Source organism: Bidens hawaiensis, unplaced genomic scaffold (genome assembly GCF_021521415.1).
Source record: "Bidens hawaiensis isolate Kalapana, Puna unplaced genomic scaffold, B.hawaiensis_p1.1 tig00014686_1, whole genome shotgun sequence".
Classification (NCBI taxonomy): domain Eukaryota; kingdom Viridiplantae; phylum Streptophyta; class Magnoliopsida; order Asterales; family Asteraceae; genus Bidens; species Bidens hawaiensis.
In genome coordinates, this window is record NW_027492284.1 from 296,643 (window position 1) to 432,262 (window position 135,620).

At 36.0% G+C, this 135,620-nt stretch overlaps 8 protein-coding genes and 1 pseudogene across 10 annotated transcripts; 6 read left to right on the plus strand and 3 right to left on the minus strand.

Annotated features, from left to right (window-relative positions):
* The first annotated feature begins 11,102 nt into the window (after positions 1-11,102).
* On the plus strand, positions 11,103-20,464 carry LOC143547254 (dehydrogenase FPY6-like). Its single transcript, XM_077038724.1, has 12 exons — positions 11,103-11,300; positions 11,404-11,544; positions 17,263-17,311; positions 17,435-17,452; positions 17,545-17,660; positions 17,738-17,851; positions 18,683-18,733; positions 18,818-18,906; positions 19,005-19,065; positions 19,161-19,238; positions 19,314-19,424; positions 20,235-20,464. Exons 1-12 carry the CDS (start codon positions 11,175-11,177, stop codon positions 20,388-20,390), a joined length of 1,110 nt encoding a protein of 369 aa, XP_076894839.1. The 5' UTR covers positions 11,103-11,174; the 3' UTR covers positions 20,391-20,464.
* A 719-nt stretch (positions 20,465-21,183) lies between these two features.
* On the minus strand, positions 21,184-25,017 carry LOC143547255 (uncharacterized). The gene is made up of 10 exons (XM_077038725.1): positions 24,905-25,017; positions 24,750-24,815; positions 23,813-23,893; positions 23,678-23,731; positions 23,533-23,601; positions 23,377-23,439; positions 23,227-23,309; positions 23,072-23,137; positions 21,502-21,573; positions 21,184-21,350 (listed from the first exon to the last, which is right to left on the minus strand). The coding sequence occupies exons 3-9, from the start codon at positions 23,888-23,890 to the stop codon at positions 21,531-21,533; spliced, it is 456 nt and encodes a 151-aa protein (XP_076894840.1). The 5' UTR covers positions 23,891-23,893; positions 24,750-24,815; positions 24,905-25,017; the 3' UTR covers positions 21,184-21,350; positions 21,502-21,530.
* A 3,525-nt stretch (positions 25,018-28,542) lies between these two features.
* On the plus strand, positions 28,543-31,699 carry LOC143547272 (ETHYLENE INSENSITIVE 3-like 3 protein pseudogene; annotated as a pseudogene). Of its 2 annotated transcripts, none has more exons than XR_013137745.1 (2): positions 28,543-30,823; positions 31,231-31,699. The product of XR_013137745.1 is annotated as an ETHYLENE INSENSITIVE 3-like 3 protein pseudogene, transcript variant X2 (transcript). The 2 variants fall into 2 exon arrangements; XR_013137743.1 differs by having other exon boundaries at positions 28,543-30,819.
* Positions 31,700-38,102: 6,403 nt separating this feature from the next.
* Positions 38,103-41,827, plus strand: LOC143547275 (lysine-specific demethylase JMJ30-like). The gene is made up of 6 exons (XM_077038739.1): positions 38,103-38,725; positions 39,494-39,703; positions 39,879-40,007; positions 40,089-40,232; positions 40,318-40,410; positions 41,137-41,827. Exons 1-6 carry the CDS (start codon positions 38,258-38,260, stop codon positions 41,320-41,322), a joined length of 1,230 nt encoding a protein of 409 aa, XP_076894854.1. The 5' UTR covers positions 38,103-38,257; the 3' UTR covers positions 41,323-41,827.
* On the minus strand, positions 41,723-45,239 carry LOC143547274 (IRK-interacting protein-like). Its single transcript, XM_077038738.1, has 2 exons — positions 44,909-45,239; positions 41,723-43,313 (listed from the first exon to the last, which is right to left on the minus strand). Exons 1-2 carry the CDS (start codon positions 45,098-45,100, stop codon positions 41,871-41,873), a joined length of 1,635 nt encoding a protein of 544 aa, XP_076894853.1. The 5' UTR covers positions 45,101-45,239; the 3' UTR covers positions 41,723-41,870.
* Positions 45,240-57,185: 11,946 nt separating this feature from the next.
* Positions 57,186-57,693, plus strand: LOC143547256 (histone H3.2-like). Its single transcript, XM_077038726.1, has one exon. It carries the CDS (start codon positions 57,210-57,212, stop codon positions 57,618-57,620), a length of 411 nt encoding a protein of 136 aa, XP_076894841.1. The 5' UTR covers positions 57,186-57,209; the 3' UTR covers positions 57,621-57,693.
* Positions 57,694-63,147: 5,454 nt separating this feature from the next.
* Positions 63,148-65,405, plus strand: LOC143547276 (transcription factor bHLH130-like). The gene is made up of 6 exons (XM_077038740.1): positions 63,148-63,705; positions 64,134-64,405; positions 64,484-64,651; positions 64,811-64,876; positions 64,961-65,029; positions 65,116-65,405. The coding sequence occupies exons 1-6, from the start codon at positions 63,291-63,293 to the stop codon at positions 65,167-65,169; spliced, it is 1,044 nt and encodes a 347-aa protein (XP_076894855.1). The 5' UTR covers positions 63,148-63,290; the 3' UTR covers positions 65,170-65,405.
* Positions 65,406-71,593: 6,188 nt separating this feature from the next.
* On the minus strand, positions 71,594-73,467 carry LOC143547277 (serine/threonine-protein kinase UCN-like). The gene is made up of 2 exons (XM_077038741.1): positions 73,070-73,467; positions 71,594-72,708 (listed from the first exon to the last, which is right to left on the minus strand). The coding sequence occupies exons 1-2, from the start codon at positions 73,316-73,318 to the stop codon at positions 71,797-71,799; spliced, it is 1,161 nt and encodes a 386-aa protein (XP_076894856.1). The 5' UTR covers positions 73,319-73,467; the 3' UTR covers positions 71,594-71,796.
* A 47,065-nt stretch (positions 73,468-120,532) lies between these two features.
* Positions 120,533-123,875, plus strand: LOC143547258 (AP2-like ethylene-responsive transcription factor PLT2). The gene is made up of 9 exons (XM_077038727.1): positions 120,533-120,990; positions 121,068-121,476; positions 121,594-121,676; positions 121,886-121,894; positions 121,967-122,055; positions 122,175-122,248; positions 122,331-122,381; positions 122,468-122,544; positions 122,853-123,875. The coding sequence occupies exons 1-9, from the start codon at positions 120,849-120,851 to the stop codon at positions 123,599-123,601; spliced, it is 1,683 nt and encodes a 560-aa protein (XP_076894842.1). The 5' UTR covers positions 120,533-120,848; the 3' UTR covers positions 123,602-123,875.
* Positions 123,876-135,620: the final 11,745 nt, after the last annotated feature.

A 135,620-nucleotide genomic window follows, 5' to 3' on the forward strand; every position in this document is an offset into this window, starting at 1 on the left:
CGGCATGTCGGCCGCTTTCTTTATATCTAGGACGAAGACCCTTGCATTGCTCTTTTTGGACTCATTCTTTTGACCGCTACCACCCGCACCACCAGTTGCGGGCTTATTCTTGGGACACTCGAAGCTAAGATGCCCCCATCTCCTTACAATTATAGCAGGTCATCTTCTTCTTCCAACAGTCGGCCGTAGCGTGGCCGGGTCGGTTACATGATTCACAGACTCGTGAGACAAAGTTGCATCTACCTCTATGATATTTCTTACAGATTTTGCATTGAGGAATGCCGAAATTGGAGCTAAACCTTCGTTGATCTTTACCCTTGAAGCGAGTATCTCCACCTTTCCTGGAGTCATGTGTCGTCACAACCTTCTTGTCTTCCTCTTTGTTGCGGATCATTCCGCCCATCAAATATCCAGCCAACTCCATCGCGGAGTCAGCGGTTTGAGGCAAGTGCGACCTAACCATATCACGAATTTCTCGTGGAAAACCCCAAATATAACGCGTAACTTTGCTGGATTCGGGGGTAACCAGCTGGGGAACCAAACGACAGTATTAGTGAAATTTTGTATTGTACTCACGAAGGTTTGTTCCGACAACCTTGTGAGCCAAGAACTTGGTTTGAATTTGATCTGTCTCGTGCATCGGACAGAACTTCGACATTAGCAACTCCTTGAACTCGTTCCATGACAAACTATACATAATTTCCCTTCCTCTACTCATCATCAGTGTGTTCCACCATTCCAGTGCTTCGCCCTTGAACATCAGGGCAGAGTATTGAATCTTTTCTTCGTTCGAACACTTGCTTGTAATCACGATCATCTCCATCTTTTCGAGCCACCTTATGGTATTGATGGCTCCTTTGTCGCCATGAAATTCTTTTGGCCAGTAGTACTTAAAGTCTTTGAACGAACATCCACTAATCTTTAATTTCTTAAATTCTTTTCTAACACCCTCATCGGCGTTTGAATCATGCTCACTTTCTTCCTCACGTGAAGGTCGAGTACGGGGTTTAGAAACAGATTTACGGGAAGGATTTTCAGATTGTGAGTGTTTTGTTTGAGAATGTCTTGTTTGAGATCTAGACATTGATTCTTCTCTAGCCACATTTTTAACCATTTGTTGGATTTGTTTCAGATATTTATCGGGAATTGGTTCCTCTTTCTCGGGACCTTTTCCTTTCACTTCGCGTCTCCCGGCTTCCTTTCGGGAAACCTCTCGATTATCACTTTGTCGAGACATATTTTATCTTTTATTCTTTTTCTTTATCTGAAATTTAACACATTTCTTTTCTTATTATACAAATTTTATTTATTTCACAACCCTATACATATCATAAATGATATGTATATTATTTTACAACTTACTTATATATCGTTTCAACAATATATAAGGTCCTATCCTTATTACATATGTTACATACTTCACACATATCATACAAACTATTTTACACACATAAACTTTCTCTTCTCAATCCTTCATAAATTTCTTCACAACTTTGGTGAGCTTGTTGCATTTACGAAGAAGTTTGTCTCCCATCTTCTTCTTTTTCTTTCCATCAACATGAATCTTCTTCCTCAACTCATCTATCTCTTGTAGGGCTCGATCCAAATGCTCTTCCTGTGACTGAGGCATGTCAGTCGGATACCCGTATCTCGGAGGTGGGTCGCGATAACCCATCATCACAATATCGTAGTGGTTTTTGGGATCAGGGTATGGAATTGCAGTCTCATTAGATTGGTAATTGAAGAAAGCATTGGCAGCCTCATTTTGCTCGAATACCAATTTTAACAACTTCGGGTGATTGTAGTTCATCACACAACCTCCCCTTGGTTGATTTAAGTAGGTTATGATTACACATTCCATTAACATATGGTTTCTTTAGCTAATTTGATATCCTAAGCAAAGCCATTTTCGGATTACCAAGGTTTAGAAAAATACACCATAACTTATATCTCATCATTTCTAAGTACAATATAAGGATCCATGTTTCGATAATGTATCAAAGTATTTCTATCTTTCAAGAACATGAATCGATCATGAACGATTGCCAAAGAGATTGACAACCACCAACTTTGAATTAGTGATTTAAGATGGTGAAACATTTCTCATCAAAAGATAATTGTAATATAACCATGTACTTAACTAGACTACATCACATGTCTTGATTAATTATCAAGTAAAACAAAGCTTCTTCATAGATTTTAGATGGTAAAAGGAGTTTAGCTCATAATGAGCATTATGATGAACATTAAGATGATTGATAATAACAAATACATGATTAAACTTGGAACAATCTAACCAAATGTAGATGAATCCTTCTTCTTAATGATGGGGATGATGGTTGATGATGATGATTAGTGGTGATGACCTCCAAACCTTCAAACTCTTCACTAGATCTTCAAGGTGAGTGTTAGTGAGTGTTTTTATAAGAGAGAATCGGATAGAAATCTTTTCAAGGCACACTTGATGAATGTAACATGAGCCACTATTTATAGGCAATCTGGATGGTGAGGCACGGCCCGTGCTTGATGAGAACGGCCTCGTGTATTTTTATGACATGTGCCAGATTTGTTTTGTCTTTTGTGTGAGCTGGAAACGGCCCCGTGATTAGCAGACACGGTCCCGTGCTTTTTAGTGACATGTGCTCAATTCTTCTTTGTCTTTTCTGCATTCCCGTCCACGGCCCCGTGCATACTGAGCACGGCCCCGTGCTTTTGTTCTCAGATTTTGTCTTTTCTTGTTCCATAAGCATGGGGGCGTGTTTCTTTGTTTTCTTGTGTTTTCTTCTGTTTTTCTTCGTCTTTTTGCTTGTTTCTTCGTTTGAGGTTTGGTTTCACCTGAAATTACGTTTTATTATGATAAGTAGCCTTTTATGCTATGTTATCAGATAGAAATTGCAGTTTTTAGAGATTATTTGATGCTGAAAATATGTATATTTCTATGTACATCAGCATGCCTTGTTTAAATCAGTAAAATCGACACACACCCTCCACTTTTCATTCTTTTTAGAAACAACAACCACATTAGCTAACTATCGAGGATACTTAACCTCTCTGATCATACTGGCCTTAAGAAGTTTTTCAACTTCTTCTTGTATGATCACGTTCCTCTCAGGAGCGAATTTCCTTCGCTTCTGATAGACGGGTTTGATAGATAAATCAATGCCTAATTTGTGAGTAATTACCTCCTTTGAAATACCTGTCATGTCTGAGTGATTGAAGAAGGCAAAGGCAGATTTTCTTCACCCTAAGAAGGATATGAGATCCTTCTCGATCTTGCTAGGGATACTGGATCCTAGGAACACCTTTATCTCTAGATCCTCGGGGTCCAAAGATACTTCTTTAAGGTCTTTCTCCCAAGCTTCCAGCACGTCCCTAGGATGTTGCTGTAATTGCTATGCTATAGTTTGCTTGGTCGTTGGCTTCATCGATGAAGAATAATAGTTCCTGGCCTCTGCCTGATCACCAATTATCTTCACAACTCCCCACGAAGTAGGTAATTTGATGCATTGGTGGTAAGTTGAGGCCACCGCCTTCATTCCATGCAGCCAGGGCCTGCCTAAAATAACATTGCAACAAGAAAGGTTATCAATAACACAAAATTTTTTATATGAATTTAACCCTTCAATATAGATTGGGAGGTTGATGTCTCCCAATGTCTTATTGGTTTCTCCACTGAACCGACTAGCACTGATGTTCTAGGAATGATCTCCGAATCTGGTATATTCATCTTCTTGAGGACATCATGCTGGATAACGTTGACCGAGCTCCCACCGTCAACTAGGATCCTGCGTACATAATGGTTAGCGATAAATAAAGTAATAATCAAACCGTCATGGTGAGGATCCTGGATGTTTAGTTTATCTTCCTCATTGAAGAAGATCCTTTTATCTGTTGTCAAAGTGGTAGATACTATTGGTCGTTCTCCGTTATCCAACTTGATCTCTTTAGCGAGCCTCTTTGCTGCCGAGAAGGAAGTTCCACATATGTCTAATCCTCCAGAGATGAAATTGACCATTCGCACATCCATTTCATCCTGGTGAGGATCCTGGATACTTGAATCGAAGAAGACTCTCTGATCAGTTATTCGAGTAGTGTGGATGAGCGGCCTTCTTTCATCGTCCAACTTGAAGTCTTCCACAGGTTCTACTTCTGCAGAACAATAGGTTTGAAATATGTCATAATCTATGGCGACGAAGTTGATTGCATGAGCATCTTGTGGTGGTGGTGTCGCTTTCTGTGGAAGATCTTCAGGATCCTGGATCTTGGATTTCTTCCTTCCCAAGAGTTCTTTAAAGTGACCCTTGCTCAAGAGGTATCCAATTTCCCTTCTTAAGCCGATTCATTCGTCTGTCATGTGGCCAAAATCTTCGTGAAAAGCACACCACTTAGACTTGTCCTTGAACGCGGTTGTCTTCTCGTTTTTTTGGGGCCACCTTGCTTTTTCCCCTAGATCCTTCATGGCACAGATCAAGTATCCAAATCTGTTATGTGAGGTAAGGTGCTAACTTGATAGTAACAAGTGTATAAGCGTGATATCGGTGAACACAATGGTTTGATCACGAGGGAAAAAGCCCTTAATCACGATAGTCTTACTTCGGTCAAAACTTATCGAGGTAATCGTTGGTAAAATAACTCCGGTCAAGGATTAATAGGATAATCTTTGGTCGAAGCACTTTAGTCAATGATCAACAAGGTAACCTTTGGTCGATTAGTATATGGTTATCGTGGTCTCCGGCACAAAAAACCCCCGGACGGTGAAAACTATCACCGTCGAGTTTATTAATGAACAATAAGTGATTACAAGTGTTTATGGAGTATATGATAGAGATTACAAAGAAAGCTAGTGTAGAGAGAGTGTTTAGTTCTGCTCTAGTGTGTGTAAGTACATGTGTTTCCTAACTGATCACAATCTCCATTATATATAAAAGATAATAACTCAAGGGAGTTATGATTATAACTCAAGGGAGTTATAATTAATAAAGACTATTAACTAATAATCCCTAAAAATCCACCATGTCTTCAATATAATCGTAACAGCCACTTTGACCACGTGCTCCATCACTCAGGCTGCGAAATAGGTGGTAGACCAGGTCTTCTAGCCGTTACACTTATTAAATATCAGCCTTCATATAAGATACAACCGTTAATAGCAGCAAATACCGATGATCCATGATCCTGACATAGCTCTGGAACTCTTCAGAAGGATAACTAATCCAGACACGTCAATATCTTCTTGACTGCAATTTAGTGGATAAACTGAGTCTTCTAACCGTTATACCTGCTAAATATAAGACCACACTTGAGAACAACCGTTAGTAAATAATAAGTACTGTAGATCCTTGATTCTGACGGGATCTAGAACACACGCTAAAGATAACTGATCCAAAGCATATGCTAGGATAACATATCCACAGTGTCAAATTTCTGTGCACTAACAGACAACATAAGTAAAAGAAATTAATATTTAAATAATTATTTGTTATTAATATTATTCAAGTTTTTTAAATAATAAATAAAGAAATGTGTTTCTTCAAGAAGAAGAAACGTAGTGTTTAGAAAATATAAATGATCAAACTAAAGGTTTGAATATATATAATAAAGAAATGATACTTTGAACTAAAGGTACGAAAAGAAAATATAATCGAGGTAAAGATTATATTAAAAGGACTAAAAGTTTTAAAGCTGGATTATTGATCTAGTAATAACAAATAGTTATACTCGTACTATAGGTCCGAGATAGCAAAGAAAGACAACTCGATCAGTGAAGTGAAATTGATCATTTTAAAAGGTGAATGCGCCACAAACTTTTATAACTAGTTTAATTGAGTCAATTAATTTGATTACATGAGATTACGTATCTCTAAAACGTTATGAACGAAAGTAATCGCTGGCCCTCAGGTTGTCGTGTACATTTGTCTGGGTCCTTTCATATGTGGTTAGACGGTGGGCACACCGCGCCACACCTAGTTATGCCTCCGCCATGACGGGCCGAACCTAGGTTATGTCCTAGAGAGGGTGATCATGTGTATACTGATGGTAGCTACGTAACCTCAAACGTTGCGGTGTTTGCTGAGCGGTTTCGAGTTGAGCTTAAGTTTGTAATTGTGTTTTAAGTTTTTAACTTGATTATATCTAAACCACGATGTAAGTTATGTCTCGAAGGGTAATTAAGTAAATAAAATATTTTATGTGTCAGCTTATTCACTAACATGTGTTGCTTACGTATTTTTAAACTATTTTATAGGCAACGAAAAATAGGTGCTTGGGGAAACGAAGTGGTTACTAGGCGATCCGATGGCTCAGATCATTTTGTTAAATATTAAATATGAATGGTGGTTTTCTATAAACAATGAATCTTTTGTAAACATTAAACGGGTATTTTATAATCCCGAATTTCACTATTTTGATATGTAAATATTATTATTTTATCCACGCTTAAATTTCCGCATTTAACCTTTAACTCAAATTTATTTACAAAAACGGTACCAAATTTAGATCACACGCCTAAACCTAAGATAGGGGTGTTACAAAATGTGTCATGTTGCTAAAGGTGTTATGATGGTGGGGCGGGGGGGGGGGGCAAGGCAAGTGATATGGCTCGATCACGCCCCAAATAAAGAAGGACCATAACACACACTCTAAGTTAACATCTTAAAGTTACATTTTTTAGCATTTGAACCAAAACTTTTTAATCGTGGTGGCAACAAAGCTATAGTCAATCTAACTACAAGTAATAATGGTAAATACCTTTAAACCAAAAGCCATGCATTTGGTGATGTGAAGATGGCATGCCCACATGCTCCGTTGATGGATAATGCATTTTGCCATACCGCATGTACTTCAACAAAATAAATGTATAAGAGACAGGGCCAGCCTAATAGTGTTAACGAGCAAAGTTAGGACTTAAGACCTCTAAAAAAGAAAGGCCCCGTTTTATTAAAATTGTTTATATTGAAGCAAGATGTCGAGAAGTCAAGCAACACGTGATACATTTTGATAAAATAGAAATTGCAATTAATCAGCCGTTAAATTAAATTGTATTTAATTGAGATTGGAATTAGCATCTACGGCCACTTTTAAGTTCTAAATGCCAAGTTCCTTCAAAATTCTTCTTCTTCTTCTTCTTCTTCTTCTTCTTCTTCTTCTTTTTTTTTTTTTGACTTGTGTGGGTCGAACTTCCAGTTGGCAATTGTCAAATTTACAATCCTCAAATTTATTGTGCCAAACTTTCAAGGTTATCTTTAATTATCTATTCAGTTATATAAATTGCTTATTCTTTTGGTTTATAGTGATTCGAACATTGTTAATTTGTTTACTGCTTCTTAATTGAACACTCATTATAGATTAAAACTTTGTTGAATAATTAAAAATTTATTATTTATAAATTTAAAATTCAAGTATCGATACCAAGCTCAAGGAAAGAGGGTTTATATCATTTTTTTTCTAAGGCCCCGCATTTTTAGTTTGATTGTGGCGTCCGAAAACCTTGGGCCGCCACTGAAAAGAGATGATGTGAAAAAATATAAGTATTCTTAAGAATGACTAAGGGTTGAAGAGAAATTAATGTTTTGACACATTTGTAAAAATCTGATATTGAAACAAGGAGTGAAATCCAAGTGTCAAAAGAAACTGATGTGAGAGATGTTTCAATTAGAAATGATTATGTGGTGCAAGAATGCAAAAACATAATTCCATATGTGAGAAGTCCAATTAATAATGGTTATGAATCAGATGAGTCTGATGGTTGTGAGATAGTTTATGAAGATCATAAGCCTAATCACAACTCTAATGCAACACTTGTCCATGTCAATGATGAATTGCAAGTTGATTCAGCTTGCATTTCATTACCAAACTGATCATTTTTATTTGATATATGCAGGAACGGTCTTTCTATACGAGTTTGTAAGTGTATTTAACACTTAGCATTGGTGATGGTCTTATTTGTGATTAGGCTAAACTATGTATGAACATTGTTGTGTATGTTGGGTCCATTGATCATTGGGTCCTATTTTTCTCAACACAAAATTTTTATTATGTCTATTGAAAGTCTATATTTTTCAAGACTCGTTAATTAGGTCATGATGTTGTTGTTTTTAACATATTGTCCAACTTATTTTTATATGTGCTCCATATAGCCGTTAGTCCGTTGTATATTTATTAGTTTTGTTTGCTATCATCCAAACTAACAAAATTAAAGTCAACATTGATGGGGATTTCATACGCCATCAAAATTGATAATGTAATAAAGCAAAAGAGGTATGGTTCTTTATGTAAAAGATGTTGATTCATTGATTTCATTGATGATGTAATGAAGTAAATGCATGCGAGTTTGTTTGGATTCTGGCTTTTCTCGTAGGTGTGATATTATAAGCTCGGTTCATGATTAATTATAAATAGTTTAGTTAGGGTGAAGGGGCACCTTTGGGTAGCGCTATCATGTAATTCACGTAGTTTGGGAAGCCTCTTTTTCCCGGGTAGTGGAATCGGGTTCGTGAACCCAAAGAGGAAGCCCATGAGAAACAGTTATTAAGTCGTTAACTTTTTGACTGTTGAATATAGAAGATTTTAAAAACTAAAAAAATATAATCCTATTAATACCACAAAATTTTAACCTGTTTTCTTCTGATTTTACCGATTTTTCTACTCTGAAACTCATTTATTCTACTCTAGTACTCAATGGTCAACACCATGAAAAATAATATTGTCGGATGAGTGTGTGTCTTCCGATTCTTGTGGGCTTGAGTTTCTTGCACAAGTTATCCCAACCGCATATAAAGTTGAAGACGCGGCATGGTTAAAAAAGTATGTGTCACAAGATCGTGAAAAGGCTCATTATGTTCTAATGGAAGATACTTCAACGATAACCCAAAATATGACGAACGACTGTTTCGATTGAGATTTCGATTGTTAAGGAACTACTTATAAAAATTGTTGTAGATATAAATACCAATTTTGAATGGTTTTAAGAAGGGATAGATAGGGGGGATGAAATAAAAATTGTTGTAGATATAAATACCAATTTTGAATGGTTTCAAGAAGGGATAGATAGGGGGATGAGAAAGAGTTTCACATTGTCACATAATTGTACGTCGAAAGTTAAACAACTCGCAACCAGTAATCTCCTTGACGAATACGATGAATATTTAGCTATGTATGTTAGAACCTCAAGATTGTTATATTTAGCTATGTCTGTTAGAACATCAAGTGTTTATGTGTATGACGTGCATGGAGATAGACATGGTAATCCTGGGATGCCCAGCATCATCGACTATACACATTGGGTTTGGAGAATGCGTCCAACGAGTTTGCAATGGCAATATCTGAGATATTGAGATGTGATTAGTGATCACCAATACCCAACAATCATGCTTGAAGCGGTGGTGTCACATGGTTTATGAACTCGTCATACGTTATTATTTATTTAATTTGCTTGAAAGTTATGTTATTTGTTTCATGTTTTTAACTATTTGTTTAGTTAAATGAAATTATGTTTTTTTTTATTTTAAACACATAGTTCAATTAATTTAAAAAGTTGAATTTAGGTACTTTGGACAGGTTTTTGCAATTTGAGTACATTGGGTTCAACTAAGAAAGAAACGAGATGACATAAAAAAACAAATCATGACTCATATTATTTAAAAACTCTCTTAATTATTAATGTGTGCTTGTTATTTACATCCAAACTCTATCCAAAAAGTTAAAATTTGACGTATCAAATACTCGGAATATTCATCCATGTAATTGACATTGACGATTAGTGTCTTGATTTGCAAATCCTATCATGATCCGTGGAACCCGTCCTTTCACTAGTAATTTATTTAACGGTTAAGGTGATATAGCATGTCGCCATGTCGGTATAAACATGTCATATTGCTTGTGAGTTACTCGAGACCCACTCGCTAACTTTCTAACCGAGTTGAGATCAAACTTAAATTGGAGCTTGCTTAATAAACAAGTCCTAATGTGGAACTGATAGATAGGGTTTGAAGGTATTCAAATCAGGTTTCTCCTTACCTTAAATTACAAACTTTGGTTCATTTGACTTTTGTCACAAAAGTTTTAGGTGTATACTTTTTGACCCCTCAACTTAGTTTTACATATTTACTTATTGACCGTCAACTTTGGTAATGAAACTTTTGTCCTTTCAACTCACATCTTTACTTTCTGGCCCCTCATATATGGCAATGAAACCTTTTGCACAAAACTTTTATCATAACGAATCGAACCGATACCAACATGGGCGTAGGTTAGTTGGGGCCAGAGGTGGCCCCGTCCCCCTCCTTTTTTTGCTTGGTAATGTAAATTTATCTTTTTACAGTCGAAAATTTTTATACATAGTGTAAATTTACCCGTTTCTGACTAAAATTTTTGAGTCCGGCCCCCTCCGTTTTTCGCTCGGTGGTGTAAATTTATCCTTTTTCAACTGAAAAATTGTATACACGGTGTAAATTTATCCGTTTCCGACCGAAATTTTTATACATAGTGTAAATTTACCTGTTTCCAACCGAAATTTGAGCCCACCCCTCTCTAGTTTATGAATTTTTTATAAATATTCAGTTCGGCCCCCTCGACGTGTATGTTCAAGCTTCGCCACTGGATACCAACCGACACTCCACTACGTATCCGGCGCAATGTGTGATACCTTTTGAACATGCAATGCATTTAAACCGCTCCAAATCAACGAGTCGGTAGAAAAACTTGTATAAATTACTATTGAAGATAGAGGTGCACAACCAAACTGGTTAACCGAGTTCCAACCCAAAATCCTAATCGGTTAGTAACCAGTCCACCACTAGCCGGTTTATACCCGGTTCTAACCGGCGGTTATAAACCGGTTTATATTATTGACCTTCGAAACCGGTTACATACCAGTCAACCGAACCAGTTATTTGGTTTTTTTATTAATTTTTTTAAAACCGGTTTTTTTCCGCTTATTTACCGGTTTATCAGTTAACCAGTTATACCGAGTGGGTGTTTCTTGTCTAAAAACCTGTTAGTACCCGGCCAGATTAACCGGACTCGCCAGTTATTTGATCTTGACCACTAACCGGTTTTGAAAATAACCGGTATTAAACTAATCGGTTACCCGGTTTTGAAAGTAACTAACTACTGGCTACTGATCTAGTGATCCTGTTCTCCATCTTGAGTTCACGCGCAATTAACTGTTAATAATAATGGCTCAAAATCCACCTCAGATCGCCATTATCGGTGCCGGAATATTTGTCAAATCTCAATACCTCCCGAGACTAGCTGAGATATCGGACCTCGTGGTTGTTAAAGCTATCTGGAGTCGATCTGAGGTATTATTATTTATTTCAAAGTAAACTAGCGTAATTTAATCGATTAAGTGTGTAGAATTGTAGTGTGTTGTTTGATTAAGTGATTAATAATAAATTTATGTAGAAATCGTCACGGGAGGCTTCGGACATTGCTCGGAAGGTGTTTCCGAATGTGGAGTGTAAGTTCGGAGATGATGGACTTGATGATATTATTTCGGATCCGGATATTGTTGGAGTGGTTGTTGCTCTTGCTGGCCAATTTCAGGTTCATTTCTGTGTAATTTTAGTGTATATTAATTGCCATCTGTATTTACGCCTGTAAACGAGCCGAACTTACTTTTTGTGAACTGTTTGACAAGAAGTTCGTTTATGTTCGTTCGTTTGATAGATGAACGTAAAAGTATATAGGATCGAAACCCCCCCTTGAATGTTATTAGCAAAGCCCTTTAAATAGGTAAGATACATATGAAATAGGTAAATACAAATCATAAGAGATAACCATAAAAGTTTAAAAGATTCTCTAATATCTATCTTAATATATCTCTTATTTGTTATTCTAATACGCCCCCACAGTTCGAGCCGCTAGCACGCTCAAACTGGATCTGAAACTTTCGAAGAACGGACGAGGTAGACCTTTCGTAAAAATGTCAGCGTACTGATATGGTGCGGGAATATGCAAAACTCGAATCTTACCCAAGCGAACTTGTTCTCTTACGAAATGAATATCAATCTCGATGTGTTTAGTACGCTGATGTTGCACAGGATTGCCCGAAAGATAAACCGCCGATACATTATCACAATAAACAACAGAAGCTCGATCAAGCGGTAAATGTAATTCTAGCAAAAGATTTCTCAACCACGCTAGTTCTGCAACCGTGTTTGCTACACCTCTATATTCTGCCTCCGCACTCGACCGAGAAATAGTGGGCTGGCGTTTAGATGACCAAGAAACTAAGTTGGCGCCCATAAACACGCAATACCTCGATGTAGATCTTCGAGAGTTAGGACAACCACCCCAGTCTGCATCTGAATATGCGGTTAACGAAGAGACGGGGGAGACTGATAAGTGTAGCCCATGGTGTAAAGTACCGCTGACATACCGAAGAAGTCGTCTCATGAAAGCAAGATGTGGTTCTCTAGGTGCATGCATAAACAGACACAGTTGTTGAACCGCATATGTGATATCCGGTCGAGTGAACGTAAGATATTGTAGAGCCCCGGCTAGGCTTCGGTATTCAGTACCATCTTCCAAAAGGGGTCCGACCTCAGCATCAAGTTTTGCCCCGGTATCAACCGGTGTGGCACACGGTTTGCAGTTTGACATGTTCGCCCGTGCAAGAATCTCTGTTGCATACTGTGCCTGTGAAAGAAACAACCCATGAGCATCTTGGGTGACCGAGATACCCAAGAAGTAATGTAACGGACCTAAATCGGTCATAGCAAACTCCGCCGATAGCTCTCGAATAATTGTGGAAACCAACCGTGTCGATGAGGACGTAAGAACAATGTCATCAACGTAAAGTAAAATATACGCCACATCGTTCCCCTTTTTATAGATAAATAACGAGTTATCCCATATGCTACTCTTGAAGCCCCTTTTCGTGATGAATGTGGAGAACCGTGTGTACCACGCCCTAGGAGCCTGTTTCAACCCGTAAAGGGATTTCTTCAATCTACAAACATGATTAGGAGCTGATGGATCCACAAAACCTGCAGGTTGATACATAAAAACAGTTTCTTGCAAATCCCCATGTAAAAAAGCGTTCTTAACATCTAACTGATGCATAGGCCACCCTTTCGAAAGGCCGATCGACAATACGGTTCTGATAGTAGCCGGTTTAACAACCGGGTTGAACGTCTCATAACAATCTACCCCGGTGGTTTGAGATTTACCATTCACCACCAATCGCGCTTTGTATATTTCAAGCGAGCCATCGGCACGAAACTTATGTCTGAACAACCAAATACATTTAATAACGGGGTGATCGGCCGGGTACGGCACAAGATCCCACATGTCATTATCCTTTAACGCTTTAAATTCGTTGGTCATGGCATGTTTCCAAAAAGGGTCAACTAAGGCGTGTTTGTAGGTGGTAGGTATAGGGGAGATATTTTCAGAGCGAGCTGTATTCAAATTATATTTTGGGTTCGGTTTTGTGACACCCGCCTTTGAGCGGGTTGTCATGGGGTGGGGGTTTGAATCGGTATGGGGAATGGCTAGTGGTTCGACAGGTTGTGTAGCAACAGTAGGTTGGTTAGGTTGATTAGCTGTGGATTGGTTGGGCCGAGAATTTGTGTGGGCTGTAGATGTGTCAAAGGGAGTGTTGGAAGTATTTTGGGCAGCAGGGGGAAATTGGGTCAGTGGAGGGGTAGTGGAGGATGGGGCTGAGTTTGTTGATGGTTGGATGGGAGGAAACTGGAAATCGAGAGGGTTTGGGGGATCATCAAGAAATTTATAATGTGATGAATTAATGGGTGTAGTGAATGGAAAGTTGTTCTCGTCAAAAATTACGTGACGAGAAATATGAACACGTCCCGTGGCTAGGTCGAGGCACCTATATCCCTGAAAATTAGGAGGATATCCCAAAAACACGCATTTTGTCGATCTCGGTGACAAGTTGTGTTGTTGGGTCGCGGATAGATTTGGGTAACACGCGCAACCGAAGACGCGAAGATGATCGTAGGTGGGGTGTCGATGAAAGAGGGCAAATGTTGGTGTAAATAGATTGAGGTGTTTAGTAGGAAGTATATTATGGAGGTAAGCGGCGGTGTGTAAGGCTTCAACCCAATAGGAGGGTGGAAGATTAGCTTGCGTAAGGAGGGGACGGATGATGTCGTTTATGCGGCGAATCATTCGTTCCGCCTTACCATTTTGCGAAGAGGTTTGTGGACAAGAAAAACGAAATACAAGTCCTTGGGTTGTGGCAAAATTATGAAACTCGTTGTTATCAAACTCACCACCAAGGTCACATTGAAACGATTTAATTTTAATATTAAATTGGGTTTCCGATTAGGCGATGAAACTTAACGAAAGTGTGAAAAGTTTCGGACTTGTATTTTAATGGATAAACCCACACATATTGAGTATAATTATCGATTAGAACCATGTAGTATTTATATCCATTATTACTAATTACCGGAGATGTCCACAAATCGCAATGTATAATATCAAACGGTGCAAGAGTAAACGAGTTAGAATCAAAAAAAGGCAAACGTTTACTATTCGAAATTTGACATGCATGACATAAATCAAAACTAGAATGTTGATTACATGAAATAAAGAAATGACGAGACAATAAATGTATAGCTTGAACACCGGGATGACCAAGCCGATTGGCCAAGTAGAAGTCGAGGACGCCACGAGACAAGTGGATGGATACGTTGGCTTCGTGAAAGGATAAAGGTCCCCGGTGCTGTCGTGTCTAGAAATTAGCCTTCCCGTCACGAGATCCTTCAAAGAAAAACCATAAGGGTCAAAATCAATTGAAACTTGGTTATCGGTTGAAAATATACGAACAGAAAGAAGGTCTTTAAAGACTTGGGGGGCTAAAAGTATATCGTTAAGTTTAAAGGTTCGTTTTGATATTTGGTACAAGGAATGGCCTGAGCCGGTGACCGGTAATTTTTGGCCATTACCAACGAAAATATTACCGTTAAAAAATAAATAATTAGGATGTTGTATCTTACCCGGGTCGGCAGTGAGATGCGAGGAGGCTCCCGAGTCCATAAACCATGGATCGTTATTCAAGTTAACTGCCTGAAGTGCTTGACCCAATTCTTGCGGATTTAGCGGGTTGAATTGTTGTTGAGTCATGAAGCCGGGAGGAGAGAAGGCAACATTGGCATGAGCCATATTATTAAAAGAAGTTCCTGCATGTTGGTTATACGTTGCAGCCGTATTTGGTGAGTCGAAGTGCGCCTGCTGGCCGAGACCAGTGGGCTGTTGTGGTCCGCCCCATTGATTGGGCCACATACCTTGGGCCGGATGTGGGCAGGGAGGGGGTGTGGTCTAAAACCGTTGTTGTGGATAGTAACTATTTGGTGCGTATTGTTGGGACCGACCCCCGTTTCGGCCATAACCGCGACCACCCCTTCTACCGCGTCCACGACCACGGTATCCAGGTTGGTAATTGTTGCCAAAATAATTGGGATTTGGAGAGTAACTAGTAGGTTGTTGTTGAGAACTAGTTTGAAAAGTATTAGTGCCACTGTTGTTTACTGATCCAACGTTTTGCCTGTTCTGGCTGTTTGCGGGTGCAACCAACGCGTAATGATTTTGTTCCTCCCTCGCATCTTGCCTTTGCTTTTCAAGATCAATTGCTTCTCTCGCATCGTCCCAACTTGTGTCGTTTTGGTTTATCACCGTAGCACATGCATTGAACTCCTTCGGGAGTCCGTTAACCAACTGAACCACCAATCTCGATTCGTCGACCACATGATCGACATCGTTCAACTGTTCCGCCAAGTCTTGGAGCTTTTGACAGTAATCATCCAAGGAGGAACATGAAGCTAAGGTTAGGTTCGTAAACCTCTTTTCCAAAGATGCAGCACGGGCCTTTTTGTTAGATAAAAAAATATTTTTAAGTTTGTTCCAGACCTGTTGCGCGGTGGCGTTTGTGTCCAAAACACGTGCGAGATAAGGCTTTGAGATCGTCCCGTAGATCCATTGAAGCACAATCGCTTCAATTTCTGACCATGTCTTGTAAGTTGCATGGTCTTTTTCCGGAGGCTCGGTTCCGTCAATATGATGAAGTACTTTATAACCTCGCGCGTGAAGCGAGAACAATTTAACCCAGGCCGAATAGGTGCAAGTGGTGCCGTCAAGAGTTTGGATTTTGTTTTGTATATTGGTGACAGAATAAACCGGGTGTAATGCTTTGTGATCGGTCGTGGCGGAGGAAGAAGATTCCGCTTGTTTTTCGCCAGACATGGTGAGAACGGGAAACCAAAAAAAATAGGATAGGGGACATAAAGGTGAGGACGACGGCTGTGAATGCTTTAGAAAAAATAATGCTGTGATACCATAAAAGTAAATAGGATCGAAACCCCCCCTTGAATGTTATTAGCAAAGCCCTTTAAATAGGTTAGATACATATGAAATAGATAAATACAAGTCATAAGAGATAACCATAAACGTTTAAAAGATTCTCTAATATCTATCTTAATATATCTCTTATTTTGTTATTCTAATAGAACGAACATGGACAAGGAAGTTCGTTCGATTAACTATATGAATGAAAACGAACAGAGGCCATGTTCGTCCAATTGTGTTCGTGATGTGTTTGTCACATTTATGTTCGTTAGTGTTTGTTTGTTCGTTATAGGTTTTTAACTTTTAGTGACTTTTCTAATCTTATCGTATAATATAAGCAAAGTTGTTATTAACTATATAACAAAAATATTTATATGAGTATTATGTGATTAATTTATATGTAAATTAACATATGAATAAGAATGTTCAAAAGAACACCAACACAAACTTGGTAGCCGGACCAAACCGTTGGCACCGACTTTTCTCGGTTAGCCAAATCAAATAGAACATTGTTTGTGTTAATTAGTGTTTGTGAACCATTCACGAACAAGAAGTTTCGTTCGGTTAGCTGTTCATAAACCGCTGGTTCGATAAAATCTTGATGGAAGAACATGAACAAGGCCTTGCTCGCTTCAGTTTGGGTTGGTTCGGTTCGGTTCGCTTCGATTCGTTTATAGCCCTATCTGTAGTAGAACAACTAACAAAAATTTTGTCATAATATCAGTAGCACCATCTCTAAGTTAGAATCCATTCTTTTGGAGTTACATTTATAATTTCAAAATTAACAAAGCAGAACCGGTGATTATTAAAATTTCAAAATATCAGTAGCACCATCTCTAAGTTAGAATCCATTCTTTTGGAGTTACATTTATAATTTCAAAATTAACAAAGCAGAACCGGTGATTATTAAAATTCCAACTTAAAATGATCAAATGCTACTGTTACGTGCAGGTGGATATGTCACTAAAGCTGCTGAAGGCTGGAAAGCATGTTCTTCAAGGTAACCTAAAATCAACTCAAGCAAATAATTAGTTATTTGTATTCATTTTTCATGGAATAAAATTATATCTTCTTTCTTTTGTTTCCTTGCATGTTTTTTTTAACTGAAATTTTGGCTCTGAAGAGAAACCAGCTGCTGCATGTAAGTGAGATCCTGTTAAATCAGTTATGCTGAATGATATTAATAATAATATAATACACTTTAACTTTATTCTATTATGATTTCATCTGCAGCTATAAGTGAGGCAGAAACTGCATTATCAGGCTATAATTCTCTTTACAACAATCAATCTGCTAAAAAAATATGGGCTGTTGCAGAAAATTACAGATTTGAGCCTGCATTTGTAGAGGTACTTTGATCTTGAACTTTTGGTTTTCGCTTGTATCATTGAGATTATGCTAGAGCAACTTTATTGTTACTTAACAGAGTAGAAAGTTGATGTCTGAAATTGGAGATATGATGAGTGTGCAAGTACTCATAGAAGGCTCAATGAACAGTTCAAATCCTTACTTCTCAAGTTCATGGAGGCGCAATTTTACTGTAAGACATTAACCTTCGTATGTGGCAACTTTATTTAGAAACTCTACAAATCATGTTGCTAAGCAAATAGTCATACTGGTCATTGGTGAAGTTTAATGAACTGTTGTTTTGTTTTTTTTTTTTTTTGCTGTTTTTTGTTTATTGTCAGTTCAAAATCTTAGTAGGTTATGTACATGGGGTGGTTTTCTTGTTTTAAATCTGTAAAACTTGAGAAACTCTGAATGAAATGAAACGGAGTTCTAAATTACGACCGATATTAGCAATCTGTCTCATTGTAACTAGTTTTACCCGTAAGTTGCCTGAAATAACCGGTTGATGCCATGTCAGCTTGCGAAATCAGATGGCACATATGAAAAAATGCTTTTGAAAAAAAAAAGAGTTTCTATTTACCTGTACTCTAAAATGACAAATAAGATCACATCTACCAGTGTCATTATTTGCAACTAATATAAATCAGTTAAAAAGATGTAATTTGATTTCTATTATGTGCACAATTCAAAGTTAGTTGCTAAAAACAGGAAAATATGTTAAGCACATTTCTCTATGATGCAGTTTGACTTTATAACTTGTTCTATAGGTTTTTATTAGTGCATATGTGTTGATTGATGTGCAGAAAGTGGATAACTTTTAGTAATTTTGTATTGCCTATAAAATAATTGTTTTATGAAATCAAATGCAAGTTTGCAAGGAAAATATTTTTATAATCCCTTCAAATAATGCTTAATAGGAAGTTTCTGATAGTAAAAATGCATATATCGATATATAAATATTTGATATTGATAGAACACATTATATTTCCAATTATATTCTCTATCTCTACATGTGTGGCAGGGAGGATTCATTCTAGACATGGGTGTACATTACATTGCAGGCTTAAGAATGGTATTTTTCTCCTAACTATAAAATACTAAACATAAATAAAAGGGAAAAGATATTTATATTAACACTACCACGAATTTATGTCAGCTTGTTGGATGTGAGGTTGCTTCAGTGTCAGCTATGACATCTCATGTGGATACAACCCTACCTCCACCAGATACCATTTCATCTTTATTGTAAGTTAACACTCATAAAATACACCCTTCTTTTACCATTTTTATTTTCCTTTAAATTTTGATTTTAAAATGACATTTTTGCTTTCTTGCATTTCTAGTCAACTTGAGAACGGATGTTCTGGAGTATTTGTAATGTTGGTGTCCTCAAAATCACCAAAGGTTACAAATTAACTTACGTTTCTTGTTATTTATTTTGTTATCTATGAATTGAATGTAAAATGTAATTCAGATTATTTTCCGAGTATATATTACAGATTATATGGCGAGTTGTTGGTTTAAATGGGACCGTGCAAGTTGAACGAGGAAACAAAGACGGACAACATGGTTACGTGGTAATGCAGAATCATCTCATTTTTGCAATGTACAATTTTTATGTAATATTAATTATTAATTTAAACTTTGCATAGGTTACACTGTTTAATGCCAATAAGGAAACAAAGAGCACTTTCTATCCATTCAGTGGGGTCACTGAAGAGCTCAAAGCTTTTCTAAGTGACATCTCAAGGGCCTCTCTTCAGGTATTATATTTATATATATATGAGTATGTATATGTGTGTGTGTGTGTATACACAGACACATACCTGTAAACGAACCAAACGTTCAGTGAATTGAAAGTTCGTTTATGTTAACACGACAAATTTTCTGTTCTTGGAGTTAAAAGAACGAGCATGACCACATGTCTCGTTCGTTTATATATTCTTTAAAAAGTTTTTAGGTCCATTACAGTTTACTCTAGTTTTATGAAATTAAAATATCCATTACAGTTTAGATTGGTTTTATCAATTTTTAAGGCCGTATAGATTGATGTTCACATTTACTTTTAATTCGTGTTCACTCAGTTATGGTAGTTCTTTTATGTTCCTTTACATTCGTGAACCGTTCGTTTTCTTATGAACGAACACTAACAAGAAAACTTTGTTCCGTTTAATTGTTCGTGTTCAATCATTTGTTCGGTTTATAAACATACTGTATTTGTGTTTGTTTGTTTTGTTTACAAGCCTATACACATACATGTATCGAGTTTTTGCAAGTATCTATTTCAACCAGAGGTGAAAAGATGGGCTGGTTGGAAAACAGGTCGAAACAGGTGTTAGTCAATATCCTTTTAGCACGGGTCAAAACAGAGCGGGGTGGGTTGACCTTTGAGCAATTTAAAATATTTATATAAAGTTAATGTGTTAATGATCAAAAACAGTATTATTACTCTTAACACACTCTAAATCTCTGAATATAAACGCTTTAGGATGTTGTTAGCATTAAAAGTAAACTCTGGACAACTTTCAACTCGTTCAACCCATATGTATAATATGTTTGAAACTTGTGTGCAGAATGGTAATAAAATTGAAGCTGAAGCTCGGTGTTCATATGCTGAAGGTGCACGAGATGTTGCGGTTTTGGATGCTATGCTAGAATCTGGGACGAAACAAGGAGCCTTTGTCAAGGTCAAAAAATGTAACTTTTTTAGAATGGCAAAACCATATTGATTAATGATTACCATCTCAAAAGTAAACAGAATAGACTTTGATTCATGATTATTCTTGTATTTTGTTGAAATATAGCGGACTAATACATTTGAACAAAAGAGACGAAATGTTTTGAGGTGGCGATTCTATTCTCCTTTTTATGTTGGGACATCCATGTATTCTTTCGGTTTTACACTCTTTTCAGAGGTTTTATTAAAAACCAAATAGCTTCTGACAAGAAAACTAGAGCCAAAATATGAAGTACAGAACACCATTATCAGTAGGTACTATTTCGAACTAAATTCAAATTACACTAGTTACGCCAAGTTTTTCGATTTGGATTTATTTTTTTACCAACCAAAACCCCATAGCTATTTTAAAGGCAAAAACAGTAAAACACCGTAAACTGCATGGTTTTTGAACTATTGACATTTATGATAAAGGGAAGATACATTACCGTCGTTCCGTCACACCATGTGCATTACAAAAAGGCTAATATTGCGTAATACATTTACTATACAAAATGAAAGAGTAATATCTCTGTATAAATTTAGATAGTTTTTTTGTTCTTTTTTGCAAGTCATAATTTCTGAATTCAAATATGCAATTTGCAATATTTGAACACAACATATGCAATTTCTGATACAGCATAGACATCTTATCACCGGATCAAATACCCAACTCGACCACTTGAAAAATATGTTGCCGGATAGTAATAAACCCAATAACCCACAAAGAAATTTGACCCACAAAAAAAAAAAAAAAAAAAAAACCTCACTCATGGCCACGCAAATACTAGCTCAACAAATGAATATATAACCAACACATATGATTTAAACATTTGAGTTATCAATCACAAAGTAACTTGTACTAGGGGTACTGTTACAAGTCTTCCCCTCTCTTTGGGCATTTTTGAACAATATTAATTCATCAAATGAAATTTTGTAACTATACACCATTTTTCTACCCAACATCTCAAGGCTACAATGAAACAAAAGAATTAAATGAGTTAAACTAGCAGATTCAACTAAAAGGAAAACCCCTAAAATAGGATAAGGTCAAATCACCTTTTAAATTGCTCGCTTTAAATAAATAAAAAGGTTACAATATGTAAAATAAACCTAATGTGTACCTTCATTACATTGCACAATATGTCCCGACTTAAACACTTCCCTCAGGATGCCATTTTATGCTGCATCCAACGCTGTCAAGAAGAGTAAATTTTGTAAATATTGGCTGATTACACAAAATAAACACTCGTGGTTTGACAGCATTGTAAGTTTGGTCTCCAGATTTAAAAACTGCAAACTTAGACCAAACATTTGTGAGAGGGCTGCACGGTTAACCCATTTGTGTTTTAACAGCGAAGTATGGCATGGAAGTATGGCATGTGCCCTTCAAGTGAAAGTAATTGTGTCATTTCAAACTTGAAACAATAATAAAATCCTCTTTCAATTTTCAAACACCAAAATTCCTAAAGTCGACTTCATCACCTTCGATTAGCGCATAATCGAAGGTGATGACTGATGAAGTCGACGTACGAGTTATGGAGTTTGAAAGTGTATTTTGTTCAGGTTTCGAATTTGAAAAGACACAATTACCCTCACATGAATAACACATAGCATCACTTTTCCGTTAAAGCCTAATCATGATTTACAGCGGGGACTAAATTTGCAACGCTCTCAAATACGTTTAGACGAAGTTTACAATGTTTAAATATCCGGAGACCAAACTTGCAATATGGTCAAGCCAAACATTTGTGAGAGGGCTGCACGGTTAACCCATTTGTGTTTTAACAGCGAAGTATGGCATGGAAGTATGGCATGTGCCCTTCAAGTGAAAGTAATTGTGTCATTTCAAACTTGAAACAATAATAAAATCCTCTTTCAATTTTCAAACACCAAAATTCCTAAAGTCGACTTCATCACCTTCGATTAGCGCATAATCGAAGGTGATGACTGATGAAGTCGACGTACGAGTTATGGAGTTTGAAAGTGTATTTTGTTCAGGTTTCGAATTTGAAAAGACACAATTACCCTCACATGAATAACACATAGCATCACTTTTCCGTTAAAGCCTAATCATGATTTACAGCGGGGACTAAATTTGCAACGCTCTCAAATACGTTTAGACGAAGTTTACAATGTTTAAATATCCGGAGACCAAACTTGCAATATGGTCAAGCCACATGGACAATTTGTGCAATTTTGTCAAACAGAAATGAAACATATGTGACAACCTAGGGCTGACAATTTATACACGAGACATGAATACCCAACACGGACCTACACGACTTTAACAGGTAACATGTAAGGCCTTAACAGGTTTCGTGTACCAAACAGGTAGACACGAATTTACCTATTAATTTTCGTGTCTAAACAAGTAAAATACATACATACATACATATATATATATATATAATTATAAGTTATCCTAAACCCTAAATTCCTAAAACGTTCTCACTCTCATATGGTGCCAAATATGTGTTTCTAAATAGCTCTTATCGTGTATTATCGTGTTTTATCGTGTATACCAGGTAGTATAACAGGTTCGTGTTCCTTTTTGGGATGCAGGTACACGATAAGTTTTCGTGTCGTGTACAGGTATACACATTTCGTGTTCGTGTCTTATCGTGTACGGGTATACACGATATGCCAGCCCTAGACTGAGACAACCAGAGAGTCAACAACATATAAAGATACCTTGGTTTTTGATTTGTGGGTACTGGTTGTCCACTAAGAACACAATCTATTGCCAAGCTCAAGTCCCTACGATATACAGAACCGTTTATTCTAACAGAAACATAACTCAATAATTTAGAAGATTATCAATTATCGTTCTAAAAGATGTAACCGACCTCCCCGTGACACTAACATTATTACTTGGTCGAGAATCATCAAACTGACCATGATAAACGAGTTCAAAAGGTCGACGCCCATCCTGCAACCAACCCGTGCTCAGTTATGATCATAATTAATTATTCAGAGACTATTGTTAATTATTGTACCTTTTTAAATAGGAAAAACTCAGGTGTGCAAACTGCTCCATAATCTCTTGCAACATTTTGTGACTGCTCGCTTATAAGTATATATAATAAAATCATGTACATACCTCAAAGATATATATATGTATGAAATTATTATACAAAGAATAATTGGCATACATGATCATATAGGTATGGGAATGGATAATTAAAATTCCTTGCATCTTCCGCCATGAAAACCGGTCCATCCTGCCATAGAAATGATCGTTTTTCATATGGAAATCAAACTGATGTTTCAAAAATGGCAAACTGAAGTGAACCGAACCTGCGGGTGAGTAACTATGGAGTTTGATGATATTGCAACAACTGCAAGTCCTTTCTGTTTCGTAGAACAAAGAGTCTACATTGTTAAATATGCAAGGTCGCAGTTCTTAACGAAAACGTATAGTTAGCAACCTACCTTCACGTAGAAGTTTGTAAGCTTGACAATGTCCTTTTTCAAGTGCTTAACAAAGGGACAGTGATTGCAAATGAACATAACCTGCCAAAGATGTCATAACCTATAACTATGTTCATCCGTTCAGGTAAAGGTGCAAACGAACCAAGCGCAAGCAAACTCGACTCATTGCTCAGTTCATTTTTAGCTTTCTGTCTAGAGATCGAGCTCGGCTAGTGACTCGTTGTTTCAAGCTCTAGCTTGACTCATTTATTATTTATTATTTAATTAATTTACATACACTTTAATTTTGTTTTTATATAATTTTAATTATCTTTTTATATATAATATTTAGTTAGCTTTATCATAATTTTATATGTAATAAATATTATAATGTAGATAAAGGATAGAATACAATAATCCTTAACGTACCTTAACGTACAAAAATACCTATATTTACGCAATTGATCCATGAAATCACATCCCAACATCTCGGAATCATCAATACATACCCAATTAATCATTGATTCACCAAAAAAAACAGATTTGGATAGTTAATCGATCAATTTTTTACTTTTCTTCACGAAACCCGTTTTAAGTGTTTTATGATTTTCTTGAGCGATTTGTATTTTGGCTTTGAACGTTTTGCTTTTGCCTTTGAGCATTTTGTTTTTGCCTTGAGCGTGATTCGCGTACGTTTTTGTACATTAAGGATTATTGTAGGATAACCTGACTCTTATTATATAATTAGACATTTATTACATTAAATAAAGATTATATAAATAATAGGCTTGATTATTTACTAAACGAGCTTATTTTAAGGGTCGAGGTCGTTTAAGCTTGGCTCAATTCATATGTAAGACATTTGTTGAATGAATATAATAAAAGTGAGTAGTATAGTATGAATATGAATAATAAAATTGTTGGTAGATAATTATTTATATATTAATTTAGGTAGTACCAGTAATGCAGGATAAGATTGGAAGTCGTCTAATTTCCACACATTTCCGGTGAAGGGCTCCTCCAGCTGACCAAGTTAATAAATAAGTAAATAATCCCGCCATTAATTAATAACAATAAACTGAATCAGAATCAAATAATAATAATAATAATAACCTGAAAATCTGGAGCTCTGGAACCGAGGGAAACGCCTTTGGATTCAATTCTTGCGGCACGAACCACAAGTACTTTTCTTGATGATGATGATGATGATAATGCGCCTCGGTTATTCTTCACCACCACCGGTGAAACGGAGCTCAGAAGTCTGCTAGCACTTGGCGCCACTAAATAACTACCTGCTAAGGGATAGTAGTAATGGACGTCATTTGTGTTGGTTGATCCACACGTACCCGTTTATCCGGAATTACGAGGGTATACTCCTCCTTTTAACTAAACACAGTCATTTTATTTTAACACGAAAAATACAAATGATACAACTTTCTTAACCCTAAATCACCTCCTCAGCCCAATGTCTGTTCTGTGTCAACCGTCACCAAAAAAACGATCTCTGCTCAATCCATCTAAACACCCACTCAGGGGTGGCTCGTGGAACAGCGAAAACAAGTTAACACTTTAGGCTCATACTCAGTTAAGGCCTCCAAATCCAAAAAAAATATTATATATAGATATATTATAATGAGTATAGTAAATCAAATTAATGTATTGGTGGGGTGATAGGCTTGGTTATTACTAAAGTATAGGTTATGAGTTCAAAATTTGTAATAATCAAATTTTTTTCTTAACAATTGTTATAAAAAGGCCTCAAAATCTTGTTTCGATTTAGGCCCCACATCTGTTGTGTAAGGCCCCGTTACTGGTAGCCCTACTTTCGTGTTGGATTTACTCATAAACACAGTTCTAAATATCAGAGTTAATTAAAACATTTACGCGGAATATAAAACTTTCATAAAACATTACATAATTCATAACTTGTCTCAAAACATCCTTTGTCTTTCAACATTAAAGCATTAAAATTAAAACATCATAAGTCTTCAGATGCCAGGCTCTTATTCAATGCCACGTGTCTACTCAAGCGAGCTGCCTCATCCTACTCACCTGCGTGCATACTAAAAGTCAGCTACGCTGAGTGAGTTCTAGATAATCACATAATCATACCATTCACATAACATTATATTCTTTCATTCATACTTTCATACTTTCATACTTCCTTACTTTCTTACTTTCTTACTTTCTTTTGTATTAACTTACTTTCATATCTTACGTTATAAAGAGCATTACGCCCTACATTCCTCGAGTATTATTAGGGCTCGGTACCCTCCTTCCTCGAGTATTATTAGGGCTCGGTACCCTCCTTCCACGAGTATTATTAGGGCTCGGTTTCCCTCTTTCCACGAGTATTATTAGGGCTCGGTTTCCCTCTTTCCTCGAATATTAGTAAGGTTCGGTTCCCTAGTTCTCGAATATTAGTAGGGTTCGATTCCCTCTTCGTTACCATACAACCATACATCATACCTCGAGTATTATTAGGGCCCGGTACCCTTTTCGTAACCATACAACCATCCTTTCCTTCTTTTATTAACTTTATCACATTCATACACATAAGCATACATATCATACTTACCTTAACTTAGCGTTACAACCTGACAGTACGTGCAATATCCGAAGATCGTTCACGTACCGTCAAGCCATCATTCATACATTTCACATTATTCACATAAGGCATACACTTATCTCTTAGGATAAGCGTATTAACAAACATATTGAGTATGCACACAGCCCCGAAAACATAACACATAAATGGGGCTAGAAACTCACCTGAACACGGTTACGTTCACCGTTAATCGTAATCCCTTTCTTCAGTTGTGCACGGCTGACTGTATAACAAGTATACGTATCAATTAACTATCACTTCTCATAATGTATTTCTATCTTTATATGACCCACAACGAACGGGGGTCCGGGGGCAGCGCCCCTGGCAGCGGGGTCTAGGGGCGGCAGCCCCTAGCAGGGTCCAAGGGGCAGAGCCCCTGGCTGGGGTCGAGCTGCCAGGTCAGCTTGGAAAAATTTTATTTCCATTAACTGTCTTAACACATTTTTCATTAGGTTTTTAATTTATTTTATAATCGAACTTGGCTTTAGGCGAAGTTAAACCTTAGGCGAACTTAGCTTTAGGCGAAATTAAACCTTAGGCGAACTTAGCTTTAGACGAAGTTGTCATCAGGCGAACTTGGCCTCAGGCGAAGTTACCAGTTAGGCGAACTTAACTTTACAGCGAAGTTGCCATCAGGCGAACTTAGCTTGCAGGCGAAGTTCATCAGGCGAACTTAGCTTGCAGGCGAAGTTCATCGCTTTGAAGGCGAAGTTGCCCAGATGAAGGCGAAGTTGCCCAGACAGCCGCTGTTTTAGTTTCTGATCGGCATTTCGAGCGATTTTAACACCCTTGCTATGGTTCAATATCACCCGCTACGCTTCCCGACCATTTTTGGTCGTTTATACACTAAAAAGCTTGGATCTTTAAACTTCAAAGATCAAGAACCATACCTTTTTGGGCTCGTTTGGGTCTCGTTTACTTGCTTAATCACAACCAACCGCTCTCTCTCTCTCTCGGACCTCGCTCTCCCTCTCCTCGGCTGCCGCCGGCGGTTGTAGGTGGTGTGTATGTTTTGGAGTGTTTTTAGGAAAATGATGGAAATGAAGATATTTTGGGGTTTTGGGGGTATTTATATCCCTGAAATCCCATTCTCATTTAACCCATCTCAATTAATCCAAGTCCAAGACCCGCTCCTTACCCGATATTAATTAATTACGCGAAATCACTAAACATAACTTCCTTTATTCATCATTAAAATTTTAGGATGTTACATGTTGAGCTGGCCCTGCATCCACCACTCGTCGGCGCCATCAATACGCTTTAAGATTTTAGCCTGAACGTTTTAAGGTTTACCTTGAACGGTTTAGGGTTGGGAATTTAACTTGAACGTTTTTGGTTTTTTAACACTTAACGTATTACACGTACCCACTGTACATTAACGCACCCCAGTATAATACCAACCAGACATAATTTTTTTTTATCTGTGTTATGCCATGGACTCTTCAACTTTGAAGAGGCTCGTTATCCCACTCCGGCCAGACTAAATTGTCTTAACCGGGCCCGCACTAACTTTCATAGTTTGACTTTGGTTTTACCCCGGGAAACAATAACGTCAACTGCCCCTTAACAGTTGTGCCACTACACGAGCATAACTCTCTGGCGTAACATACAGTAGGACAAAAGCCAGGGTGGGCTCATGATTCGAACTAACAATCTCGTAATGCCTAGCTCAAGTCTTTCATTATCATACTTCATAAAAAATGACACAAGTGTAGATCAAATTTAAGTATCCATCAAAGAACCGAACAAGCAAGACATAAATTAATATTCAGTTTGCATTAATTAGAAAATATATACTAGTAATTATCTATTTACAAATGTTTAGAAATTGTTTAAATAGAAGCAAAATCTAGTTGAATTCTTGAATTATTATATTATTTTTGTTAAAACTCGTCGGCCACTTGAATTGAATTCGTCTTTTGACCCTCACCAAAATCCATCTTCCAATCGATTCTGGCGCAGATGCTTTGTACACGCACATAATCCAAATACTCCTCCGCATCTTCCATTCACTCACTCATTCAATTAATAATAATATTATTATTATTATTCCACCCTCTTTTCTATCTCCATATCCATAGCATAGCATACGGTTTCAAGAATCCCTCATTATTATTATTATTATTATTATTATTATTATTATTATTATTATTATATTATAAGTTTTTGGAGCTAATTGATCCCAGGTATCGATTTTTACATCCACCCATTTCTTCGATTATCTCAATCATTCTGTGTAACCATCGTTATTCGACGTTTCCGGAGAATATTAATAATAAATTAACCTTTTTTTATTCCAATTTGATCAGTTTAATGGGCCTGGATTAGATCCTTGTGTTTTTTATTGAATTTTATGTCAACTGGGTTTTTAAATCTGTGTTGTTATGGGTGAATTTCATCTGGGTAGTTTAGTGCATGTTATGTGTTCGACGAAATTCCTCTGAGAGAAACTTGTTTTTATTCATCGGTTTATTCGATTAGTTCGATCCACTAGGTTTATATCTGTGCTGTTTTGGGTAAAGATTCATCCCAGGAGTTTAGTGCATGTTAAGTGTTTGATGAAATTCCTCTGAGAGACTTTTTATTATTATTTATTGGATTTGGTGCGTTTGAATAGCGATGGATGATCTTATGATTGATACCAACGGGTTTGAGAACGGTTCGGACTTCGAAGGTGATGATGATATAAGGTGTGAGAATATATCAGAGAAAGATGTAAGTGATGAAGAAATCGACGCTGAAGATCTTGAAAGGCGGATGTACAAGGATCGAATTAAGCTCAAAAGAATAAAAGAAAAGCAAAAGATTTTAGCCCAACAAGCTTTAGAAAAGCAAAAGGCTAAACAAACGAGTGATCAAGCTCGTAGAAAGAAGATGTCTAGGGCTCAAGATGGGATCTTGAAGTACATGTTGAAACTTATCGAAGACTGCAACGTCCGTGGGTTTGTTTATGGGATCATTCCCGATACGGGTAAGCCTGTAAGCGGTTCATCGGAGAACTTGCGCGCTTGGTGGAAAGAGAAAGTTAAGTTTGACCAAAACGGGCCTGCGGCCATAGTCAAACACGAGACGGACTGCATATCTAAACGAGGAAGTGGGCGTCAAAACGGGAACGCAAATAGCATTCTTCAAGATTTACAAGATGCAACATTGGGCTCACTTTTATCATCTTTAATGCAACATTGTGATCCACCACAGAGGAAGTTTCCATTAGATAAAGGTCTCCCGCCACCGTGGTGGCCAACTGGCGGTGAAGATTGGTGGACCCCATTAGGGCTTCCAATGGGCCAACCTCCACCGTACAAAAAGCCTCATGATTTGAAGAAAATGTGGAAAGTTGGGGTTTTAACTGCTGTTATTAAACACATGTCACCGAATATTGCTAAAGTTAGAAAATTGGTCAACCGATCAAAGTGCTTGCAAGACAAGATGACCGCTAAAGAGAGTTCAATTTGGTCAGCGTTGTTGACCCAAGAGGAGTCTTTAATCCAACAATCGAGTGGTGATAATGGCGGTTCGGGGATAACCGATAGTCTATCAGTTGGTTGTGTTAATAAAAAGCGACCTCCAAATAGTTATGATAGTGATTATGATGTTGATGGGCTTGAAAGCACGCGGGCCTCAGTTTCATCTAAAGATCCTCGTGTCAACGTTCCTAAGAGGGGGAAACCTAAACCGTCAAAGCCACCTCAGCAACAAATAGCATCATACGAACCACAAGATACTGGGCCCGATATAAACCAAATGGGCCCGGTTCAAGATAACACGCGGGCCTCAGTTTCATCTAAAGATCCTCGTGTCAACGTTCCTAAGAGGGGGAAACCTGAACTGTCGAAGCCACCTCAGCAACAAATAGCATCATACGAGCCACGGGATATTGGGCCCGAAATAAACCAAATGGGCGCGGTTCAAGAAAACATACCCAACAACCGTACGCTGGCAGCTGACAGGCCTCTGTTGGTTGAAACTGGAACCGATGTTCAAATACCCGAGGCTAGTGACACGTTATTGTATCCACTGGTTCAAGAATCTCATTATATACCAACCGGGGCCCACCATAGGCCACAAAGTTTGGAATTACATAATTTGGTTCCATGTATGGTTCATACTCCACCGGTTGCAGGGAAGCAGCCCATTAACATGTTCCAGAACGAAAGTGTGAATGCAATCCCGGCTGATGGTTTGCAGAATCTTCAAAACCATGGATTTCATAACGGGCTAGAAAGGCCCATTGAGAACCATTTTGAATCATCAATCAATAGTCTGTCACTAGATTATGGAGGATTCGGTAGCCCGTTTAATTTTGGAATTAATGGAACTACTTCATTGGATACAGATTTTGATTATTTGCTTAATGATGACTATGACATCATGGAGTATTTAGGAGCATAAATTTCAGAATGTTCTTCAATGATTGACTGTAAGTCTCCCTTATTTTAATAATTTTATTTAAAGGTGACATTTTTGGCATGTTTAGTTATGAGAAAAAGGTCAAAATTTGTTCAAATTGTATTTTAGTGTATGGAGCCTCATAAACTGCTTTCTTTTTAAATTGGGCTCTTTCAAGTTTACATTTTGACTTACCTCCTCTTGAAAGATTATAATTATTTTTATTTTATTTATTTTATTTTTTTGGGGGTTGTTTGACACTAAATACTTGTAATAATAAAGCTCACATTTTTGTGCAAAAATATGTTTTGGGTCAATCGACCCGTTTTGTACAAGAAATAAACTGTTTTGACCCAAACCAATTTTGACTTGCCTCTTCTAGTTTTGTAATTTAGATTGTTTTCATTTGTTTAACAAATTAGTTCTGTTATCTTGGATGCAGGTATGAGGACAGTGATGACATTATTTAAGCTATTGTTTCTGATAAGAATGTAGGGCTATTGACAATAGTTTTATTTTTGCTGAATTTGATGCTTAAATAATGATCTCGAGCAGTTGCATACTGTAAATTGGATGTCTCTGTGAAAATGAATCTTTCTTTTACATGTTTATGATTCTTGAATGAATGCTAAAGGAGCGGTCGAACCTGCAGGATGACTGCATTACTCTCCTATCGAACCAAGTTTACCTATATGTGTGATGCTAATGAATTCATTAAGTTTAGCCAACAAGTCACAAACAATCTAAATTAAGCATGGAACAACTGGGTCGGGTTGAGTTTTAGGTCACACTGGGTTTAGGTCGGAACAGGCTTGAGTGAAAGTTTGTTTGGGTTAGAACGAACCATGTTAGACAATGGTCCAGGTCAACACGGTTCGGACTAAAATTAGTTTGGGTTGAAATAAGTCGTTTTAGGACGCCTTTTCCGTTGTTCGTTGGTATTTATTTTGGTTGAAATAAGTCGTTTTTGAGAAGGCGGCAGCGCATACCTTAATGGTGCTGCTGACGTGGTGGTGACGGAGGATGCATTGATGGCGGTTGTGGCGACTTGTTTAGGGTGGTAGTTATGTCGGTGGTGGCACTCTGGCTACCGGACAACGGATAGGTGGTGGCTAATGGTAGTGGGGTTTGCTTTTCTATTTGGACTTAAACTGACTCATTCTACCTCGTTTAAATTTGTCGATCCAAATTGACCCGTTGTGTAATTCCAAATTTCCAATAGACCCAAATGAACCCGAATGTATTTCTTTTACCCAAATCAACCAGTTTTCTTATAAAACCTCTTCCTTCTCTTATGGTTTTTCGATGCCCTTTAACTCGCCTTCCCTTTCCCATTGCTGTTAAAAGGGTTGAGTTTTTCTTAAATGCATATTAAAATAGGTCAGTTTATATTGGTGACTACTAACATATTATCATATCAAAACATCTTCCATTGCAACAACATGCCAGAAAGTCCTCTGCAACATTTAAGGCTACTACGAAGGTCCTTTATAACATAGCGGATTGCCGAAGGTTCTCTACGGTATTTAAGCTACTTTACATTTAGTCAGTTTAAACACATGTGAAGATTATCACATACATACAACTTTAAAACGTATCTCTCTAATAAACAACTTTTAACAAACCTTTATATGAGCGCGCATCTTTGCTCACAAATAGTAATAAGGCAAAGCCAAGGGAAACTCATTGTAGTTTTTTAGGTTGTTAACCGCCGCCCCTTTACAGTGTTTACTGCAACTCCTTGCTTCTTAGACGTCTTTTAACTTTGACATTTCACGATCAACTCATATTCTATATATAACTCTCCTAACTGATTTGTTGAGACTCCTAGGTTAACTTTCTTGAATCGTTAACTTCCGTTAAATATCTCACAGTCCACTCGGGGATTATCGTTAAACACAACAATCTCTTAAATTTATATATAAAATCATAGTTTTCGTTTAAACTAACATTTATCTCACTTTGGAGCTAAAATGTCAAGTGTATGCTCATCCAAACTAAGTTGACTAAAAACGGTATCCACATTCGAGAGTTCAACCAAATCGATTTACAACAATATTTGTGACACTATTGTATGGTACACCAAGTCTTTGAGTCATAAATTTTATGGGTAACCCATTAGGCTATATGTAATGGGCGGTAATATGGGGCGAAAAGGGGCGATAATATGGTGGAACACCGCCCCCCGGCGATAATTGGGCGAAAAGGGGCGGGGGCGGGGTAATCTTGTCGCCCGTTCAAGAAGATAAATAATAATATTTTAATAAAATGACCGTTGTCAAACGGTCAACTTTAAAAAAAAAATTAAACAATATATATATATATACTAGAAGAGTGCCCGCATGATGCAGCGGGAAACATAAATTTTAGTAATCATGTAACAAATCTATGAGTGTTCATTATTTCGTTTAAAAGTGTGAGACCATTCATCAGTTTGGTTTTACGGTTGAAACCGGAGCTGACTGTATATATTGAAATGTTAATTATAAATGTTAATTATTTACTCATTTAGTATTAGATATGTTTTATAATATATATTAGATATAGTTAAAGAGTTTTATTTAATACGAGTAGACTCGTCTTTACAACATTAATTTAGCCAAATTCCCAATATGATTTTTTTGCAATATATGTTCTCAAAACGTTTTTTTTACTTCGAAAACTATGCTTCACAAAACCGAACCGCAAACAATGCTTCACAAAACGTTTTTTTTACTTCGAAAATTATGGCAATATCATATTCAAATTAAAGATAATAAAATGCTCGTTTTTATGATATCATTTATTTTAAAAAATATTAATGCATGAAAAAGTTATAACCGTTTAAAAATCGTGGAGGTAGTTGGATTAAAAGTGAAAATAAAATAATATATAAGTAAAATGTAAATTGTAAATACTATAAAATAATTTCTAATGCTCAGTGAGATTTAATGAAATATTGACATTTTTGCTCCTATTGAATGTTGTATATGTTGCATCAAATGTTGTAATTTACTTAATCCAAACGTCTTAATTTACCCTTAAGTGGTGTATTATATATAGTATAGATATATATATATATAAACATACACCCTTCTTCTCCATTTTATACACAAATCATACCCAATTTCTTACAAAAAATAAACAAAATGAATCCTAGAAACAACCCGAACCAACCGAACTACCAACTCCCTGGTTTCGGTCAAGCGTATGGTTCGAAATCGAGCCAACCGAACCAACCGAACTACCAATTCCCTGGTTTTGGTCAAACGTATGGTTCGCAATCGAGCCAACCGAACCAACCGAACTTACAATGGAACCCGAGGAACCTTAACCAACCAAGCTATCCGTATCAATTTTCCGACCCGAACCTAAACATGTACGCCAACTTTCTCAGCCCCCAAAACACAATGCTGGCGTTCGGCACCACCGGAGTCGGAGCCGGTGACGGTACCGGATACGCAAACGTCATGGGCCTCCGGTTCAAGCAAAAAGTCGACCCTTAAACACAAAAAAAAACAACCGGGGGAGTCGACGGCGCAACGTGATCCATACAAGCATTGGAGTGAGGAGGAGGAGGTGGCCCTTGCTAGGGCTTGGATCGTCATTTCGGAGGATCCCGACGTCGGTAAGTTTTTTAATATTAAGTATTTATTAAAAATGTATTTAGTGTTTATTAAAATGTATACTAATTGTGACAAATAATTTTAATTTGTAGCTAACTTTCAAGCCACGGGGGTGTTTTGGAAGAAAGTATTTAAAGCTTGGCTCGATATAACCAAAAAACCCGAAGACTGCCGGGGAAAAGAAGCGGTTCAAGCCCACTGAAAGGGGCTTAAAGCCGATTGTCAAAAATTTGACGAGATAATTAACCGGTTGCAGGGGTCCGGCTGGCATAGCGGGCATAACGACGTCGACATTATAAGTCAAGACTTGAGCGACTTTCAAGCTCAGGGTCACACTGTTGAGCGGCCCGGGAAACCGTTCAAGTATTTGAGTTGTTGGGAAAAGCTACGGCGTTGCTCGAAATGGAAGGTGGTACCAACCGTTCCGGCCGCCCGACGAGCCGGCTCATCCCGACCTTCAAAAAGGTCGAAGACATCGTCATCGACAAATTCGAGCACACCAAACACACCCTTCGATGCTCGTAGCTTCTTCCTGGCCGACACGGTTAATTTGGCCGAAGATTTTAATATACCCGACGACGACGATGAGGTAGAAGAGTTGCCTCGACCACGCGGGAGATCGAGGAAAAATAAGGGGGAAGATTCGTCGTCAACACGATTCAATACGGAGCCCGTTGAAATAAATGAGTTGGTCGGTCGTTTGGAAACAAATGCAACCGTAATTGGAGCCGACCTCCGAGCATCCAACAAACAACAAGAAAAGCTGAACCAGACGTTCGAATTAAAACGAATGAAAGACGACTACGAATCCCTCAAAGCGGAGGGGTTTCACGAGGATGCCGCATTATTGTTTCAACGCCGACGTGAAAAAATACGCGAATATTACAAATATTAGTTTCTTTTTTTTAGTTATGTTTTTTTTTTTTTTTTTCTTTAGTTATGTTTTTTAATATTTTTAGTTATGTTTTTTTTTAGGTATGTATTTTTTTGTATTTCTTTTTAATTTTAATGCATTTTTATTTAATTATTTAAATAAATTGGTTTTTATTTAATTAGTTTAGTTATAAAAAGAAAATAATAAAATAACACACTGTGGGCCCAACTTGTAGCCCCTACACCATTACATCCTAAAAACAAATTTCCACTCCATGCTGACTGGGCGTCACATGTCACAATTCGTCCTCAATTATAGCCCCTCCACTACATATATCCTTATACCCAAAATAGCTTATTTTTGCATGTACGTTGTCATTTACCCTCTAGGGTCTAAGGCGGAGGCACATATGCTTGAAAAGGGCGTAGCCCCCTAATGAGAGTACTTTATAAAAGTAGATTATTTAAAAAAAATTATTAAGCCCCCTATTGGCCATACCCTACATCTTGACTAGTGAATGACCTATCAATGAATTGTTGAAATAGAAATTAGAAACACTTCAAATTGCTCTCTCTCTACCTCCCTGATTTTTCTTTTACAAATTTTTGACTAAACTTTTTTATATTTAAATTTAGTGGTTAAACATTGCACTACCCAATGCTTTGAGGCATACAAAAGTATCCTTTGCATAGGAAAGTAGGAAACCACTAAAATTTTAGGTTCATTTTTAAAAGAATTCTAAAATATATAATGAGCCCTCTAATTTCACAATGAAATTTGTAATGAGGGGGTGGGGGTGGGGGTGGGGGGGGGGGGGGGGTTGTGAATTTGAAATGAACCCAAACTTGGATATTGGCCTCATGGTTGATCTTTGTATACGATTGTTGTAATTATTATCTATAAATCTTGAGCCCACCACTGATAGTCAGGTTTATACATGATATCCAAAAGGGTCAAATTTGATCGTTCTATTGGTGTAAGCAAAAGCCATATATTTTGTGTCACTAGTTACTTGCCCGCGCGATGCGGCGATGTATGCACACAAACATTTCATCGGATGTGTAACCGGTGTTACCGTTTCTGTATGTGTGTGACCACAATAGTATGCGCGTAAACCGAAGATAGTATGTTCGTAATGCGGCATTGGAATCTTAACATGTGTTAGTAAGCACGTCACACAACGATTGTACGCGTGCAATCAGGTATCGGTGCGCACTTAACGCTACATTGAACTCGTCTTGACCCGCAACCAGGTCCACTGTTCTGACCTTTCAACCCAAACTCGTCCCGACCCAAACCAAATCAACCTTTTTGTATCGACTCATTCCAACCTTAACCTTGTAGACCCATGACCTGAACCCGCCCGAGTCGTTTGCCGGTCTTTAATGGTAATCACGTAACACGTTAAGTTTTAAAAATAGAAAAAGTATTGCAATATCATACTCAGATTAAAGATAATAAAATACTCGTTTTTTTTGTATAATGTTTTCAAAAAAATATTAGGATGTGAAAAGTTATAAACGTTTAAACGTCGTCGGGGTAGTTGGTTTAAAATAATATATAAGTTAACAAAATGTGACTAAAGTTAAAGGACTAAACTTGTTTTAATTTTGAATAACTTAAAAATGAACATAACATGATTTTTACTTTTGTTAAATGACAAAATTGTCAAAATATAAAATTGCTCCTAAAATTTCTTAAATATATGCATAGCATGTTGTATAATAAACAACAAGTTAGATACCTCTTAAAAATTAAGAGGTCCCTCACTAATACTTTATATATAGTAGAGATTTGATCTTATTATTAGGTGATCTTTTTATATTATTTTTCAATGATATAAGTATCATGTTCGTCATTGCTGACCTTTATCAAACTTTCTAACCCCTACGTGATTGGATGCTTTTGAGGGGATGCCTTTTTATTAAAAAACTTTTATGATGTTTACAACAATCTTGGTCCCTTTCACCATCATTCATTGAATTCCAATTATAACTCGTACAATGAACTCATAATTCTATAAGTGAATTATACTCATTTTGCATTATGAACCAATGTAGAAGTGTACAAAATACTTGGTTATGGACCTAACCCGGTGTATTTGACCCAGAATCTGTTTCTACACGTACATGACCCGTGGGTACGACCTGGTATAGGATTTCTTCCCAGAGTTGTACCTGGAACTAGAACTAACGCAGACTCGCCAGAACCGAAACCGGAAATACCTTGTCAAAACCTGACCATACCCAAAACCCCAAAAAACCTGGAAAACCTTGCCAAATACCCGACTATAGTTGGAACCGGTTCCTACCCGACCTGATTTGACTGTTATTGACCTTACCCGGAACCGGTTCCTACTAGAGGTGCACAAATCAATTAACCGGTTAATATGCTAACCGTAATTTTTTTTGCGGGAATTACCCGGTTTTGACCGGTTAGACCGAACTGGTTAATAGTCGGAAAAAACCCGGTTTTTAATAAAATAACAATAATAAAAATCAGTTAACCGGTTTTGAAATCAATAATATAAACCAAGTTCTGTGTGCACCTCCAGTTCCTACCCGGTTTCGGTTCATGAAAATACCCGATTTTTGCACCAATAAACAAATGTATACTATCAAGTATCAAACCCTGGCCCATTAATAAATAATACTCCGAACTTGGACCATTCAACACAATACGAACCTAGCCCAAAACAAACTTCATGCTTGCCTGTTTTAGGAAACCCGTACAGGGACAATATCGTAATTTCACATTTCCTATACTTTCTGTACATTTCCATACGCCACGTAGGCAAAAAGTGAAAAATATCTAAAACAATATCTGGACATAAACAGTTAAAACCAAAAAATCTAAACCGGACACGTCACGCACTTGTGAGTCACTAGTGGAGACTTAAAAAGTCGGTGAAACGAAACTTCTCTTTCTCCGTCCTTTTTTATATTTTAATTCGAAGCTTCTCCGCCGTAACTAACCACCACTCACCACCAATGGCCACCGTGACCTCCGACGAGATTTTCGAAACTCCGGCGTTAGACGCCGAGGCGCACGGTATTCTCCAGCGGATATCCGAGGAAGGCGGCTACGCATACGTGAGGATGTCCACGCGCGGCGCGTGCGGAGACGTACGCGCTGCGGAGGCGGCGCGTGAGATGGCGTGGGAGCAGCTGCACTCCGGGCCGTGGCACTCGGTGTTTCCGGTGTGGAGAGACGCGTACTCGATGGCGTGTTTGTATGTTGCGAAGATTCATTATGTGAATGGTGAGGTGAAAGAGGCGCTTAGGGTTTTAGATATGGGACTGATAATGGGAGGAGTGTTGTTGCGGAAGGATTTGGAAGTGGCGGTGGCGAAAGCGACCGAGAGAGCGAATGCGCTTGTTAGGGTTTCGGAGGATTCGGTTAATGGCGGTGAGAAGCCTAAATTGCTAGTTAATCAAAATGAGATTAATATGGAGGAGGTAAGTTTCTGATTACTTTTTGCATATGTTATTATTAATTAATTAATTGTTATATGTGTTGTTATGATGTTTGTATCAGGGCAAAACTGAAAAAGGAAATTGTGGTATTATGAAACACTGGTTAAGTTTAAATTAATAAAACTATGTGCATCCTTATGTTTAATACTAACTTTGTGGTAATGGTATACACTTACTTTTCTTTATATGTCACTTTAGGCTAGTTACCGTTTCATGTGTTTTTCTGCATATATGTTTTTGTGTGGTCTTGTGATTCTAAATATTTATTTTATGATGCTATGTTACTCCCCACCACGTCTTTTGTTATGTGTTTCGGTAGCTCTTTCTCTCTATATTTTTTAGGTTCGATGGTTTTGTAAACTGTTTGGGTAGAGGTAAGGTTTGTCTACATCTTACCCTCCTACCCAGACCCTACAGATAGCTTTGCTATTTGTGGGATTTAATGGATACGGTTGTTGTTGTTGTTGTTTGTATGTGCATTGATGGCTGAGTAATGTTTTGCCTCTCTGAATTACATATTATCAGCAAAACAGTGAAGATGGCAAGAATGTTGACATCATGCTGAGATGCTTTGAAAGTCAACAGATTGTAGATATGAGGAAGACTGCTTAAGTTTCCCTGTTTTCAAGTGTAAAAAAGTTGGATTCATTAGATTTCCGTGTCATTCAAATCATTTCTTGAAGTTATAGCACGCGATAGTGTTTGATAAACTGGTTTTGTTATATACAACTTGCTGTGTTAAACTTGCAGGTCCTTCAAATCTTACCCAAGAAGTCATTATCTTGTAAACTTGTTAGCAAGAGATCTGCACTTTCATTAGAGGGATTTATGCGTGACTATTTTCTCTCGGGTTCTCCAGTTTTGTTAAGTGACTGTATGACTCAATGGCCAGCTAGGGCAAAGTGGAATAACTTGAATTACCTTAAAAAGGTTGCTGGATACCGAACAGTTCCTGTTGAGGTGATGTATAGATTCAATCAACTGATATTATATTGTTTTTAACTTAACTTTTGGTTTTAAAATGAAAAACTTACATCAAATGCTTAAGAAAAGTCAATCTTTAAGCTCTCCTAATGACCGATTTTTGTTGCAGATTGTGTAGATTCTGAAAAATATATTGTAGAACATCTTGCAGGTTGGAAAAAACTATCTATGCAATGATTGGAAGCAAGAGATGCTAACATTTTCTGATTTTCTTGAAAGAATTCAATCGAACGGTCCTGATGTTCCTACTTATTTAGCCCAGCATCCTTTGTTTGATCAGGCATTTACTAGTAATTAAATCATTTAATTGCATTGTAAGTAATTGTAAGTAACAGTTAGTTATCCTTGTTCATATGTGTAGATACAAGAGCTAAGGAATGATATTCTTATTCCTGACTACTGTTTTGCTGGTGGAACTGAAATGAAGTCGGTTAATGCTTGGTTCGGTCCAGCTGGTACAGTTACACCGTTACATCATGACCCTCATCATAATATTCTTGCTCAGGTATGTTATAACCTGAACTTATGTTTACCAATTTTTAAAAAAATAATATGACAAGTTAGATTACATTATACTACTACACCTTCAGGTTGTTGGAAAGAAATATGTTAGGCTCTATCCCGCTTCAGTATCAGAGGAACTTTACCCGCACACTGAATCCATGTTGAAGAATTCCAGCCAGGTAAGCAGTGAAGGGTCAAAATGGGTAGTTTTAGTACAGGTCAAACGGTTTGCGTTGGCTGATCCAAAAACCATTCTTTCTCTCTTTTTAAATATGTGTAATATTATTACAATAGTAATATTAATTTTCATTTAATAAAGTGATTTAAAAGGTTTTATGCACATGAACAAATTTTGGATGACTTTTAACTTGCTTTGCCCATTGGCATTAGGGGTGTAAACAAACTAACCTCAAGCTCGTCTAGGCTAGAGCTTGGCTCATTTAATTTACGAGAGCTCGGCTTTTTTTTAGCTTGAGTTCAGCTTGTGAGTAGTTTTTCAAACTCAGCTCGGTTCATATATAATATATTGCTTAATATACATCTATACTTGTTTTTTGTATATATTTTAACCATAATTTCTTATATATAGTATAATATATATTATATAGTTATGTTTATAGTAGTTTTATATGTTAACTATTATTATGAAAGTTTGTTTAGGCTCGCAGGCAGCTCGAGCTTGATAAGTTAAATTCGGCTCGAGCTCGTTTAAGCTCAACTTGATTTAAGCTTTTGGCAAGCTAATCTCGAGTAGCTCACGTCAGCTTGGCTGGTTTACGCCCCTATATGTCATGCTCCGTTTTATTTGATTATTGTAGTTTAACTTGCATGAATCGACTTGTTTTTATATAAACGGGTTAAAATTGCTTCCTCTAATTGGTGGTATTGATTCTCATTATTTGAAGGTTGACCTCGACAACATTGACCCTAATGAGTTTCCAAAATTCCAAGATCTTGAGTTCATGGATTGCATTTTAGAGGAAGGTGATATGCTTTACATCCCTCCTAAGTGGTGGCACTATGTTCGGTCTCTCACTGCAAGCCTTTCGGTTAGCTTTTGGTGGAGCGCTTCGCCAAGCTCACCGTCTTGATTTGGTAAAATTTTAGCTTTTGGTGTTCAATTTATATACATTTTGACGATCATTATTACTATTATTATCAACATTATTGTTATAATATGTAGAAGAAAGGTCATTCTCTTTTTTTGAGAAGCCTTTATAACATTGTGCAAGTTGCCTTGTTATTTCTATCCATTTTAAGTCTGTTTATATTGACTACTACAATTCACGTTTCATTCAATTTTCTTTAGGCGTGTAAATGAACCGAAAGTTCAGTGAACATTCAGTGGGAGATTCTTTTTTGTTCATTTATTTTAAAAAATGAACGAAATATGATTAGAAAAGTATACTTTTGAACCATTTAAGATAAAACGCTACCCAATTTGACCGTGCGCACTTGGTTCACACAGTCTAGGTTTTCACTACGATTCACGTTTTATATAATCCTGATCAAACCCGACATTAGAATTATCAACATTAGGATCTAAGGTACAACACATTCAGCTCTTGGTACAGCACAATCAATATAAACCCATAACAATAGATGATCAACTTAACATTTAATACTACTGTTTGTCACTTCAACCAGCAGTTTTATACTTGCAGAGAACCTTGCACCTTAAAACCCTATCATGCATATAGAACCCGGGCATCACCATAACCTTCACTCGGTTCGGGTTCTGAGCCCGTTTCCTATCCACGAACACATCCTCCATAAATCCACCATCAAAGCTTATGTTTTCTTCCACCCTCAAAATCCTGAGTGCGGGACTAAACGAAAGCGCCAACAAATGCAGCAACCATATGCACTTAGCCGCGACGAAAAACGTTTGCAACAACTGTTCGGGCCAGGGCCGGTTCCAGTTCAATGATGTAACTATCCCACTCATTTTCTGATCACAAAACCTACTAAACTCCTCACTGTAATACTTTGTCCCCTTCCTTAAAACCTCATTCCAACTCAAGTTTCTAAGCGCACAAAAAGACGAGAATCGTGCTTCACGTTCTTGTTCAGGCTCCAAAATCCGCTGGCTACCGTTCTTTTCAAACACACAGTTTTCAAAATCTTGGTATAGTGACTCATTTATAACGGCCTCCAAATGGCATAAAACTGCTTTTGAGTTTTTTGAGTTCAAAGATAACTTGTGGGGTTGAAGAACCGAGTTAATATTATTGAGTAAAACCGTATCTTGTTCGTCGATTTGAGCTACCAAAGTTTTGCAAAAGTGTTTTACTGATAATCTTGCTTCAGATAGCATCTGCATAAACCCTTCCACCATTACTTCATTACTAACCGGCATCTTTTTGTTGTTTATGTTAACGGCTCGGGAATCATCAGAATCTTTCATCTGTAACGTTGCTTGATCTAAAGCTTTCTTGAGCTCTTCACAATAGTTTTCTAAATACTCCAACTTTTGTTGTAAATCATTTACTGAAGATTTCATTTCAGAAACTTCCAATAATGCTGCATCCCGGCTCTCGTTTGCTTTGGTTAGTTCCTTCTTTAATGCCTCAATCATACCCGAATACTTGAAACCTGCTTCATCCAATGATTCTGATCCTACCCGGTTCGGAGACTTTTCTGTATTTTCTACATTTTTGTGTTTTTTCTTGTTTAACCGAGGGAACAACCACGAAAGAGCCTTTCCCGATTTCGGTTTTGATTGAGATTGAACCGTTGAATGGGAATCGGTCATTGGGACCACCAAGTTTGAGTGCTTATGATTCTTGGTATCGGTTGTTGTTTTATGTTTGTTGCTTGATAAGATTGATGTGAAATCGCCGAGGCTGTTTCTTCTTGATCGGGAGAAGTTGGTTCCAGGTGACGGTCGGGGACTGGTGAGGGTTTTGTGATCGTCGGATGGATATGTGTGAGGGAGGATGTTGGTTAATTCTGGTGGGAACAAGATTCTTGATGATGTGTTTGGGTTTATGTAATCAGACAAGAATCTTGAATCTCCGTTTAGACTTGATTCATCCCAACAACTTGGAGAACTTTGATATCTCGGTACATCATCATAACTCTGTTAACAGATGTAAATTGTTTAGTTGTTTGATCGAATGCCAGATAGATTGGTCGAAAATGCAGAGGGTAAACGTAAACCGTGTTAAGAGATGATGGATTTTGTTAAGAGTAACTAAATTTAAATAAGATGTGTGATGAAGCCTGCACACTTATACATTTAGTTTTAACTTTGATTAGTAATGTCGTTACGTAATCGCTTACCATAACCCCTTTCTAACTCTTGTTTTATATGTGAAACACTACTTCGTACTTGCAAGTGTGTTATGTGGTTCTTGCAGTAAATTAATATTAGTTTGTAAAATAAGTAAATTGATTAATTAATTATTAAAGTTAGTCTAAAAAGTTGATCAAGAAATAGGACAAATGAAGAGAAAGGTAAAAGATGCATGCATTTATAAAAAGGGATAGAAAAGGTTTGGTAGTTTATGAAAAGTTTTTAAATAAATGAAACAACTTGCGGGTATGTATCTAAATTACGAAATATGTCATTTATAATTTACTTTAATAATAATAATAATAATATTCTTATATGTTTACATTGGACATTAATCTCTTTAAAGGCTGATAAAAAGGGAAAACAATCTACTTTCTTTTTCCTTTCGTATAAAAAATCGCTTTATTTTAAATTTAATGTACTTAATTCTATAAATTTATTTAACATATTTTTACTTCTAAATAATCTTAAAGTGATTTTTTCACATGTTATGATGTGAATTTTAAGATGGATATTTTGCATCATATATCATATGATGTAGTGTGAGTTTATATCTAAATCTAAAGAAGCAAAAAACTGATCAGGTAATATGTCACGTTAACAAAAGCATCAACGTGACGTGTGTGAATAAAATGACGTATACGCAACCAAATTTAAGTAGATGATTGCGAGAATCATATAAAAACTTTTACTTGTTAACTGAATTATGATGTATAAAACAATCATGCAACTTTTTAACAAATCCCCGTTTTAACTCTTACTAGTTTTATTGTATTCGTCCAATTAGCATATACAATAAACTTGATTGTGTATTAAGTATTAAAAATATCATATCATAATAATTCTATTAGACTAACATTTATTGCTAACCTCACATACGACTGCGTAGTTATGAAATTAACTACTAAACATTTATTACAACTAACACTTAGAAAAATTAATAATATCTATAAAGAAAGTTTGAATATTTATGGCATTAACTATTAATCATTTTAATAAAGTAACAAACAACAAACCACTTCAGAAGCAATATGTCTGTTGAATAGAATAGATTGCGTAGTGGTTCATCATGGTTTTGTTTAGTCCATTGCACATATCTCAAAATAGTTAGCATCTTTTAAATTAAAACTAATTCAAATTGAATTAATTTGATAAAAAATATAAAATAATAATAAAAAAGGATTGAATCAAATAAAATTAAATTAAGCTAATTGTAAGAATCAAGTAGTGTAATTATATATACACAAACTGTAATTATGTAATAACGTCGTAGTATTACAATTATATTATGTTGTGTATAATTGCACAACTTGATTCTCACAGCTAGCACGTTAATTTAATTTGTACGTTAACTTTTCCCGTAAAAAAGAAAGCCTTACAGGGGTAAAAACAGGGTAATCCTGAGCAGAGTGATGAGGTCGCCGGAGAGGTGACGCCGCCGGCAACCGGAGATGTGACGGGCTGTTGTTCTGTTGTAACAGAGCAGCATGCAGTGCCCTGAGTTCCATGGCTTTAGTAATGGCTGCTTGAATCTCCTGCCTGCTTGCATCGGTGGTAGTGGTAGTAGTCATTTGTATGAATAATAATCATAATAATAAATAGGTGATGAGATGGAATAAAGGGTTTAGAAACGAGGAAGAAGATCACGGGGCCACATAATTATGGGAAATTGAAGATAGAAAAAACAGGGGGAATTTTGGCATTTTTATAAATAATATCAATGGAATGGAATATAAAGGATGGCTTTCATCTTGTATGTAGTGTATGAAACTTTTTAGGTAGGGGAATTGTGTGGTTTGCCTAGTTAATGGAAGAACAATAGTAAATATATGGATAGTTAAAAATTTATTTTTATAAATTTTGAACATAAATAATTACACATTTTATTAATATTATTAATGTAATTAGTTATTAATGGTTTTGTAATATTTTTTATGAGAGTTTCACAACAAACCACGACACATGTCCAGGGGCGGATCTACGGGAGGGTCAGGAGGGTCCGTCGACCCTCCAGCCGGTCAAATTCGAAGGTTACCGGAGTACTCAGCCAAAAAGGTTTTTTATAGTTGACCCTCATGATTGTCTTAACAATGGTTAAGGTTAAAAGAATAAAAGAAATGATGAACAAAAGTTTTCCGGCGGAGGTCCGATGGATTGTTATGCTTTAGGAAATTGCAGAGTAAACAAAGAAGAAGACACAGCATATTAACGTTTAGTGGGTTAAAAACTTAGAATATTAATGTGGGCTTTTTAAAAATTTGAGCTTAGCCCACCTATGTAAATTAAAAACCTATATTTGTATTTGATGTATTTTATATTTTTAAGAAAGTCATAATTAACTATCTACGTTTCTTAAAAAATCTGATCAAGTTTTTTCAAAAATATGTGAACATAGATGATAGGTCCAACTTTCTATCACCACAAAAATTAAGTTTCTTTTATTTTAGTAATTTTCTTGATTATTAATTGTTATTTTAATAATTAATAAGTAAATTTAATTGAAGGGTGTATGGTTGTTTTGCCATATGTGTTACATTCAATTTGATTAATATTTCACATAATTATTGTCATAATTTTCTACGGTATTAATTTTATGTTTAGAAATGCACCTGTAGGCATACGTAAACAACCCAAATCAAGTATCACAAATTCGTTAAATTCTAATGAAAATAATGATAAAAAGAAGCCGAGTGGAAATTGAGTGGGTCTGAAAATGAAACCATTTTGTTATTTTGAGAAAAATGTTTTTACAAGTGTTGAAAAAGAAACAGTTTAACAAAGCTTTCAAGCTATGGGGTCTCGTATATACAATTACCAGTCGCTACGTCAATTGGTAAAAGAAAGCGATTGATGTGCTTTAACAAAAAAACCCATTTATGCTACGACCCCCGATTAAAATGTTTTGGTTCCGCCACTACACATGTCTGACCTGAATGACTTATCAATGCTTAAAATGATGTGTTTGGTATACAAAAGTTGTGAGAAAATTGTTGGAACTGGTTCCAAACACAGTGAAGGTGGAACCTCGTTGAGATATATAAGTGTGAGAATTCACCGGATATTACTTTCTTATAAACAAGTAAGAGGTGGGCACATTAAAGGGTTGACGCACACATGTTTATAATGAGCTGCTTGAGAGTCGCTTTCATGTTTTCTTAGACTGAGGGGTGTGGGGGCTTCAAAGGGGGCGCTAGAGCCCCTCCGTTCGCGCCCCCAGGCGCTAATACCACACCAAATGGGCGCTAGAGGGGGCGCTACCGAGGCGCAAACACCACCCGTGAGCATGGTAGCGGGAGAAGAGATAAAGGATGTGGGGCTTTAATATGGGCGCTAGAGGGGCGCTACCCACACCAGGGGCCAAGGGCTCCACCAGGGGCTCCAACACCCCCTTATCCAGTTTCTCTCTCTGCCACACGTCATAATATTATTGGTTATTGGCTCTGCTGGAGCCCCCGCTAGAGCCCCCACACCCCCTTAGTCTTAGGGTTGGTTAATTGTTAGCGGCATATGGCCAATGTCTTTTGATGGGCGACATCATGGGTTGATGTGACTTAATTAAGATGATATGACATAAAATAGTTCTAGTTCATCATTGATAACTATATGTCACACACATGTCTCTTAACACTTGATTGGTCATCATTAATCACAATTAAGCAATATTAGACTTAATTAAGACTACACATTGTGACAACTGCCCAATCCGACCCGACCCAGGTACCCGTTTCCGAATCCGATTCTTTTTATGAATTAAAATTTGATTATTTAATCTTTGTAAATTTAACATTTAATAAATTATATATATATATATATATATATATATATATATATATATATATATATATATATATATATTTATATTACTTAATAATAATAATTTCTTTTCCGCCAACCCGTCCCTTCTTCCTTTTTCTCTCGACGCCGTCCCGCCTCTTTTCTCTCTTTTTGTCGCCGTCCCGCCCCTTTGCTTAACCCTTAAGCCTGAACCCCTTTTTCTCTTAACTCTTTGCTTGTCCTTTGGTTCTTCCCGCCTAAGGATGTCTGCGCAGCTCCACGCGCCAGACTCCTTACAAGGAAGCCTGCGTGAAGACCGGCTGTTCCTGCGATACGCGAGACGAACTCTTCTCGCAGCGCGCTAAGAATGGTAGTTCTTCCCGCGGCGCGCTAAGAATGGTAGTTCTTCCCGCGGCGCGCTAAGGATTATAGTTCTTCCCGCGGCGCGCTAAGTATTGTAGTTCTTCTCGCGACGCGCTAAGGATTACAGTTCTTCCCGCGGCGCGCTAAGGATTGTCTTCTGTCTGCCTTCGCCCTCGCGCGTGCGCTCGAGTCTTCTCGCGCTAGACCTTAAGTCTTTTCTTCTGTTTAGGTCAGCCTGTATTCTTTTGAGATATCTTATCTTTTGTTTGAGCGCTGTAGGTCAGTTCCGACATCTGTCCGAAAAGCCACTTTCGGCGCAGCATGCGCACCAATCCTATTGGTTGACAGAAAAAGTGACTGACATGATCTTTTGAAATCTTCTTTTTGTCTTGAACAGTGTTTTATCTGACTCCTCCCATGCTTTAACCTGTAACCTGTCAGCTTTTCCCCATCCCCTGCAGCTGCCGGCATATCTTTTTATATCTTTTGCTTTTGTCTTTTTGTACTTTTATATCTTTTGCTTGATTTGATAAGATCTTTTCCTCCTTTTAAGGGATTGTGTTCCCTAGGGTTTTCCTATAAATAAAACTATTTTCTTTTAACACTACACACACTACACTTAAACACTCCCCCTAAATCTCTCTCCCTTTTGCTCTCTGCCGAAGATCCTCAGCTCCTCTCTTTGCCTCCGTCTTCCCTTCTGTTCTGCCCGGAATCTCGGTAAATATAAATAGATATATATTTTGTTTCAATTTGTTTAACTAACAAAAATCGATACTTACTGCACAAAAACCAATCGTTAAATCAATAAACTTTTATTTATAGGTTAACTTGTGCTTGTTTAAAAGTTGATTCTTGCATTATCTTTCTTCGCGCCGTTTGCAAGTGAGTAATCTCGTACTTAATCCCCTTTTATTTTTAACGTTTTGGGATGTTCATGTGTTCGTACAACTTGAGTCTTAAACTTGTTTATGAAATTTATGTGCGCAAAACCCCATGTGTTATAGATGTTTACTTGGCTGTTTATTTGTATGTGTGAATCATTAACCGCTTTGTTCGGCCTATTCCGAAGTTTTCATGGATCCATTAGATGAACACGGGAGACCTATCGTTTACGGTTTTTCTTGTTTTGTTACACATGCACGTATGATTTCTTGTTTTTGTGATCAATTGGGAGCACGGATTGAACTATGAGCTATGATCTAAGGCTTGATCACAATCTGATTACACCCTATGTTAAACCCCAGTTAAGCACATGTTGCGCGCAGTGTTGTTATTATCTATTTATATCTATTAAACTTGATTTCTCACCGACACGCAAGTGTTGACGTTTTATTTTAACACATGTTCAGGTTTGCTGTAGCTGCTTTTGGGAATCTCAAGGACACGTAGGATGATTTCTTTTTGTTTGGACCTAGATTAAAATGTAACAAGACAAGTTATGTTATTTAAATATTTTAAGTTATGATATGATTTATGTTACTTTATGTCATGTTCTGCGAGTGCGCAATGAAATGTATTTATTAAATATTGACACCCAAATAGTGTCGCGAGTAATGAAACAATACGTGGCTCCCCGATGTATAATCCGCCATCGGTCGGGGTGTTACACACATCAAGATCACAAAGTTCATGTCTACCAACGGTTAAATCAAGATTTCTACATCAACATGGTAACGAAAAATTACAAGATTAATCTAATGAAGACAAACTGACAACTTAGCTAAGATAGGTTGTTAGTTTTTTGAAACTTATTATATATATATATATAGCAAGGTTAAAATAAGAAGTAAAATTATCCTAAGAAGTGTAAGAAGTGCTTTTTACCCTTAAAAAAATAAAACACACCGAACTAACAAAATAAAACACACTGAACAAAAACACACTAACAATATCCACCATCAGATGATCACATCCAACGCCCGATATTACTTCTCACACTTCTTACAAATAACTCACTTCTTATTCTAACCCCACCATATATATATATATGTATATATATGTATATATATAAAACATATTTGTTTAAATATCAAATATTTGAAAGACTTATTATACTCTTGGTAAGTCTTTTACAATTCTTCATGCATTTGGGCAACCATCTCTACCAAATGGTGATGTCAAACTCATATGTGGAATGGTTGAAGTTGATAAAGTATGTTTAACCAAATGGGTTCATTTCTTAGGTTGTGTTGTACGGAGAAGTGAAAAGTGATTGGGACATGTTCTCATATGTGTTGGTCAACATTGGAAACCAGAATATCAAAACAATGACCACACACAACGTTCATATTGGTAAACCCAGTGTGAAGTGGACTGGGTATCCACAGTCCATAGTCGCTGAAGTGGACCAGAGTGTGACACGTGTCTCTGAGTCATCATGGCCCATCGCGTACCGCGATGGCCATTTTCTTGGACTCATCGCGTACCGCGATGGGTTATTAGATATTATTTTTTGTTTTCAGTCCTTTATCTTTTGTAGCTTGTCACTTCTAGTCTAGTTCTCGTTGTCCAAAAATACTAAGGCGGCTCGCGGCGATGCGAGCGAAGTGCAAAGTGCGCCATCAAAGCGCCACATTGCGTCCAACGCCCTTCGCCGTCGCCGTTGTCCTCGTCCTCGCCCGAGCACGTGCGCGTGCGCGTCGGGTACTACGCACCCTCCGCTATGACCACTTGGTGCATGATATTCATAAAAGAATATTACTATGGAAAATCTCTTTCTTATAAAGAGCTTCCATTTCTTTATCACTTTCCATGTGGGATTGATTTCATCTTCCTTATTTATACCTTGGTGGAACGCTTTCACTTTCTTACATCTTCCAAAGCGAGATGGAGTTTCTTTCATGTAAGTAAACTTAACTTAGGAAATATTTTTATTTCCTTATTTTTCTTATATTTCCTTATTTAATATTTTCTCATTACTTATCTTGAGATTATTTTTGATCCCTCAACTTTCCTATGTTGTTAAATTTGGATCGAAATTTTAGGGATGTTACACGAGAATAAAATCACACCCGAGGTGTCACACCCTCAAAATCCACTAACGGAGTTTTACCGTCAGAGGGTGTGAACTAACAGGATCGGAAACATTAGTTATAATCAAACCATAAAACATAGTTTTAAAACCATGAAAACGTTTACGAGTAATTAAATGCGGAAGCGTAAAACCATAGAAACCAATGTTGCGTTACGCAGGACGACTTAAAACCCAATGATAACAGTTTAAAATAAGTTTGCATAATTAAAAGTGTTTCAAGCAATGCATGATCCTAAACCGCGCGCCCGCCTCGGCTACCTGAGAATAACATACTAAAAGTGTCAACACGGGGTTGGTGAGTTCACAAGTTTATATAAAATAAAGCGTTTAGCGTTTGCGTTCAGCGTTTTGCGTTAAGCGTTTTGCGTTACCAGATAGTGTTATGTCAATTATATATCTATAGGTAGCTAGCCTATAAAACAAGTATTACTAAGTGTTCGACACCGAAGCTGACTGTTTATCATTTGCCTTGCCACCAGGTCTATCCCGACCATGGTATGTGTTTAGCCAAGATTACACCCACTCGACCTCCAGTCGAGTTTAGCGTTGGGTGGGGTTTGTCAAACCCAGTAGTACTACTCAACAATGACTCGCTATTATCCAATATTAAACGGTTCGATGTGAATGAAGGACTTTAGTTATTGCGTTTGCCACTTAGTCTTTACAAGTGATATATAATCTATATTAACAAAATCTTAAATGCGTTTTCAGAGTATGTTATTTCCCCCAAGTGAAAAGCGTTTGAAAACAGTTTAAAAAGGGGTAAGTGAACTCACTGTTTGCGAAGTATTCCCAAAATAAATCATCAAGATGCGCGTCACAGAAAAACTCTCTCTAGCGTTCTAAAACAACAAAGAGACTTTTTTAAGTGTCGGAATATTATCGAGTCTCTAGACCCGGCACATAGTACCTACGCACACAGCATGTTTCGTGTTTCGTTTGTGAATCGTGTGTGACCTTAACAAGTACATTTGTGATACGATACGTGTGTGAGCAATTATTTACGTGTCATGTATTAATAATGTACATCACTAGCAATTACTCATCGTAAGGGCAATTTGATCACACATAACAATTAACTAGCAATTATTCCCCACGAGGGCAATTTGGTCAAATCATGACAATCAATTAGCAATTATTCCCCACAATGGCAATTTGGTCAAAACACGATAATAAATTAGAAATCACGTTGTTTCATGCAACTTTCACAAAATTTAGCAACTAGTTTCATCGAGACAGAAATTCTACTTGAAAGATTGTACTATTCCACCGATCATAGCATCTCAATTAATTTACCAAAAATCATCACTAAAGCATATATGTCTTAGGTTTCCAGAACATATTTTATTATATTTTTATTCCACATAGGTTTCTCACAATAATCAAATCATTACAGCAAACTCATAACAGTCAAATTCATGCGCAACATAATGTTATTTGAAATTCCCGTTAAACGAAAAATCCAATAAATGCAAGACCACTTGGGTTAGGTTCCTAACTCAATAAGTCAACTTCCAGAAGTGGAACCAACCCAATTGGTCTCGTAGTTCATGAGATATAACATTTACAAAACAACCCAACAGCAGGTCTAACAACTCAGCTTTGCACTACGTTTTTGTAAAATCATAAAGGTTAACTTTTACACGTCCAAAAATTGCAAATTTACATTCTATAGAAACTATACTCAATCTAGTTTACTGTATTATCAATTATCTCAATCAATTTTCACTTTTACACCCCGTTACAGTCAATCAAACATCAACAACACAATCTGTCCAGAAACTGTTTGCATCCAAACTCAACAATTTAACTATCTATGGACCACAAATCATTCATATAACATTCTAGATACCATAACTACTATCCATGCATATCAATTACACCATACATACATAGTTAGGGTTTTATTTGATCTCAAACTCAAAGACACAACAATTAACATGCAATAATATCAAAACTAGTTATCAAATCATCATCAATACACCATCAAATCAACAAGAATCATATGAACACCATACATAGGAAAAATCGGACCTAGGGTTTGCAATTATACCTTCAAAAACACCAATACAAGCAATAGGAAGGTTGAGAATGGCTAGAAACGGATGTAGGATGCTTCAATTGTGAAAGACAATATCAAAGTCCAAGAGGTATGTGTGTGTGTGTGATCCGATTGTGAGGAGATGGGGAGGGGGGGGGGTTTGGCCGTCGGCTATGTGAGGGAAAGAGGGAGGGGAGTTAGGGTTTATAATAATATTATTTAATAACATGTTACACTTTAGTCCCTAAACTTCCAAATGTTACATCTCTAGCTTAATTAACTTAGTTTTGCACATTGAGTTAACATTATATAACATGTTATCACATAACACATAATCCTAACACATAATTATCACATAATTAGTGTTTTGACGTTTTTCGTTTATTCACCAATCGTTTGCGTCAACTCGTTTGCGTTTCGGTGCAATTCCCGAAAGACTACACATGTAGTAAGTGTCAAGCGTCATTTAAACCATAGTTTAAATGTAATGAGGTGTGCGTTATAGATTCAGTGATCTAAAGTTTGAATTGACGGAGTTGAATTAACGGAGTTAACGGAGTTAACCTGAAATTGATGATTGTCACACTAGGTTCAAACAAGTAATCATCCAACCTATTCATGCTACTAACCAATGTTGATAAACAATTTACAAATCTGGTTTACCTTAACAACTCTTAATCGCAGTCATAAACAATCACTAATACATTACACTAAACAACTCTTAATCCAGCATGACTCAATCAAAGACAATTGTATGCTTTATTAAATCACAAGTAATCAACAAACCCTATGCAAACAAGTATCACTACAATTAACAAATTAATTGTCCGTATTGAAATAAACATGAACCTACTGATTGTTCAATAATACCAAACATCAAGTAGCATAGATTACCAGTTGTAATTCAATTATAATTCAATACATAACATGAACATGAAAAAGTAAGTGAAATCATATTCAGAATGAACTAGCCGCTCATGCTCCTCGATGAGTTTTCGGCTATAGATTCGGGATGATAAACCGGGAACCTCGAGGTGATTGAAGGTGATCCGGGACTCCCGAAATTGCCCCATATCGTCTCAAGACGGATGAAAATGAAGATACTTGATTAGGGTTTGTCCAACAACATTAATAGGCTGAATCCCATTTTTTTCACGACTTTTATGTCCTAAAATGATATGGACCACCAATACAAACATATTTTTTTAGCGAGTGAAGACGACGGGAGAAACATTTTCGGTTTTTTTATTGATTTATATTTTGAGTTATGTGAATATGATTACTTTTTTTTTTCGTGACGTGTACGGGGTTGGGTAATTGTGTATATGATTACTTTTGATTTTTTTTGGCAATATAACCACCTGATAACATATACCGGTTTATCTGATTATATACCATGTACGCTTTTTTTTTAAACTAGTTTAAGTATATATATTGCATATATTTTAACCGTCTTCCCATATCTTACAATTCTCATTGTCCCATGCCATTCCCAAACGTATTTGATCAATTGTTAGATACCGATCAATTTTGGACCATGTATACGTAAGGAGTATTTTTAATAAATTAACGGGTATAGCCGAAACTCCTTGGTATACCCGATACCCGAAGGGTATAACTACCCAATAGATGTTTGTCTGGTTTTGTGTTGGGTATGAGACAAACTTTTATAATCAAGTATGGGATTGAGAATTACCTAAACTCGTCTCAAATCCGACCAATTTGTCAACCCTAGTATTCACGACATGACTGGCACACTTATTATTCGTATTTAAAACGGTAACAACTAGTGTAAATAGAATATGGTTTCTAAAGTTGATTTCTGTCCGTGCGTGATTCATCTATACTCTTCTTTCCAAACACAACTTTACACGTTCATACAATACACACTTTAGAACCGATTTGACTCGTAATTGATTATGATTTGCAAGTTCTTAAAATGTGTATTTCTTTTAACACCAAATTTAACAATTAATTTAATAATATATAGTGGTGGTCCATTAGCAAAGTTAAAGCTTTTAAACACCTAGATGTGGGAAGGGGATGTCTTGGGTTCAAGACTTCAAGTTCCATAGACAGGGCCGGATTTGCGTATGTGCAGGCTATGCAGCCGCACATGACACAATAATCCCGAGGGGCCCATATTTTTTACATTAAACAACAGTTAGGTCAAAAGCTAATAAATGAACCTAGTTAATATACAAGTCCAATTGTGAATACAGATTAATCTAGCCCAAATGACGTGAAACAGTTAAAAGAAACCTAAAATAATAAAAAAAAAGTTTTGGCCCAACAGGGAACATGAAATTGTAATTGAAGGTGTTTAATGTTTTTTGAAATTATATTAAAAAAAGGTTTTGATTTTTTTTAATTAAAGGTGTATATGTCTGAAATTAAAAACATAATTTTCTCATTAGGAAATTCTGATAATCTAGAATTGAAGCATACTTTGATTTTTAAATGGTAGATATTGTTTTGAAATTATTCCTTTGAAAGTTGAAATTATTAGACAATCTCCGATAGGAGATCCATATATGTTTTTAGAATAAAGAGAATGCGAGGTGGAATATAGAGGTGGTGAGGTGAATACGAGGTTGAGGTAAGATTCTTGATGAAAAATATCTAAGAATTTTGTTTGTAAGTGAGAGAATGAGAGTGGAGAGAAAATGCAATTTTTTGTGGGCCCAAATGCCATGTATGCATAAAAAAAGACCATTAAAGACTTTTTTTTATTGGTGATACTCTTAGAATTTGTATGCTTTTCTAAAACTAGGTCTCCTAAGCACTCTACATGAATTTTTTTAAAGTTAAGCATAATGATTTTGTATGTTTTTCCAGAATATCTATCCTAAACATCCTAAACACTTTATCCGGTTTTTAAAATGAAAAAAAAAACTTGAAAGATGGAGCTTGGAGCTTATGTTGAGAGTGTTTGGTGAGTATGAGCAGGTTTAAATGAGTGGTGTGGCTTGGTTTTATGAAGGATAAGGTATTAGGGTTATCAATAAGGTTGCTTTAGAGGTTTCCAAGCTTTCTCATTGATTAACAAGGTCAAACATGTGTTATAACAAGCCAAAAGACGAACTAGTTGTTGCAGGCACCCCTAGGCGATGCGCGACCACCCCTGCCCTTGGTGGCCACGAGGCACGGCGCCCCTATGGATGGGGGTTGGTCTCCAGCCTTTTTTAATTGTCGATTTGGGGTCCCTGAAGTTCGTTTTAAGTCATTTTCGATCATAAAATGGTGTTTTAACGTACCGAAAGAGACGTTTCGCGATCCAACAAATGTGAAACAAGTTTGTAACATAAAAACCACTATTTAAATTAATATCAAAGAATCCGATTTATAAAATGGGCCGGGTTTGTTGTACAAAAACGAATATAAGTTAAACTGAAAATGATGAATGTCACACTAGGATTCTTAGCTGTATGCAAGATCATGAATAACTAACTATGTTTGTTGTATTTATGTTGTGCTTGTGGGATACGCAAGACTTAAACGGTATAAAACGGCTAGATGACTTATTCCACATAGAAGCTCGGAGAAACAGCCGAACTACACGTGGGATGAAGACTGAGTTGTTATTTATTCATGGCGCCTAGAGTTCTCGGGTTGATATCACTTTTTGTTATTTTCTTTTCCTACATAATTGGGGTTATTGAAAACGTTATAACACACACTCTCTGCACTCATAATACACACTTATATTCTAGCTTTCGTTCTCAACTGGTTCCCAAACTGTAATCATCATTTTCATTAATACATCGCGACAAAGGAAAATTTTCCTCTCCCGAGGTTGTTTTCCAATGATCCCCACCATGATCTGAGGTTTTTTTCTCTCGCTATATCGCTGTGTCAACCTTTATTTTACTGCATTTGTCAACTACATTACGTACCACTTACCTCACCATTGAAAAACACGCCACCTCACTTCACTAATTTGCTCAATTATTACTTCGGCAATTGATCAAAACAAGAACAATGTCTCGTCTGGTTTAATGCATGAATAACATATATTATTATTTACTTTAACTCAAAAAAATTACTATATTGAAACTTCAATATCTTTATTTTTTCAATCAATTTATTTTTTTCCAAATTTATTTATTGTAACTAAAATAACACACTAATAATTTATTTTTATTAAACAGACCATATTTAATCTCACACAAATAAAATAACAAGGTACTCACTTTTCCAACTATCAAAATGATCTTCTCTCATTGGCCAGAATAACACAACAACGGATCACAATCCATACACCCATCACACTTTCCAACCATCGATTAAATCCAAATCCACCGCCTCATCTCATCCCACAAATACCCCCAAAGCCCCCAAAATTTCAAAACCTCCCGCTCACAATTTCACCCTTCCTATAAATACCCATCAAACCCAACTCTTCAACCCACCCACAAATCATTACATACAAATATTACAAATCAATAATATCTTCCAATCCCAAATGGCACGTACCAAACAAACCGCCAGAAAGTCCACCGGAGGCAAGGCTCCACGTAAGCAGCTGGCCACCAAGGCCGCGAGAAAGTCAGCTCCGGCGACCGGAGGAGTGAAGAAGCCACACAGGTTCAGGCCAGGAACTGTGGCTTTAAGAGAAATCAGGAAGTACCAGAAGAGCACTGAGCTTTTGATCAGGAAGCTGCCGTTCCAGAGGCTTGTCAGAGAGATTGCTCAGGACTTCAAGACTGATCTCAGGTTCCAGAGCTCTGCTGTGGCTGCGTTGCAGGAGGCGTCTGAGGCGTATTTGGTGGGTCTGTTTGAGGATACTAATTTGTGTGCTATTCATGCTAAGAGGGTTACTATAATGCCCAAGGATATGCAGCTTGCACGTAGGATCCGTGGTGAGAGAGCTTAGGGTTTAAGTGGTTGTTGGGGTTTTCACTTCTTGTGAAATTGTGGTAGATCTGTTTATGTTTTAGTTTCTTGTTGGTAGTTGTACTGGTTTTTCAAGTTTAATGACTAGCCTGTTATGTTTTTAAAATGTGTGTTAATGAATTTGCCCCAAAATATGTTAGTTCTTGGTTTATTATTATTATTATTATTATTATTATTATTATTATTATTTTGGATTTGTTTGAAACTAAACATGCCTACATAGTTCAAAGTCGTTTAAGAACAAATTACTTAGATTTTCAAGAGTTGGAAGTTTGACTCTAGTAACCAAACCTATAAGTTTAAATAGGTTATGTAGAAATTTTTTGGCTTCAACTTGTTTGTAATTAAGTTTGTAAAGTTGATGAATCTGTCTGTTGTGATGTAATTTCAAATGCTTTTCAATTTGTTTCTCACAAAACCATGTACACGGTGAGAAAAATATGTTTAATCTGGACCTGAATTGAATTAATTGATGCAATCTAACAATTGGTAATTTTGGTTTAGGACCAGCAGATCATGCTCAAATGTAAAATTGAAAATCGATGTTTAATTGAACTGAATATGTATATCATAATATCGAGCTTAAATATGAAGGTGGATGCATTTTGAATCATTAACGTCAGTTGTATAAGTGGATGATTTGTCATTTATGTGATTCTCTGTTTATTATTTGTTAATTGCGAAGAGCATGGAAATACTTTAAACCGGGAACTATGATGTGTAATTAAGGTCATGAAATTCAAATCATATATGTAAATAAAGTTTGACTAATGAGATTAGTAATCCCAAAGGAAGTTATGTTTTTTGATATATTGCTGCGAGGATATGATCCTCAGTGGAATTTGGTGTGAGAAAGGTGTAACGTGCATAAGATGATTGTAACAAAGTTGACTTTATGCTCATTTTTATTCAGTTGTTTGAACAACTTATATGCGTCAAGAATAAACGTAAACCAGCTTGAATTTGCCAGATTGTAATTGAACTAGATTTGACAAACTGGTAAACTGGCATGGTTTGGGTATAGCCTGCATAACAAAGGCAACTTATATGTACAAAACATTTTTCAGGCGTATTGAATAGCATTCTAATAAACACTATGGGGGTACCCTGGCCATACACTAACCCAAGGTTATATGTATGTATACAAAAAAATATCATCCGCCCTGCAGAGCCATAAACGCATATACGATACTCGTATACTCCTGTTTGAATATGACTAAAAGTTGGTGGTGTAATTACTTAACATAGAGTCATACTAATGGGTGTAACATGTGTGTAACTTCAGGAACCGGCCCAATTTGAAGGGCTGGTGTCAAGTCTTAGTTGGATATTACATAACATGGTTTAAGCACCAGTCTTTTGGTCATGTATCAAAATGTCACTCTCTGTGACGAGTTTTTTATGGACTCAAACAGAAATTTGGGATCAATTTATGCAAAAACACAAATCAAAATAAAATTCTTAGCGTGTTACAATCTATTAAAGTAAGACCTCAAAGATATTTATATTTTCAATTAGAGGGATTATTTGTGTATATAACTCTCTCTATTCGAGTTAATTGCTTAAATATTAATTGTGGTTGTTTTGACAATGGTAACACATATAAGTCTAATTTTATAAGATGTATTTTTGAGATCTATATTTGACATTCTCTCACATCTTTAGTGTATAATGCGAAGTTATAATTTTCTTTAACTTGTATTGTGCATTTTATTTTGTATAATAAAATTTTAAATTTTTTATCTACAAAATAAAACTGTGAGGAAAATATTAACCTGTTAGAGTTTGGCACGTACAACTATGTGAAGAAGACAAATAGATAGTTAAATCATTACAATTTCCCCAAGCCTTGCAACGCCAATTCGGCTTCCGACTACTCAACGAAGCCCATGGTCCAAAATTGGGCCTGGTTGGTACTCGAACCACGTCTCCTTTGATACGAGTTATTTTGAACCTTCTGGACCTTGTTATTAAAAGGTGTCGTCACGTACATGTGAATTGTGATGACCTATTTTGATCTCGTCCACGATATCACCGATCAGGAACATGTCACCGAACCGGCCACGGCTTTTGTCTTCGGGTACGGTTTGACTTTCCCGTGAACTTGATCGATCCATGTTCACAGTTTTTTTTTTTTTTTTTAGAGAATTAGATGAATGAAATTAAATGGAGTGAAATAGGAATTGATGAAGGCTGTATAATATGATTTGTAAAAAAAAGTCAAAAGAAAAAGAAAAATATTATGTATAAACTATGGCAATAATATATAGGAGCTTTCTAATACGAAAGCACGAGAATATATATTCTTTTTAGATTGTTGGGTATGTACTAAAAAAGGGATGACTCTAGTAAGAAGCTGCTAGAGGCAACCCAAAAAAGATATTACAAGTAGTGAATAGTTTAGCTACAAATTACTTAAGTAATCCCATCTAGATTACAATTGGTCAATTGTTACTTCTATTCTTCATCCATCGAAATGATACTGCCTTTATGTCTTCGATGATCTTGCGTGGGGTGAGAGCCTTACCATTGAAGACTCTTTCATTTAAAGCTTTTCAAGCACTCCAACACGTGTCAAAAAAACCATATAGAATCTTTTGGGAGGTATTTATAATAACCATATATCATGACAAATTGACAAAGAAAGGCATAAAGAGGAACTAACTTACATCATGTAGCCATTCCAATTTCCAATTCAAACTTCGTGTGCTAGCCTACAAGAAGAAAACCTTCTTCACAAATAGGGCATGGGGTTGAGCTAATTTGAACCCATCTAATGAATAAAGCTACCAAAGTCGGTAGTCTATAGCTAGCTCTCCAACCAAAAATGTTTAATTACGAATCCATATCGTACCAACCAAAATAATTCTGAATGTTAGGAGGTTTAAGAGTCTCAGTCTTCATTCGTAGTGAATAGGTAGAGAATTCCATCATATCGTCTTGAACTTATGTCCAATTGTCAGTCACGTTCGTATGAAACGATGATCCGCTTCATGAGAATAACCAATTCCGCAGTTTCTTCACTTGAGAAAATAATTGAAAGTAATTATTTTTCCGATGACCCGGTAAATCAAAAACCTTTTAGTTTACTTTTTAATAATGAAAGGAAACACATGTCATTTAGAAAATATAAAACTTTTAACAAGACAAAAAGTCTAAAAATATTAAAACATATCACCACTTTTTATATAAAATTTTTAATTATGTTAAATACAGTTGTTTTAAAGTTAAAAATTTAAAAGCTTGCTGAAAAGTTTACACTTAAAGTAGTTAAAAATGTCAAAAATAATAAATAAACATATATATCAAATAATAAAAAAAACTATTTAAAAAAATAAAACACCCAACAGCCAACCCCATGGCTCCACTCATGGTTCAACAATCAACGTTTTGCTTATTCTTGTGGTAGAACCCCCGTGGCTCCACTTTGACATGTGTTTATCCACGAGAACGCTTGAACCTTTAACGTATTCCAATAATTTTGTTGTAATGAAGTGTTAAAACACCAACTCATTTCTAGACTTCCTCAGAAACCAACAAGTAGAATAACAACGAGCTAGTAGGATTTTCCTTCTCCATTTCGACATGTACATGACTAATAAGTAATAACACATCAAATTATTGCCTAGTAGAGATTGTACCAGAGAAATCGTAGCCATCCACACTAAAATCGTCTCTTATCTGCTCTGATTGTTAATAAAGAGAAAAACATGGCCGGTCGATTCTTCAACAATACTATGGAACCAAAAATCTAAAGATTGAATATTTACACCTCTGTAATGAAGATTCAGTCTGAGAGGGACGACTTTGCGAAAGTCTATACATGTCACATGAAACTTTGATTGATACTCACTTCAACCAAATGAAAGGCACAACAGACGCAACATACATAAACACCGATATTAAAGGTTTCACTGAAAACAAACCCGAGCCACCCTAAGCCCATTTCCAATTACATCTCATCATCTTTATCTTACTTACTTATAAACCTGCAGTTTCATGTCGTCCAAATTACACCATCATTCCCCTTATGCAACCTATATGAAGTCAAACTCCCTTTCTTCAATTCAAGATCATACAAATTATGAAAGAAAGCTTTAAAAGAAAACTTCCCATCCTAGTACATTTATGGAATCCGATGTTGAAACTTGTTCTAATCTTTCTCTTGAAAACATCCTTGTAATAAAACACAACATACCACACTCACAACTTGTTAACATTTACATCTTAAACCAGGTAACGGATAATGTTTCTTATCCATTCTATGGTAATCCCTATGAGAGATGTTATAGATTGCCCAAATACAATTAAACATAAGAGAATCCCCCTCAACTTTCATCCTCCACATCCACTTAGCTAGAAAAGTGAAGTTGATGTTTTCAAACTTCCCACTCCTAACTCTACTTAATCATTATACTTGTACAATGGATCTTTCTATTGCTCGCAATCTCACCATAAAGAAATTTATTTCCTATGCTTTCTAGGGTGTTAGTAACTTTAGTTTGTGCTTTGTAAATCGAAAAGAAATAAAGAGATATGCTCATGAGAACCAACTTTATAAAAGTTAACATCGTTAGATCATGAAGATGACAATGATGCATATCCTTCAATTAGGAAGAAACTAGGATACCTTAAAGTGGCGAAAATCTTGTAGTCCTAGAAGGGGTAAATAAGTTACTTTTAATTTTAATGACAATCCTTTAATATATTTGCTTGTTCACAACTAATTTCTTGAAAAACTTACAGGTTAAAACAATAAGTAAACAAGTTGAATGATAAAGAGAAAGCAACACAAGAAAGATTTATGTTGGTTCTTGTGATCGAGCATTAACTAAACCATCTTACATTCACTCATTGGTATCCATCAAGAATGTATATTCTCTCTAAAAGAGTCGTGTGGTGTGATGACAGGCGACGGGGTAACATATGAAGACAAATAGTTATACTACTATAGAGGGCCATGCTATTCGTACGCCACCCCATACTCAAATACGTCACCCCCTTTCCAATTGACCGTTTGACGAACTTTCAAACGGCCATTTGAAAAGTAGTGTACAATAATTTGACATCCTACCCATCAAACTACCGTTTAACGAACTTTCAAACGGCCATTTGAAAAGTAGTGTACAATAATTTGACATCCTACCCATCAAACTACCGTTTAACGAATCCGTCTATTTAACTAAAGGCATCCCATCAAATTGATGACAACACCTGTACAAGAACCCCCCTTTTAAAACGAATTTCTGTCACGTGAACATCATTTGTCAGTTTGTACACGAGTACCCACAAAAACTATATATTAAACCTTACCGAGTACGGTAACGGTAAAACAGTAACATCAAAAGATTTATATAATAATAATTTACCCTTAGTTCCCAACACTATTCACATGCGTGCACAAATCTCACCTGAATCTCCTCCTCCTCCTCTCTCCACCCTTCAATACTCACTTCTCATTCGCACTCACACCATTTCATAATCATAATATTATTCATCATCACCCACTCTTCTTCGTCATATTATTATTATTATTATCATAACCCCATGCTATTTTTAGCACTTTCTATTTTTCCACATTCAATCAACTACTAAAGTCAACTTAGCAGCTTCATTTCAATCTCTTAAATATTACTCAATTTCACTTCCAATGGATCCAAATCTTCACAATCAACAATCGGGCATGAACTCCGGGTTGACCCGATACAGATCCGCACCGAGTTCGTACTTCTCCGATTTGATTAACAGCGGGTTGTATGGAGACGACGATACCGATCCGTTTTTCAATTCTAGGGTTTCCAACGCCGAAACGGATCAAATTATTAATCAATTTGGGGGTTTTGAGAAGCAGTTGATGGATTCTGTTAAGCAAGAAGTTTATTCAGATTCACAGCCACAGCAACAGCAGCAACCGGTTGTTTATCAAAATCAAACTCAATTTCAACCTCAATCGGATCATAATAATAATAATATTAATATTAATAATAATAATAATATTAATAATAATCTTCTTCGTCAGAGTAGCTCACCGGCTGGATTTTTCTCTCACTTAGATCTCGACAATGGTACTTTTTAATCTCTGTTACAAGTTTGCAATAATTGAATTTGTCTGTATGTTTGTTTTATTTTGAGTAGCAGGACAGTCAATTATTATACTCTTGAATAAACTATATGGGGAAAATTATTTGAGTCTTGAATTTGGTACTTTGATAATTGATAGAGCCCTAAATTAGGTAAGATTTTGTAGATAAAAAAGGCTAATTTTTTTGATATATATGTTGGCATGTACATGTACTTTCCAACAAAAGCAATTATCTTGATTTTAGATGTTTATTACAATATTACTTACTGCAAGTGGATGGTATATAACTATATATTATTTGTATAATTTATATAATTGAATTTTTTTAGGATCAACTTGCCTCTTGTTTGTTGTTAATGAACAGTTTACAAGAACTTTATCAAGATTCGAAATTAATTATATTATTCGTAGGTTACCCTTTGATGAGATCGATGGATGATTTTGGAGGTCGTGCGGGGAATATTACAAAGAGGTTGAAGAATGACGCGGGTTTTTCGTCTGGTTTGCTGCCTCGTATCCCTGAAAACGAGGCGAAAGTTATGGAAATGAAAGGTGAACTTACTGATGGAGGTTTTGGGTCGAGTTCTTGGGATGATAGTGATATTTTATCAGATAGTTTCTTGAAAGAGTTCGGAGAAAGTGATCATAGTAAGATGTCAAGTCTAAATTCTTCTGAAAGTCAGGTATTTGATGTCTAATAATTGTATGGTAGATGATTGTTTTTGCTGTTTTTTAACCTGATTATAAGTTTTCCTACACAGCATAATGATGTGGCGAGAATTCGTCCTCCTACTTCACTTGTTCATCACTTGAGTTTGCCTGCAAGAACTGCTGAGTTGGATAAATTAATGCAATTTCAGGATACTGTGCCCTTAAGGAGCCGAGCAAAACGGGGTTGTGCTACCCACCCGAGAAGCATTGCTGAGAGGGTAAATATGTTTGAAAAATGGCGGGTCGGGTGGGTTGAGTAACGGTTCAAATGGGTTCATGCCAAACTGAGAAATTTTTATTATGTCATATGTAAAATGTTTGTTGTCATTCATGTGTTGTGAATGTACAAGTGAATGCTTGTTTTTGGATCTTTTCAGGTAAGACGGACCCGAATAAGTGAAAGAATGAGGAAACTACAAGAGCTTGTCCCAAATATGGACAAGGTAAGATTAAAGTTTTATAGAAAATAAATTTAAATGTTATCATTATATGCTCATAATTAAAGTCTGCAAATATGGTACTTGCAGCAAACAAACACAGCAGACATGTTGGATTTAGCTGTTGACTATATTAAAGAACTTCAGAAAGAAGCCCAGGTATGACATGTGAATAAAACAAGCATAACTATTTTGATCATTTGCAAATACAAATATTTATGTATTGTTTTTTAAAATTTTTACAGACACTTTCAGAGAATCATGCAAAATGCACATGTGCACATAAACAGAAGCTGTAACATGAGTCTAGGCATAAGCATGTCTTGTTTCTGTAAATGATATGTGAAGGGGAAGAAGGTGAAACATGAAAAATGTTGGGATGATTAGGAATAATATTATGCACCTGTAGTGGTGAATATAGATGGATAGATATGGGAATAAGAAACTCCATTGTTGTTGTAACTATAGGTTATTGTTGTATAGTAGTAGTACTCAAGACTGGATTAAGTGTTGTATTCTATTTCCCTTTTCGTTTCTCGCCTAGTAAAGTGACCATGGCCTCAAAATGCTATCCATAGTGGTCGGGACATGTGAGCTACACAAGGTGGACTGGTGGTGGTTTCGCGTTGGCATGTTGGTCAATGGTCAGAAACATATGTTGATGCCGAGTCCAAATGAACAAGGCTCTTTTGCTACATTGTTCCATTGATGGTAATTCATTGTTCCAAATGAACTAGTTTTTGCTTTATTTTTGTTTGATCCATCGATAAAGCAATTTGCATTGTAGTGTTATCATACTTACGACGACCTTATAACTTCTTAGCATGCCATACTTATTGGTAGTTTACACATGATTGTCGGGGGTTTCACCACATTGACACCGGCGGTAACTGCAATGTACAAGAGAGGGGTGAAGGATGGGAAGAGCGATACAATCAAAATTCCATTGCTACATATCGCCAAAAATGGTTGTGTTGAAGGAGTCAAGAGAAGACAGTGAGGAGCTATGTGAAGTTGGATTATTGGTCTAAGTAAAGAAATAATCTATTCTCATCATATGATTCGAACTTGAGTATTATTTATAATAATTTAACAGGTTTAATAATACAAACATTTATACATCCATAGTAAATTATTTTAAATCCTTGAAAGTTGAAACTTGAGAAGAAAAAATAAAACATCCTAACCATGGCTCACCAAACACCATTACTCAAGTTTGAATCATATGACGAGATTTCAACCGTTCCACTATTTTGACGCTCCACCTTACCACAACCGTACATCCTTAATTCCTTACCAGCATAACCACTCTTTCCCTCTGCACATTCATACCTCCATTAATTCTCATAGAAAAACTCATTAAATAATTAAAATAAATATCAATTTAAAATCTACTACTATCATCTGAACATGACTCGTCCATGTCGTACGTTCATTGATTTCTTCAACTTACCAACATATATATATATATATCTCTCAACAGTGATGCATTTAACATACAAAGATTTTATAGTGCTTTGCCATATCTTTTGAAATAATTGCAGAAATATATAATCAATGATGGGCCCTCATGAATAGAGCTAGGTAGGTAGGTTTGCAATTTATGCCTAAGACAATGATGGGCCCTCATGGGCTGAACATCAACATTCAGCACAGCAGTTTTGGGCCAAATTAATTATTCTGAATAGCCTAAGACAAATCACTATCTTAAAATCTTAAAACGTTTTCAAGGAAAATTGATAGAAACAAGTCAACAACTAGAGCTTTAAAGCTATATTTTATTAACTGTGACTAGAGTTATGGGTTGTTTCTTAGCCTCTTAATATTCTCATTAAGAGGTTACATGTGATTCGGTAAGAAATTAAGTGTGTTTGGTTTATAAAAAACACCTCTTAATATATGATTCATGAAGTCTCTTAATAGTTAAGTTTCAGAGACATGCTGAATGATTCAGATTCTACTTCTTAATCAGTGAGGTCTTTTAATGATTCAGCCCGAGATAGCCAAGCAACCTCTTATAGTTATAGATATTGATATGGTTGTTGCCGATAGGGGTGGATTCAAGATTTATTTTTACTACTTCGATTACTTTTGAAGAGCTATGATGTCTATCAATTACATGTAAAAGTTTTAGGGCCGCGTGAGTACTATGATGTCTATAAAGTCGAAGTAAAAGTGTAAAATCAATGTGCGATAAATTAAAAAGTTTAGTTGAAGTTTTTCATCATGATATAATTGAAGTTTCTCCTTAAACTTATATAGTAAACTCCTTTTCGTCGAGCATACTCATCTATTAATACGTGAATGTGAATGTGAATCAACGTGGAATGAATATAACAAATGGATCGTATTGGTTATGGTTGATTGGAATAATATTTACAGTTTTAAGGGAGATGATTTTGTTTTGTTACTTTGTTACTACTTTCATTTCTACTTATAAAAATAGTTGATCAATAATATATAATACATTCCGGTCTATCAATAGTATAACAATAATAGGTATCACGCATGCCACGTGGAATGACACAAAGTTTGATTATGGTTTATTTCCCTTAAATTCAAGTATCACAGGGTTGACGTCTGAGAAAGTACGATGCCAATCTAAATATCCGTAGTATACATAACATACACATTTCGCAAAAAGTATAGCTAGAGGTGCTTGAAACCTATACGCCCTTAGTGGGTCAGCCTCGGTTAGGAATTAAGATCCGTGAATGTGCACTTAAAATTGTTGTCTACAAAATAAGAGTCCGTGAATTGATGGATCATAGTTTTGGACAAATTGGTGAAAACAACAGTTTATTTTGAAGGTGCGTGCAATAACTTTTTTGTAATAAAACCGAAGAATCTAAAATGGTCCCTATGAACGTGTCTTGACTCCTGACGGTTTGAACCATGGGCCAGCTATACACATGTTGGCTCATGTACACCTCCATGATGAATTGTCAATTGTGTATCAATAGGTTATTAGATATTTAGATGTGCATTAGTGTTGTTCCATAAATATGTGTATTAACTGGGTACTAGATTCCTTTTATCTTTTGTTTTATTAGTTTCGGTTCGGTCCACTTTAGTCTGTGAACAACGGACAGCCACGGATGGACATACCCTTTAGGTATTGGTGGCATACTAAACGATAAAAAAAAATTATGTTTACTTTCTGCATTCAAAATTCGAGTGACATAATATATTTCGACAACCCCTATACATGCAAGAGATGACTATCATAACTTAACGTACACACTCATTTTTCTTGACCTAGTAGTTAGTCACTCAATTCACTAATTCGTCTCTCTATTGGTGGTAGGTCATGAGTTCAAGCATTCTTCGGCACATATTTTATATATATTTTTTTAGTTACATTTGCCTATATATCTTAAGTTCTTACAAACATATATATTGAATATATTTTATAAATGCTATATAAATATTTAATGTAACCGACTTGAGGTTATAAGTAAATATTTTAAATTAGCATACTATACAAGTTTAAAGTGTCAACCAACCAATCCGAGAATTTATACTTCAAGCTGATAGATATTATTGAAATGAAAAAGAATAACACCAATAGAAGAAAATTCTGAATCCACCCATGCGAACCATCCTACGTAATTTATGATGCGCATTTATAAATACTTAACATAATGATTAACCGATTATGAATAAAAATTTACTATGTATATGATAAGGCAACAACAACCGCAACATGATGTATGAAGGTAGGATATACACTCGATTAGTATTGGATTAGCTTAAAAGGTACGATGACATTTTAACCTTATTATTGCCATAGTGGTATTATATTTCACGACAACCCAATCGTGGCTATGAGTCTGTCGGAAGTATGTATTCTTGGTTTGGAATTATAGAACCCCACCACCTACTTCACATACTTTTTTCCTTAAGAAAATCTTATAAAAACATAATAAAACTTGTTAATTAAAATACTAGTTAACATTTTTTTTTATCAAATGCTTGTTGATTCACCAATTGAAGTATGCATTGCATGTCCCACTTTTTACTTAATTTTTATTTATAGGTGTTCTTATTCAGATCGACTCCAGCTAAATTAAGTCAAGGTTTTAAGCCTCCACTTTTATAGGCCATGTATCGAAAATAGGGGGTTATGACATTATGTATTATGGGGTTTTAAAGCGTTTAATTAGTACATCACACAAACGAAGGAGGAAGATCTCATGTCCATTATCACTATATGTAATCCATATTTCATAAATCTTGGATATTCTCTAGCGCTATATACATGAAAATAGAAAGGGAAAAAATGCCTCAGCATGATAGTTAGTTTTAGGCCTCTGAACATGTTGAGTCAGCCATGTTGTTATTGATCATCTTCATTTTTTCTCGTATCTACTTTGTCTAAATGTATTCTTTAACTTTCTTAAATTTTGCCAAGTTTATTATATAGTAATAACTGCATATAAAATTGTATACTCAAAATTTATTTGTGTACATCTAAAATCTAATTGGTACGACATGATTATTAGAGTATAAACGAGTAAATTTCCTTAAGAAAACGTTAAATTTAATTAATTTTATCTATATTTCGTGGACGGCTTCTTTTTGTATAAGTCAAGATAGTGGGGAAGGGTAACACGAACACATCAAATTCAGTCCCGTAATTTCAGAAATTTTGTCTACTAATCATATTATTTCCTACTTTTTATAGCTTTGTGAAAATAGACCCTAAGGCCTAACAAGACTAGTCAATTCATTTGCATAGCCATTACAATGTATTATTATTTAGACTCTTGCGTCGTGGAGAAAGGAAAAAGGCATTATGGGCCTAGTCAGCCTCCCACAACGCCGTTAAACCACAACACTTCACTAATCATGACGGCGCCCAACACCATTTTGCCCTCTAGCGCCATTCCTATGGTGGCCTTATCCACTTTTGATGGTGGGGTCTACTTCAAACTCACCAATCACATACAAATACACAGACACACGTTTATTTACTCTTTATTTTTATTTTGAACATTAGTTATACATAGTTAACATACAACACGCTAGTTGAGTTAAAACTCCACTATCGAGGTGATAACTAACTCTTGCTAGTTATCCTACAATACATGGTCTTAGTATTCGTGAATTGATAAAATTTAGGAATATACAAACCTTCATAATTTCATATCAACACATCAACTTTGTCCGAAAACTAACTCATAAACTACTCATGAACCTTCTCTCTTTTTCTTTCCTGCCCCTCTCATAAATCTGCAAGCGTCTCTCACTAACCTTTCATGGTAATATATGATGTAGCTCTTTCCCGAGCCTTCTTCCCTTCTCGTGTGTGTCCAAGAGATCGACAGACTCATTGCAAGATGTTCTAATTTGGTGGTTGTTCATGGGAAAAACATGGCAATGGTTTTTCTTTCTTTCGTGACTTATAACTTTGATATTACAACATTTCTTGTTTTAGAAATATAAATAAAAGTAATTAGGAATTATAATAAGCATATGGCACCACAAAGTGTCAACTCATCAAATTTTAAACAGTAAAGTTCATTCTTATTATTTCAATCGCCATTTTTTCACAAGTTTAATGATGTTTTTAAGCAAAAAGTATATATGCTGACCAATATTGATACTTTAGGAAAAAGTACACTAATGAAACCGAGTAAATGTTATTGTATCCCTATACTCCACATGCTAGTTTTAAATATTACTTTAGTAAAATAAAGTAATATAAGACACCGTATATAAAATGGTACTACACATTTATGAGATATTTTAGAATGTTGATGTTTTGATGGAACATCTCATTAACAAGTCATAAACTTTACCGGTTACAATGTTTCATGTGGATAGTGATGTTTGATGTCACCAACAATTTATCTAAACTTTTTACCCAAGTGAAAATTTTGAAGTGTTTTAAGCATACGATGAGGGAGAATCTAATATCCTAAGCAAGTGAGAGCCATTGAAGTCATTAAGAAAACAATAGCATTCTGAAAACCAAATCAAACTCGTTAAAACAAGAATCAAAACCAAATCAAACTTGTTTAATCAAGAATCCACTATGTCATTAGATCAAAGCACTCAACTATCAATTACAAAATAAAATAGTTTTAGCCAACGAGTAAGCATTATTGGTTTATTTCGTTTTGTTCGAGGTTCGTATAATTTAAGAGCCCGCTACGAATATGAAGTTTTGAGGTTCATATAAACAACTTGACTGTGTGTTGTGGGAGGCGCAATGGCCGGCGCCAAAGCCACCTAAATCATTAACGTCCCTCCAAACCACAACACCCCAAACAACCATGCAGCGCCAACTTCTTCCACACCCCCTCCCTTTATTTCCCAAATGCACCATCTGGTTAACGTTCAAGATCACAAGATGCTCAAAAGTTGGGGTTCATCCACACTAACAACCAATCACATCTTTTTTTTAAAAAAATATTTAGTTAAATCTAGTTTACCCACACCACACATGTTAAAACGTTGACTGGTTAAAGCCTACCGCCTATATATCAGTAGTATGACGTTGATGTGACGTTTTAACTAGTCTTTGCTAGTTAAACTACAACATAATCTAATGAATTTATCATCCATGCTAATAACGCAAGCCAAAAGTCAAAAAAGTGATTTTATCATGTCAAAAGTTGATTAAAACATTATAAGGGAACCTTTATTTATAAGCTGTTATAATAATCCAAACACTAAGTTCTATCAATGCAAACATATTAAGTAAACGTTTCAATGAAATCTAAAACTTCTTGCAATTATCAACAATAACAAAAGTGGTACAAAACCTTTATTTATTTTCAATTATTGAAATTTATTAAGCAATTCCTAACAAAATAGTGAAATACACAACCCCTAAATACGCCTCACCTACTTAACAGTTATAACTCACGCCGCCTTAACGTCCTACCGTTATTTCCTTGTATACACAAACACCCGTGTTAAAACTCCGTAAACGAGACGTTATATCCACAGTCATCTCTTGACGGAGATTCCAACACTAACGGCGGCTGCCTAAGATTCTCAAAATACTCCGTTACGGTCAAACAACCAACTTTAGACGTTGACTCAACGTCCTCCCTTGACGGAATAAACGGAGGCCGTACAACTTCCGTCAACAGGTCCCACTGCAATCCAGTGAAAAACGGGTGCTGCTTGATCTCACACGCGCCTCCACCATACCCTAGCCGGCGCGTGGGATCTCTATCCAGTAGCTTCGTGATTAAGTCCGTCAACGGCGTTGGTTTTCCGGTGAACTTCAACGGCATCGTTAGTATTCTGTTAAACGTATCCTCACGGTTTTTACCGCGAAACGGAGTTGTACCGTACAACATTTCGTAGGATAGTATCCCTAACGCCCACCAGTCCACCGCGAACTCGTGTCCGTCGCCACGGACGACCTCCGGCGCCACGTACTCGTCCGTTCCGACGAACGAGTTCGACCGTTCGCCGGAGCAAAAACTCGCAGTCCGACGTGTCATTGGAGACACGCGTGACGTGTTCAGTTTCTTCAGTTTAACTAACGGTGTAAACTTCCGGTGATTATTATTATTATTAATAATCTCCGGCTCTGATAACGATTTTGGACTGAGGGCACGTGACAGGTCGAAGTCGGTGAGAGTCACGTGACCGGAACTTTGGATTAAAATGTTTTCAGGCTTTAGATCACGGTACACGATCCCCATGGTATGAAGGTGTTCTAATGCACACACGATTTCCGCCAAGTAAAACCGAATAACCGATGGAGAGAAAACGCCGTCGTTTTGCTTGTGACGTAGGACGTTTAGGTCGCCACCGGGGCAAAACGGGATAGCCCATGCCATTATTTCGTCGCCCTCAAACGACCCAATTACCTGTTAAAACGACGACGTTATTAGACAAACGTTAAGAGATAGTATTATGTAAATATGTGGATAAACATTTAGTAACGAGTATAGGTACAGGTTCCTATACTAGTGCCCCATACTGAAATGATAGATTTGGTACAAGTATTTTTGGTACCGTTACATATTGGGTAATGGTATCGGTACCATATAGATATGACTATTATGGAACCAGTATCGGTATTGGTACCGTTACATTATTGGGTAAAGCACCGGTACCATATATATATGACTATTATGGAACCAGTATCAGTATCGGTACCCGTTTTTACTGAATTACACAATTGACCATTGCTAACACTTAACACACACTTAAGAGGTGTAACTTTACCGAGGGAAGAAACGGGTGGGGTTTCTGGTTCAATCGTTCAAGGACGGAAACTTCCCAGTGGGCGCGGCGGTCAGCGTCGGACTTGTCGTGAAGGGAGCATTTGTCGACGACTTTGAGGGCGAATTTGGAGTGAGCAGATGGATCGGTTAGGTGGTCATGAACAAGGAACACTGTGCCCATGGCTCCATTGCCTAAGAGTTTAATTGGTCTGAGATTCTGGAGGTGTAAGGACTCCAGTGAGGTTGCCATTAATGGGATGGAGGTTGAGAGAGTAGAGGTGTGGTGTGAGGATGAGGAAGGTTGTGTGCCACCCTATATAATTATACTTTGATATTACACGAATTTATGCTTACAAAGTTACAATCATAGCATTTTTAAATCAGGGATATTGTGCCACCATTTTTATTTGTATAAAAAAATCAATTAAAGTAATTATTTTCATGTTATAAAATATTCCAAGGATATAATTGTGAATTGTGATAACATATAGTTATCATGAGCTGATTCAAGAGTTAGCATACCGCATACATACTTATTTATGGATAAGTTTGATAGCAGAGATGTTTGTTCAAACTTAAAAAATACATAACTTGGGCTACAGATAAAAATTACGAGACCTATTACAAATCAACGAAAAGATTTTACATGGTTGGACATGTGGCTGTAGGCGGGCCGTCTGGCCCAACTGTCAAACTCAAAAACAATCATTTAGGCCTCCAATTTCACTCAAGACATGCTACTCAAGATTCACAACATTCAAACTTTTTTATAATTGGTTAGACGTGTTCTTTAGCTATCAAAGGCAATTTCGTTCCTTATTTAATATATTTATTTCACTTTTCATTTGATGTTTGTAATTTTAAAATTTTGACATACCTGCCAAAGTAGAAAATCCATGTATAAAGAATTCTTTTGTAGTTGTTTTTATCATTCAAAAATTGTTCTTGGAAATTACTTTTTTTTTCTTTAACTATCGGTTTCACTCTGCTTCAGTCCTACCTTATCAACATTATGCACATGTATGGCACTCAATGTATTTTCGTTTCTATACTTGGTACTAAACATATAATATGCATGTACTTAAGTACCAAACATAATAAGTACTGGTAATCTCGTACAATATTAAGGTATACAAACAAAACGACTTAATGAGACATGATATTCACTTTCATTAGCATTGTGGATTTTCAATAATACATAACCCGTGCCTTTTCTATTATTATTATTTATTTGTTATCACCTAAAATAAAACAAAAATAGAGTACACGTGTACAAGGTTAGAAACAGGAGTAGTGAGAGACAAAACATCACGAGGGTACCCTAATTGACAAGATTGTCCTCAATTTTGAGGGCCTTTTGGAATGTTGCTAGATGCTAATTTATTTCTTTTTCAATAATTTAATCATATATTAAGTTGTTTAATATTCTGTATTTAGTAATAACAAGATAACAAAAGTTATGTTTTAATATCGGAAAATTAAAATTTAATAGTTCAAACTATTATTTATTAGCTAATAATATTTCATTCTTATATATAGTTAATGACAAATCTAACTTTCATTTTTGTTATTAAAAGCAATCCGATAACATAATTATCATAGCTTTATACTTGATATTCACTCGATTTATCTCACAATGATGATGATGATTATGAAAGACGTGTAGAAACATTCAAGCGAAACTGAGTATATATAAATGAAATGTAAATTGAGGAATATGATAGCATAATCATCATAGAAGTCGCCACTATCAATCAAAGAAAGAAATCACTACCACCATCACCTCCGGCATCATCTCCTTCATCTGAAATGCAGAAAGAAATCGAAGATTGAGAGAGAGAGAGAGAGAGAGAGAGAGAGAGAGAGAGAGAGAGATGCAAGCCGGAGAGCACCAGGGTTTCAAGGATTGTTCATTTCTCTTTCTTTAAACGTCTCAAAAAGAAAGGTGGAGTGGATGAAAACAAGAGTTCAGAACACGTATGATGGATATAAGACGTGCATCGTACGCTTAAAAATATATAGAAGTTTTTTAGTAATTTTTTCTCTCAAAGGATAATATATTACACTAAATTTACATGATTTCTCAAAAAAATTACAATAAAAAACCCTAGCCTTTAGTTAAATATACAATTTTTATTTTTTTTTTCTCTTTTTTTTAAACCAATCAATATTGTAACAAGTGTTTCATGTTTTTCGCTTATAACTTTTAAAATTTGATTATTATAAAACTCCGAATATATTGTCATGACGTGTTTTGTATTTATCTACATAGATATATTTTATATAAAAAATAAGCAGTTATATGATATATTAATAATTGAATTCTCCAAATACAAATAAAATGATGATTATCTTAAATAATTAATGGAGAAAATGTGTATCTTGGAGCTTTGAATCTATGATACACATGAAGTAATTGGTGTAACAACTCGGATTTTCTAATCAAGATTTTATCCGTAACCCGACCTATTTTATGGTCAGGAAAATTTATTAGTAAAAATATCGCATTTATGAGTTATTATTTTTATATTTATAATTATTTGTTATATTTACTTACGTTATTAAAATAAACTTTGAAACATGTACATCTTTTAACCTTATACTAAACTTTTACCCCTAAATGTTCCCCTCTCTAATCTATAAGGACTAGACTGCAATATCTATTAATTATAACCAACCAACCCATATACCCATCAATCAACCCGTTTACCCTGATCAAAACCCACACCCAAGACCCGATTAACAAGCCCGTTTACACAAATATATAGCTTGGACCGCAATTTACGTCACAAACATGGAAATTAGATCGTGCATACGATTCCTATTACTTATTTCGGCCTAATCGACTGTTTTAATTAGGAAAACGAAATCATACTGATTTGTATTAACCATTATGAACGATCCGTCTGAACCGCGTAATCAATATAACACATAACGATCTTTATAACCCAATTCCTCTCGTCTGCACCATTCAATATATCTCTAAATCAAAACCCCTCTATGCAATTGAGTTATCCTAACTTGGAACATCGTTTTCTGGTGCACCCATTGGCCGTGACCTGGCGTTCATCGCTTACAATCATATAGTCATCGTTAAGGTAATTTCTTGTTGCTGTCAGTTCGCCGTTAATCTTAGAGGGTGTTTGGGATTGCTTCTTTAAAATGCTTATTGCTTTTTGGAGAGGTAAAAAATTCAAAATGCCCCTCCAAAAGCACCTAAAAGCACCAAATTGATGCTTTTAGGTGCTTTTGGAGGGGCATTTTGGACATTTTGCCTCTCCAAAAAACAATAAGCATTTTAAAGAAACAATCCCAAACATGCCCTTATAGCAAAAGCCCCAACGTAATTTAATAAAACACTGAATGATTTGTTCAATTAGAGATCTAGGGTTTTGTTTGGGTTAGGGATGAACATGGGTGTTAGTTATAAGAGGCCTTTCTTATCTTATTACCATCTGTCAACCCGGTTCAGTTGGTTGTGGTAGTGCGTTTAACTTCCTAGTTCGGCCACTGGCGCGGGTTCGAGTCCCGGCCAGGCCCTTTTTTTAGAAACATTTTGAAATACATATTTAATCTTATAGTTATATAAAACAATCATACATAATCAATATTTCCATAAAACATACGTGTTAACTAATACTTTTTCCGAACTTATGATAAATCGTATATATGTGTATATATGTATACATATGTGATTGCGTATTAAGTAATAAAAATTGTTAAAGGTTTTAATATTCAAAAAGGTTTTTAATTTATATATATACATTAAATGTATTTTTATTTTAAAACAATTATTTGACACAAATCTCTTTATAAAAACTATAAAGTCCTTATAATTATTTGTTTATGTATTTTATATAATCATATTATTTAAAAATAATGGTAATGATCCAAAATAATAAAACTAACAATAAATTAAGGTTATATAAATAACTTTAGCAAGAACATCGATCATCAAGTCCCGAACCTCTATCTAGTTTTAGTTTTATTATTCCATTCATATTTATTTCTCAACTATTGTTACTTAGGATTTCTCGTCGATAACTTTAGAGCGTAACTCTTGTTTACTACCGTTCTTACCGCATTTGTTTATCTCATGCTTATTGCTAAGGTGAGTATTTCACTCCCCTATTTTACTTATTTTTAACCTTTTGGGGGGTATGTGCGTATCTTATATATTTATCTATTATCTAATATTCAAAACCGCAACTGTTAATCCTTATGTGTATATCAGTTTATGCTTAACTTGCTATTTGCTTTACTTGCTTTGTTTGACTGCTACTTGCTTATTTCGGCAACCGATGTCCATTTTTATGGCAACGATTTAGTCCTTGCTTTGGTAACCAATGTCCATTTATATGGATTGGTTGAGCCCTTTCTTTATGGTTTGCTTTCTTTATGGTTGATTATATGTGTATGTGCTATGGCTTAACTGTTTATTCTCACATGAACAGTTTGCATCTTTCTTTATTTACTATATATTATTATAGTTGTGTCTTAAATTGGTGTTTTACTCAATCAACATGTGTTGTTGACAAATATTCTATTTTATACGCATATGCAGGTTACCGTAGAATTTAATGCAGGTTGGTGAAGATTTAGTGAAGAATTTAGTTAGAAGAATATTTTAATCAAGAAATGTAAAATTTGTATTATTGTATGAAATATGTACTTGCTTGTATTTGATTTATTTGATAAATTGAATTTAATTTAATAGATCTTGTCACATTTAATATTGCATGATAGTACCTTGAGAGCTGTGACAATCAGTTCGCGCTCCGGCATTTCCGCCGTAGGTTGGGGTGTGACAGATCTAGCTTAAATGATACTTTATTAGATAAAGTATACAATTTTAGGCAAAAAAAATAAAATAAAATTATAGCATAAATAGTGAAGTTATAATTCTCAATAACATAGAAATTGCTCAAAGATCTCATAGTTAGGTTTACTTTAGATTGGAGTGGGAAAATTTAGCTTTTAGAAAGTTGTTGATTGATTATTGAACACTAAACAATTCACATACTGATTCATTATTTTATCATATCTTGTGTCTATTGTTCCACTTTCTCGTAACATTAGTTAATTAATATATTTCAAGTTCATTTTTAAATAATATATAAGCTAATTAAGTGCTAAACACATGTCAGATCCCGTTAACGATTATCCTTAAATTCAAGATATATTATCTGATACAATAAATTTGAAGAACTTAAATATAGTTATTTTGATAAATTTGAAAGTTAACTAAAAAAAGTTATATTTGGTTTAAGTAGGACCTAAGAAAATAAGAAATACAAAATTTAAGTCAACTAAGTTTGACCTGAGTCAACCCAACATCCACTCATTCCATGCAAGACTACTCCTTCACCCTTGCCCGCAATGTGAAATATCTCTAAATACATTGTTGATGACTTTGTCGGGCAAGGGATGGCGAAGCTCAGTTTTGAAGATACTCATCCAACCTTCGCACCAGGGCCGGCTCAATGTTTCCAGAGGCCTAAAGTGAGATTTAAAATCGAGACCTATTCTATTTAAGGTGTAAGCAATTAAGCAAATGCAAATTGTTCTAACTTCTAATTTACATAAAAGAACTCATACTTCACCTCTCAAACTCTCTAATGAAATTGATAGAATTGCATTTTAGAGCATGACTAAAATTATAATAAATCTTAGCGATTAGCATCAGTAGTTCTTCCACGCAAAAACCCACATAAGATTAGCCATTGGAGTAATAAATGGTCCTTGGAGACATTTGTCATATGGCTCCTTTAAATATTATGATATTTGTAAAGAAAACTCCAAAACCCATCAAAAATTCAACTAGAAAATTATTAAGCCTTTGAAATAGAAAAAATAACACACAAAAGATCATCAAAAACCATACAAAAACCTATAACACCTTTTCAAATCAACCAAACTTTAATCGAAACACAAGAAACTGAGTCTACACAAATATTATTTACACACAAAAAAAAATTAAAAATAAGAAAGAAAGAAAGCAAGCAAGCAAAGAAGCAAACAATCATCCATGATCCTAGAGGTGGACAACAAAACCGGTTCCTGGAACCGGTTCGGTGAAACCGAACCGGAACCGAACCGGTTCCTACCCGTTTTTCGTAGGAACCGGTTCGGTTCCGTTTCAACCCGACGATCCGGGACCGGTTTGACATTTGTGGAGGTGGACCGGGTAGGAACCGGAACCGAACCGGAACCGGTTCTGGAACCGGTTCGACCGGAACCGGTTCGGAACCGGTTCTAGCCGTTGGAGTAGTTCTAGCCGTTGGGAACCGGTTCTAGCCGTTGGAGTAGTTCTAACCGAAACTATCGGGAACGTATTATCCGACAAGTCCCTTGGTTCTTTCGGAGTTATTTTTAATCGTTAACAATCTTAAAGAATTTGAAAATAAAAGTCCAATGTTTTCAAACATCATATTACCAATGAAGTTTAAATTAAAAAAATACTTTCTTGAATTGCCACCGATTTTTACTTGCGCCGCCGCTTTAAACCCAATGTTAAATGTTACGGGGGTTGAATGTGTGATAGACGAAATTTTTTCAGCCTTAGATATGCATGAAGTTGACCCAAACTTTTCAACAGAGACACAAAATGATTTTAACTTGAATTTTAAATTTATGTATGACTTTTATATAAATAAATATGGGTCAAACATACACATGCCTACGTCGGGGGGGTCTTCATCAAGTTCAAGTGCTACTAGAGTACGAGACCCCATGATTAGCCTTATGAACACCGTTCGCAACGTAACGGCTAAAAAACAAAGGGGTAACACCCCTTCAAGCGAACTAGGAAGGTATAGTGCATATGATTTCTCTACCGGTTTATCCGAAGAGGAATATGGCACTTTTGATGTTTTGGCTTGGTGGAAGGTAAAGGAAACCGAGTTTCCGATTCTTGCCACCATGGCCCGTGATTTACTAACCGCCCAAGCTTCTACGGTAGCTTCGGAATCTGCTTTTTCTCTTAGTGGCAGGGTAATATCGGTGAGAAGAACAAGACTGAATTCGGAGTCGGTGGAGATGTGCATTTGCTTGAAGGATCACTTGGACTCAATCGATCGTGTTCAACACGTAACCACTCTGGAAGACGAAACACCACTTGATGTTCGAGTGCACGACGAACAAGAAGGCGTTTCTATAAGTAATTCTGATGAATAAGTCGCCACTCAATAATTACGACGAACAAGAAGGCTTTTCTAGAAATAATATGTCACAACTTTATATTTATAAGTTTAATGTTTTGTTAGTTTGTTTTTGAATATTTTAAAACATGTAACCTTTTTTTTGAACTTCTTAAAGTAAATAAAATGAATTTTATGTTAATTGTTTTTTTTATTTAACATGTTATACAAATACGAATCGTATAACACCGCTCTTGATTATAATTCAGCATTTGACTTGCGTAAGCCAAAAGACTATAATACATAGCAAACTCAACAAATGTAACACGATACAGATTTAAGTTCACCATTACACGATACACGATACAGACTAATCAATTTAAACACGCTGACACTCATAGCATTAAGTTCAATATGTTGTTTACCATTGCTCTGTGGGTGAACAACAAAAGTAGCATGAGCCTCTTCAGAAATCAGAAGAACACAAATCATCACCTACACAAGCAGCGGAAACGAAAAACGAAAAAAAAAATAATATTTTACACTGTAACCGGTTGGAACCGGTTACAGTGTAAGAACCGGTTTAGGAACCGGTCAGAACCGGTTCCACCGGTTCCGGGTCCGAGGGTTGGGGAACCGGTTCGGTTCCCTAACCGGTTCGACCATAGAACCGGTTTAAACAGTGATGTTGACTAATGGAACCGGTTCTGAACCGGTTCCGGTTCCTTTGACCAACCCGATTTGATCACCTATACATGATCCAACTGCGTGCATGTTCACGAAAAATTTGGGCCTAATCTTAATTGAATTATATAAAAAATGTGGCCCTAAGAACCTGGAGGCCCAAAGAAAATGCCTCATTTGGCTTGGGCTAGAGCCGGGCCTGCTTCACACTCACTCAACATCTTTTGGACTCTAGTAAATCCGATTTTTAAGAGTCCTACGTTGCCGTTGGCCACCAAAATGTGATAACTTCAAAGTCCAATCTAACACAACATAGGTTTTCCAGAGTTCGGTACAGTAATGACAAAACCAAAAAGTTACAACTATTTACATCCCGCATTTTCCCCATATCCTAGTGAGACCTTCCCTACAAATTAGAGTGCCTTCATCAAACATTCAATTTAGAGTAAATTATGGCTGATAATTGTAGGACGCCATTTACCGATAGCACTCAAGTTAAGTTACGACCACTTTTATCAAACCAATTGATGTACTGATTAGACCGAGAGCTAAGTATTTGATTTATCCGATTAGATTAGGAACCGGTTGTTTATTTTAACCACCTTAGTTCATTCAAATTGATCTGTCATGTTTATAATTAAATCAATGAACCTAACTGATGGTTTGACCAAATTTCAGTTTTTTTCTTTTTCTTTTTATCCAGGCTTCTTCTCTAAGTATTTTATTAACATTATAAATTCACTTTCACATATATTAAGTTTTACATTATTTATGGCATCATAAGCATTTTGTCGTTTGTACTATATCTCCTAACTAGCTTTTGAACCCGTGTATCACACGGGATTTGAAATAATAAAAATAAATTAGATCTGTTATTTCAATTGTGATTCTCAAAATACTTATAAATTAAAAAATACTTATAAATTAATTTAATGTAGATTTAATGGAAAAAAACAAACGGGTGGTTAACAAAAAGTTCTAAAATAGCATGGTTTTAATGGAAACGTCAGGTATTGATCTGCAAGAAATTTAAAAAAAAAGTACTAAAGTTGCATAATTGGTCAAACCTCATGTATGAAAATGAAACTTAATTCAATAATGAATAAAATCCACACTATGTTATAACCCACTTAATAAAAAGGTTTTGACCCATGACCCATGAATAGCTAAAATTAATGAGAAGAGAGATTAGGAATTATGAGAAATGTAGGCTTGACATCTAATCTTCAACATTTTCTTTTATTAGTATTGTAAGATTTTGATTTTCTTTCACTAAACTTTAATAGCGTTTCATTTTTTTCCCATATATTAGTTTTTCATTTTCTTCCTTAAAGTATTAATAACCTTTACTTTTCTTCCCTTAATATACCATATACTTGAGTTTGTTTAACTATCATTATTAACACATCGCAATACATGTGTGTGGTTTAATATTTTTGCGCATATTTTTTGTTTGGTTTAACAATCTCGCCACATCACGCGGAGTTCTAAAAGCTAGTTTGTATTTATTTCTCTTTGATTTTGAATTTATCGTTATTTCTTGCTTCTTTTCGTCAAGGTTTTTATATAAATGTTGTTTGGAAATGACCAGCTGTGAAGTGTTAATAATTATTCACCAGGTATTCTCAAATGAAATAATGTTTTTCTTATCTTGAATATGATATTTCTATATTTTAACTTCATGTGATATTGCTATATTTACACTTATATATTACACTCATTTTTTCTCATTTCACCATTGAATATAAGATAATAACAATTACTATATATTCCAAACTCTATAGTCTAGACAGTGAAGCTGACATGTAAAAGACTTACACTTTGGGGCCATTTTTGGCAAATAATAAAAAACATTAAGGTAACACAAGATCTTTTAGTCTAATTCCTTTTATGATATCTTTTGAGCCTATGTTAGACATAATACTCCCACGATGGACTTAAAGTAAACCATCAAACTACTTTTCGTGTTTCATAAATGCGTTCTTGTCTGCCACTTTCTTGTGGGGACTATGCCAATGTCACATTATTACCCATTATTATGCATTTATAAGCGTTTTTCAATTTATAGAACCAAGTAACTTTAGTATTTTACGCTGGATACTTGAATTTTAACGATACAAGTACAAATAATTACAACAAAAACTAAGAAATATATGAGTTAAACGGATCAACCCATGAACCTGTCATATTCACCCTTTACATGTCTTGTTTAGCTAAACATGTTTGTGAGTTTGATCCATAACTAATTCAAATTAACCATTTAAACCAAACCAAGACCAATTATGAACTTGGTGTTATGCATATGTCATGTTAGAAATTCATGATGACAAATTCTTTTCTATCAGTTAACTATTATTTCCTGTAAATCTGTATAAATTGATAATAAAAGTGGTCCTCGAATTGGAAGAAAAGTGAAGAGAATTGAATGAATTGTTAAAGGTAAAAGTTACCAACACTTTGATGATGCCATGTCGGCCATCATTTCACCACTTCATTTAACAACCAATCTTCTTTACCATTCCTAATCGTATTTTATTTTCACATTTAATAGTGGGACACGTTAATCCCAGTTGTTCCATACCTTATCAAATAACTTTTATGTACCATGACCTTCTGGATTAATGGTAGTCTGGTTGTTTCTACTAAAAAAAATTGACGGTTCAAGCTTCGACATCTGTGTTAGGGGACGATTTTACCTTTTTGTTGGGGTTTCCATCTATGGAGAGTTTTCTAGTCGGGCCTGAAGCTTCAAACAATTGAAGACACATTGAAATTTCGTTACAAGTAGACTCGAAAAAAAACACACTCTTAAAAGTCAAATAACTTTTATGTAAAACTTTACTCTCTCTCTCTCTCTCTCTCACACACATACATAACAGAAATACTTTGATTAAATAAAAATAACATACCAAAGTAATACGTATAAAGATAATAAAAGAAAAGTTTAAAACCAACAACAAAGCTTCCAGCAAATGGCCCAACTTGGATTGTTGGAAGTGTGCCAAACCTAGTCTTTTTAAGAAGGATTATATGGTGTGTGAGAAAAACAATGGAGCAGGCACTAGTGGGTCGGGATAAGTGTAAAAGGACGAATCAACACTTTGAATTTTCTTAGAAATCACTTCTTGTTATTTCTAGAAATCTTCATGTATTATATGCTTATTGATTTCATGTACTCATGAAATGCATTAATCACAAAGTGATGACAATTCAGAAAGCTATCCGAATTAGACTGAAAATTAACAAGAAACCCGCAAACATCAATTGTTAATAAAATTTTAAAAATGTTTAATTAGTTCTCGAAAGCAATCACCGCCTCCAACCATTGATGCGCCACATCCACCAAGTGGCTATCCCTGTCGCTACCGCCTTCGATCATCGTCGCCAACTACTCCATTGTTGGGTTCATAGGCATTCGAGATGGTTTTGACCAAAACATAGAAAGAAAAGGGGGCGCAGGGAAACGGGTAGCCGGTCCCAGCCCATTTCCAAACCGTTTGTTTTCAAAGTTTTTAACCTAATTTTGTGATCTCTCTCTATATAGATGTGCTGATGTGCATGTACTTGTAATAATTTTACACAAAACAAAAAACACCTATAGCTGATACGTACCCAACCCATAGACGTAGATCATTTTAAATTAAACCATCTTAAATTCTCGTGTTCATTAATTTGTTCTAGTTTGTGTACAAGATCCTGACATCCACATGAGACCCCGCTCTATGTATCTCCTGTTTTTTTTAACAATCGCGAATACAACTATACAAGCATCACCATCCACTTCCTTGTTTTGATTAGTGATTTTTTATTTTTTGTGTTTTATTATAAGGAAATGGTGGGTTGCAAGATTAGAGTTTTGATCTATGTTTAATATACATGTGTGTGGCATGCATTATCTAACTGTGACTATTCTTTATCATCTCCATCTTCAACCATAGAGTTTTGGACGTGTGATTTCTAGATCTAAGGTTTTGTTTATGTGCGTGTGTTTTTTTTTATTTTCAATTTTGGGTTTCATATTTGCAAGTTTGACTTTAAATTGCATTTTTACAGCTAGATATTATTATTGTTTGTGTGATTTGTGATTTCAGTTCGAGAAGTTTTTAATTTGGTAGTTTTTGGTGTGTATGTGTGTTGTAGAGTTGTGTATATACGAAGGAGGGAGACAACAATTTGTGCATAACCCAAGAACCTGATCTGAGAAACCCGCAACTTGATTACACAACCTCAACGACACTTCTAGAATGTTAGAAAAACTTTTCCGTCAGGTGGTCGAAACGCGCAGTTATATTCTGCCGAAGATACTGATCAAAACATGTGCAAAAATTGTTTACAATACAAAAGATACTTTACTTTAAATACGTTTATGTTTTTCAATAAAATCTAGTAATGTTGATAGAATAATTAAACATAATTGTGTATTTATAATCTTTTTAAAATTAGCGGGAAAAATCAAATCAAATGATAAATTGAATATCATTAAAAAATTAATGCAAATATATTTTACCGCGGTATTGCAATTGATGGTGTATATAAATATATAATATCAAGATACTGGGTTAGGGTCGAGTTCAATTAACGAAAAAAATAATAATAAAAAATTGCATACCTTCGACTCTTCGAGGTAGACCAAGGCGTGAGATGTCATAGTGCACATTTTGCAAGCTTTTAGTTATATAAACCGGTGTCATGTCATTACATAACTAGTTTCGGGCCACTTAATATATTTAGAGTTTTTAAAAGTTCATTATACAATTAGGATATATGCTAAATTTATTTGAACACTTAACCCAAAAGAAAAAAGAAATACAAAAGTGCTTGTTATAATGAATTCTATATGATGGTGATTTGAAATATACGTGTGGCATCATTACATTAAGTTTTATTTTCACATCTATGGGATCGATCACAGTTTTTGTAATTATTATTATTTGTGGGGTATTTGGTGCATCACACATTTTTCTTTTTATTTAATTTTCTTTTCTAGAATACAAGATAAATGACTTAAATTAGTCTTTTGGGTATTACCAACTTATTAAATTGCAAATTTGTTGTTATTATTTAGTAAATTAATAATATATATTTTTAAAATATAAGTTTATAGAAGATGCTTTTAAAGTTGTTTGTATGACACACAAAAGCTAAGAGATTGTACTTTATACCTTTGTAACATTGCACGCTTACACTATTGAAAGCTGCATAAAGACGAAAAGCATTATTGTTTTTCCATTTCCCTCGTAAGTTAATCTCATATTACACATTTGGAGGTAATAATATACTTTGCTTTTACTACCCAATCCCTTTATTGATCATCATTGTTCGTTTTGTCCAACAAAATTAAGGTCACGTGTTTGTTTTTGGTACTTGAGTGACGGCCTCCTCAAAAGCTCAATTACTGTGATACTACTCACATTTAAGCACGATTTATAGTAAAGCTTTCTCATTGCTTATAGGTGACACAATCAAAATGTGTTTCGGATTTAACATCCGACCTAATCAAACTAAGATTGTCCATTTTGCCCACTAGAGATTATGATTTTTTTTTTAAATTTTTTTGTTGCGTGAGTGTAAACTTCTCAATCGGTCACCAATCATAGATTTGCTCTTAATCAAGCATGTTGAACCGTGAAGTCGCATCTTAACCAATACATTCAAAACACATTTGTGATATTTGAGACACGACATTCCATTTGGTCTGGTATATCTCTATGGACATAGTACAATGAAATGATTTAAAATTTGTCCAAGGTGTCCCGTCAATGTTAGAGGCTAAATATTTCTTATGAACACAAAATCTTTCATGCATACATTTGAAATGGGATTCTCTAAGATGTTAGAATCATTCTCTTAAGGACTCATCGATTGTGCTTCAGCAGGCTTGCTTCACCCTCCACGATTAATGTTGGGATTTACCTATTTGTTATACTCACACTTGTTAAGGACTTATTATCCTGGATGACTTTGATTTATTTAGAGTACTCAGCTCGTCATACCAACCAATGTTATTTAGTACTTCACCTATTGAGAAGTCATGTTTGTTTTTTTCGTTACCCAGAGTGCATACTTTTCAAAACTTTACGCATCATGTTACCGCCTCTTAAAAAAATCTTAATACATGTGGAGCATTCGTCTCGTTCACAATGCTAAAAAACAGACATGGTATTTGTAAAAGTGTTATACGAGCCAGCAATAAGTCACTAACATGATACATGATCTAATTGAGAAAAAAAATGATGATAATCGAGTCGAAATCTTGCTCTCATTGGTAGGACTGTTCAAAGGGTAAGACCCGACCCTTTTACCTAATACCCTACCCGGACCCTTTACCCTTTTAGGAAGAAACGTGGACCCTAGACCCTACCCTCTAACCAATAAAAGGGTCGGATATAAATAAGGGTTTCAAGGGTCCAACCCTTTACCATTTAAGACAGTAATCACATCTTCTTTTTCTGTATTTACTAGTTCCATACCTTATAAATGACTTTAATATATGAATCTTAGAACAATTATACTTTCATTTAATAACTTAGTAATGTCTAACTTTGAAAATTTATCAATCATTGAACTGATGCAAACAATATTCACATTCACAAATTACTTGTAGAGAACAATTTAGTGATTTTCATATATATGTTTCCATTCAGTAGTATGACCCTTATTTTTATTCTTCTTAGTAGTTGAAAATTTTTGATAAATTATATATGAAATACAAGCCTCCTATAAATTTCATATTAATCGTGAATCTGGCGTATAACTATGTAGTAAAAGGGTCAAGAGTTTGAAAAATGGTTGGACCCTTGAAACCCTTTTACCTTTTAAAGTGAAATTTAAATACCCTTTACCCTACCCATATTATTTGTTCGGGTATAATTAAGGGTTTTAAGAGTCGGGTAAACGGGTTTCAAGGGTCCGACCCTTATCTTGCTCACCCCTACTCATTGGCATGTAACTGAATGATTACAATCATACATGCACACATATACACTCGGTTAAGCTCGATCCGGCTAGATGTGCATCTCTAGGTGGTCTATCATCATAGAGAGAATTTGGTAGCATAACGTTACAAAGTGCTGAAGAAATAGCCATAATTCTGATTCACACACATGATTTTAGCCTATATAGCTAGGCCTTCATGCGCATGGATATTGGGCTATGCATATGAACTCCATACACATACACTCTATGTGTATGGTAGTAATCTAGGTGTATGAGGCATCATAAGCATATATCTCATGCGCATGCATGGGCCTATAATTGACATTTATTTAGCCCTAGACTACTCTTAATCTATTCTAACTACGGACACAATAAATGCGCTACCAACATTTAACGGTAGAGACTTTTCTTTAAAATTAGCAACTCTCATATACATGGTCGAAAACATGTAACATTCAATATATGAACAAATAGCATCCCTACGACAATGTTTTTCTTCTTATCAACTTTTTCATTTGATGTTTTGTTCTTATAAATTACACAACAATATGCAAAATTTCACAAGAAGTTACACACACACACACTATTCTTGCGGTTTTCAAGATTGTTTACTTAAATTTGGTTTTGTGTGGATCAGTCAATGTATAATGTACATACGTGTAATTGCTATTAGTGGTTTATGAACGACCAGTGGAAAATAATTGCAAGCATTTGTAATAATAGTATACGTGGTGTTATTATTGTGAGAATGATAAAAAGCAATGGGTCCATTTTAATGGTGTGACAAAACTATAAAATTATCCTTCATCTATAACCTTGATTAACTAATTTTACATATTCAACTATATTTCATTATTGTTTGATATGTTAAATATTTTGATAACTTATAATTACTAACGTTACACACTAAAGGCTAAATATACTTAGCACTGTATATAAAATAGTGGGCTACCCATTACTTCACATCCTTATTAGACACATCACATAACTATTCAATAAACAAAAAAAACATACTTAATGAATCAAACACATCGTTAATGAGCTTTAGCTCAACTGGTATGAGAAAAAACATGAAGATTTGTAATGAAAACCGCAAAGTCTTATTAGACATAGCTAATGAGCTTGAAAACCGGGTAGTACCCGACCTGTTAAACCGGTCTAACAGGTTACTTGACCATTGACCACTAACCAGTTATTAAATTAACCGGTTACCTGTTTCTGCATGTTCTCACCGGTTAAAACCTAATTCTCAAAGGTTCCAAGCTTGAACTTCAACGGGCTGCTAAATTCGGCCGAACATAAATAAGGCCCATTTCTATTAGGCCTGTAACTTCCTTTTCTATGTCATTTCAAAGGACTTCATTTGCTCATTAACATCAAACTAGGAATCTATATACCAGCCCAAGAAGTCCATAATTCTTTCGTTTAGTCAAAATTTGTATCTCACTTAATGACCCATTCACCAACCCCAATTACCGATTAAAATCGACCCGCATACACCTGAAACCAATTAACTGAACCTAATATGGGTCCGTATTCAGTTATAATTACAACATTACAATGCATGGAATCCAATCCAAAAAACCCAAAACTTGATTAAACAACCCAAATGACTCTCCTAGAATGTTACAATTTTTTTAAGGTGGTCAAAGTGCATAATATAATTTGCGTAAGATATTGATTAAAACACATGCAAAAGTTGTTTATAATACAAAAAACAAAATAAATTACTTATTTTAAATACAACTCCGTTTACAATAAAATTTAGTACTATTAATATATATATATATATATATATATAAAAGAAACTGTGTATTTACAATGTTATAATGATAAATATAGGCTCATTTACGCTTAGGAACAGATGCGAGCTAGAGTGAAGTTCGTGCTCGTTAATAAAATGAGCTTACTTTTGGGCTCGGGCTCATTTAAGCTAGGCTTGATCAAGATTTTTCATGAGCTGATTTTAAATAGCTCACAAACTGCTTGACTTGTTCGCATCGCTATACACTAGAGGTGCACAAATCGGGTTTTCTAAATACCCGGGTTCGGGTATAACCGGGTACGGGTATGACCGAGTATTGGTAATAATCGGGTAGGGTTCGGGTCGGGCATTGTCTCTAAAAATCATACCCTATGCATCAGGTTCGGGTCGGGTATAGAACTGGGTATTCTAAAACCGGGTATTTGAATACCCTATTATCGGGTATTGAAAAACTCTATTTACGGGTTTTTTCGGGTTTTTTTCCGGTATTTTTTTATATAGATTGGATTTTTTAAAAGTTTACACTTTTTAGGGGTATTATTAGGGTATTTTTAAGGTATTTTTCGGGTATACATCGGGTATTTGAAATACCCGGTTTCGGGTATTGGAAAACCTCGGTTCCGGGTTCGGGTATTACCGGGTACAAATCGGGTTTTCAGGTATTACCGGGTACAAATCGGGTCCGGTTCGGGTTCAGGTTTTAATCAATTTTTCTTTTACCTTTTTAATTGCTATTTTATTGTATGACTGTTGACTAAATGTGTTAAAACTCAACTTCTTTTATTTTATATTTCTTTTTACTTGTTAGATCGGTTCAATTTAAAATGAGATGTCACATTTCTTATGTTATAATATGTAGTTTAAAAGCCCAAAAAAGACCCGTCGACGTGTCTTTCAATTCCATCGATACACCAACATGGCCACATGCACATCGATACATCAACCCTGGTTTGTGTTTGGATTCCGAGATTTAAATTCCTACAGTAAAACTATGTGATTTTATATAGGTTTTGGTTTCCTTTTATATTATATACTAATAGCTTTTGAACCCGGGTATTACACGAGGTTTATTCAATAATAAAAATAAATAATGTCCGTTATTTGGAAAGAATGAACAAAACTAAAGGTAGAAAAATAAAATATATAGTACAAATAATAAGAACTTAAGAAGTGTAAAATCTCAAATTTACAAATTCAAAAAAATCTCTTTATATACAACATTTTCCATAATTATTTTGGCCCATTACCCATGCATAATGAAATATAAGAGATTAAAGATTTAGAAAGAAAGTTATAACCAAATTATCAAAAATCAAAATTATTTTGACCCATGACCTATGAATAGATAGAATACATAAGATGAGAAATTAGAGAATGGGAAAAGAAATTATAACATATTTGCCAAAATTATTTTGACCCATGATACATGAATAACTAGAATGATTGAGATGAAAAATTAGAGAATTAAAAAAGAAATTTTAACTCATTTGTCAAAATAATTTTTCTCTATAACCATGGATATGTAGCATGAAGGAGATGAGAGATTAGACTAAAAATGAATGTGAGATTGACATGTAATTTTATTATTTTATTTTATTAGTATAATTAGATAAGATTAGTTGGATAGTTAGATTAGATTTTGAGACGGTATGTTCCACATATAATTCACGAAAATATAATATTTTAATACATAATTGATATTAGGTATGAAATAGGTACTGGTATCGAAAATCCCGATCCTGAAAATCGCAAATCCTTGGTACCGGTGCCGGTACCGAAATTTTGGGTTTGGTACTAATGTTTAAGGTAAAATTCGGGAATACCGGTACCGTACCGATAACGAAACTCAAAACTTTGGTAACCAAATCGGTATCGAAGTTGCTCATCCATAACAATATACAATAAATTTATCAATGTTACACACACGTTGTACAATAACGATCACAACAATTTTAAAAGGGTCGTTATATTCAAACACCACCCCATGGTGTGTTAACAATTCTATACAATTCGTATATAGGCTACACGAGTTGTATATCCCTCACATGACTAACTAATGTATGAATGTCAACTTTTCCAGTCTATACGGGTCGTATAGCCCCTATACGAGCCGTATAGGCTTACAGAAAGGATATATTTTTGCACCTATATGGCTCGTATAGCCCTTATACGAGCCGTATATACGCATATGGTGTCCAAATTACGTATATGGTGTGGGAATAACCTATGCCTTTTAAAATAAACAATACCCTATTAGATAGGGGTGTGCGTAGTGCGGTTTTAGGCTAAAACCAAACCGAAAACCAAAACTTTTGTTTTTGAATTTTTTAAACGTTTGTTTTCGGTTATAGTTTCGGTTTTTGCATTTTGAGCTTGATAATTTTAGGCCGAAAAAAAGTTAGCTAAAAATTATCAATTCAGGTATAAATAATTTTTTTAGTTGTTAACATATAGATTATTATATATTTGATACAAAATTTTTGAGTTACATATTTGTTAAATTTTTATAAATTACTTAAAACAAAAACTAAAAGATTCAGGAATTCGGCTCGGCTCGGTTTTTTCGGTTTTTATTACATGTGAAACCATAACCGAATCGTTAGTTCGGCTTTTACAATATCATAAAACCAAGCGCCGGTTTTTGTTTCGGTTCGGATGTTTTGGTTTTTTCAATTTCGAATCGGTTTTTCGGTTTCTTGCACACCCCAACTATTAGATTACCATATATTCAAAAACATGATTATGCATAATGATAGCGATGAAAGTTAAAGAATTTTTATAAGACTATATTCTATATATATGCTTTTTACCAATAAAGATCTATTCAATTAGAATTATTTTCGGTAAACTCGTATGAGAGACACGAAACAATATTATGTTAATATATATATATAACAAATGTTTTTGATAAGTACCGTGCATTCACATATTGATATGATTTTAGATTGTTACGACACCGGCATTATATTAAAAAAATATGTCAACATAGAAAATAACGCCACTTGTATAGGTTATCATAAAAAACACAGCCTATGACCAAAGTAACACGAAGTCGGCTAATATCGGTTAGCTTCATATACTGCTGGCACTAAACCCAAAAATTAAATTAGCAAACGTTCGCAATACTTATATAACTTATAATACAAATAAATAAAATAGTTAAAACAATGTATATTCGGACATTAAATTCCGATGTTGCGGTGATGAGTCGACACAATATAGTTCGTTTTAAGTACCTTAACTACGACACCAGAACTAAAAAAAATAAAACACAAGATAAAACAATTACATATATGAAGCAATAATAATAATAATAATAATAATAATAATAATAATAATAATAATAATAATCATAATATCAGATGACGTGGCAGATGTTGTCGCATGATCTAGTAAGGTGTAACATCACGGAAATTTTGAGCCAAAAATGACAAGTTTTCAAAGTTTAGGGATCAATTCTGTCAAATTCCAAACTCCATGGTCAAAAATGAAAATTCTGATTCTTGTCCTCTCGCGATACGCGACGGGACAAAAGACAGGCCCATCGCGTATCGCGATGGGCCTTGGTCAACGCTTCTAGAAGGGTCAACAGCGATACGCGACCGCTGTTGAACCAACGTCATCGCGTATCGCGATGACGTTGTCTGACATGTTGTGACACGTGTGCCACGTTGGCACACGGTGGCATCGTCTGCCGCCACGTGTCGCCACGCGGCAACACGTCCGCCATGTGTCTCCACGCGGCACAACGCCTGTCACGTGTCGCCACGTGGCAAGTCTACGTGGTGACGCAGAAGGCCTACGTCGCGATACGCGATGGGCCTGGCCAGGAGGCCATCGCGTATCGCGATGGGCTCCAAAATTTTGTCTATAAATAGCAAGGTTCGGGTTCTCATTTTTCACACACCAAAATCTGTTCTCAACTCTCTCTCTCTAACATCTCTCTACACCTCGATATACGTACCCTCGAACCACCTCGATAAACGTGCCATAATTCCTCGATAAGCGTGTCCTGATCCTCGGTTTCCGCGTCGACATTTCCTCGAAGTTCGTGCCACCCTCCACCCACATACGACCAAGAAGGCGTTTGTTATCATGGCGATTAGTCTCTAGAAGCGTGCCAACGAGTGTTAAATATTGGTGTTTGACGACAAGAAGGAACGTTGATCAAGTAGCGTTGGAGTGCTGCTCAAAGTTCCTAGGGTTTCTAAAACGCCAACAAGGTTAGGCGTAACGACAAATGAATATAATATAATATTATATTAAAGGCTTAAGCCTTAAGTCGAAGTTATACTTGATACCTCGATAAAAGATAAATAAACATAACAAAGAAAAGAATAAAAGACTGAATTGTAAATATGTATATATGTGTGTAAGTATATATGTATATTCTTTGTTATGAAAAATATTATTTAAGTAATAATGAGTATTCTTAAATAATAAAAAGAATACGTTTCTTAAAGAAGAAGAAACGTCGGGTTTTATATATAAATTAAAGGTTTATGATTACTTTTAAACTAAAGGTTTTCAAGTAAAAGATATTTATGAACTAAAGGTTCATCGAGGTAAAGTTTATAAAATAAGACTAGAGGTCTTAAGCCGGATTGTATATCCGACTAACAAATGATTATACTCGTACTATAGGTGCGGGATAGCAAGGTAAAGACCCTCGGACGGTGTTGAAACCGATCCCAAAGCGAAAAGGTGAATACGGCCCCAAACTTTTACAAACTTATTTAAACGAGTCAAAACATGTTATATGAAAAATTATTTACAAGGAACTATGTGTTCCTAAAACCGTTATAAATAAGAGTATAAGCCTAGCCCTCAGGCTATAGTATATGTGTGTCTGGATCCTTACATATGTAGTAGTACGCGGTGGGCACATCGCACCACGCTTGGTCGTAGGACGCTTTCCTATAGGAAGCACGACCATGTGTATACTTACGGGTACTTAACTAAGTCGAATGCTGCGGTGTTTGCTGAGGTGACCTAGTGCAGAGGCTCAAGTTTATAATTGGATTATTTAACTTTGTTATTCCTAAGTCACGATGGGCCGAGGCAGGCGTAGTATCGAGGGGAAATAAAGTAAAAGAAAAACATTTTAGCGTCAGCATGTTCACCAGCATTCGTTGCTGACGTATTTTATTTACATTTTGCAGGTGAACAATGATAGCGCTTGGAGTGACGAAGTGCTACTAATATCCGATGGCTCGGATTTATTTTGTATAAACTTAACATGCTAAAATGGTGGTTTGTAATTATAAACAAGTAATACTTTTGTAACAACTTAAATGGGTATTTTATAATCCCGAATTTTGAATATATATATATGTTACATTTTTTATCCTTAAAGTTTTATAAAGTCTTCCGCTTACAAACGTAACTCTGATTTCATTTACAATTGTGGTACCAACTATAATCATACTCCTAGACCCTAGATGGGGGTGCGACAGGTTGGTATCAGAGCCATCGATCTTAGCGAATTGGGTATCATAAAACAATACCCGAGCTTCGATCCAAGTATAGGAAATAATTGTTTATTTGTTTTAGGGATAAGATAGGCTAGTAACCTTTTCTTTCCCTCCACATTCTAAACCACCCTAATAGATGTCATTCAAAGCTTTATGGAGAATTATGTGCGCAAGGCAAAAGAGGCTGGAATCGCCGAACCTTACCCCGAGGATAACATGAGTGAAGGATACTACGAAGCGTACTTTGACCAAGATGTGGAACATGACTTAACAAAACCTGTGTACTACCCCGGAAGTAAACACTATCCAATAGACGTTCCCGATAGTCCACAGAAACAAAGAATTGAGCCACCAAGACACTCAAGTTACCATCCACCAACCATACCAATGTACCATCCCTCTGAAACACCAACGTACCATCCAACGAAAATCTCCACATACCAACCATTGGAGATACAACAATACTACCCAACAGGATAGCTACCACCAAACCCTCACCCGTCCTATGCTTTCCTTTCCAACTTACCTATCAAGGAAGAACCAGGATCCCCATCCTCCGACTGGATGAAATGCCACTCCGATCAATGGCGATGGCATACCGGAAGCTCCATTTTCAATGAAGTCAACTCCTAACCAAACAACGATGAAGGACCTTCCCGCAAACCTAGAATGAGGGTGATGATACCCTGTGAAATTTTCCAGATGCCCCCAATAAACAATGAGACCACCCAACATATGGAAGAGGAAGAGCCTAAAGAAGAGGAAGAACCCGAGGAGGAAGAGGAGGTCCCCGAAGAAGAGGAGGATCCTGAGGAAGAGTCTGAACCGGAAGAAGAGCATCCTGATAACCCAAATGAGATATCAATATCAATGGATAGATCACTCACTTCCCAAAACCCAAGCTACGGTTCTGTTGATCCATATGTCCAATATCTCGAGAAGCTCAAGAACCAAGCTTCATCAGGTTTTCCACCGTTCCAAGGCGTGACCCAATGGAAGAAGAACAAGCTGATGAGATCCGAGAACAAAACCAAGTTGCTAAAGCTTTCCTCTACCTTTCATCCAACATGACTTATGTTCCGTATCCAGAACCAAGGAATCACTATGAGATGGTGAAATTGGGTTACCGCGATCCACCTCCATGATATGGATACCCCAACGAAGTCCCACAGTCATATGAAGAACACTTGGACCGCGCTCTGCACGAAACAGATGATTGAAGGAAGAAGATGGCCATTGAATGAGAAAAGAAGAAGAAGATAGGAAAGACGCTTCTTCATAAGTGCAACACGTTAACAAAAGTAGTGAAGAAGTTCTTGAAAGACTGAAGATGGTGGAGAAGAATGTAATGTGAAGTTATGTGTAATGTAGCTTTGTATGCTATGTGAAATATATATGTAACAAGAACGTTGAGACGTTCTTTGAATAAAGATAGGTTGATATATATATATATATCAAACGATATATATGTGTGTGTGTGTGTGTGCATGTAATATAAATATATATATATATATATATATATCCTTTTGTGATATATATATATATATATATATATATGTGAAATAAGAAATATGTTTAATATAGGAAATTTGTTAAATTTCAGTGAAAGACATAATTAAAAGAAAGATGTCTGAACAAAGTAATAACGAGAATGCACGGATAGAAAAAGAAATAAAAGAAAAGGGGAAAGGCCCCGAGAAAGAACAAGAAGAACCAATCCCCGATAAATATTTAAATCAAATCCAAAAGATGATTTAGAAAGCGGTTAGGGAAGAATCCGAAGCTAGATCCCAATCTAGGCAATCTAAACGTTCACGATCCGTTAACCCTCTCAAAATCCGTAAAATCTCGTCCGAACCCGTCTCGTGTTGAGGAAAGCGTTCATGAATCGAATGTTGAGGGAAGTGTTGGACAAAAGTTTAAGAAACTCAAGATTGGTGGGTGTTCGTTCAAAGACTTCAAATACTATGGACCGAAAGAGTTTCATGGGGATAAAGGAGCCATCACAACCGTGAGGTGGCTTGAGGAAATGGAAACAATCGTGATAATAAGCAAGTGCTCCGATGAGGAGAAGATTCAATATTCTGCCCTTATGTTCAAGGGAGAAGCACTTGAGTGGTGGAATACGATGATGATGAGCAAGGGTAGAGAGGTGATGTATAGTTTGACCTGGGAAAAGTTCAAGGAGATATTAATGAGAAAGTTTTGTCCCATGCATGAGACCGACCAAATCCAAACAAAATTTCTCAATCTTAAGGTCGTGGGGACGAACCTTCGTGAATACAACACCAAGTTTCACGAATATTGTTCGCCTGGTTCCCCAACTGGTGAATCCCGAATCCAGAAAAGTTACCCGATACATTTGGGGACTACCGCGGGAAATTCGCGACATGGTGAGGTCACATTTACCTCAAACCGCTGATTCCGCAATGGAGTTAGCTGATCCGCAACAAGGAAGAAGAGAAGAAGATTACAACAACAACCGCTCAAGGGAAAACTGGAGGAAGCACCAACTTCAAAGGCAAAGGCGTAAACCAAAATCGATTGAATTCAAGCGCTGCGCCATGCAAGATATGTAGGAGGTACCACAAGGGTCGATGCAACTTCGCTCCGCCTCCTAAAGTTTGTGAGTCATGCAACCGTAAGGGTCATGCGGCTGCTGACTGTTGGAAAAAGAAGATGACGTGCTACAATTGCAAGGAGATAGGGCACTTGAGCTTCGAGTACCCAAAGAACAAACCCGCTGCTGGTGGTGCGGTGGAAGTGGCTAGAACAAGAAGGGAAATGCTCGAGTCTTTGTACTCGACACAAAGAAAGCCGCTGAAATGCCGGAAACCATCAGCGGTACATTTCTAGTCAACAGCACATATGCTAGAGTTTTATTCGATTCGGATGCCAATTTAAGTTTTATAGATTATAGTTTTTATAGTCTATTAAACGAACCTTTAATAAAGTTAGATAAAACTCTAAGCGTCGAGACTGCTAGTGGCGAAATCGTTAAGATCTCTAAAGCCCTTGAAAACGGAAAAATTCACTTAGCTGGTTATATTCTGCCTATCTAACTTTTACCAATGGCACTTGCTGGTTTTGATATTGTACTTAGTATGGATTGGTTATCCGATAACCATGCCCGTATCATCTGTAATAGCAAAACCGTTGAACTTCAATCCCCCGATAAACGAACGATTTGAATTAAAGGGGACAAAGACGCTGGCCAAGTTAGCATAATTTCCATGATTAGGGCTAACAAATGTTTAAACCAAGGATGCTTAGCATTCATGGCCTACGTCACTGAAGAATCAAAGCCAAAGGAGATAAAGGACGTACCTATAGTCTCCGACTTTTCCGATGTATTTCCTGATGAACTTCCCGGAATTCCTCCCGATCGTGAGTAGAGTTTAGGATCAATCTCATTCCCAGTACTGCTCCAATCGCCAAAGCTCTGTATCGCTTAGCGCCAACCGAGATAAAAGAGTTAAAGAAACAACTCGATGAGCTTCTGGAGAAAGGCTTCATTCGACCGATTTCGTCACCTTGGGGAGCGACAATTCTATTCGTCAAGAAGAAGGACGGATCCATGCGTATGTGTATCGATTATCGTGCGTTAAACAAAGTCACAACCAAAAATCGTTATCCACTCCCTCGGATCGATGATCTTTTTGACCAACTTCAAGGTGCTAGCTTCTTTTCTAAAATTGATCTTCGTTCCGGCTATCACCAACTCAAAGTCCAATCCGAGGATATCCCAAAGACTGCTTTTCGAACAAGGCATGGGCATTATGAGTTCACGGTCATGTCGTTTGGACTTACTAATGCTCCAGCTGCGTTCATGGACATGATGAATCGTATTTGCAAAACTTACTTGGATAAATTTGTTATCATATTCATAGACGACATACTTATTTATTCTAAGTCAAAGGCTGATCATGAAGTCCATCTTCGAACGTTGCTTGAAATTCTTAAAACCGAGAAGTTGTACGCCAAGTTCTCGAAATGCGAAATCTGGTTGCACGAGGTGCAATTTCTTGGTCACATCATCAACGTCAACAGTATTCAAGTGGACCCTGCTAAGATTGAAGCTATCTCTAAGTGGGAGGTACCAAAGTTGCCAACCGAGATTCGAAGTTTCTTAGGTTTGGCCGGCTATTACCGTAGGTTCATTGAAAACTTTTCCCGAATCGTTGTTCCCCTAACCTCCTTAACACGCAAGAACATCAAATATGAATGGGGAACAAAGCAACAAGAGGCGTTCGATATACTCAAACAAAAGCTCACTCAAGCACCTATACTGACCTTACCAAAAGGTACTGAGGACTTTGTGGTATTTGGTGACGCATCCCATTCTGGCTTGGGGTGTGTACTAATGCAACGTAAGAAAGTAATCGATTACGCCCCTCGTCAACTCAAAGTACACGAAAAGAACTACACGACTCACCATCTAGAGTTAGGCGACATAGTCTTTGCACTTAAGATATGGTGTCACTATCTTTATGGAGTAAGATTTACCGTGTACACTGATCATAAAAGCTTGAAACACATTTTCGATCAAAAAGAGCTTAATATGCGCCAACGACGTTGGATGGAAACTCTAAACGACTATGATTGTGAAATTGTCTATCATGAAGGTAAGGCCAACGTTGTGGTCGACGCCTTAAGTCGTAAAGAACATGAAAAACCAAAAAGAGTCTGAGCGTTAAGGCTAGAACTTCAAATTGATCTCTTCGAACAAATCAAATCTGCTCAAACTCAAGCGATCAATGAAAACCAAATCTCCGACGAAAAACGTAACAGCACCATTGACTTAGTAGTCAAGGGTGACGTTGGTATCCTTATACTCGGAAATAGAACTTGGGTACCAATCGTTGGGGACTTGCGTGAGAAAATTTTGAGCGAAGCACATATTTCCAAGTACATGATACATCTCAGGAGCGACAAAATGTACCTTAACCTTAAATCAAACTATTGGTGGAATGGAAGGAAAAGGGATGTCGTTTCGCATGTTGCGAAATTTCTAACTTGTTTAAAGTCAAGGCTGAATATCAAAAGCCTTCGGGATTGCTACAGCAACCCGAACTTCCCGTATGGAAGTGGGAGTTAATTACCATGGATTTCATTACCAAACTCCCTAAAATGACTCGACAACATAATGCAATCTGGGTCATTGTGGATCGATTGACAAAATCCGCACACTTCATACCCATCAATGAGTCGTACTCAATGGACAAACTAGCACGTATCTATGTGAACAACATCGTTGCTTTGCATGGAGTACCACTATCCATAATTTCTGATCGAGATAGTCGTTTTACGTCTCACTTTTGGAAAAGCTTCCAACAAGCACTCGGTACAAAGCTAAACCTTAGCACCGCCTATCATCCACAAACTGATGGGCAAAGCGAAAGAACGATTCAAACGTTGGAAGACATGCTTCGGGCTTGTGTGATTGACTTAGGTGGAAGTTGGGATGACCACTTACCCCTAATGGAATTCTCGTACAATAATAGCTATCACACAAGTATTCAAGCCGCACCATTTGAGGCGTCATTTGAGGCGTTATATGGTCGAAAGTGTAGAACGCCCGTGTGTTGGTCAGAAACCGGAGACAATCAATTATCTGGACCCGAGATAGACCAAGAAAGCACCGACAATATTCTCCAAATCCGAGAACGACTTAAGACGGCACGTGATCGCCAAAAGAGTTACGCCGATGTCCGTCGAAAGCCGTTAGAATTCAATGTTGGTGACAAAGTTCTTTTGAAAGTCTCGCCTTGGAGAAGCGTCGTTCGCTTCGGTAAGAAAGGAAAATTAAGTCCTCGATTCGATGGACCCTTCGAGGTATTTGAACGAATCGGCACTGTTGCATACCGTTTGCAACTGCCCGAGGAAATGCAAGGGATACACGATGTATTCCATGTTTCGAATCTGCGTAAATGTTTGACTGATGAATCTTTAGCTATGCCATTAAAAGACGTTGAAATAAATGAAAACTTAAAATTTGTTGAAAGGCCGATACAAATAGAAGATTCAAAAACAAAGAAACTTAAACGACGAACCTTGAAAATTGTGAAAGTAAAATGGGACTCGCGTAGAGGGCCCGAGTATACATGAGAATTAGAATCGAAAATGAGAAAGAAATATCCCCACTTATTTTTATGAAGCAATCTCGAGGACGAGATTTGTTTCAAGGTGGGGAGGATGTAACATCACGGAAATTTTGAGCCAAAAATGACAAGTTTTCAAAGTCTAGGGATCAATTCTGCCAAATTCCAAACTCCAAGGTTAAAAATGAAAAATTCTGATTCTTGTCCTATCGCGATACGCGACGGGACAAAAGACAGGCCCACAGCGTATCGCGATGGGGCTTGGTCAAAGCTTCTGGAAGGGTCAACAGCGATACGCGATCGCTGTTGAACCAACGTCATCGCGTATCGCGATGGTGTGGTCTGACATGTTGTGACACGTGTGCCATGTGGCACACGGTGGCATCGTCTGCCGCCACGTGTCGCCTGATATAACGCTAAATATATATGTTTCCATTGTTTATTTTATTTAATATTTTAATAGTTTTTATTTGTTTTTAGTCGAGATTTGTATACTACTAACGTTTTTATGTTTCGTAGGTTCCGGGATTTGATCGTGATTAAAAAGGACGAAAAACGAGCTAAAACGGAGATCCGGAACGCATCAGGAAGAACCAGAACAGAGAACCGGTCAGGCCGGGCCAGTCTGACCGGCCCCCATAAAAGAGCACACCGCGCCGCGCGAAGGGGGAAGGCCAAATGCCCTCCGCGCGGCGCCTAGGCAACACTGGGCTTAATTAATTTCGTTTTTGCTTAATGACGGGCCTTGTTTTGGTTATTTAAACATATTTAACTTAAACCTGACTAAACCTGAAAGCCACCAGCCGATTTTGGGAGTTCTTAGAGCTATCTTACGAGTCTTGTGGTGATTTTGAAGGCAAGAGAACATCCGGTGAAGAGCTAGACGTTTAAGATCGAAGAGTACGGGTTTTATCACCTTTAATCTTTCGTTCTTTAGATTTTCACTATGTTTTCAGTTTTATTTACTTTGTTTGATTTAGATTTTAATATGCTAGGCTAAATTCCATAGACTGCCTAGGTCGTGATGAACCTTAGTTCGGTTTGATTTTATTTGGATTTCCGTTTCGTTATGGATTTTATGTTCTAAGTAAACGGTTGAGTTTGATTTAATTTTTGCGTTTGATTGCTTGGTTTTGTTTACTTGAATTTATTGTTTCACATTGCCCTTGTTGATTGTTTCATAGGATAGAGTTTTGTTAGGTCATTTACTTTGTGTTCTTGACTAGTTTGTGATTAATATCGATTAAAAACATAGAAACAATAAAATCAATTAAACAAATAAAAGTGAGCTGCTAGTCTAAAAAGCTGTAAAGTGATAGGCTATTGATAGATCTTTGCTTGTCGGGATTGCTAGATTTAGTTCTTCGTAAGGAGTCCGTCTAGGTTTGATTGTCAGCTTAGTCTATTAAATTAATTGAGTTTGCTTTGCTATCTTTTAAATTCCGCGCTGTAAGGTAGGTTTTCGCCATAAAAGATACTTAGACATAAGCGATTAAATAACCGTAAGGAAGTTTAATATAAAATTGGTGAGTCTTAAAACTTGTTAGAAATCCATAGGCGTCTTCTTGAAGTTCAAGGGTCCTGTTCGGGTTTTCTGTCAAGGGACTATATTATGAACCCAGTTCCATAACTTGCGTTTTCCATTTAATTAATAACCGTAACTTTGGGGATTCCGGCCTGGGTAGTTATCTTCATCATCTGAGTTAATCTAAGTGTTTAATTGTTTTCTTTAGTTAAATTAATTAGGTTTAAGGTTTTTATTAGTTAATTAATAAGTAATGATTATGTTTTATTATTATTTTAATAATTAGGGTTAGGTTTTAATATTTTATTATTAGTTTTATTATTAGTTAATTAAAGTAATTAATAGTTAATTATTATTATTATTATTATTATTAAGTTTAATTATTAGTTTAAATTCTCCCTCAAATATTATTAATAAATAGCCGTGTCTTGTAATTGAGTCTAATTTGCTAGTTTCGTAATTTAAAGAGTCTCGTGGGTTCGATATCCGGACTTACTTAGCTATACTAGAGTCGATCGGTCCACTTGCCGGTTAGTAGTTTAAGTTAAGTTTAAGGGTCTAGAGTATTACTTAGTGTCTAGATTAGTATAATTCTAGTTATTTATTATTTGACTACTTTTAGCACATCATCGCCACGCGGCACAACGCCTGCCACGTGTCGCTACGTGGCAGGTCTACGTGGTGACGCAGAAGGCCTACGTCGCGATACGCGACGGGCCTGGCCAGGAGGCCATCGCGTATCGCGATGGGCTCCAAAATTTTGTCTATAAATAGCAAGGTCCGGATTCTCATTTTTCACACACCAAAATCTGTTCTCAACTCTCTCTCTAACATCTCTCTACACCTCGATATTCGTACCCTCGAACCACCTCGATAAACGTGCCATATTTCCTCGATAAACGTGTCCATGTTTCCGTGTCGACATATTTCCTCGAACCACCTCGATAAACGTGCCATGTTTCTGTATCGAAATTTCCTCGAGGTTCGTGCCACCCTCCACCCACATACGATCAAGAAGGCGTTTGTTATCATGGCGATGAGTCTCGAGAAGCGTGCCAACGAGTGTTAAAGATTGGTGTTTGACGACAAGGAGGAACGTTGATCAAGTAGCGTTGGAGTGCTGCTCAAAGTTCCTAGGGTTTCTAAATTGCCAACAAGGTTAGGCGTAACGACAAACTAATATAATATAATATTATATTAAAGGCTTAAGCCTTAAGTCGAGGTTATACTCGATACATCGATAAAAGAGAAATAAACATAACAAAGAAAAGAATAAAAGATTGAATTGTAAATATGTATATATGTGTGTAAGTATATATGTATATTCTTTGTTATGAAAATATTATTTAAGTAATAATGAGTATTTTCACATAATAAAAAGAATACGTTTCTTAGAGAAGAAGAAACATCGGGTTTTATATATAAACTAAAGATTTATAATTACTTTTAAACTAAAGGTTTTCAAGTAAAAGAGATTTATGAATTAAAGGTTCATCGAGGTAAAGTTTATAAAATAAGACTAAAGGTCTTAAGCCGGATTGTATATCCGACTAAAAAATGGTTATACTTGTACTATAGGTGCGAGATAGCAAGGGAAAGACCCTCGGATGATGTTGAAGCCGATCCCTAAGCGAAAAGGTGAATACGCCCCCAAACTTTTACAAACTTATTTAAACGAGTCAAAACATGTTATATGAAAATTATTTACAAGGAACTATGTGTTCCTAAAACCGTTATAAATAAGAGTATATGCCTAGCCCTCAGGCTGTAGTATATGTGTGTCTGGATCCTTACATATGTGGTAGTACGCGGTGGGCACATCGTACCACGCTTGGTCGTAGGACGCTTTCCTATAGGAAGCACGACCATGTGTATACTTACGGGTACTTAACTAAGTCGAACGCTGCGGTGTTTGCTGAGGTGACCTAGTGTAGAGGCTCAAGTTTATAATTGGATTATTTAACTTTGTTATTCCTAAGCCACTATGGGCCGAGGAAGGCGTAGTCTCGAGGGGTAATAAAGTAACAGAAAACATTTTAGCGTCAGCATGTTCACCAATATTCGTTGCTGACGTATTTTATTTACATTTTGCAGGTGAACAATGATAGCGCTTGAAGTGACGAAGTGCTACTAATATCCGATGGCTCGGATTTATTTTGTATAAACTTAACATGCTAAAATGGTGGTTTGTAATTATAAACAAGTAATACTTTTGTAACAACTTAAACGGGTATTTTATAATCCCGACTTTTGAATATATATATATATATATGTTACATTTTTTATCCTTAAAGTTTTATAAAGTCTCCCGCTTACAAACGTAACTCTGATTTCATTTACAATTGTGGTATCAACTATAATCATACTCCTAGGCCCTAGATGGGGGTGTGACATAAGGGCTTTACGACATCAAGCTTCATTATTTATTAAATAAATATTAATTAACTACGAATTCTTAATTTTTCCTACTATGTATACATATACATATATAGGGTTTCGTTTAAATAAAAATTAAATTTTCGTGCTAACTGTGTGAATTAAATAATGTAATTATATATATAACATAGTGTAATTATAGTGTAGTGTAATTACAGTGTGGTGTAATTACACTACTATTACATTATATGATATGATTCGCACAACTAACACGTTAATTTAATTTATAAATTAGTTTTCCCATACATTTATAGACATTTATTTTTTTCTAATGCATATAGAGGTGAAAATATACTAAATATACATATAAGCATTTATTACTAAAGACATGTATGTTCAAATCCATATTGTATCTGCTCACCAATGCAATATAACTCCTCCAAACACCTCCCCCAACCTAAAAATGTTGTCACTTGTTGAATAAGGACGACTGGTATACTCCAACTCACCTCACGTGTGAGAGAATTTAATTGATGTGGGGTCCTATGCGGAAAGGGGTCACGTGCATGACACCCTTGGAACACCGCCCCTCCCCTTTGTTGGTCACACATGGCGTGAGGATAGTGATCGTGGTCATTCCTGTCATGCACTCTCCCTCTCCTCTTTTGTATTAGATAAAAAAATAAAAATAGAGAATGAAAAAATGGTGTATACTCGTATATTGAAGGGTGATGTTAAATGATGAGGAAAGCTAACGTAACGAGTAAAGGGAAGGGTGTTGAGGTATGTATACCCCATAGCCTAAGTTTCTTGCACGCTCCTTGGCGTGGAGCTTTGCGACACTTAATAGGAATATGTTTATTTTCTTTAATTAATATTTGATATTAACATCAGAACATACCGAACTTATTTCAGATTTCTATTTATATGTCATGTTAATTAAGAGGACGAGTTGTCAAGATGAAATAATATGGGAGTTCTCAACCCTAAAGGTACTAGGGACACCATTCAGATTCCCTATTTGTTTCATCTCCAACATCTTTAAATGTGCCCCTAGCAAATCAAAAAAGAACACCTCCAAAAGAATTGGTTTCATGAAGATGAATGAATGAATACGTGTGCGATTGGTTACATCTCCAAAAACGCACCAATTTGGAAAACTTCTATGTACTTTGATAAAAATTGAGGTGTTCTCATTATATTGGATGGTGTGAATTGAATACTTTGGGTAAGTTATGCATGTGTCCCCTAGTACCTTTTTTCCTTAAACCCCAATCTAAATGTCTTTTATCAACGACCAACAAAAACTATAGGTCCTCTTTGGATAGATCTAACAACTTTCATCGGATCAATCCGTGTTGTTAGCTAGCGGAAATCACTAACAATACTCGGATCTTAGATCTTAGTTTGTAAGAAAGAAAAGATAAAAGTGGGTGTTTGGTAGAGAGATAATTTTCTTTATTTTAATGTGGATTTTTGAATTATGAAAGGTTGTGGAGAAATGGGTTAAGTGATCCTTTAAATAGGGTCCCAATTTCTACGACTTTTACTTTTAGTCCGTACAAAATAAATGTACTAAGGTACGTATACACCGACTAAAATTAAATATAAATACATACACAATCCTAAAACTAATAAAGAATATTAGCCTTAAAAAACAACTATATAGTAACTCTAACGTACCCTAGTAGGAAGCAATAACACACAAAAACATACACACACAATATTTTTTGAACGAAAATTTGATCACTAATGACAGATTACGTACCGTTCTACCCGATCATATTCATTTCACCTTCAGGTAGAAACCTATCACATGTGTTTAAAAATACCTCGTTATTTTTGTCACGTGTGAGACTTGAACACACACATACATATATTTTATATGTGTGTATATAATTAATTAATTATCATCACTTTGACTCGTTTCAAGGCGACACGAGCTCTTCCCGGAGTTCCCTTCCATGGTCCACCATCCTCCGCTTGGAAAACTATCAAACTTTCCCTCTGGATTTTCGTGATTTTCTACCAAAAATGCCCTTTATTGCCAAACTTAATTAATCTACCAGCAGGCCAAACTTTCTCTTTTTTACTCCAACCTATTTATAAAAGATTCATATGGCTAACTAAGATAAACCGATCGATAATAGAAAGAACAACTAATAATTTTAACTAGTTTATTTATTTCGAATTTAAACTATACTGGAATATATATACTAAATAGAGATTAATATAAAACAAGTATAGTGCTAACGTGATGATAAACCATCCACAGCGTACGTTGTTCAAAAAGATAATCATGAAGATATATAGAGACCGGCTAACATGCCTCACAAGCTGTTCGAGACTTCCAACTTAAAGCTGATCGAAGAAGTGTAAATAGTGTTGCGAATAATTATGCAGTTAATAAATCAGCAACCTGGCGGGAAGTAGGTACATAATGAACAACAGGCTGCTGACTGAGGACCTGCATGTCTTGCATGAAGTGTAGATCGATCAAGCGTCGTGTACTCGATCTGCCTCGGTGCTAGATCTGGTGAAATCCTAGGTTGACGGCTAAATAGATTAATGCACCAATGTTATCACTCCACAAGACGAGAGGACGAACTAGTAGAATTTGGAGCTCGTGTTATAGGGACATAATCCAACGTTCCTCCTTTAATTTGTATTTGTATATGAGCAAGCACCTTGTAATTAACCTGCCTTAGTGCTAGATCTAGCTAACAATTGTATGCGGTTCCTTAGAACTCCAGCTAATAAGATTGTGTCCAAGAAAAATGTGTACCCGGTGGTAGGATGATGATCATTCGGGTTGCAATTGTCCCAATGATCAACATTGGCATAGACATACATAATAGGCAATTAATTGTCCCATACAGAAATTCCGACCCTTTTCAATAGAAAATATTGTTTTTGTTTTTATTTATCAACTTTTTTATTGTTTGTGTTTGTGTTTAGATTATTATTATTATTATTATTATTATTATTATTATTGTTATTAACTTTTACTAATATTGTTATTATTGTGTATGTGTGTGTATACATGCATACATGTACATATAAGTATGTGTAAGTGTATCTGTGTATGCATATTTGTTTATATAAGTATGTAAGTGTGTGGTAGTACTTCTAACGACTCTCTATTGTGGGAAACTGTAACATCCCAATATTTCGAATAATATTATTTCATATCGATCTGTTATGTCGGGAAATTTACTTGAGTTATTAAAGAAATAACAAAATAGTAAAAAAAAAGAGAGAAAGATAAGTAGATTAATTAGATGGAGGTAATTATGGACCAAAAAGAAAAGATGAGCCTTAGGTCCATGGGCTTAAGGGAGTATAAATACCCCCTTAAACCCTAATCCTTTCCATTTCCATCCATATTATCCATCTTATTATCCCTACACCTAAAACACACACACTTAAGCCTAGTATACCCCTAGCCGTCGGCCACCATCCGAAACCCCAAAACCAAGCGTCAAAACATAGAATCTTCGATCATACAAGTGAGCTAATAAGTCCAAGATCACGTATCAAGCTATCCGTGACCTTAGAAACATCTAAAGGTATGTTCTTTAACCTTAAAGGTTACGTTTTTATGAACGGTTTGCTATGAAACTTAACCCTAGAGTAGATCGGGTCTAAATGCTTCATAAAAATGCAAACTTGATGATTAAAATGAACTTAACAGGCTTATGGTAGTATTCGACTTATAGATAAACCCTAGATCTAGCCTATAACGTTTTAACTCTATAAAGGTTTAAGCTTTATGTCTAAAACGGGTTAGATCTTGAAGCCGTTATGATAATGGGTGTAAAACGGATATGAATGGTAAAGAAAAGTTGTTAAAGTTCATGATTTGAACCATAAAACAGTTAACTGAGCAGGGTAGAAACGTAAAGAGAGAAAAATGAGCTGAAAACACCAGACCTGAGGGTTTTCGGTTAAAACTAAGGGTTTTCGGTCAACAAGTGTTTTCGGTCAAACAGGAGAGTTCTCTTTCAAACTAATGTTCTCGGTCAACGCTGATGTTCTCGGTCGAGTTCTCGGTCACCCATTGAGTTCTCTGTGGCAAGGGTTCTCGGTCACGACTTCTCTGCCAAAGGGTTCTCGGCTGACCAGTTTCTGTTGGGCTTTGGGCCTGAATCCAGTTAGGCCCAGAGGCCTAAGGGAACAGTTGAACTGACTTGGCTAATACTAAGCCCATATCCAATCTAAAACAAAACTAGCCCATTATCCTAGGCCTAGCAAATAAGCCCAACTTAGAAAATAATTTAAAATGCTAATGGAAAATGTGTTAAGACAGCTTAACCCCGGCCAGGGGCTTTACCCCTTGGACCCCGCTAGGGGCTGCCGCCCCTAGAACCCCGCTGCCAGGGGCGCTGTACCCGGACCCCCGTTCGTTGAGGGCAATAATTAAACTAGAAGCGCGATATGGGTAGTGATAGTTAGATTGATACGTGTAATTGTTATACAGTTAGCCATGCACAATTAAAGAAGGGGATAACGATTAACGGTGAACGCAACAGGATCCAGGTGAGTTTCTAGCCCCATTTCTTTGTTATGTTTTCGGGGCTGTGTGCATACTCGATGTGATTGTTAATACATTTATCCTAAACGATAAGTGTATGCCTTATGTGATTATGTGAAATGTAAGAATGATTGCTTGTCGGTACGTGAACGATCTTCGGATATTGCACGTGCTGTCAAGTTATAATGCTATGTATGAGATATAAATGATGTGTATGTATGTTATGTATGCAAGATATAGAAAGGTAGAAAAAGAGACTGGACCCTAATAATATCCAAGGCAGAAAAGGGACCGAGCCCTTTTATAATCTCGAGGCAGAAAAGGGACTGGACCCTAATAATATCTAAGGCAGAAAAGGGACCGAGCCCTTTAATAATCTCGAGGCAGAAAAGGGACTGGACCCTAATAATATCCAAGGCAGAAATGGGACCGGACCCTAATCCGAGGCAGAATAGGACAAAGTAAAGTAGAAATTGAATTATGAAAGTACGAATGAAAGTATGTATGTATGTGTGTATGCATAGTATGTTATGTTATTAACTAGAACTCACTCAGCGTAGCTGACTTTTAGTATGCACGTAGGTGAGTAGGATGAGACAGCTCGCTTGAGGGGAACACGTGGCATTGAACAAGAGGCTGACATCGGAAGACTCAAGACGTTTAAGTTTAATGTCTTGTTTATTTTGAAAGACGAAAAGTTGTTTTAAGACAAGTTATGGTTTGTTATGAGATGTTTTATGAAAGTTTTTATATTCCGCGAATGTTTTTATTAACTCTGATGATTAGAACTATGTTGATGAGTAAATCCAACGTCCAAATATGAGGTACCGATAACGGGGCATTACAGAAACTTTGTGGAAATTTGTTGGAAAAAGTTTACTAGGATAGTTTACAAAATAAATTTGGAAAATTGTCGCTAAAGAAAGCTTCCTAGGCATTTATGACAAAACTTGCTATTCGAAACAACCCAGTTTTCTCGTAGTTATTTATCGAGTGTTTTTTTACCAAGTAAGTGTAGTCAAGAAAATATTTACCAAATAGGGATACTTTGAAAAATAATTCTCAAAATGGGTGTTTTTTAATTTAATGTTTAAAAATAATTAAAAAAACTCTCATTACTTCAACTTCTTTGACGGTTACCCTAATTCACTTGTCACCCTAAGTCAAAACTGACATGAAAACTCGATTATGATTTCGGCATTTCACGGCGGCGTGACCTCTGATGATTAGATTGTAATGGGTCATAACCGTCAAAAAATCTGCCACAATATTTGGCGGATTTTGACCGTTACAAACTTTTGTCATGATCACTTATTTTTTGTCAATAATATTGACGCCTTTAAAAATCACTTTATGCATATTTTTCTAACATGTGTAAAACATGAGTACATGACTTTAAGCCAATTGATATTTACATTTTACATTAACTGTAAATTATTTATTTTTATTTAAAATATAACTTTAACCTTGTATTTGTAAGAATTTGAACTCTCAGTATCTTTTTTTAGAATAGTAAACATCATACTAGCTAGAAGATCATTTAGTATTTTTAGATATTTTTTTCTCGTTAGTTATCTCTTTCTATAGAAAAGATTCTTTGTTGAAAGACATTCTATGCATTTACTAAATTAAAAAAGTTAATGTATATCCTTTGCCTTATACCTTAAATTGAACGTAGCAGATTTTAAGGAATAAAAGTATTAATATGATATTAAATTTTCTATATGATTCAATGTTACTTAATCAACATCATTAATCTCCTGGTTGCATATAACATTTTTACATGAATTATATAGATTAACTTTTCAAACTTAGCTGATATTATGGAGCAGTTACATTCCATCGAATGTTGCCGCAAATCCTGAAACCTTGATTCCTAAACATATACATACGTAGGCCATCTTTTAAATATTAATTAAAAATATAATTATTAATTATTTTAATTAATTACCTTTAGAAACTCTAATATTAATGGCCGGTGGTAAATCCCCACCACCTTTCCCAAACAAAACAAGAATCTTCATCCCTGACTCACTGACACAGTTCACAGCAGTTAACATTTAGTCAGTTTCACACATGAACTGATTGTTTTTCATTCTTCTTTTTTTGGTAATTATTTATAACTATAATCCCATTTATTCTTCATTTTTGGTCAGTGTTTCTTCAGCCGATTCTTCACCTACAGCTACACTATTAAAAACACACACACACACACACGCATGCACAAATGCATAATCTAATGTTACCAGTTTTAAAAGGTTGGAAAAGGTGGCGAGAGACGTGGGTCCTTGCCTCCTTGTTTTGGAGCACTTCAGTCAACCATCTTATTTTTTTATTAATGTTATGTATTTTATATAAGTATTTCTGACAATATTCACATATCTCTACAATCAACTTTGACAGTAAACGTGTGATTAAATTCATTAACAATGTCATGAAGCAGTACATAAATCGCCTTTAAAATCTTTAATTACTCATCATTTTTAGTTTTATTACCTTTACAGATTCTCTGTGTTTCTTACTTTATGCATCAATAATGCCAAACTTATAAAACATAATAAGTTATATATAGAACACAATTTGTTTGTGGGGAATTAATGTATTAATTATTGGACAAAGTTGTAATAGATAATTTATGCTTCTTGACTCTTATGGATTTAATCTCTGTTGGTTTATAAACTGTAAGACGTTCTAAAATGAAAACAAAAATTATAATCCAGTTACATGTACCAAAATCTCAAAAGGGGGTTCTCAGGGAATTGTCAGTTCGCAGCGCCAACGGAATGTACCCTGCTAACTAAAGGATTAGATAAATTACCGTTTTGTTGGGCTTGTATAGCTTATAAGAGGTTATAATGACAGGAAGTAGGAAACCAGTGAAAACAACATTCAAACCGAAAATCTCTGCTAGAGGGAAGTTAAATGTTTGCCATTGCACCATCCTTTGAAGGTTTAGAATGTTTGTTTTGTAGGTTTTGGATTTCGTAGTTTCCTTGATTGCTTTCTATATTGTTTATAGAGTTCATTTTTAGATTAAAATATTTCATGGTTATATGAAATTAATAATCGAATAAGGTGGAATGTGTTTCTCCAAGAACAAGATATTTTTCTATGTGAAAATAAAGTATGAAATATGTTGTATTAATCCGACTAGACAATGATAGTTTTGTAAACAGTTGAACAATTACAATGGTTGGATGAAACTTTGCAACTCTTCATGAAAAGTGAAACTGAAGCTGGTTATAACCGCCGGCGTTTAACATTTACATCAATGGGAACCATCAATTGTTGATATTTATATATCATCAGTTTGTCATTGATACTTATTTGTCTTTGACGTGTGTGAATATATATATATATAAATATTTAAGTAAAAGTTCCACACAAATCGGGTTTTAAAATAGGTTTTCACTTACAACTAAACCACACACGAAAGGCAAGTGTACCTATCGTTTGTAATAAAGTGTCGGCAAGAACTGAGTATCAATCCATGGACACGGAAACTTTCTAGTACTAAATCTTTGTAAATGACCAACCGAACAAATAAATCTTGATTTGAATATTTAACAAATTAAATAGCATAAAATAAAAACAAAGCAAGTAAAAATACAAGAAAAACTATCAATCCAACAAACTATCTAGACAACAATCCACTCTACTAACATGACAAAATAGCAATGATATGGCAAAACATCATGAATCTAAACATAAATACTAGATTTCAATAAAGCAACCTAATACTAGCAAATAATCATCATGATGGGTTTTCAATCAAGAGATAAACATAGACTAACTTGTTTGTCAAAACAACAAAGTCTCATAATCAAAGGAAAGTTAGCATGAACAACATTCTAACCACCAAAGATTACACTAAAGTAGCCAAATTCATGAAATTAATATAAACTTATGAAACTTTAACTAGCAAGTCATCACCAAGTCAAGAATCATAACAACACTCATCAATTTTCTAATATTAAGTGTAGGGTTTCATACTCATCAATAATTATATAACCAAATTGATTTTTACTAGTTATCCTAACTTAGTAATGTAAACAAAGATTTCATGAACATTCAAGGTTTACAAACAAACATCTAGAACATAGTTTTCCAACATGAATGCCTAAACATTTGCAAAACTAACAAGGTTATGTAACATAACAAGCATGAACACCATTAATATCAACTTATAAATTCAACCAAATTCTTGAAAGAAAACCACTTTACCAAAATCATACATAGATAATATATCACATTAATAAAAGTTTCAACATTGTCTAGATAGCAAAAGTAATTAGCCCATAAGGCTTAATACAACTACAATCAAACTAGAAATAAGCTTACAAAACATGTTCAAGAACAAAGGAATGCAAACTAAGATTAAGCAAGGATTAAAGGATGGAATGATGAATCTTGTGTTGGTGGAAGCCTCCAAGAATCCCCAAAAATTGCTGCACTTGGTTGGGAGAGAATCCCCAAGACTCCACACACCAAAATGAAGTGAAAACAAGTGTTTATAAGCTTCTGGTCAAAGTGCATGGTCATGCACAAAAAGTGCATGGTCGTGCACTATTTTGGGTAAGTCAAACTTTCACTTTCGGCAGCTCAGAGTTGCAGGTTCCAAAAAAGTGCACGGTCATGCACAAAAAGTGCATGGTCGTGCATTTGCGGCACTAGCTAGTGCACTTTCAAAGTTGATGTGTCTTGTTCTCGGTATCGGATAGTGCACGGGCCCGTGCCCTCGGGAGTGCACGGTGGTGCACAAAAAGTGCATGATGGTGCAGTTTCACTTTTGGCACGACAGTAGATGTGCACGGGTTCCAATAAAGGTGCACCATCATGCACATAAAGTGCATGGTCATGAACTTTGGCACGGCAGTAGATGTGCACGGGTTCCAATAAAGGTGCACCATCATACTCATAAAGTGCATGATGGTGCAGTTGCTCAGCATGGCCATACGCTTCCTTAGAATGGTCATGCACCTGCTCTCTGCATGGTCATGCGCTTTCTTAGCATGGTCATGCACTTTTGGCAGATTCTTGATTTTTGTCCGAAAAATGCCATCTTTTCATCGTTTCTTCGTCGGGCTGGCGCCCAGACCTGCAAATTCATAAATAACTCAAATAAGTACCGAATACAACGAATTTGCATGGAGTTTTACCAAAATAAGAGGATAATTTGATGCTAAAAGGTATACACTTTGTGTTACATCAGTCTTTGATTACTTCTCTTATCATCCATGCAGATCTGGCGCATAATGAATCATTATTACTATTGACTATCAGATAGGTATGTTGTCCCTTGGACCCTAGGGGGGGGGGGGGGGGGTTGGGGCAACCCTTGTACCCCGCCAGGACATATCTCTCCTACCCTGCTAATGTGGTTATGCCCCTTTGGAACCCTTCATGATTTGTGGGCGTCAATCCTAAGAACCCGGAAGGTTTCATGGTGCTCAAAATCACAAATTGAGCATGCATTCAACATCACCTTGTAACGTCGTATAAGTGTTTTGTTATGTTCCGAACTTCCACGTTTCCATCATCTCCACATTTCCTTATTTCTAGCATTATATTAGGAAGAGTAATGGGTCCATGTTTTCATTAGTTAGCAACTGCACGTTTTCGTCTACATGTTTGTAAGCCTATATAAAGGCATTATGTTTTGTTAAATGATTATGAATGAAAATATTATGATTTGATAAATCAAAGTCTCTCCCAAAAATCTGATTTCTATTCTGGTTTCTATCTATTTTCTTTAGACCATTTGATTAACGAATAATGTTCGTAACATGTTTACTATTATTTTTCATTTTGTTTTAAAGTAAAACCCAATTACCTAAAATAGCTCGTTACGCTAAAATTATCAACATGTTATACATTAGACTAGTTATTTCTAGTGATTTCCTCTCGTTTCACATGCTTGTTGACTAGTTGAGGACAGTAAAAATTTCAACATATAGAAGCACCTTGTATAAAAATCTATTTGCCAAGTGCCAACTAAAGCAGGTTGGTAACTTTTAATCTTCTTTAAACAAATACAACATTAAATTATAAGCAAATTCTTTTTACTCACACGGACATCTATTCCGTACTTCAAACAAATCATATTAGTGGGTATGTACCATGCTTATTCCTAATATATGAACAATGAGAGTATGAGGTGGTTCCAACCACATAATTGGGCTAGAGATACCCTTCATTTTTCTAGATCAGCCATCGACTTTTGGCTTCGTACAAGCCTTTAGGGTCAACCTGCCCACACACAATTCTTCTGTTTGTACCAGCCGGTGCATCATCCCTAAGACCATGTGTAGTACTAAACACATAGGGGTGTTGTGCGACACGTGGGGTCCCGGTCCCAGTCAGTAATTAGAAGTATTGCAAAAAGTGGTGTAGTGGTAAAAAGTCTCAAATTAAACCCCTTCTAGTAAATACGTTTTTCTTCCTTCTCTTTCACCAACCATCATTGTGTACACAACAACCCATTTCAAAACTAACCTCACAACTAGGGTGAGGGGGGGGGGGGGTTGTTTTCGCATACACAACGAGACCACTACGAATGGTCTAAATACAAACAAATGATATAGAACAGGAAACAAAATGATTAATCGTGAGTGGTGTGAATTTAGGTTTGTCCTTGATCAAAGTGATAATGTTTTAATGGGATAGGTAGATTGTAATAAATTTAGGAACCTAGCTATATGTCGAAGAAACAATTAAACATCGGCTACTTGATCCCGTATAGTGGAATTCGATATTCACATGTTTTAGGCAGTTTGTGTTGGGTAATGCAACTGTCAACAATATATAGGCTATCTAGAGGATAGATAGCCTGCTTAGACTGGCCCAGTGATCAAACAAATATCTGGCTTGCACATTTTAAATCATTAAAGAAAAACAGCTTATACAATTTTGTTTTTAACGATAAATACTATTTTTTAAAGGATACATTATTTATAAAAGGGTTATTGGGCTTCAATAATCTTAACTTTCACCTATTAGTCGAGATTAACCCTGGTTTAACTGATGAAATATTTACAAACAACCACAACTTTCAACATATTATATCCTTTAGCAATCCATACGTATTTTCCACGCCATCGAAAAGCTAACGGGTTTACTTTACACTTAGTATAGGATTGCTGAAGAAAAATACGTTCAAAATTGAGTCTATCTATAAATATTTTCTAAGTTGGGAATGATCCAACGAAAGTGAAAGTTGAAATTATTAAAGCTCCAATAACCCTTTAAAAATAAAGCAACTAACAAGAAGTCTAGAACTTGAACAAATTAAGTATAACATTTACTATAAAATTTAGACTAAATTACACAATGATTCAATTCTTATTGTAGAGAAGGATAAGATGAAATGTTTTAAATCAATGAGGAGACCGTGACGGTTTTTCTCGGTCAAAACGGATAATATCATGATAACTAGTTACACTAGTCGGACCGGTGGTGCCAAGTCCCATGAGGACATGGACCTTATTGGCGTGGACATGTAGTGATCCGACATCAGTTATGTAGGAGAACTTATGCTTCCTAATAAGGGGCTTAATAAATTCACCAACATCACACGTGTCAAATCTTTGAGCCCTGATGGTACGTCACGGTCAAAGCGAACAATACCAGAATGTGATTACGAGATGTTACAAATGGTATCAGAGCCAGGGATCGACCGATGATGCCAAGTCCCGTAAGGACTTTGAATCCTTATGAGGGTGGAAATTTGTAGCGATACCAAATCGGCTATGAAGGGGAAGGAAGGCTTCCTTATAAGGGGCTTGATACCTTCACCGGTATGATACATTTAAATACGTAAGGCGATGATGGTTTGTCATGATTAAAGCGAACAATATTATGGTGTAGTTATATTGTGCTATTACAATTACAATTTAACAAAAAAATTAAAGAAAAAGTTAAACAACTATGATGAGATAGAACTATACGATATCTATTCTTTTAGCTCAAGTGTGGTATTGAGAAAATTTTAATGGGCGATGATTTGTTTTATGATAAATTAATAAAAAAATGTATCCAGTAAAAATTCAAGCGTAACATAACCGTAATTTTCACAAGGTGACACTACTAAAGATGTAGTATAGGTTATGTCCCGGTGTAGTAACGTCACGTCTGATTTTCTTATCAATTTTCACTAAAAGATCAGTGACGGTTTCTACCTTCACTGAACTATTAATGATAAATTCATATGTAATTGCTAAGTCCTCTTATTCTTAATGGAACTTTACAATCATGGTCTTATTCATATGTAATTACAATCTTTTTATTCTTAATGATATAAAAATTATATCATTTGTCCTTCTGCATGGTTTTTGAAAAAAAAAACAAACGTTGGAACATATTTATTCATGTTTTCTTACATACTGAATTTGCAATAAAAAGTAAAAACAAAAAAGACTGTGAAAACTTAAAAGAATTTACTTTGACTGATCATGCCAGTAAGTGGAAGACAGAAGGCAGAAATTTAATAAAACTATTAAATTATATTAAAGAGGCTAAGTAGGAACTAATTACTGTAACCCAACAAAGTTATTATTTTTTGTTGTTTCTTAATTTACCTTTTTGACGAGTGCGTTTCCCAATTATCTGGTCAACAGATTTCTACTTGGTTTTCTCAATCTCTCTCTCTCTCTCCTCTTTCAATTAATTTTTATTTAATTTTCGATCCATAAAACAAATCTTTTTATTTTTTATCTTCATTTAAAACTTTTGGTAGAACTAAATATCGTAGATTTTACTCAATTACTTCTGCTACTCAAATCTTAAATTTAGAACACTTGCAACACTGCACGGGGATCAACATCCTCCCTCCATACACTAATTTTAATTTTATTTATATTAATTGATTAATAAAGAAAATCCTAGATTACTAGTACCTAATTTAATAATTATAATAATAATTCATAAACTTATATACACAAACATATAGTCCAATAAGATGATTTAGATAGTGTGGGAATGCTGGACTTTGGGGTGTCAATTTTTTGCAAGTACGAGGTGTTTAGTGAGTTCCAATACAACTCAAGTTGGATTAGAATAGAGTGTGAGAGAGGTGAGAAAAGATATCTAAAGAATTTCTTATAAATTTATTTATATGTGAAGTTGATCTTTTATCATAATATATCTTCTATTTACTTTCAATGATACCATTAAGTTTTTATAAAAGTTATGTTACGAGTTTTGAGTCTAATTTATAAACATACCTCACGTAATTTTGTTTTTTTCCTTATTATTACTAGGCAAGTTGGATTTTGAAAATTCAAGTTCTTACTCGTTAGTCAATGATGATTCATACAAACAATAATTGATGGTTGTCATAATTTTTACTTCCATTGACAACATTTTAATCTAATAGGGAAGTAACTTCGTTTGTACCTATGAAGCAATTGACTTAATTTTTAAATTTTATTGAAATGACATGAATGAAAGTTAAGAATATACGTATATAACTAGCTTTCAATTAAAGCATGATTGCCCTTATCAACCATTTGCAATTAGACTTGTTACTAATATAGACTATTAACGAACATTAGGTTTTCAGTTTGCATTCAATTTTCAAAATAGAACTTGGCTTATTACTATTATTATTATTATTATTATTATCAGGAATATTGGTTTTAAATAATTCTAATTTGTATCTATTGGCAATATCAGTCTCAATTTTATACTTGTCTGCTGACAGTCCCAACTATTGGTGTATTTGTTTTTAACGGGCTGCGATTAATGAATGACTAACTCCGTTGGTCTAATGCTTACGTGGCATACCTAGTTGTAAAAAAAATCTACGAGGCAACATTACATGCCATTTGATGTTGAGTAGGCTGCCTTGTTGGACCCACTAATAAACACAAACTTGTCACCATCTTCATCAGATCGTTATCAACCAACAATAATCATCAAATCAACCCTCAAATCATATGTCTGCACACTAACTTAGGGTCTAGATCGTGTCTCATTCAAGATCGACATTCATTTCCGCTCTTTTAACCCTAATTTGTAACAGGTTTTTGTCAAACTAATTTTGGATCTAATTGTCGCTTTCTTCATGATCTTCGAATAAAGCAGTGAGAAGCGACCAGTTTTAGTCTAATTCTTGAAATTTACTTGAAGGGATAGGATAGGGTGGTGTTTCCAACGACGGAGTGCCAACGTGGCGGTGGTACATAGATCCAGCGGAAGTTGCATGTAAAGAAGTCGAGCAAAAATTTCAGGTGGTGGCTAGAGAACAAGGTGGTCGCCGACAATTTCTGTTTATATCTCCACCATTGGTGGTCGATGAATAAGATAATGGTGGGGGTTGTGGGTTCCTGTGGTGGTTGTAGGGAATGGACATGGTTGTGGTCGTGTGTTCCGACGATGGTTGTAAGGGTGGTGGGCTGGTGGTGGGTTGCAATAGTGGATCCAATGAAGATGATGCTAAGTTTGTATTTAGTGGTGGGTCCAACAAGGTAGCCTAGTCAACATAAAATGCCACGTAGATCGTTTTTTGACACGTATGCATGCCAACTCAGCAATGGACTAACGAAGTTAGTATACCGCTAGTTGCGACCCGTTAAAAACAAATACACCAATAGTTTGGATTGTCAGCAGAAACATGTAAAGTTGTGACTGATATTAATAATAGGGCATAGTTAAGATTATATAAAAACAATATTCTTTATTATTATTACTGTTATAATTGTTGTTATTGTTATATAATTGTTATTATTAATATTATTATTACACACAAGAAAAATTGGGCAACTTGAACTTCTTATACTATTATAAAGGCGCTCGTGCCTTGTTGCACTTATTATAAAAACATACTTTTTAAATTGCATTCTAGAATTAATAACGTAATTAAATATTCAAAAAAAATATCTAAATCATATAAAACAATTTGTGTGTAAGACGCAGGAGTCAGACTACTTAAAATGAACATTGCAGAGGGGCTTCTATGAATCAAAAGAGAGAGAATAGAAAGATAAAGGAGTATTTATTAAATACTTCCATCTTTCTATTAAATTCTTTCTTTTCCTCTTCTCTTCTCTTGTTTTTTAAAACCCTATCTTTCTTCACCTCAAATTCTCTCTAAGTACACTGCTTTAGGGTAATATTTATATCCTTCCATTGATCACTAGCTAATTATCACTTCCTTTTATGCTTTGTTAAAACTTTTGTTGTTAGATTTCTGCAGGTGTTCACATAGTATTATCATCATATTATTTGCTTTCAACTTCAAAGAAGACATGAATTCAAACAACTGGCTTTCATTTCCTCTTTCTCCAACTCATTCATCTTTACCACCTCATCTTCACACAGCTCAGTCTCACAGTTTTTCTCTAGGCCTTGTTCATGATAACATAGACAACACCCCTTTCCCTAACCAAGGTAATATTAATCATCCTTGTATATAATAATATTTCAAGATAATAGTGTTAGCTTATGATTTTTTAAAATATATGCAGAATGGAACTTGATTGGTGCACAAGGTAGCAATGATCAAGTCCCTAAAGTGGCTGATTTTTTGGGTGTGAGCAAGTCAGACAACTCTTCAGATCTTGTGACGTATAACGATATGCAGGCGGCGGGTACCGACACGGATTATCTGTTCACAAACAACAGTTTGTTGCCACAAGTTCAAAACACTTTATCTGCCACGCCTACAAGCTATGAACTACCGGAGAATTCAAGCACTTTGCAGTCTTTGACATTGTCTATGGGCAGTGGAAAACGTTCGACTTGTGAAACAAGCACCGGTGGTGATAACACTAGCAATGATAATACCAATAGTACTACAAGCATTGTTGAAGCTAACCCTAGAAGGACTTTGGATACTTTTGGTCAAAGAACTTCAATCTATCGTGGTGTTACTAGGTGTGTTTTATAACATTTGTAGATATTATTATTATTATTATTATCCATATTAGTTACATATATTTTCAAAAACTTTTATAACAATAGTTTTTTGCTATATGAATTATCGAAATGCAGGCATAGATGGACGGGAAGATATGAAGCTCATTTGTGGGACAATAGTTGTAGAAGAGAAGGGCAATCAAGAAAAGGACGTCAAGGTAAGCACTCTTTAGTTTTCGTTACGGTGCTTATACTCATTTGTTTAGTAGTGACGTTCAGTATGTGATTTTTGTTTTTTTAGTGATCACACGATTCTTAATATCTTTATATAACTTCTTTTCACCTTGTTATATATTGTTAATAATTACTAACTTCTTTTCTTGTTTCTTCTTTCGCGATACCTTTGCTCGGCTTTCTACTGATTTAGTTTATCTTGGTAAGTCATGTTATCATATCGCCGCGTCTAGTTTTTTTCCAACAGTTTTTAACATTATTTTTTGGTGTCTAGGTGGATATGACAAAGAAGAGAAAGCAGCTAGGGCTTATGATATGGCTGCACTAAAGTACTGGGGAACTTCTACCACTACCAATTTTCCTGTATGTCTCTAGCAGGCCATTGTTACTTCTTTTTATTTGTACATGCAGCTCTATGTATGTGTTCATATATATCTTAAGCGAATCACGAATAACCGAGTTATTTCATGTACATGTTACAGATTACTAACTATGAAAAGGAAATCGATGATATGAAACACATGACCAGACAAGAATTTGTTGCATCCATTCGTAGGTTAGCAACTTAGCAACCTATTTAATGTTTATCATCTAGTCATTTTTTAGTTTTTTGTTAATCATAGTTTGATTTTTAACAGGAAAAGTAGTGGATTTTCTCGCGGTGCATCAATGTATCGCGGGGTAACCAGGTACCAAAAACCCTAATCAATCTCTCTTTACATTATAATCTCTATGTCTCACTCATACGAGGTTTTAATTTAAATCGCATGATCAGACATCATCAGCATGGAAGATGGCAAGCCAGAATAGGAAGAGTTGCAGGCAACAAAGATCTCTACTTGGGAACTTTCAGTATGTACCATGTTTATTGTTTCATCAATAATCAGATCTTGTGTTCATTCATCTATCTTAAATTCTTTTCAAAAACCTATGTGAATGCATGCACCTACATAGTCTCTTGCTTTTCTTAACTTCATAAAAAAAACACACACAATTTAAATTTTGGGTTTTGGCCCACATTACACGTTCATTGTTTTATTGCATTTATTTCTTTCATGTTTCAATACAATGTGTAACATTTTAAAATCTTGTATTTATGTTTTTTAAACATATATGTTTGTTTCAAAAGTATACATATTATAACTAGAGAAATCATGCAGGCACCGAAGAAGAAGCGGCCGAAGCATACGACATTGCGGCTATAAAATTTCGAGGACTAAGTGCGGTCACAAATTTTGACATGAATCGTTACGATGTTAAAAGCATACTTGAGAGTAACACTCTTCCCATTGGTGGAGGAGCCGCAAAACGCTTAAAAGAGGCGCAAGCGATCGAGTCATCAAGGAAACGAGAAGAAATGATAGCGCTTGGCTCGGGTTTTCCATTTGGAACCTCGCCTGCCGCTGGTGGGGTGTTACAAGCCTACCCTCTTTTACAACAACCATTTGAGACACAATCACCACAACCTTTGCTAACTTTACATAACCCTGAAATCTCTCATTATTCCAATCAAGACTCTCAGTTTCACCAAAGTTACCTTCCATCTCATCATCATCACCCTTATAACATGCATGGTTCTCACCAACCATCAAATCAAACACCTCAATACTACAATAGCTATCTTCAAAACAACCCGGTTTTGTTTCATGGGTTGATGAACATGGGTGTAGGTGGATCTTCATCTTCTTTAATGGACGGCACTAACAACAATGGTGGTAGCTCGAGTGGGAGCTATAGCGGTGGAGGGTATTTAGGTAATTTTATGGGACAGTCCGGGAGTACCGCGGATGAACTAGCCATGGTTAAGGTTGATTATGATAATTTGCCAACAGAGAACTATGCAGGATGGTCTGGTGATTCATCGGTACAAGAGTCGAATCCTAGCGTGTTTACAATGTGGAATGACTAACGTGTGAAAGATCCAAGGGCAAGCAAAAGTTGAATATTCTGATCAAATAACAGTTTTAATTTTTCTTGTTTTGTAATGGTTTTAACTTTAATGAATGTTCAATAGGGTGTACTGATCCAAATTTTGGTTTTGAGTTGCATCATTCATTAATTCTAGCATCATGGAAATTTTAACCATAGATATTAATTATGTCAAATGAACGTTCTAAATTTTTAAGACGAACGTAATATAACCAGTTTTTAAACAAATTTAATAAAGCATTAATTGTTATGTTGTAAAAAAATTACCTAATAGAATTGTTGTAGAATTAATTAAAAACAATCAAAAGAATCTTACTCTCATAGCAATAAAAAAAACTCAAGTAGAATAATCTGACTTAGGGCATGTTTGGCTAAGCTTATGGAGAGCTCCTTATGACTTATGGAGGAGTACTCCTCCATAAGTCATAAGGAGCTCTCCATAAGCTTAGCCAAACATGCCCTTATATATAACATCCAGTTTAACTACAACCATGACGTACAATACGTAGTGCCAATCTTAATTTGAAGATAATCTTCTACGCGTTGAGAATAAACATATATGCCATCAATATTTCAACCAAATAGAATCGAAACTAACAAGAAATTTACGATAATTTAAGTAATATTAGATAACTTAATATACATATTCTGGAAATGAATCTAAATAAAAAGTACTAATCCACCAGCATCAATCCGTTAAACTCACCAGCAACATTACTGATGTTATCATAACCTTAACCTCTAACCTTAGCCAAATTGAATGCATATTATTCATATTAGACAAATAAATTATCTTCAAGATCAGATTTGAGAGATAACACACGGCCTTTACATGAACAAAACCAATAAGTTTATCTTTACATGAACAAAACCATTTATCAACATATTGAATAACCACAGTGATTTGTTTGTTTTTAAATACATCACTTGATTTATGAACTAATTAAAAAAACACATCATCACCTAGTTCCTTAAAAATTTGTTTTAGTACCTCTTGTGCAAAAAGAATATTAATGTCTACTTGAATTTCTGAATATGAATGATATCTATGTGATCAAGTTGATTGATAGAATCAAGTGGTAGTAGTTTATCTATGGAGTCATGATGGTGTGATTTGATCCGATCTTCGATACTAAAGGTGATCATTCATATGGTATTTGATAGAAGTTCTTGTCTGGTGAACCTAGCAACTTAATGATTTAGACAAGTATTTCAAGTTGATCATTTATATATATGTTTTATAATTAAGATGGATTGGTGTTCAATGGATTAAAATTCCCACAAGCTGTTGTAAGCGGCGTAGGCGCCCGGCCACTAATGTACCATAAGATGGTATGGAAAAGCTTATGTTAGTGAGCTTACCATGCGCTGGTTAATTTGGAGAATCCTACACCCATCTGGCTTGTTTGTATTTGGCTCTACGTGAATTTTCGTGAAATAAGATCGACTTATGGCACACTGGGGCGCAAAAAGATTCTAAAAAGAATCGCCTAATAAGAAATTTTGCAGCGTGAACAGGAGATGTAAAAAATGTATGTCGTGATGAACAAGGATTTTCATGAGAAAAGAGTTGAATGGGATTCAACAACTGGCAAAAGCTATTGACTCGGTACAAATGGCAAACATTTCAGGTAAAGTATGGTGAATGTGACTAACATAAGCAAAGGCACCGTCTGAATCCCAAGGAATCAAGTTAGCGCTGAATAAAGTAAGTTAAAAGAGCCATAAAGGGACATGAAGCTCCCATATTGTGTTTTGAATCGATTTAAAAAATTGAGAAAGTAGGAGAAAATAGAAGTAACAACGCACACGGATTGAGAATGCAACTACGTACAACAACAATAATAAGATGATCTAGGAAACTTGTAATAGAGGACTAGTCTCAAGTACTTCTTTGAGAACTTTCAAAATGCACCAATAACAAAAGTACATGTGGCATGATGAAAAGGCAAAGGCAATGAGCACTTGTCATGTAGATAGTTACAGTCACGTCTAGGTGACAACACAAATCCTCGCTCACTGGCATTACAAAACAATGTAGGCATAACACGTGTCCGAATTAGAAAAGTATGGTATCATTTGATTAAGATACGGTAGAATGAAAGCGACTAAGGGTCATGAGCTTCAAAATTTGACCATCGAATAGATGTAATATAATACTCCTAAACAAACTAGGCGGAAATTAGGAAAAGCTAACTTATTGTAACACCAAATAATGCAATCTCGCACGCCAATGAGCCCATGAATAAAGCTAGCATCCTGTACTACTTTTACTCACTCAAAGTCACTTGAAGCCCATTTGATCCCTATCACTAGGTCCAAAACCTATCCTCACGTAAGCAATTGAAACACATGGAGTATTTACATATCTACGACTCTACGAGGCCAACTAGTGTTATCTTTGTAGGTTTACAAGCAAAACTGTAGTTTCATTCTTCCAACCCCCTTTACAAAACTCTCGAAGAAGTTTCTCGTTACGTTAGTATCAAATAGGTTGTTTCTGATACTATACGAGCAAAAGGGTGATTCACCATAGGGTTTCGTTTAAATCATATAATACATACATTTACGTATAATGTATTTACATGCAGTGGCGTAGCCTAGTTGGGGCCAGGGTGGCCCGGGCCTCTTCGTTTTCCGTTAGGTATAAATTTATTCTTTTTCAGACGAAAATTTTTATACATAGTGTAAATTTATCGTATCCGGCCGAAATTTTGAGCCCGGCCCGCTCTGTTTTTTTGCTCGGTAGGGTAAATTTATTCCTAATCAGCCGAAAATTTTTATACATAGTGTAAACTTTCCGACCGAAATTTTGAGTCCGGCCCTCCGTTTTTATACTTGGTAGTGTAAATTTATCATCTTTCATCCGAAATTTTTTATACATAGTGTAAATTTACTCGTTTTTTACCGAAATTTTGAGTCATTCCCCCTCTAGTTTAATTTTTTTTATATATATTGAATTCGGCCCCTCAACATTTATGTCTAAGCTTCACCACTGTTTACATGATTAAATTAAATTCAAATACTAGAGAATTATACACTTGAATTTTCTTAGAAACAACGATATACGTCAAACCGTAAAAGGGGGCAATTTTATAGAATACCAAGTTTTAAAAGTGTTTCAATTAAGTCACTCAACTTTAAAAAATGTTTTAATTAAGTCACTCAACTTTCCTATTTTATTAAATTAAAGGCTTTAGTAGGAAATCTTTTTATCTTTTTTTTATGTTTTCGTTGAGTGGCGACGTGAATTTTATTTTTAATTTTAATACAATTAACGTTTTTTAATTTTTTTAAATATAACTACATATATATTTCAAATTCCAACCCCCACATCTTATCCTACATTTCTTTTTTGACGCACAAAAAAATCGGTAAGACTCGATTTAAAGATTTAGTGACACAATTTAAAAAAAACATGCATAAGTGATATAATTGAAACATTTTTGAAAGTTTGTTACTATTATACTCCTGTAAAAATAAGCTAAAAATGACACCTTTAGTGATTGTGTGCATTCACGTGTGTGGCTGGTGTCCGCAACCGTTTCTCATAGTCCTCGATGAGCCACGTCAGATATGATCTAAATCCCACTCGAAAAACCACACCTCACCTCACGTGGGCTTTTTCGTCATTCCAGTAACGAACTCACCGGCCCCATTAATATTATTTCTCTCTCTAAAACCTCCCGATTAATATTATTCATTTCATTCTCCTATACGACGCCGTTTCTCTTTCGCTATGGCTCACAAAACAGAGGAGTCCACGGATCACCTCAAGGCTCCTGAAACCCTAGCCTTCTGTACACCATCGGATCTGAAGACCGGTGTTATCGTTGACTCTACAAACCGGCCGGATCTGGACCGGAATTCGCGTTCTCCGGCAGTAAACCGGTGCTCAGGTTGCCGTAGAAAGGTCGGATTGACGGGATTCAGGTGCCGTTGTGGTGAGATGTTCTGTTCCGATCACCGGTACTCCGATCGGCATGATTGCTGCTACGATTACAAGGCCGCCGGACGACAGGCGGTTGCTCGTGAAAATCCGGTTGTTAGAACTGCGAAGATCCTTAAGGTGTGAAACGACGTCGGTTTAGTAAGGGTTTATCAATCAATCAGTTATCGTGCTTACGTCACGAGTGTTCTGCTTACGTTTGAGTGATTGGGTGATCGGAGGTGTTTACCGACGGGTTGAATGGTGTTAAAGTTGATAAAACGGTTGAGGGTATTTCCGTCAATTATAGTTATTATGGTAGTGACAATTACGTTTTTTTTTATGAATATATTTAATTTTTATGTTGATTATTTCGGGTTTTAATTAGGATTGTTCAAAGGGTAAGACCCGACCCTTTTACCTAATACCCTACCCGGACTCTTTACTTTTTTAGAAAGAAACTTGGACCCGAGACCCTACCCTCTAATCAATAAAAGGGTCGGGTATAAATAAGGGTTTCAAGAGTCCAACCTTTACCCTTTAAGACAGTAATCAAATCTCATTTTTCTGCATTTACAAGTTGCGTATCTCATAAATGACTTTAAATATGAATCACAGAACAATTATACTTTCATTTAATAATATAGTAAAGCTTAACTTCGACAATTTATCAATTATTTGAACTGATGCAAGCAATATTCACATTCACAAATTACTTGTAGAGAACAATTTAGTGATTTCCATATATATGTTTCCATTCAGTAGCATGACCCTTTATTTTTATTTTTCTTAGTAGTTGGAAATTTCTGATAAATCATATATGAAATACAAACCTTTGATAAATTTTATATTAATCATGAATCTGATGTATATCTATCTAGTAAAAGGGTTTGAAAAAGGGTCGGACCCTTGAAATCCTTTTACCCTTTAAGGTGAAATTTAAATACCCTTTACCTTACCCGTATTATTTATTCTGGTCTAATTAAGGGTTTTAAGAGTCGGGTAACCGGGTTTCAAGGGTCAGACTCTTATCTTGCTCACCCCTAGTTTTTAATTCCAGGGTGGCAAATACAAGAAAAATGAATAAAGTCATCGAATGACGTCATATTAGAAATTGTGAACATAGTATGTTGGCATGTAACACGTAGTTAAGTTGTTCGTCATGTCATGTGATCTCAAATTTTGGTGTCAAATTCTGTGTGAAAATTATTGGCATTCAAAAATTACTACAATTGTAAAATAATCGGTTAATCTAAATAGCAAAAATTAGGCCCAACCTTTTAAGCCCAAAATCTTCAAAGCCCAGCATGTTCAAGTCTAAATGGTAACATTGCAAAGACCGAAACCAAACCAAACCACTGAGAAAAATGAATAACCGAAACCAGAAATATTTCAAAAATCCAAAATCAAGTATTTGAGTTTTCGTTTGGTTTAAGCCAAAATCGTTTATCATACAGCCTATTTAAAAGCAACAAGCAGCAATGGCGATGAAGAGGAAACAAAGCACTTTTATTTTTGGGTTGGGCTGGTTGTGCTTTTTTCAGTATGCGGGCTAAGCTGTTTCATTCAAACTATGAGGCTGGGATCCATTAATTGTTTCTTTTAAAGCCCAGTCTGATGTCAGCTATGTCTATGAGGCTGGGGCCCTTTGTATGGAAGTAGAGGTGCACAAAAAAACCGAACCCGAAAAAAAACCCAAAACCGGTTTTTCTAAAACCCGGGTTTTTAATACCCGAACCCGAACCCGACCCTACCCGTTGGGTACGGATAGGGTATGACTTTCAATGTTGAAACCCAAACCCGAACCCGTACCTGATCTAAACCCGATAATACCCGAAACCCGGTTCTAGGTATACCCGAAACCCGGTTTAAACTATACCCGAAACCCGGTTCTAGTTATACCCAAAACCCGGGTTTTTTGCATACCTGAAACGGATTTTTTGCATGCTAGGATATTAGTGTTTGTGCACATGTTTTTGTGTGGATGTCCACAGATCTATAGTCGCGCTCCAACAGATCTTTTTTGGAGCACGTATATGATATAAATACTTATTTAGAGCAACACCTTTTGATATACGAAACAACAACTGAAAACACATAAAATATATGTTTTTTGTATCATTGTTTAGTTGTTTATGTATGTTCGAATGGACTTTGAAGTTTGTATGCAAAAAGATAGAGTTAGGATAAAAAAATGAAGCAGACCCGTTAATAGAAGAAAACTGTAGAAAATAAGTTTTTTTTAATGCCCGGAAAATAGGGTATTCAAAACTCATAAAACGGTTTTTTTTTCAATACCCGAAAATAGGGTCTTCAAATACCCGGGTATTGAAGACCCGGTTCAATACCCTACCCGAACCTGGTACACAGGGTATGGTTTTTCAAGCCAATACCCGACCCGAACCTGACCCGATTATTGTTAATACCCGATTTTCAATACCCGATCATACCTGAACCCGGTTCCATACCCGAACCCGGTTTTTCATAATACCCAATTTGTTCACCTCTATATGGAAGTATGGAACTCAGGAAGACAGGAACTATGGATTAGATCTTCAAAACAAAGGAAAGATTATGAATTAAGTCATTAACTAAATTAACTGATATATGTCCGCCTCACTTCATGCTTAAAATTAGTGCATCATATGAAGTGTATTAGTACAGTAAACTTCTTTAAAAATGTCTCAAATCAATCATGCTCAATTTAATCCAGCTATCAGTTTTATGTGCAAAGTAAACAAATTGTATCCTACTGTGATAATGATCACAAGACCATTTCCTATTATGCTCTTATGACTGATCCGTGGCACGACCTTAGTGATTATGCAACCACTTGCTTGGTCAAGTGGCAAATGTGTATGTCTTATAATCAAATGGTTGTGAGTTCTATTCCCACTTGAGACATAGGTTGGAATAGATATAACACATAAACTAGCATTTCAAAAAAAAAAAAAATCGACTAAGGTTTTGATAAGACATAGTACGGTCACAAATCGAGTTTACTTAGGTTTTGAAAAACTTGCATGTAGCAAATTAAAAAACTAAAACAATTTACAAATCGTGTTCCATGAACTCGAATCATGTTGAAAAAGATGATGTATTATTTTTGTTATACTTTCAATTTGTATCCAAAAGATATTGTGTTTACATGTTTATGTGTATTTTTTGCATATGGTTTGCTGGGTGGGTTGGAGTCTAACGGGCTAGAAGAATAGTTGGGCTTATGTGTGATATGGGATCATGGTTCCGCTGGATTGGGCTGAAGATGTTAGGGTGAAGGGCCACAACTTAATAAAAGATGCTATGATTGTATCATTTAAATTGACTGTCACAAGAACGCTTGGTCTGCTTCTCTAGTTCTTCTACATTTCAACATTCTTGATGAAACTCTTCTTAGTAGCGATCGTTTTTTTGTGTAATTGATGTTCGTTTCATTAGTTAGTTTCGAGAATATCATTGATTGAATCTGTAATTCGTAATATACCATTTGTATTCGTTGATTCTTGTTAATTGCTAAATAAACGTTTTTTGGTTTGGGGTTATACGGTATGATTTACTGTTTCTGACAAATCACAAAACGGGTATTGAACTGGTTTCCTTTTCGTCAAACAGATTTTTAATAATTCAATATTTTCCTTGACATTTCATCAAACATGTTAATTTACATGACTAATCAAATCGCCACTAAGATTTCAATTCACATACGAATTAAAAAAACAAAAGAAAAGGAAAAAACAAGACTGTGTTATACTTTAAAAGTGAACGTATTAATTTCATTGTTTGAAAAAATACATTATTATTGTACACCCCTTTTAAATATTAATTTTGACCAAAAAGTTTATTAGTTTTTAATTAAACAGTTAAGGGCCATGTTACTTTGATATTAGACGCATGAAACACGCCTTGTATTTTGTTTCTTCCTTTAAATGAAATAAATGCCATAAACGTATATCGATCATAAGTAACATTTGAATTCGCATTAACATTAACCTGTGTTGGACTTGACCCATCCTTCTCACTTATATTAGGGAAGGCACATCATACACTCCATGAGTCCATGCGCAGGGATCTCTTTCTAGGTAGTCGAGTGACATAAAACCTTTCTTAGAGTAATACCAATAACACGATTTAGGCTTACCATTTCCTATCATTTTCTTCCGGTCTCACTTAACGGTCATAAGGTGCTCCTTGCTTGTGACAACTCTTCTTTATGTCACTTCATGTTTAAGTTTGGGATAACTATAACAACTCCCCCGACAACCAAACCCTTTTCAAACAAAATATGTAACAACAATTAAGTAATATATCCTCGTTTTTTATTTAGCCAAGTTGGTTTTTAATAATCCAAATATATGAACCATTAGGTGGGTTCTAAAGAAAAATTAACTCTTAACTAGCTTCGTTTCCTTCATCTATGCCTTTATAATATAGGTGGGCAAAAGAACTAGTTACCGAACTGACTTGAAAATCAAATTGTTTGAAACCGATTGAAACTGTAGGTTTGTAACAAGCTTGTAATTTTTACACCGAAAGCGGTTAACCAAACCAAAAACCAACCAATAACCGGTCAAAACCCGAACCGAAACCGAAAGCAAGCCTCAAGAATATTATTATTTTGAGGCTTCATCCGAGCAAAGGAAAAAGATAAGGAAACAATCAAGTGAGACTCATTTAAACACGGTTCTTTTGGTTTGATTTATTATTTTCATTATGAACTCCATTATTGAAATTATATACTTTATTGTTTTGAACATGATTATTGGCTAAACTCTTTTAGTTATCTAGGCTTGGATGATGTTTTGTTGACTGTTTTGGACTTGTCGGTTTTCGGGTTATGTTTATGGGATTATGATTAATTAAAAGTTTTGACTAGTTTTATTGGATGCGTCTCATGCGTATTTACTTTTGATTTGTGTCTAAATGAATGTTTCACATGTTACTTGATTGATTGTTTTTCGATTATAGGTTGCATGTTAGGGTTGTTTACTGTGTGTTTGCAACTTGTTTATGGTTTATTGAGCTCATTCACCATAGAAACTGATTTTTGGCATATTATTAAAAGTTTATATTCTTTACTAGCTTAAATATCCGACGGGTGATAAGTTGTAGGGTTTGTCTGCGTTGTTAGGGTTTTAGGTTAAATTATCTGACATGAGGTTTGCCTATTTTTGCCTTAATTTCACTGTTTACATGTGTCCTTTAAACTGTTCAAAACCACCCCGTGTACTTTGGTGCATTGAGATAGTGAAACCGACGGGTTAGCTGTTTTATAGGGTAATTAATCATAATTGGTGAACTGACAAGTGAACTAATAAGCCGGTGTTTTTACATGATTTCTAAGATTTTTTTTTTGGTGACACCTTGAGAGTGATTAATGATCCATTAAGTTTCCTAGATTTTCATATCTTTAGATTTCCGGTTCCCATAACATTTTCCCGTAACCGATAAAAGCCCGAGTCGTCATAATTCGGATTCCTTGCCTAGATAACTCTTGCTCCCATATTTGAATTTGCTAAAGTTTTTATTCAGTAATTTAATTTCTAGTTTACTTTAATTTAAATAAGTAATTAGTTTAATTAATTATTAGTTTTTTAAAATAAAATAAATAAAAATTCAAAAATATATTTTCTTAATTATTACTTTAAATTAGCTTTTAGAACTAGTCTCGTTATTTAAATTAGTGTCTCCAGGGTTCGATATTCCCGGTCTTCCCATAGCTATTCTACACCCGATAGGTTCACTTGCCTGTTGCTAATGGTTTGGTTTAGGGTATTCTAGGTTTTTATTACTCGTTGTGCTTGGTCATTATTTGCTAAAATTTTATATACCACTTCGTGCACATCAAGTTTTTAGCGCCGTTGCCGGGGACACTTGGTAATAGCGAACTAGTTTCTATTTGCTTTTATTTGTTTTTAGTTTTAGTTAATTAGTTTTATTTTATTTTATTATTTAATTGCTCTTGATTGATATCTGTGCCTTGACTGTAAGTTGTGTGCTCTAGGGATAAGCTTGGGTCCTTACTCTTATACTTGTTTTACAACATATACGACGTACACGTTCACTAGGACCACCAGAGTTCACTGCTTCAGACGAACCCGAGAGAGATTTTCGTGAGCGCCGTAGGGAGTTTCAAAAGATTGCACGTGCTCTACGTGAAAGCAAGGTACACGTTTCTGATTCCACTTTAGATATGGGTGACGCTAACCTCCCTAGGCGTACGGTTCACTCGAGAGCGAATGAGGGAGTTATGGGGAGACGGTCTGCTATCACACGTCCGGCAATGCCCGATGCAAATAACTGGCAGATTCCGACCAACGTCATGAATTCCATCACTAATTCTGCCCCATTTCACGGACTTGAAGACGAGGACGCGCCTGGCCATCTAAACAAATTCACTCGTATTTGCGACACTTTCAATATTGCCAACGTCACTCGTGCTACTATCTACCTTCATATTTTTCCATTTTCTCTAGAGGATCGTGCTTCATAGTGGTTGGAAAACCTTCCCCCTGGGTCCATCACTACCTGGGCTGAATTCCTTAAGAAGTACTTTCCGCTATCTAAAGCCTCGCGACTTCGTGATCAGATCTGTTCCTTCCGCATGGACCCTGACGAGCCATACCCTTTGGCTTGGGAAAGGTTCCATAATCTGCTTAGTAGATGCCCCCAACATGGTCTGCTTGAATGGGCTGTAGTCGAGAAATTCTATAACGGGCTGACCTTTGAGATGCAGAAAAGATTCAATACGCCAGCCGGAGGAAACATGTTAGAGAAGCTGGATATAGATGAGTGTGAGTCGTTGTTTGAGAGTTTCGCCCTAGCCGAGCAGCAGGAACCGTCCGCCCGAGGTGCTTCTAAAACCACCACCTCTTCCACTCGAGGCATTTATCAGGTCTCGAATGATACTAGCATCGCGGCTGCCCTAGAGGCAATGCAGAAAGATATCCGAGAGTTGAAGAAGATCGCTCAGAAATGCGAAATCTGTCGCGGAGGGCACGATACAGTTGATTGTCCGGTCGATCAACAGGAGAAGGTAGACTACTTGGGTAATCAGAATCGAGGATCTAACACCTACGGGAACTTAGGATGGAGAAATAACTCCAAATATGGTTGGAGGTCGGGAGGTAATGCTCAGGGTTTTCAGCAGAGGCTGGAGCAGGTTAATGACCCAGAGGCAGCAGGGAGTTCGAGTTCGGGGAAGACTAGCGGTATGGATCCGGATCTTAAGGAACTTCTAACTAAGCAATCTACCATGCTTTCCCACCTTATTGACAGAGATACTAACACACAGCAGAGACTGGCTGAGCATGACACTCTATTGAAGAACCAGCAGTCGTCATTTTTGGAGATGTCTTGAAAGGTGGATGAGATGATGAAGCATATGTTACCTAATAAACAGGTCGGAGCATTTCAGGGCAGCACAGAGCTTAACCCGAAGGCACAGTTGAAGGCGGTGACCACCCGAAGTGGCAGAGGAGGTGATCGAGAGCAGTCGCCGGTAGATGGTGAGGAGCCGGTGGACGAGGAGATAGAGATGGAGACTCCTGTGAGGGCGCATGAGAGGCGAGTCCCAGCAAGTACCGCGTCAAACGGTGAGTCTCCTGCAGAGAAAGTTGTCGAGAAGAAGATTGAAGATAAGAAGAGTCCCGAAGTCGATCTTACTCGAGTTCCGTATCCAGCTCGTCTTCTGCGGCAGAAGTATGCGCAGGAATATGGACATTTCTTTGACATGTTTAAACAGTTAAAAATCAATCTTCCGTTTGTCGAGGCACTCCAGCATTCTTAAAAGATCTTCTTTCGAATAAGAAGAAGCTGGAGGGGCTTTCGACAGTATGTCTTAATGAAGGATGCTCTGCGGTAGTCCAGAACAAGCTGCCAGAGAAATTAGCAGACCCGGGACACTTCACGATTCCGTGTTTGTTTGGCAGCTCGACTGAGAGTTACGCGTTGGCCGATTTAGGTGCTAGAATTAATCTTATGCCATATTCTCTCTATAAAAAGCTAGACCTTGGCGAGCCGGTCCCAACGCGCATGAGTTTATCCTTAGCCGACCGTTCGGTCAAATATCCGC

What these genes read in the sequence shown, in the direction of transcription:
- LOC143547254 (XM_077038724.1), top strand. Translation starts at nt 11,175, where the DNA reads ATGGCTCAAAATCCACCTCAGATCGCCATTATCGGTGCCGGAATATTT. An exon ending in TTGAGCCTGCATTTGTAGAG is followed by an intron (nt 17,661 to 17,737) that starts GTACTTTGATCT and finishes GTTACTTAACAG; the next exon opens with AGTAGAAAGTTGATGTCTGA. An exon ending in TCTCAAGGGCCTCTCTTCAG is followed by an intron (nt 19,425 to 20,234) that starts GTATTATATTTA and finishes ACTTGTGTGCAG; the next exon opens with AATGGTAATAAAATTGAAGC.
- LOC143547255 (XM_077038725.1), bottom strand. Translation starts at nt 23,890, where the DNA reads ATGTTCATTTGCAATCACTGTCCCTTTGTTAAGCACTTGAAAAAGGAC. An exon ending in CCATAGTTACTCACCCGCAG is followed by an intron (nt 23,602 to 23,677) that starts GTTCGGTTCACT and finishes TTTCTATGGCAG; the next exon opens with GATGGACCGGTTTTCATGGC. An exon ending in CCCACAAATCAAAAACCAAG is followed by an intron (nt 21,574 to 23,071) that starts GTATCTTTATAT and finishes TCTTCTTGACAG; the next exon opens with CGTTGGATGCAGCATAAAAT.
- LOC143547275 (XM_077038739.1), top strand. Translation starts at nt 38,258, where the DNA reads ATGGCCACCGTGACCTCCGACGAGATTTTCGAAACTCCGGCGTTAGAC. An exon ending in ATGAGATTAATATGGAGGAG is followed by an intron (nt 38,726 to 39,493) that starts GTAAGTTTCTGA and finishes TTAAACTTGCAG; the next exon opens with GTCCTTCAAATCTTACCCAA. An exon ending in ATCATAATATTCTTGCTCAG is followed by an intron (nt 40,233 to 40,317) that starts GTATGTTATAAC and finishes CTACACCTTCAG; the next exon opens with GTTGTTGGAAAGAAATATGT.
- LOC143547274 (XM_077038738.1), bottom strand. Translation starts at nt 45,100, where the DNA reads ATGACTACTACCACTACCACCGATGCAAGCAGGCAGGAGATTCAAGCA. An exon ending in ATTACCCTGTTTTTACCCCT is followed by an intron (nt 43,314 to 44,908) that starts GTAAGGCTTTCT and finishes ATCTGTTAACAG; the next exon opens with AGTTATGATGATGTACCGAG.
- LOC143547256 (XM_077038726.1), top strand. Translation starts at nt 57,210, where the DNA reads ATGGCACGTACCAAACAAACCGCCAGAAAGTCCACCGGAGGCAAGGCT.
- LOC143547276 (XM_077038740.1), top strand. Translation starts at nt 63,291, where the DNA reads ATGGATCCAAATCTTCACAATCAACAATCGGGCATGAACTCCGGGTTG. An exon ending in CGAGAAGCATTGCTGAGAGG is followed by an intron (nt 64,652 to 64,810) that starts GTAAATATGTTT and finishes GGATCTTTTCAG; the next exon opens with GTAAGACGGACCCGAATAAG. An exon ending in TTGTCCCAAATATGGACAAG is followed by an intron (nt 64,877 to 64,960) that starts GTAAGATTAAAG and finishes TGGTACTTGCAG; the next exon opens with CAAACAAACACAGCAGACAT.
- LOC143547277 (XM_077038741.1), bottom strand. Translation starts at nt 73,318, where the DNA reads ATGGCAACCTCACTGGAGTCCTTACACCTCCAGAATCTCAGACCAATT. An exon ending in CCCACCCGTTTCTTCCCTCG is followed by an intron (nt 72,709 to 73,069) that starts GTAAAGTTACAC and finishes TCGTTTTAACAG; the next exon opens with GTAATTGGGTCGTTTGAGGG.
- LOC143547258 (XM_077038727.1), top strand. Translation starts at nt 120,849, where the DNA reads ATGAATTCAAACAACTGGCTTTCATTTCCTCTTTCTCCAACTCATTCA. An exon ending in CACCCCTTTCCCTAACCAAG is followed by an intron (nt 120,991 to 121,067) that starts GTAATATTAATC and finishes AAATATATGCAG; the next exon opens with AATGGAACTTGATTGGTGCA. An exon ending in TTTGTTGCATCCATTCGTAG is followed by an intron (nt 122,249 to 122,330) that starts GTTAGCAACTTA and finishes GATTTTTAACAG; the next exon opens with GAAAAGTAGTGGATTTTCTC.